The sequence below is a fragment of the Hydra vulgaris genome, chromosome 07 (assembly GCF_038396675.1).
Source record: "Hydra vulgaris chromosome 07, alternate assembly HydraT2T_AEP".
Lineage (NCBI taxonomy): Eukaryota > Metazoa > Cnidaria > Hydrozoa > Anthoathecata > Hydridae > Hydra > Hydra vulgaris.
Window position 1 is genome coordinate 40,737,004 of NC_088926.1, and position 144,179 is coordinate 40,881,182.

A 144,179-nucleotide genomic window follows, 5' to 3' on the forward strand; every position below is an offset into this window, starting at 1 on the left:
AGGACTAATTTAACGGACGGTTTTTTTGTAATTAAGTTTTTTTTTGTCAACGTTGATTTAACTATGAAACAACGTTAAATAAACAACGTTTAAATCGTAACGTTGTTTTAACGTTGAGACATAGTTGAACAACGTTGCAACAACGCTTCAACCAAATTTCAACGTTGAAGCAACGTAGAGATGTCGGCTGGGATATCCTATAAGACGTATTAAACGTAAGTTTATTTTTATTTGTTCAACCCCAAGCAATGTTGCATAGCTAATGTGACAATGAATAAATGAGTGATATAACTTTACTAAAGTATGTTTATTTAAAACATTTCTTCCTTTGCACAATATTCCTATACTTTTTGAAATTTTACATGATAAGATTTTAATGTGATTCTTTCATGTAAGATTTTTATCTATACAAACACCTAGAAGGAGACCGGGGGTTAGTCGGAACACAGGGTTAGCTGAAACATTGAACTTTTGCACCGACTAACGAGTAGCTTATTATTGCAAACAAGAAACGAAGGTTTCGAGAACTAAAATACATACTATTTTGTTGTTGGATAAAATAAATAGCGAAAATTAAGTTGTTGCTCAAGATTTTAGAGAATTGTACACATGAAAAAAACTTTTTGTGATTTTTGCATTATTAATTATTAATCATGCATTATAAAAGATAATAAAATAGTTTGATAACATCTAAGTATTATTATTTGTGGGCATTCTTTTAATGTGCTTTTTATAGGTATTTGTGCCTGGGATACCTTAGTTAAATCGTTTAAAAATGCACTGGGTAAATGGGGGTTTGTTGATACGTTGTGATTAGGGTTTGTTAGAACGTTTTTGTTTTAAAGTATCAACTTTATTCCTTCTATTACCGCTCATAGATTATTTTTATTATTTTATAATTATCTATACTGGGATACTAAATAAGAGCTTAAATCAAGGATCTTTTTATTTAGCATGTGTTTTCATTTATTTAAATCTTGCTACCGCACGTCGTTGACAGCGGCTTGTTCGTTATTATTTTAAACACGGCGGTTGCCGTTATTATTTAGAACACGTTGGTTGCCGTTGGTTGCGGCTTTTTAATATCAATTGAATTCTTAAAAACAATGGTTTTCAACTCTTTACAAATTTTGTAAAGTTTTGAAAACCAATTTTTTTTTAAATGTTGTGCGTTTAAAACTTATACATTTTAAAAGCTATATACAATTCTAATTTTTCTTGAAAACTATTTGCGGTCATGGCTATTAGAAATTTTGTAAAACTGAAGTAGTGAAAGAGTTATCGACATTAATAAATTATTTTTAGAATGCGTTATTATAAACCAGCAAAAGCTATGACATCACCAGCAAAAAGGTATGACATCACAAGCAAAAGGTATGACATCAAGCCATACGACGCATGCTTCTGTCAAAATAGTAGTAGAAAATGAAGAGAAATTCTGAGGAGTTGCAGCAGACTATGGCATTCCTCATGTGACACTCAGAAGATACTGCTCAAAGTCAAAGCGATGCCAAGCATCTCGACCAGTTTAAATGTGGGTTACCACAACAATAGAAATGTTTTTACTATGGAAGAAGAGAATGCGCTTACGAGGTACATATTAGAGGCATTACGCGTATACTATGGCCTCACCTCTGCAGAAGTGCAAAAGTTTGTTTACAATTACGGGATAAAGACTAAATGCAAAATTCCTCTTTCATGAGAAATGAACGAGCGTGCTGGTGCAGAATGGTTTTCTTCGTTTCTAAAAAGAAAATCAGAGCTTCCAATAAGAACGCCCAAAGCTACATTGTTGAGTTGTGCCACCAGCTTCAACAGATATAGTGTAAATTTATTTTTCAACAATCTGAATTCGGTAATTTGGAATAAACAGATATTTGGAATGTGAATGATCCAGGTTGTACAACCGTACAAAAGCCACAAAAGATTGTTGCCGGAAAGGGAGTGAAGCAAATTGAAGCTGTCACATTGGCCGAGAGAGAAAAATTAGTGACAGTATGTTGTGCTGTCACCACTTCTGGGAATACTATTCCACCAATGCCTACTTTTCCTAGAATAAATTTTTGTGACCACTTTGTTTGTGGTGGTCCAACAGGATGCATTGGAACTGCGAATCCATCCGAATTGATGAATGGACAGAGTTTTTAACTGTTCATGAAGCACTTTTTGACTCATGTACAATGCATCCCACAGCGAGCAGCTTTATTGCTACTTGACAATCATGAATCGCACATTAACCTAGAAGTTTTGGATGTTGCGAAGGCCAATAGAGTTGCTATGTTGTTCTTTCCGCCTCACTGCTCACACAAGCTGCAGCGATTAGACAGATTTGTCTACTTTCCTTTTATAAAATTCTTCAATGCTGGATGTGACACATAGATTAATGCAAATAAAGGCAAATCAATGACTATTTATGACATTCCAATCTGTGTACGCTATGCATTTCCTCAGGCTATGACAATAAAAAACATATGTTCAGGGTTTAAAGTGACCGGAATCTGTCCATTCAAAAGCTGTTATAGTCACTGCTAGGACTTGGCGGTCCGTAACTTTTAAAAGGCACGGACCGCCTAGAACTAGCACGTGACTATGGTGTAGTTTGAAGTTCCTTCTTTAGTTACTATCGGTCAAGAACTTCCTGTCTTCGCTACTGGTAATAATAATAATGATAATAACAATAATTGTGATTTTTTATATAAATTTTGACTTTATTTAGATGTAGAACCAGATAATACTGAGCATATCGGACCATTAACTCCAGGAGTTCCCAAAACTCCACCAGAAAATGTTGCAAAAACCCCAAAAGAAATTTTTGAAGAATTTGAAAGCGGTCGGCCAATATTAGACGTTTCGACACCACAAGTTTAAAAAAAAAGAGATTGCCAGAAACAAAGTAGGAAAAGAATACAGAAAAAATGAAGAAAGAAGATACAGAAAAAACTGCATAAAAAGAGCCAGAAAAGAAAATATTTACAAAAATTATATTAAAAAAAGTCTATTCTGTAAAAGATAAGGTTATCAAAAGAAAACGCAAGACAAAAAACCTAAAAACCGTAAAAAGTCTTCACTAATTTATAATAGCGATCAAGTAGAAGCATGCATATACTGCCGAGAACTGTTTGGTGAGTCCAATCCGGGAGAAAAGTATATATATATATATATATATATATATATATATATATATATATATATATATATATATATATATATATATATATATATATATATATATATATATATATATATATATATATATATATATATATATATATATATATATGTGTGTGTGGGTGTGTATTTATATATAAATATATATATATATGTTAAAGTGCATTTTTTATTATTAAGCATGACGTATTTGCCAATAATAAGTTGAGGCTTGTTAATTGGCAGCTTATGTTTTTTGATAAGAGGACGGAAAAGAACCCATTTAGTTTTATCATTGTTAAGAGATAATATGTTAGTTTTAAACCAGTAAGATATTTTGATTAACTCGATGTTCAGGTAATAAAATGAAGTAGAAATGCTTTTGTGTGATATAAATAAATTAGTGTCATCAGAAAAAGTAATTGTTATTAAATCTGAGACTTTGTATTGGCCGTTAATATAAATCAAGAAAAGAAGAGATCTTATTATGGATCCTTGAGCAACTCCATATATAATATTTAACAAATTTGATGAAAATGTTTCATCGGCGTAAACAAATTGTTTACGATTTGTTGATTAACTTTTCAGTCATTTTAAAACATTTCCTGTTATAAGATATTATTTTGCCTATTATTGTGATGCTTCCTGTGTCACAGTGCTCATGGAACCAAGTTTTGGATCCGACGCATTGAATCCAATCATCTTTTTTTCTTTTGTATTTGTAAAAGAGTCCGCAATCATCACAAAACGTATCTTCGTCATTCTTACTTCTCTTTTTCGATGATTTTCGAGTTTTCTTCAAATTATGTTTCGTGACCATTTTTATTTGACTTGGCCAGGGCATTTATAAGCATCTTTAAGATTAAAACAATAAAATAATGAGGTTATGGAAAAAATAAAAATAACAAAAGTGCATTTAAAAGGAAAGGTTATTCCGTACACACACACACACACACATATATATATATAATATATATATATATATATATATATTTATATATATATATATATATATATATATATATATATATATATATATATATATATATATATATATAATATATATATATATATATATATATATATATATATATATATATATATATATATATATATATATATATATATATATATATATATATATATATATATATATATATACATATATATATATATATATATATATATATATATATATATATATATATATATATATATATATATATATAAGGGTGTCTCAAAAATATGTTATCAATGAAATTTTAATGTGCGGAGTACTACATTTGGCATAATTTTGTCCATAAAAAAAAAAGAAAAAAATTAAGTTTCTAGCTATAGGGAAGGTTATTTTGGTAAATTTACTTTTATTTCAATAAATAAATTTTGATTTTTACCCGACTCAACTTTTTATATTGTTTTGACAAAAGTCTGGCCAACAATAAAAGTTAATGATGCGTGTTTGATAAACAATAAAAATTAATGATGCGTAAATTTAACTTGAGTCAATATATAATTAACCCTTTCCTGACGCGTGACCCGCACCACGGTGCATAAAATCTGTTCCTAAATGACGTGTGAACCGCCTGGCGGTCCATCAATAATTTTAAATTTTCCTGAACATCTATAGGGGTTTGAGAAAACATTAAATATATATCTGAAAAAGGAATAATTTCTTAAGTTGATACTTCAAACCGTTTGTTATTTGCATTTATAGATCGATCAAAAATTAGTTTTGAAAAATGGCTAAAAAGCGAACAAGTTATACTGATATGAATGAGATCCTTGATATTTTGTTTGATGATAGTGATGTAGATAGTGATATTGATATTGATCTTGATAACTCTAGTGATTCTGAAAGTATTTTAGATTATGCAAATGAAGAACTACTACCCTTGTCTGAAGATTTACCAGTTCAAAATTTAGTTTTACTTTCACCATCCACCACAAATACTCCTAAAAATCAAAATTTCTGCAATGATATTTCTTTATCTGAGGAGAGAGCAAATAATGACCTGATTATAGAATCTGAAACTGAAGAAGAAATTTATGAGGAATCATCTAGTGATATAAGTTTAGAATCTGATGGTGAAAAAGAATGTTATGAAACTCAACAACTATCTTATAATGTTTCACAGCCCCAGAAGCGTGTGAGAACCAGAGGTGGAAGTAGAAATGTAAGTGGTTTACATTCTTTTGATCGTGTTGCTTTTGTAGATAGAGGAGCTTGTTATAATCTACAACCTAACCAAGGCCAGATTAGGGTTAGGTTTCCTCGTGTTCGTGGTGGTCGATCACATCAACAGTTCATTAATCGTGTTGTTCCAGATCAAACAGAATTGCAGCTAGAATGGGAGCATGTTGCTGCTGATAATGAGGAAAAATCTAATGACACTTTTCCATTCTTTTCCACTGAAGGTCTAAATGTTAGAATAAGTGGAGACAGTACTCTTGACTTTTTTGAAGCTTACTTAACCAATCCTATTTTAGAACATATTGTTTCTGAAAGTAACCAATACTGCAAAGATTTTTTGAGCAAACACCCTGAAAAGGCCAATAATTCTTACCTTAAGAATTGGAAAGCTGTTACAGTAGTTGAAATGAAAACCTTTTTTGGTCTAATTATATTAATGGGTATTGTACATAAACCAAATTTGAACATGTATTGGTCCACCGATGATCTTTATTGGACTCCAATTTTTTCAAAAACCATGTCTCGAGACCGTTTCAAAGTTATCCTCAAATTTCTTCATTTCAATAACAATAATGATCCCAATCTTAATCTTAATGATCCTAATAGAGATCGATTGCATAAGGTCAGACCATTTGTCAATATGATCAGAGAGCGTTGTCGAAAAGTTTACAGTCCAGGACAACACTTGAGTGTTGATGAATCCCTTGTTCTTTTTAAGGGCAGATTACATTTTCGTCAATATATAAAGACAAAAAGAGCACGATTTGGAATAAAGGTATATGAGTTGACTACAGCTGATGGTATTACACTTGATTTCTTAGTGTATTGTGGTACTGGGATGTATGATGATGACAAAAATTCTACAATGCCTTCAAGCCAACGTATACCAATAGAGCTGATGGGACCATTTCTAAATAAAGGTCATATAGTTTTTACTGATAATTACTATACAAGCCCTTCTCTTGCCAGCTACCTCTTGTCCAAGAGGACTTATATTTGTGGAACTATTCGCGCAAACCGAAAACACTACAGCAAAGAGATATTAAATGATCAACTTGCAAAAGGCACTGCTGTTTTTTACAAAACTCGCAACGAAGACAATAAAATGTTAGCCTGCAAATATCGTGCAACTAAAGACAAATCAGGTAACAAACAAAAAGTTGTTTACATGCTGTCAACATACCACAATCCAGTGATGGTGGAAACAGGAAAATCTGATAAAAATGGTAACATTATACTCAAACCATCAATGGTCAAGTCATACAATGTGCATATGGGTGGTGTTGACCGGGTAGACCAGCAATTACATGGAATTCAGGCTCTTCGAAAATCCTATAAATGGTACAAGAAATTAGCTTTTCGTCTAATTCTTCAATGTGCTTTAAATTCACAAAAGATTTATACACATAGTACTGGCAGGCACATTTCATACTTGGATTTTTTGATTAGTAACATAAAGTTGATATTTTCACTAACCCCTGAGATCCCTCACAACCCTTGTCTTGTTGTTGGAGAGGATTTTGAAAGACTTACTGGCAGGCATTTTCCTTCAATGTTGCCACCAGGCAAGCCAGGCAATGATGATAGGCACCACAAAAGATGTCGTGTTTGTTATGCAAAGGGCAAACTGACCGCCAAAGGACATCCCTTGAAAACTGTTTTTGTTTGTAATTTCTGTCCATCACAACCTGGGTTACATCCTGATGAGTGTTTTCAAATTTATCATACTGTTTTGGACTATTCCTAAAAAGATATTATGTATGTTTATTCATACATAAAATGTTTTCTCAAGCCAAATGTGTATATATTTTATTTGAAGGAAATTTCCAATTTGTTGGTGTCTTTACAAAAAGTTAAATATCTTTTGATTAAATTATCAAACTTGTTTAATTTTTTTTTTGTTTGATCACCACTATAAATGCCTATCTTATTTAATATTAAAAACTATATGTTTATGAATTTATCTGTAAATGTTTTAAGATTAAATTAAGAAATTATATACTTTTGTTTATTCAATATGTTGTTTTTTCAATCGGGTGACTTTTTTTTTTTTTTTTTTCAAATATGAGATTTTTTCAAATAATATTATTCTTTAACAAAAAAAACAAGGTCTAGTTTGTTATATTCTGACAAGTAGTTTTTATTTTATGGCCTTTCAATTGTTCATGATACAAATTCGTTATTTTACGCGCAGTCATATAGAAGTTTTTAACTCAGTCGCGAAAGGGTTAAAGCAGAAATTCTTCTAAAACACAGGTTTGAATTTTTATATAAAACTTATTTAACAGTTTCACTATTTTTTTATTATTAGTTGTTTTCTATAATCCAATACGTCTAATAGGGCAGGTCGGTTTTGGAACTGAAGTTTTGGACTAGTTGAGAAAGATGCCTAGTAATATATTATTATCATTTATAAAAGCTTTTTCAACAAATTTTAATAGTTTTTGTAGCATTTGAATATTCTTGGTGAATATTATTGATATGATTCAAGTTTGAATGTAAATTTTTATAAGTGTTGAGAGAAAATATCTTTAATCATTTCAAAATACAATTGCTTGAGATTAATAATGAAATGGTTATAATGTTTTAAAAATAAAACATTTTTTTATAAAAATAACTAATTTTTTTTATAATTAATATAGGAAATAATGATTTAATAAAAAAAATTTATAATTTTAATATATTTCTACGAAACTTTCTCCTAAAGTTACTTTTAAAAATTAGCGGAAATTTTTGCGCTCGTTCAAAAATAAATAAACAAACTTTTAGATTGATAATTGTTATTAAAGTCGTTATATTTGCTTTAACATATGTTATTTACAATAATATGTTTTAATGAAATGCCTAAAAACCATAAAGTTGTTTTAACACGTGGCAGTTTTGCTAAAAAATTTGGTGGTCAGCCTTCACCTTTAAATGAAGCAGAGCCACCAACCATTCGCCAGATTATTCAATACAGCTATTTCCTTAAAGACATCAACCAAGACTTAAAAGATTATGACATTGCAAAAACTATAGCAATTAATGTGATAAAAATATGGCACACTGTGAATCCAAAGTTACCACTATATGATAATTATTATGTGGTAAAGTTAATAAATAAACTATGCTTCATGAAAGCAAAACAAATTAACCAAAAATCTCTTTCTAAAGTGAAGTGTAATAACCTTGAGAAGAGTTTAGACACTCTTTTTGATATTTCAGCTTGCAAATGTAATCTACTTGTTCGTTCTTGTAATGATAAATTTGTAAAGTGCTTGGAAGACAATTGTCAAACACAACATATAGTTTGCACATGTCCTCTTGACAGAAAGATTGAGATCATTTTAATATTAAAGTCATATATATATATATATATATATATTTATATATATATATATATATATATATATATATATATATATATATATATATATATATATATCTATATATATATATATATATATAAATATGTATATATTATATATATATATATATATATATATATATATATATATATATATATATATATATATATATATATATATATATATATATATATATATATATATATATATATATATATATATATATATATATATATATATATATATATATATATATATATATATATGATAAGTGCTAATATAACATTTTGCAAGAGATGTGTTTGAAAATTTGATTTGTTGCTTGACAAAACATAACAAAACTGCATACTTATCTCAAAATGACCAAATTTTGCACTTATCATAAATTGACGAATGAATAAATGATATAAATTGTGTTTTTATTTTAAAAGATTCATCGTTGTTTTTCTAGGTTCCATTAGAAGATAGAATGTATTTGAAAAATCAGAGAGCAAAAATAGGTCCTAAGGGGTTGTTTCAACTTGGATCCATTGATCGTAAAAGTGTTAATAAGACAAACAAAGTTTCTACTAGAAATAAGAAATGTCAGAAGCAGGTTTTAAATGAAGTTTCTCAACAAAAAAGCAATACGTATACATCATTTGATAACAACATGGAAAGGTTGGATGCAGCAGTAATGAATGATGATGAACACTTGAAAAGTTACAGTAATGAAATAAGTGAAGTATTAAAGGTATATGTTGTCATTTAATGTACTTTTTTTACTGTTATGTACCTTTAATATTTTCATCTTTTTTTGCTTGAATGTTTTTTATAGACTCCTGTTAACTTTGACAATGAACATTGTTACAAACCAATTAGAAATATATCTGGGGCTTACAATTTGTTTAAACCATCAAGATATGCTTTGGAATTAATTAGGGCTAATGTTTCATCAAGTATTGGGGCTAGCCTTGCTAATGCTTTCCTCTTAGATTTGCAGGCTGTGGGCCTACTTTGGCCAAATCTTAAAAATAGATACAGTATTTATTGATAAATCAAAAATTGATAGAGAGAAAACTAGAGTGAAAAGTATAAGTCAAGATAAGCATATGGAAGATATTAATAGCATAATATGTATTGGAGTTGATGGAAAAATTGACAAAGACACTTTATTTTACAGAGAAGTTAAGTATCCAAACGGAAAAATTAATTTAAGAAAAGATAAACAATCAGAGATCTATTTAACTTTTACAGTAGAGTCTGGGTCTGAAATTGGATCATATCTTACTCACAGAGTCATTCCAATTAAAGGTGCTACAGGACTTTTGTTAGGAGATGAAGTTGCTAGTGTCTTAAATGAATTTAAGATTGCTCATTCTCTAAAAGCTATCCTCCTTGATAATACTGCTACTAACACTGGTTTGAAAAGTGGGCTTGTAATAGCTGTAGAAAAAAAAAAAAAATCAGCATATTGCACATTATTGGCTGTTCACTTCACCAAAATGAACTTCCCTTTCGAGCTATTTTTAACCATCTTGATGGAGGCACCAAAAGCCCTAATCTTTTTAGTGGTCCAATTGGAAAACTTTGTGAAAATAACTATCAAGATCTCCCTCAAGTTGACTTCATAAAAATTAGTGGCCATCTAGATAACATACATTTTCATGAAAAGACGTTAAAAGATTTGAGTTGTGATCAAAGACTTCTTCTAGAATATGTTCTTGGAGTTTCAAAGGGAAATGTTGATCATAAATATGCAAAGTGGAAAATTGGACCATTAAATCATTCAAGATGGTTAACTTTGGCAATTCGATTATTGTGTATTTGGACAAGAGGCACATATCTACCAGAAATGCAAGATAAGCTTCAACAAGTTATAAAATTTATTGTGCAAGTGTATGCAGTTAGCTGGTTTGAAATAAAATTGGATAATAAGTTTCACAATCAGCAGTTATACATTTTTAATATGATTAAAAGAATCAAAGAACAGTCTAAGGAAATCAAAACTATCGCATTAAAAAACTTGCAACACAATGCTTTTGCTTTGCTGCCTGAAAATCTATTGTACTCCATGATGAAATCTGATGAATATAAAGTCAGAGAAGCTGCGACCAGAAAAATTTTAAGTATCAGGTAAACATAATATTATTAAGTAGTTCATTAGGAATTTAATGTTTTACTCTAAGGTGACAAATGGAAAGAGTCTTAATAACCGGTTGAGCATTTTTGGAAAAATTAAATTGTAAACCCTTGAAAATTTTTATCAGCAAGCAGAAAAAACAAGTTCTAAATTACTAAATGCGCAATTTCGGATGGGTAAAATTTCAAAACTGATAATGCGCCGGAACTTTAATTTGACACCTTGGTCTAAAAATATAACAAAAAATTAATTTATTAAATTTTGTTTTTAAAAAAAACTTAAAGAAGATCAAAAAAAGATTTTTATTTTTAGAATTTAAATTTAATTCATTTAGAAATATGACGGTGCATACAACAAGATTAAACAAAATCACTGCAATAAATACTGATGCATATCATTGGTCGGATTTAGTAGACCTTTCTCAAACAGGCATTTGTGAACCAGCTCTCACTGAACAAATTTTATCTCAGCATTTACAAGAATCATTGCTTAATGGAACGAAGTTTGAGTTACCGGTATTGCCTTCTCATACTCAGAGTGTTGAGAGAGCTGTGAAAATGACATCTGAAGCTTGCCATACAGTGTATGGAATAGAAGCAAGGCATAAACATATCATTGCAAAAAAATTAGGTCGTCAAAGGAGACCTAATTTTTCTTCAAAGGGTTCATATTGTCAAAAGTATGATGACGTTGTGATCTAAATAAACTGTATTTTAACAACAAATAAAACTTTTTTCTTGAAGCTTGTTTTTTTTGTTGTTGTTTTTTTAATAAGAAATATTTAAAAAAGAAAAACAACAAAATTAAAATTGAATCTTGTTTTTGTTGCATTAGCTTCTATAATTATCTGCTGTTTTTAAATATTTTTTTATTAACCCCCTCATATCGGCTTTTATATTAAAACTAAATTTTATTTCCTCAAAAATTGGCTATCAAAAAAACCTTTATTTTTTGTTTTTACTTATTATCACGTTAGTTTGCAACTTTCTCAACATGTCCAATGTTAAAACCTAAAAAAAAGTTAAAAATCGACCTGCCCTAACGTCTAATGCGATTTTTTTATATAAAGTAAATTTTAGAAAATGTCTCTGCAGAGACATTTTTTAACGCATCACCAATATCTGTTCTCAGTAAATTAGCGTGATAATTTATGTCAAAGCTACATGGAAGTGGAGACAATTTCTCTATTTGTAGGAAGTCTATTAGGGGCAAAAACAGAGTTTTGCCCCTAATAGACTTCCGACAAATAGAAAAATGCTCAGAAGGTATTTCTGGTTTAATCTCAAAAACACAATAGGTAAATCTGTAATTAATTAAAAAAAACATAACATTTTTTACATGTTTAATGTTAACTTTTTTATGTTTTTTTATTTTATTTTTTTGCACCACACAGATCAACATCAAAATAAACATAAAGTTCAGATTATCGGATTGTGTACTGACACAACATCCACTGGCAAAAATAAAGGTACCCTAAACATTACTATTTTTTAAACCCTTAAAATGTTCAATTCTCTGGTTAATGTGCAGACATCATCATCTATGAAAGACACGTGGTTCATGTGATAAAAGAAATTTTTGGTCCAACAGGTAGTCCTAGCAAAAAACTTTACGTAATTCTCCAAAAACTATGGCCGCAGGTTTATGAAGCTGTAAACAAATTTGAGAGAGTTGTAAAGTTTGACTGGTCCTAAGATGCTTTTAGGCCCGTCTCATTACTGTTCAAACTTGCCTTGGATACTCAAGAGTTCTATATCACAGCTCTTCATAAGAATACTTTCCAGAGAGGTGATTACAAGTATCTTTGTGAGCTTCTGGCATTTTTTCTAGGAGCTGAGTTATTGAACTTTTCATTTAAATAGCCTGGAGCTTATTATGAAGCAAGATTTATGACTGATGGTTTTATTGGTTATTCAGATGACTCAAACTTACCACCCGGCTAATTCCGAGACAGTTAGAAAAAATAAATGAAACAAGTTGAAAGCTGCGACCAAGCACCTTTCAGATCAAACTAGACTCTTCTTTCTAAAAAGCCCGAATGCTTATTAGGCACCTGATGATTTAATGGCGTTCAATAATACTTTTCAGCTACAAACAATATACAAGTTTAAAGAGTTTGCAGCAATAAAAAGGGCTTTTACGAACAGAGTCTTATACGTCGTACTTGGTATCTGTCTCCGCAACAAGTAATTTTTGCTTTTGCTGATAACAATCTAAAAACCAAAATTAAGACCAACATGTTAAACAAGCTGCATTCTTATGATATCCTGGAGTTAAAAGGTCTGATTAAAAAGAGACCTGAAACTAAGAAATCAAAATTAGACGACTTTGTCTGCAAACAATCCTTTTGTTCTACTAGAGATCTCCAAGAAGGAACTTCTGCTATAGAAATAAAAAGGTATCAAAGCATGTGAAAATGAGAAAGTTTCCCAGTCTTTTACTTACTTATCTAAGCGTGTAAGAACACTTGCAGTTGTAAATGACCGTGCAGAACGCCACATTAAATTAATTAAAGATTTCATTTAGAGAACACACAATAAAGACAGGCTTAAGGCTAATCTCCGGGTTTTTTGTTCAATAACATGAAATATAAATGGGATTTAAAGTTGTTATTAATAATAATGGTTGTTGATGTATAAGTAGTACTTTTTCTGAATTATGTATTTGTAATTTAGGTAGTTCAGAGGAATCGGAAAAAGATCTAAAAATTATTTACAAAAAAACGCTACAAAAAAAGATCTAAAAATTATTTAGTTTATCATTTATTTGTATAAATAATATTGGTGTATGTTATATTACAATAATAATATAAATTATTAGAGTATAATACTATTTTGGTTTAAAGTAAATATTAAATCTCTAAATTTATTTTTTTATTTACTACAATAAAGGTAAATGATCAATTTAAGGTTGAAACCACGACATTTCAAAGACGGATACAGTATTTTTTGATGTTTGAGGTAAGTGATTTTTTGATGTTTGAGATAAATAAATAACCTCTTCAAACTGAGGGGTTCGAATCGTGAGTCAAACTTTATATTGTCATAATTATAAAACTAAAAGATTATTGCGTGAATTTTGAATCTCATCGATGAATATAAATTTAGCTAAGAATAGTAAAAAAATAATGTATCAGCATGTTGCTCAAACGTTTGAAGCAGATGCAGCCAAAACTTTAGAGTATTTTTGTGCCCAGGTTCCAATCATTGGAGTTTTTAGCATCCTTATTTGACATAAGTATAAACTTAAATGTTTGGAGTTTGCTGTATGTCTGGATGTTACAGTTGAATCTCGATATCTAGACTACTTGATATCTCGAACTTTTGTGTATTTTGAGCATTATTTCCGGTCCTTTGCACACTTGTTTGAGCATAAATCCTCTTATTATCTTAAACTCTTGGTATCTCAAACCTTTTCTCCGGTTATCTTAGAGTTCGAGATATCAAGAGTCAACTGTATCTCAAACTTTAAAATATGCTGCATTTGCTTATGCGCCTGCATTCTTAAAATTATTTGTTAAACTGTTCATTTTGTTACATTTAAAACAAATTTCTCCTTAAAACTGATGATTTTTTTTGTTTTTTATTTTGTATTTATAGACAAAATGCAGTATTCTATATCTATTTATCTATATCTATCTATCTATCTATCTATCTATCTATCTATCTATCTATCTATCTATCTATATATATATATATATATATATATATATATATATATATATATATATATATATATATATATATATATATATATATATATATATATATATATACACACATATTTAATTTATACATACATATTTAAATTAATACAAAACATAAATTAATCTTTTATATTTTTAAACAATAAATATCATGTCCTTAAAATATTTTTGTTTGTTATATTATTTAGGTGCCCCAAGATGACCTAACGGTCTTGTCACAGAGCACCGCAGAAGTGCATTTAACCAGGAATTTCATGCCTCCTTCCTTACCGTGACACGTAAATATGTTCAAAGCTCGTTTCGAGCCTGGATCTCCTGCTCATGAAGCAAGCGCTCTAACCACTGCGCCACGGCCGCACAGTTAGCACAGTATAATTAGTTCACCTATTTTTAAAACATCTTTAATTGAAATTAGTACAATAAAAATTTATTTTTTACTTTTTGTATTTATTACTTTTTTTTATTTATTACTTTTTTTTATTTAGTTCTTGTCTTTATTATATGTCACTTCAGAACCAAATATCGTGGTTTCTTTTAAAAAAAAAAAAAAAAAAAAAAAATTAACTAATAATAAAACAGACGGAAGAAACTATTTTTAGATTGGGTCAAGATAAGGACAATTCTTCATATTATAAAAGACTAAGTTAACTATGGATTTCAACCATTAAGCGAAAACCAGATAATGACTTAGGTAATGGGGATGTAACTGCAATCCACGAAGTTAGACAATTTTCTATGTTATAAAGTTTTTTAATTCATCAAGGTTATGAAATTCTTTTTCACGGTACTTAATCCACAACATTTTAATATTCGAGCAGCAAATCCATTCAATAACTTCTTTAATAAAGTCGATGTCGTTGTTGAGGAAAAGATCTAATTCTTCACAAAGATTAATCCACGGAAGAAAATTTTCTTCAAAGTCTTTTTTCGATATAATTTGAGATGTTTATAGCCAACCATTTAATCAGGTTTTTCGGTTTCCATCCTTCGAAATTCGAAATCAGGTTTTTTGGTTCCATCCTTCGAAATTCGAAATCAGGTTTTTCGGTTTCCATCCTTCGAAATTCGAAATCAGGTTTTTTGGTTTCCATCCTTCGAAATTCGAAATCAGGTTTTTCGGTTTCCATCCTTCGAAATTCGAAATCAGGTTTTTCGGTTTCCATCCTTCGAAATTAATTGATTGATCTAAGTAGACGCGGCGAACATTAGTTGAGCATTGACTTAAAGATATTTTTCTTCATAACTTAAAAATATTTTTACGTACAATCAGCTCTACTAACATTCTTTCAGATTTTATGTAATGATATACAAAATAATTATCGCAAGAGGTTTCGTATGAAGTTTTTCCGTCGTTAATCGAAATCCACCACTCTTGATTACCAATGAATGACTTTATTTTATCAGTAAATGATGTTTGACTTTCATAAAAGCATTCAATGAATAAGTTATAATTGCCATAACTTTTACGTAGAAAATCTAAATTTTTATTAACGAATAAAGTAATAATTAAAATGATATTACTCCATACATTATAATATAGTATGTTATAATGCCAATATTATAAGTAAAGTATAATAAAATAAAAATATGCAAATTTTACAAAAGAATACTAGATACATTAATAAACTTAGAATGGTAAAAATCTAAAAAGTAAAATTTACTAATCAGATTATAAAATATACTTTCAATGAAAACAATAAAAATATAATAATTATTATTAAATAACAGGTTTTATTGATTAAAACATAATAACTTATTTTATTACAATTAATTATAAATGTAAATTACATAAATATTATTAAACAAATTTATCATTTATATAAACTAGAAAGATACTTCGTTATACTTCATTATTACTTCATTGTACTTACATGATTATTCCAAACAAATTGAAAAACTCATTAAAACACAATCCCATAATGTAAAAAAATAAAAGACTAAGTCTGTCAAAAATGGCTGGTTTTAATTTTCAGGCAATTATTATATAATTACAAACAATATATTTTTATAGATTTTAGTGGTAGTTAGTTTTATGAATTACTTACTTTGTTCAAATTAATTTACAAATTCAAAGGCGACATATTTTTTGTTATACCTCCTTCCATCGACACTGGTTGAAACGACTTTATTCGCATGCTTAGAGCTCATTCGATCTATTAACCTCAGTATCTATTTCAAAAAAAAAGGTTTCAGTTGAATGGAAACACCCTCCTTTTTTAATGTCCTAAAGGCGCAGATTTACCTTATTGATTGCGTAAACATTTAACGTAAGTATCTCTAACGTAGATTGCGTGACATTTTTCGCGGTGTTTTTTAAAATTCAAAGCTTAGAAAATAAAATTTCAACCATTTATTAAGACTATATCAAATTTGCAAAGCAAAAGACGAAGAAAACGGGCCACGGGGAGCTAGGTATGTTAAATCCGCTTGTTATTACAAAACATTTTAAATTTTTTGAATCTGGGCGTATATATTTATAAAAATATATATGTATGTATGTTGTAAAAAAGACTTTTATTAGTTTAATTTTTAAGTATAATTATTAATATTTTATATACAATTGTTATATACATTTTATTTATTATGTTTCGGACCATAGTTTTTTTTAGAGCATCCGCTGATTATTAGGAATCCACTGACGAGAGTGCAACAAGCGAAAAAATATTTTAGACCGCTTAACTGTAGCTTTTTTAGTTTTTATTTGACTTTTTTTTCTCCTGCAATATTTCTTTCACAACAGCATTTCTCAACTCTTTTGGTATTTTGCTGCTCTTATGAACATGAACTAGTAAATTATGTGTATTCTTTGAATTACCTTTTCCACAATATTTGCAACTCTATGAGATGGTTGTTTCACTTAAGGTTTTTAGAAAAAGCTTTTTGACTTTACTGCTTTACGTTTTATGTGAAATACAAATGATTATAAAGAACTAAGAGTCCACAAAATAAAATAAAATCGAAAAACTCTTCGAAAGAAACATAGTAACATCCCATATTGTCAAAAAACTTTTATCGAACAAAACGTATTACTTCTTTCGGATGACGGCATGTTTTTCAAAAATACGTCGCGAAAAACACGTTTTTTTCGCGACATGTTATATATCCGCACACCTCTACTTTGGACAGTGTATTTTTTTAAAACCAGACAGCTCTTTAAATTCTCTACATTTCAAAATGAGATTGTTTTCATTTGAACATCGAATACCTAACCTTTACATAAATAACTTGGAAATCCAGCATTCAGTGTGTTGTTAGTGAAAATTTTAATTTTCAGCACATGGTTGTTTTCAAAATTATTTTTATGCTACATAGTTATTTTTTTATTGAACCTGCATGAGCATATATGTATCTAATGAGCATTTATGTATCTAATTAACTTTTATGTATCTTTTAAGTAAATAAATCACCCAATTTTGAAAATAAAAGCTTCCCGACTATGGGCATTTGTGGTATTGTACAATCCAAAATGAATCTAGGCTTATTTTACACCATCTCTTTTAAAATAAATGTTTTGAACATTAATTTCATAAACTACTATTGTTATTTAAAAAAAATATGGTTTATACAATATAAAAATTTCATAAAACTTCACATTTTTTTTAAATTAGTTATAATGATAATAAAGTGTAGAAATTTGTGCTTAAATTAAATGGCTTAATAATTAATAAATTAATAACAATATAATTGAAATAACAATTTCTTATTTATCGTGGATTAGTTGCTAATTCAAAGATTTATTTAAAACTAATGGTTTTCAGTTTTTCTTTGATTTTATTAAGTTGTCTTGTTAATTAAGTATATAAAATCACTTTTTCTTTTATTTCTATAACTTGTTTTTGTGATATGGAGAAAATAATTAAAAAGCAAAAGACTTTAAAGATCTTCTTGGTTCGCACAAAGATAATTTACTTTCAAATGGTTTTGTGTACAATGTTTTTTTAGAACAGAAAATAAATGCTACAGAGACAGCTAAATATTTTATTCAGTAATTTAATAAAAATGAATGTAAAGTTTCGTTATTAATACTACCAATTCTGAGAGTCAACGAAAAAATCCAGCGTTTTAAAAGACACATAAATTATAGCTGGGATAGGAAAGTTGTTTTTTTAAGTGAAGACTTTAAGTTTCCACTAGCCAGGGCATCATCTCTACCTGTTCAGCCAAAGGCACCTCCTTCTCCGTCTCCATTAAAGATAATGATTGACAAAGACTGTCATTCCTGTGACAAAAGGAAACTTTGTAATAAAGCCTTACTTTAGCATTTGATGCAACAACAATTAAGGGCAGCCACATAAACCAAATTTATTTTGGTACTAAACAACATATCCTTACAGTCAGCATCACTGAATTACCAAGTGGCAAGGCAGAGCACTATGTAAACACATTACTGATTCAATTGAGGATTTAGCTAACACATATGCAGCATATTATAAATTATAGATTGCTGATGAAGGCAAAACTAATGGGCAAAATAATGTCAAAGCTGACAGACAGGGTCTTGATTAACCACGCAGCCATTGTGAAGCTAAACAGCATACCAGAAAATGAACTGTTAGATTTAAACTGTCACCTGCATCCACTTAATGGAATAGCCAGTGAGACCAGGAATATGTTAGTTTTAGAATTGCATATTGGAAAGAGGATGAAGAAGAAGATGGTGCAGAAGGCTTTGAAATACCAGTAGAAAACCTCATGGCTGACGTTGCTCTTGGTGATCTAGTTTCGTATTGATTCAGATTCTGCATTTAGTTATTTGTATTTAAATTTTAAGCAAATCTTTACAATCGCATTTTATTTTAGTTATGCATTTTAAGTTTTTTGTTCTTTTGAACTTATAATTTTTTATGATTAATTTTGTTTAACTTTATTTTGTTGTCAATTTTACTCCATTTTAAAAGATTTTCAATATTATATTAATAATTAATATTTACATAGTCTCCATTCAGCAGACTAGTAATTTATACCTTAAACATAAAGTTTATGTAATAAGTCATATACCTTAGAAAAATTAATTTACTTTTGCACTTAGTTTGTGAACTATGAATTTTTAAAATGCACCTTTGCCAAAATTTACCCCCACCCCACTTCGTTTTTTGTACCTGATAAGATGAAAATAAGCTATTTGATTCATAAAAAAATGTATCAAAATAAAGATCTAAAAATGATGAATCACTGTTTTAAATTTTATTACATTATCACAGTCGGTTTTTTAATTAGCACTTTTTAGTGCCAGTAACACAAAATTTTGGTCACGGTTTTTCTTAATTTTCTACAGCAGAAATTACCCCATTTACACACGGTAAAAAAATCATAACTTGAATCATAATTAACAGAGAGAGACAAATGAGGTGTCATTGGAAAACTCTCATTAAGCTTTATGTAACAGTATAAGTTTTGTAACTGTTTTATTATATTGAATTTTTTATTAAAGCACCTAAATCAAGAGCGTGTAGAATATGTGGAAATCTTTTAAGAAAAGACTATAAAAATATATGGAACAAATATTTCAAAGATTCTCAGTGTATTTATCTAGAGAAAATGTGTATGAATGTCATACTACTCTTAGAAGCATCAAAAATAAAAGTAACAACGTTTTCAAAGCTCCAAATAATTTGGTAAAATGTCTAACAATTAAATGCAAATCTACTTGAAATTTTATATTACGTAAGAGTATGAATGTCATTTATTTGATATGAAACTTGCTCAAGAATTTGCATTAAAAAGTAAAACTATTAGTAAAGCAGAATTTGACAAAGGCGTTTTCAAGCATGACCAATCATATTTTTTTGAATAGCAATATTACAGATTATCTTGAAAAAAGTTGTTCTTCTGCAAGATACTGTTGGAATACAAGTTTTGTGTGAGCTAGAAAGTGCAGAAAATATTTTTAAAGTATATAAACCAAGAATACTTTATTTTGAATTGAGAAAATAAAAAGGTATTGTATTGAAATAAAAATATTATTCATTAAATTTACTTGTCATTAAAATAAAACTTACTTTTAAATTCATTTAGATAAAACTAGCTTTTAAATTTTGTACAAAATAGGATGATAAAGTTTAATAAAGAGGCTGAAGTTTTTGTTTTTTAAAATACGAATAAATTTATATGTATACGTAAATATATATATATATATATATATATATATATATATATATATATATATATATATATATATATATATGTATATATATATATATATATATATATATATATATATATATATATATATATATATATATATGTATATATATATATATATATATATATATATATATATATACATATATATATATATATATATATATATATATATATATATATATATATATATATATATATATATATATATATATATATATATATATATATATATATATATATATATATATGTATATATATATATATATATATATATATATATATTCATATATATATATATATATATATATATATATATATATATATATATATAAATAGATATATATATATATATATATAAATATATATATTTATATATATAAATATATAATATATATATATATATATATGTGTGTGTGTGTGTGTGTGTGTGTGTGTGTGTGTGTGTGTGTGTGTGTGTGTGTGTGTGTGTGTGTGTGTGTGTGTGTGTGTGTATATATATACAGCAGAGTGATTAATCAAATATAAGAAAATTTTTTATTCTTGCATATAATATTATATTTGAAGTCCAATCATTATAACGGATTTATGAATTGATTTGACTTCTTTTGTTGTTTTTTAATTTATTTATAGCATCAATCATTGCTTGATTTATGCAATTCAATTTCTAAGCTAGTTATAGACCTTGAATTTGTAGATTGATATATAGATACTGGTGTTTACTTACTATCTATCGAAGTGAGTCAGAAATTTAAAAAGTTTTTTCATATCATTATAAGTGTCATAATATTATAAATAGTTCATACTATTTCTAAGATAATGATATTCAGTAACTTGGTAAATATTTAACTTTTTTGATTTTACTCTTTCAATGTGCTCTGTGCATCAGTAAACCACTTATTTTTATAATCTGATATTTTGAGTAATATTTTGTCATCATGTATTGTATAAAGGAAAATCTTGTCAAAAAATCTTGTTTTAGATTTGGAAATCAAAGAACTTATCAAATTTTATAGATTCACTTGACCATATGCTTCCGTAACACCAAAAATGCATTTACTTGAAAATCATATATATCAGTTTAATAAATAATGGAGATTAGATACAGATGTTTATGGTGAAAAATGGAGATTAGGAATAGATGTTTATTTTAAAAGTTTACACACCGAGTTCACCAATTTCAATAGATTATTCTGGCATATGGGCTGTAGTCAGCTTGAAAGCAATGTTAAAGAACTTTTTATAAAAAATCATCCTAAATCAAAAAGATATAAAGCCTAATGTAAAAAAATAATAAGAATAAATTTATAGAAATTTTTCGCGAAGTTTTTTTTATAAAAGAGTCTTGAAATTAGATTTATTATAAATTTTTGAAAATATAAATGATAAACAAAATCTTAGTTTCTTTTCTAACTTTCATTTTAAGACCTTTTTGATTTTAACCCTTTAGCAATGTAAATTTAAAAGTTAATATGAGGAGACTTTTTAATATTGAATTAAAATGTCTTTATGACTTAAAAGCTAAACATATATTTTTAAAACTTATTAGATGTATGGCTTTTTAATTCAAAATCAAAGTTTACTTTTTATATGATGCAGATGATCATTGCTAGAATTTAGATAGCTATTTTTTTGTTTTGTTTGGTATTTTAAATTTTAAACTGTTACTAACTAAACTTGAAACGTTGCTAAAGCTAAATGTTGAAAAAAAAGTTTGTATTTTATTATAAAATACCTGCTCTAATCTATATATTATTAAATTGGTAACTACTACTTTATCCAAAATTAAACAAAACTAGATTATGAATCACATGAATATCACAAAAAATATCCTGAAACTATTTGGCAACGTTTTTGATGAACTGGCTTATTTTTTAGCAATATGGCAATGTAGAACAATCTTAAAAATGCCATATTTATCAGCAGTTTTCTAGTTCTAAGTTCCCTTTTACTCACAGCTAAAACTGCATTTTATTCCATTTTTATTTAATCTTTCTTAAATAACTTCTTACTATCTTTGTTTACATTAAACACTTTTAATAATTAAGTTAAGTTATAAAAATAAGAATTTCTTTATATTTATTCCTAATATTGCTTTTCTAAATAAGGGAAACAATACTTTAGATTAATAGAAAAATCATCAAACTGTAAGCAGCATCACGAAATTGTAGTGGTATAGTCAATTATATAACTTGTTGTCCAGATACGCACCACAAAAGTCATTTTACTGAAATTAATACGATTCAAAAAGTTTAATTCCAGATATTTTTTAAAACTAGATTCAAAAAGAGGATAAAAATACTCTCTGAATAATATAAACTTTTTATAAGTAAAGCAATTTAGCAATAGTTCAGGATAAATCTTTTGTCGTTGTATCGCTTAAGAAAATACGTAAACTTTATTTTTTGCAAACTTATTGATGCGTTTTGGTACTTTTAATGTATTTTGGTATTTCTAAAATTAAGTTTATTTTTCACAATAAGAATTTTCAAGCACAATAATTTAAAATATTTTATTAAAAATCTTTTTTAAGAAAACATTTGTTTTTAGCTGAAATACAAGACATCAGGCATAATTGTACCATTATACCTTACTGTTCCAATATACCCCGCTCCACCCTACCTCGATTTGAAAAAAATGACTGGTAAAAGTGAATAACTTATAATTTTTCCTTACAATATCTAGAGTAAGAATATATTTTGCTATTTTTATCCAAAAATTTTTATTCTCAAAATATTCTTCATATAATTGAGGTGATGCTGTACTTTATTTTACCTAAAAACCTAATTATTTCAAACAAAAAATTTTCTTTCTTTACGACTTAATTTTTTTTTTTAATTTAATGAAGAGCTAATCAATTATATATTTTAAAAACTTTTTTTCTTTTTTTGATTGCGAAGACTAATTTAAAAAGGAAATCAACCACTAAAGTTTTAGTTTTTGCGTAAAACTGCTTTGCCATTTTATAAAAAAGCTAATTTAATGCGCATGCTCACAATAAATTACTATGCTGGAATCACCCACGGCAGTCTCAAATTGATGCTTATTGGAACTTTATTTTGAGCATGCGCAGTCAACAGTTGTAAAACAGAAAATTGAAGTTTTTTTCGATTACTATTTTCTGAAGCTAAGCTACTTTAACTTGAATTTTTATGAGTTTTTCAAACTTTATGTAAGCTGTAGCGATTTGTTTCAGAGTTGGCAGATAAATCTTAATATTATAAATTTTGCTGTTGAAATTATGATTTTTAACGAAAACTTTTAAATTGAAATGTGACTTTTTTTTTTTGAAATGTTGTGTTTTTTAATCAGCTATATTATAATAGAACGAATTTTCTTTTGCTGAAAGTAAGTTGTTTTGATTTCTTCATTTTGTTGATCACTTTTTAAAGTTGATTCAAGAGACCAGTAATTTTTAAGGCACATTTTTATTTATCTTACATAACTGCTATATTTAGATATCTTTTAAATATCGACCATGCAACCAAATTAAATCTAATTTGTAGAATATGTGAAGAAGATATAACAAAAGATCCAGTTGATGTAAATATATATTCCAAAAGAATTGGAAATTCCTAATATATAAACACCCACAAAAAATTATCTTTTAGATGCTATACCAACTTAAGGAGCATTGAAAAAGGTTCAACTTCTAGTGTTAAAATCAGTGAATTGGCCATTACCATGTGCAAACAATTGTTCTTGTTTCCTCACAATTTCTGGAAAGAAAGTTAAAAAAAATAAACCTGGTCGACCATTTATCATGGAACAATATCAGAAGAGGTCGACAAGGCCTATCGTAAATAACTTAATTAGTACTATACCAAATTCAACGTTGCTTATAAATGTAATTGATATTGATCCTGTAACAAATCCCCATTTAAACTTATGCATATGATAGTTACGCAACAACATTATATATAAGCCACTTACATTAAAAGAATGTCAACACTCGTGTGTCAAGCTCAGCGTGTATATTTAAGGTGATTAAAAGAATGTTGGAAACTGAATCTAAATGCTTTATTTGTGGACAAAATATTCCTTTAAATTCAGTTTTAAATTCTGTTTATTTAACACAAATGATAGAACACATTCTTTTAGATTGTAATAAGAAATGAAAATTAAAGTATGCAGTTAAAGACACTGAGCTTAAAAAACTACATGGAGAAAACTTTGTTGGTGAAAAACTGTTGCAAACTCTTTCCAAAAAAACTCCAAATGGAATTAATACAACTCTTTCTGATATATTTTATTAAAAGAAAATGATACTATTCCACTGATTGTAGAAGATGCTGAAATTGCATGTAATAAAGCAAAAGCTAGATAACTATAAATCAAACTTTTATGCTTTTCCTTATGGAGGACTAAGGGTAAACACATTTTAAATGCATAAAAAAATTTGTTGTAGTTGTTGTTGTAAATATTAAAATATAATTTGATTTCTTTCTAGCCTTTGCATTTTACTTCCAGCTCAATGGCATATAAAGACGATTCAGATGTCAGTAGGAGGACAACTAAGAAAAGACATTTAGCTGTTATAAACTCTTAAAATGTGATGCCTGCTTCAGCCAGAACCTTGTAACTTCAACAAACCTCTGCTATTTTAAATTTATTTGGAAAAAAGATCAAATTAAAGTATTAAAAATGTCGAACATTCCTTCTTCAGTAATATGTGCGGAAGAAATGGTTAGTATAAAAGCTCATATGGGAATCACTTATTTAAACATGAAGATACTTGCAAGGTAAAGTATTTTAAATTTGATCCCATGAAAAAAATAAAAATGCTTATAAATAAAAAAGTTTTTGAATTCAAAATGTTCAAAATTTTATATTAGATGGCTCTAAACAAGAGGTATTAAATGTGCAACAAAACAACAAAAAAATCTAAACAAGAGGTATTAAATGTGCAAAAAAAACAACAAAAAGTAACTATATCTTAGTCTGGAGAAGATTTGGTAGTTGTAATGTACCATTTAACTTTCCTGTAAAGGATTCTATTGATTCATTTGAAATAAAAAAATACTTCTTGGGGATTCTTTATAGATTTTCCTTCTCATATAATAAACAAATTGAACATGCTAAAAAGGTAATTAATATGCTACGTATATATATATCCAATATATATATATATATATATATATATATATATATATATATATATATATATATATATATATATATATATATATATATATATATATATATATATATATATATAAATAAATTAAGTCAGTGTATTCTGCAAATAAAGTGCTCGATGTTCTTCAAGAACAGAGCAATAATAAATTAGTAAAAACACTAATCTAACTTTTATCTTCTACGGCATGTTTCGCCATCAGTAGGCTCATCAGGAAGCCTTCAAGAAGCTTCCTGATGAGCCTACTGAAGATAAAAGCTAGATAAGTGTTTTTACTAGTTTATATATATATATATATATATATATATATATATATATATATATATATATATACATATATATATATATATATATATATATATATATATATATATATATATATACATATATATATATATATATATATATATATATTTATATATATATATATATATATATATATATATATATATATATATATATATATATATATATATATATATATATATAATATATATATGATCGACATTCAGCAATGCTGACCTAATTGCTAACCTAAAACCTGTCTGAGGTTGTTTATTTGATTTTATAAATTTTAATTAATTTTAATTGATTTTATGGTGAAGTATTTGTGAAAAACTGTTGATCTGATGCCAACCTTACCATTGTTACTATTATTAATGTTGTTGCTTAATAAAATTAAACTATTTACTTTTTAAAATTAATTTAAATTATTTTAAAATTAAATACCAAAAATTTGCTACAGCATTCCAATAAAAAAAAAGATGAAGTTCACATTAAAATTGGTGGTGATTATGCTGGTGGATCCTTTAAGATGTGTTATTAAATTGTGAATGTTGATAAGCCAAATGCACAAAGAAACACAAGTATTGTAAGTATTTTTGAAACAAAAAAATACAAACCCATCCTCATTGTGGGTCTCTCATGGTTTATACAATAAATTAATCAATTGCAGTCACTGTGTTGGAAGTTGGATTTTTTTTGTCATATTGTTTTAATGTAATATTAAATAGCAGAAAACTCTATTTTGAAAAAAAACATTTTTAGTGAGAAAAAATTAGGAAAAAGTTGAGTATTTATCTTTGGTTATTACAAACTTTTATGTTCAGCATATGGAATATATGGAGCAAACTGTACTAAATAAAATTAAACAATTTTGAAAACCAATATTTTTAAAGTTATATTTTGCATAATTTAGTTTTATTTTATGATTTTTTACGTTGTATATTCAAAATGATATTATTACATTTAGGTCGACATGCTTGCTTGTTTTGTCATATAATTCGTGAAGAGATGAAAACGAGTCATTCTCAACAAAAACACAGTTGTTCCAAACGTACTCTAGAAACACTTGATGCAGATTTCCAAAAATTTATTCAAAAAGGTCAAACACCAAAATTAGCAACTGTAACAATGTCATTAATTCGCCACTTCTCCATATTTCTTTAACACAAATATTATATTTTTCTAATATTTTATATTTTTACTTATTTGTATAACTTTTAATATTTTTTTTATTGATTTAATAAATTTAGGTATGCATTCCATTATTACATATCTCATTGGGAAATTATCTTAAACTTTTTTATATGCTTGAAGATACCTGTCATCTCATAAATGTAAAAATTGCAATTAAAATGTGTATAAAAAATCAAACTTTAAACAACAGAAATTTTGAATAATATATTGCACTTCAGTTAAAAATATACGAAGGAAAAAAAAGTTATTAATAAATATTGTGAAAAAATTACTCTAATTCATGAAGCAATGCATGTTCTCCATTCTCCTGAAAACAAAGAAATTCTCTGAGAAATATTTCAGCCCAGAGTAGTTCATTACACGGAGAAAAAAAATGCTAAGGTATAATGACTTAAAATTTGAAATAATGAAATAAGATTTTTCATACTTCTGTTTATGAAGAATTAATCAATTTAAGAGTTCCCTGTATGCGTTTGTTATAATAATGTTTGTGTGTGTTTATATACAGTTTTTATATATAGCTAATTGAACTAGATAAGTTAAGATCTAAAACATTTGAAAAATCTCATAAACCACTTGTTAAAAAACTTGATGAAGTTTTATGTGATCTTAAAGTTCAAAGACAAGCTTATCATGGAAAATATTTTATTGGGAATCATATCCATAAAATGTTGAAGGTTTTTATATACATATTTTAGCATATTTTTCTCAAAAACATCTTCTCAAATGCATAAGTTTATAAATACATAAAGTTATTAAGCATTAATTTTGTAAATGTGTTCTTAAAATTTATTCTTTATTCAAAAGTAAAACAGTATCCTAGATTTTTGTGATTCAATATCTAAGATAGTAAGTGATCTTGGATTTGTCGGTACAGATGTTCATAACGAGGCAATGGTCTTGAGTGAGAAATTTACTGATTTGTTCTCCAAATACGTGGCATGGTACAACTTTATGAATTCAAGTGAAATAATCAATAAGAATCAGAGTTAGGTGAAATTACATTTTAAAAATTGTATTTTGAAAGTTACTCGTATTGATATTATTCTTGGAACGGTGTTCATAAGTATTTCTTTGTTTTTTAATTTTTTATAGAATGAGCCATTGATGAATTGATGAGTTACTTTCGTAAAACATGGCCTAATGAGTCCATTACTCCAAAAATGCATTTTTTAGAAAGTCATTATGTAGATTTTATTAGAAATTGCAATTCGGGTCTTGATATTTATGGAGAGCAAGGTTTAGAAAACATGCATGCTGAATTCAGCAGTATGAACAGAACATTTTATCATATGAAAGGAAAGCAAAGACTGAGCTGTATTCTGTCCGATAACTACATCAAAAACTCCCCAAAAGCTTTAATAATTGGACCAACTATTAAAAAAAAAGAAAGCCTTATAAAAGAAAAGCTTTTTGATATTATATAGATGAATCTCATAATCAAACAATGTTTATTGTATTACAATTTATTTTATAAGTATATATATATATATATATATATATATATATATATATATATATATATATATATATATATATATATATATATATATATATATATATATATATATATATATATATATATATATATATATATATATATATATATATATATATATATATATATATATATATATATATCAACACTTGAAAGTGTAGATCTGTTACAAAAAAATTTAAGTAAAAACCTATCGAAACATAAAATAGCGAATGAGCGACTGTTAAAATTGTATTCTTATGAGACCAATAATAATCTTATAAACAGGCGTACTTTACGTGACATTCCACATTTAAGTAAATATATTGATTATACTTCAAAATCACTTACCATTGCTATAGAAGCAGAATTGTTTTAAAAGGGTTTATAAATATAGTGGTATAAGTACCAGTACTAAGACCAATAAAGTCGAGGAAGTTGTAAAAGATATTGCATGTGAAAGCGTGCTTGATAGTCAAAATGCTAACCATTTTTTGCTGCAAAAACTGAAAGCGGTGATTTCCTTATTTCTCTTTTTTTAAAGAGCAGAGAAACTTAGTTATTTGATTGTTGGAAAAAAAGTTATATACTTTTAACAAACACAAAAATAATCAATAATTTGAATATTTTGTTTAATACACTTCTAACAAGAAAATTAACCTCCAGTTGAATTGTTGGCGTTAAAGATAAGTGTTTATGAACGCAATTATAGGTGAAGAAAACGGTGAAAGAAAAAGTGAATAAAATAGTTATGTGTTTGATGAAGGGTAGTAGAGGTTAATGTGACGGTTCAACTGCAAAAACTGATTGCAACAGATTGTTTTGTATATTGGTGATAAAAGCTTGGTTGGTACTTATTTTCCTAGAGGGTGAACACATAGAAGTTGTTTGATTGCTGACGCGCGTTGGCTTTTAACATAACCATAGAGACGTTCTATTTGTTCTATTTGGGTTCCATTTGTCGTTGGCTATTTTTTTTAAACATTCTAATTGCAATTCATGAAGTTCTTTTGACTAGGTTTTAAATAAGATTGTACTCTGTTGCAAGAGCAATGATTTGCCATACGCTGTTGAGGTTGAGGAACCAAATTTTTTATTTTTTGAGTTTGGTTAACAAGTGATGTTCGCTGGTCAGTCAAGGCTCCCTGCGTTTGGTAAGTTCGAAAAGGGCGCGGGGAATAAATTTGTCGCAGCATTCAATATAATTGTTACAGAAATCTAGGTGGAATTATCACCATATTGGTTTTTAAACAGATTGACCCACTCAACTTGGAAGAGTTTTTTACTTGGTTTGGCGTAGTTACTTCTATAAATAAATTTTGATCAGTTAAAATGAAGAGTTTTTAGCTTTTTTTGGCTAACTAATAAAGAAGGTGTTGAGAAATATCTAAAACTGAGGGTAGAGTTGCCGTTAGCGGCATCTTAGAAGTTGAAAGATCCAGATAAAGTAATTGAAACGATGTTTGAACACCATTAGATTCTCTTTTTTTATGATCTTAATAGTTCTCTGAAGTTTTACACTACTTACTACTTTGCTGACACTAATCATCTTTTAATAAAAAAATGACTTATAAAGATAAACTAAAATATTTAACATTACTTGGCAAGTCTATTCTTGTGAATTTATTCCAATAAATTCTATTTATAAATTATCTTACAGTTCCAAAAAAAGCTAAAACCTTTCTACATCTACTTAATCAACATCACATCATACTCTTACATCAACTCAAATAAACAAAAATAAATTAGATTAGGCGGTAAAAAAGTAGATTTAGTTGATAAGACAGATTTAGACAGAAAATTAGATAGTAGATCCTGTAGATTTTGTTAAGCAACGTGGTATAAAAAATGATTCTAATTTATGTTTTGTACTTTAAGTCCTATCATCAGGATCTAGCACCAAAACTAAGCAGGTTCAATGGTATGTCAGCTAAAACTTAGTTTATTCGCAAGTATATATATATATATATATATATACTTTTTTACCGCCTAATCTAATTTATTTTTGTTTATTTGAGTTGATGTAAGAGTATGATGTGATGTTGATTAAGTAGATGTAGAAAGGTTTTAGCTTTTTTTGGAACTGTAAGATAATTTATAAATAGAATTTATTGGAATAAATTCACAAGAATAGACTTGCCAAGTAATGTTAAATATTTTAGTTTATCTTTATAAGTCATTTTTTTATTAAAAGATGATAGGTCTATTTTGGTATTGATCAATTGCAAAAGTTCTACCAGCAACTACATATTTGTGTTTTTGAATTTCTGCTAAAGCATCAGCAATTGGATAGTTACAACTCAAACTTGGGTTTGTTAATTCATTTAAATACTTAAACTCATCTAATCCATCAATTATAAACAATACAGTATGATTACTAATATTAAAACCATTTAGTATATCTTAGTAGAAAATATTTAACAATTCATTAATACTAGAAATATTTTGATGTTGATTAAGTCTCCTGCATTCCAAATAAAATACAAGTTTAACATTATTCCAAATTAGATTATTTGACCAATCAAGCAAACACTTTCTAAACAACCACGTTTTTCCAATACCAGCTATTCCAGATATTAGCATTACAGATTTTTCTTCCATAAATAACTCACTATATGGAATTGGTCAATAACTCATTTGCTTTTTAAGAAACTCCTTTCGTTCAACACTACAAACAGCATCCATTTGAGTATGAACTGCATCCACAATATATAGATCAACAAATTTATGCATTAAATCAACATTGGCAGAAATTTTTAATGGTGGTTGAATTTCATTTATTTTCCTATAATTTGTAAGATAATAACTTTTCAGGGCTGCGGGTATCACTGATGTATCTAAATAAAATGCAATTTATCATCATTATCATCATCATTATCATCATCATCATCATCATCATCATCATCATCATCATCATCATCATCATCATCATCATCATCATCATCATCATCATCATCATCATCATCATCATCATCATCATCATCATCATCATTATCATCATCATCGTTATCATCGTCATCATCATCATTATCATCATCGTCATTATCATCGTCATTATCATCATCATCACCATCATCACCATCATCAACATCATCATAATCACGATTATCATCTTTTTTTATACCACAACCATATTTCTTGACTTTCAATTTTTGGTGAATTTGAAGACCTTAATAAAATTCCTGAGTTAAGTTAATAATTTGAACAGAATTTTACTTTAATTTTCATTTAAAGTAATTACTTTTAACAAACTTCTAACTAAAGGTTATTAAAGTTATTGCTTTTAATAAACTTCAAAAAAATATATTTTTTGTTTGTTTGTTTATTTTGCCGTTTAATAACATTTACAATATAAAGGTATATTAACAAAAATAGTGGCGGACATTATTTTGTCTTATCACTGAGCCCCAATCATACGTATTTACAATAAGCGTATTATATTTGTATACTTTACAAATTATTTATTGAAAACTATAAATGTAAAATAAACAACAATAAGTTTAAGAAATTTTTCAAGAACCATTTTAATATTAAAAGTATTTATCAGGTAAATTTAAGAAAAAAAACATTAAAGGTTGAAATACAAAAAAAATTAATAATAAAAAAAGATAAAATAAATTATAGACCACGTATATACAACAGCCTTAATATATACAGTTAGAAAAATAAGTATCCAAACAAAAGATTTTTTTATGGAAAATAAACTTTGTCAGGTTATTTCCGAGAAAAAAAACTTTATAAAAATAAAAGAAATGATTATTCTGAAAGAAAATTTTATTACAAATTCAATATGCAAAAAAAAAATATCAATAATAATATTTAATTGATAAAAAAATAAGATACATTTAAACTATGCAATTTTTTAGCATTAAATAAGTATCCGAACAAAATTTTAAAGATTAAGGCTTAAAGATTAACGTTTCTCCGAGTAATTATTTTTATGACTTTTTAATATCGAGTTGGACCGCCTAGAGCTTTTATGACTTCTGCAAGTCGACATGGCATCGATTCAACTAATTTCTTTGTCGTATCTGATTCGATATCAGCCCAAACTTCTTGGAGCATGATTTTTAAATCTTCTTTTCTTTTTAGACATCGTGTGCCACATTTTTTATCCAGAATAGCCCAGAGATGTTCAATTGGATTGAGATCTGGACTTTCCGCAGGCCATTCAAGTAACTCAATTTGCTTTTGGATAAGAAACTCTTTTGCTTTCTTTGACGTATGTTTAGGGTCATTGTCTTGTTGGAAGATAAAACGTTTTCCTAATCGCAGTTTTTTAGTTGAAGCCAGAAGATTTTTATTGAGAATGTTAACATAAACCTCAGAGTCCATAAGTCCATCAATAAACTCCAGTTTTCCTGTTTCGTTCCGAACCATCGATCCCTATACCATAACATTGCCTCCAATAAATTTTACTGTGCCTCGAATACAACTGAGTGTGAATGCTTCCCCTTTTTTTCTCCATACTTTTTGAGCTCCATCGGACTTCACAAGATTAAATTTTGACTCGTCCGTCCACAAAACTTTCGTCCAGAATGATACCGGCATATTTACATATTTTTTAGCAAATGCAAGTCTTCGTTTTCGATAGATTTTTGAAAGAAATGGCTTCATGAGTGGAACTCTTGCTTTGAATCCACTTTCTTTCAATCGATTTCGAATAGCAAATGAGCTCACTTTTAACCCAAAATCTTTCTCAAGAATGCTTGACACTTTTGGTGCTGATAAAAAGCAGTTTTTTTGCACCATCTTTACATATCCAAACATATTATACTTTTTAATCAGACCGCTGATGGTTTCTAATGCCATTCCAGTGGCTTTATTTATCGACCTAAACGTTTTACCTTGCTTGAACAAGTCAATAACCAAATTGCGCTGAGCTTGGGACCATTCTTTGATTTTAACTCCCATACTTGATGATATCAATGGTAAATCAAATGAATTTAAAAAAATATCAGTCAATTATTAAAAATTACTCGTTGTAAAACAACAATATTTCTAAAACCATTGATTTAAAAACTTTTTTTAATAATCAATTTCAATACTTCGTTTACAAAACAACATGTTCGGATAATTATTTTTCATTGAAGTTTTAACACTTCTTCGGGAATCGTTAAATTTTAGCAACGCAAGTTACTTACCGTTGATTAATTTTTTGCAACATAAAATCGTAATTAAATTTGCTTTTAGAATAATTATAAAAGAATTCATCAGAAACATATGTTTTTCTGAAATCACCTGACAAAGTTTATTTTTCACAATAAAATGTTTTGTTCGGATATTTATTTCTCTGACTATACATATACTTTACAACTTATTCATTGAAAATCATAAAAGTAAAATATAAAACAGTTGGTAATAAAGGAGTAAATAAATAAAGTACGAAAGATTAAAAATAAAAGAGTACTTTATTTTCAAAAATAACACAATAACATTTAAGATTAAAGGAAACACCATAACTAATTTAATGAAAAAAAGTTGAAACATTCTGAGACATTTTACATAATTGAATTTTGGTTTAAAAGAAGCGTTTAAGCTGGATATGTTTAAATCCGTAAGTAATTGCACATGTTCGATCATTTTAAACTGTTTTTTGCTAACTTTTTTGTACTTGCAATCTTAGTCAACTTTTTCCACAAATAAGGTTCACGATATTGAATTGAATATGAAATTTGTTTTTAATTTTCATTTAGGGACAATGTAGTTGTTATCTGAAAATTTTGTCGGGTATTTATGAACTACTTGGTCAAAATATGATTGAAATACTTCAGAAGATAATTAAATATTTTAGAAGATCTTTGTTTTGTACACAAACTTTAAAAATTGGTGTAAGTTGATTTTATAAATATTGGTTGCGCCATGTATAGGCTGAAGAGGTTTGCATGGTATAGTTTTATCAGCTCCAAATAATATTCTGCGTGTTTTTGTTTATTAAACAGTTTTTTTAATTTTGTCTGATTTGTACTTGCCCATGCAATATTACGCTAAATCAAATAACAATAAAGAAAAGAAAAATATACTAGCCATTTATGGAAATATTTTTTGATAATTTTTTCTCAGTACTTTTTATATGTTTACTCCGTCGTAAATCTTCATCGAATCCCAGAAGAAAACGATGTCATGTCGACTTCTTAGGGTGGTTGAAATGTTAAAGTCAGAATTTTCAACGTCAATTCCACGTTGGTTTGTAGTTGATAAACTAACGTTGAAGAAAAAGTCGTTGTTTCAACGTCTTATCGAGGAAATCTCAACGTCAGAATTTTCAAACTTTATTCCACGTTGATTTATTGTTAATAAGCTAATGTTGATTTAATCAACGTTAAATCAACATGTCTTTTTACTTTTGTTTTCATATCGAGACAATTAAGACTTCTTATGTAAAATAAAGATGGCTAATCGCTCACAGAAATGTGCTATTTTTAGTTGCATTTTATTTAAGAGTGGTAATATTTACAATATTATATATGTATATTTCATTTATGGGTAATGATTAAAGATTTTTTAGTTTATAATTTTCGTTTTATATTCTACTGGTAGGAAGTAAAAATGTTTCAATTTTAATAATATTAGTAATGATTATTGAAAATAATTCTCTTTTTCTTGCAAAACATTGTTTTACACAGCTTCAGTTAAAAAATACATTTTTTTGTTTTTTTGTAATTAATTAGTTACAAAAGTAAACTGGGTGTTATTTTAAGGTTTTATTTTATGTTCTATTTGTATTTGGAAAGGGTGGTTGAGTTTTGTAGTTTTTTGTTTACAAATGTGTGTTTGTGGTATGCCCATCTCTTTTTCCGTTCTCCTTCTGATAGTGTAATATATACTTTTGTCTGGCACTGACACTATACATTTGTAAATTACATTTAAGACTCTGCTTACAACTTTAAGTTGTGAAAAATTTATGTAGTTATTTTTATTTAATCTCGTTTACAAACTTATATAGCTCTGAAATCATTCATCGAGCACTGTTGAATATATGCACGTAAAGTTTTTACTTATATTTAAATATATTAAAATAAATTATATATATATATATATATATATATATATATATATATATATATATATATATATATATATATATATATATATATATATATATATATATTTAATATATGAACATCAATAAATACGAAATCTCTCAATACTAATTTTTTTATTTTTCTAAGAAATTTTCGCTAGATTATTGATACTAGCATCTTCAGCTATAATTACAAATTATTAATTAAATTAAATTACAATCAAATGGTAACGTCACATTTTAATGGCTTCTTTAAATTTTGCTTTAACTGGGCTTCTTTAATATTACGTAGGTATAAAAAATATATATTTTTTCCCCTAATTCAAACCACGATCCAAAAATCTTAGAAGGAATATTTAAAGGATTTATTCATAGAGCTTTATTAATTTGCTCTGAAAACTTTTTAAATAAAGAAATCGATTTCCTATTAAATATGTTTGCTAAAAATGGATATGAAGAGAAAAAATTACAAAACCTTGCATATATTGTTATAAAAAAACGACACTCAAATAATGAAATAATTTTATTTAACAAAGAAGCAACCAAGCCAACTATATCACTACCGTGGATCCCAATATTATCACCAAAACTTCGAAAAATCTTTAAGAAAGTAGGTTACAGGGCAGTCTTTAAATCTAGTGCAAATCTTAAATCTTTGCTAACTTTACGCAACAAAACAAAACTACCATCAAATAGTCATCCCGGAGTATACCTAATAGAATGCGAGTGTGAACAAAAATACATCAGCGAAAGAAAAATGAAATTAGCAACAAGAACAAAACAACACCAAAGAAATGTTTTTGAAGAAAAATTAGAACAATCTGCAATTGGGCATCATAAAATTAAATGCTCATGTAGTTTAAAATGGGATCAAGTAAAGACGTTAAAAGTAGAACCCAAAAAATTTGAAAGAAAAGTTAAAGAGGCAATCGAAATTCAGTTCAACAAATACAGACCTAAAAATAGAGGTATGAATTTAGATGATGGTCAATATGTAAAGACGCAATTCTGAAAGCAATATTTTTTATACCTACGTAATATTAAAGAAGCCCAGTTAAAGCGAAATTTAAACAAGCCAATGTGACGTTACTGTTTGATTGTAATTTAATTTAATTAATAATTTGTAATTATAGCTGAAGATGCTAGTATCAATAATCTAGCGAAAATTTCTTAGAAAAATAAAAAAATTAGTATTGAGAGAATTCGTATTTATTGATGTTCATATATTAATTATATATACATATATATATATATATATATATATATATATATATATATATATATATATATATATATATATATATATATATATATATATATATATATATATATATCTATATATATATATATATGATAATTTTACAAAAATATTCTAATATTTAGTAGAACAATAACAATTTTATTCCCAATATTGCAAAAACGCTATATAAAATATATTCCTGGCTAAACTGATAATAATATATTTATTTATAGAAAAAAAGAATTCAGTTGCTATGTCATCACAGATTACGCAATGGAGAAAAATGAATAAAATAGTAGTTGATTTATTTACTGATACAGATAATACAATAAAAACAAATAAACAACAAATAATTGTTTCAGATTATAGAGTTGTTTCAGATGAATTAATTTAGGAGAAGTTAAAGGTGTTGAAGAAACAGATTTTGACTCAGATTCCAATCTTGATCCGTGTAGTTCTGATTCTGATTCTTGTGTCTTGAATCAAGGAAACGTATAGACATATATGTTTCCATGATTCAAGACACAAGAATCAGAATCAGACATTTTTGATGACATAAGCAAATCAGTAAATGGAAATCTACGTGAAAAATTAGCGTAATGGGTTGTTGTGAATCAAACTTCGCATTTTACATCGAATCATCTTCTTTTTATTTTGAGAAACAATGGCCATGCGGAGCTTCCACAAGACGAAAGGACATTATTGAAAACTCCATGTAAAATTCCTCTGCAGAATAAGAGTGGTTGCGATTCCATTTATTAAGGTTTGGAAACTAATATTTTAAAACATTTAAGTAAATATCCAGATCTGGAGAAAATTGAATTAGTTGTGAATGTTGATGGGATACCATTATTTAACAGTACTTCAGTCGCTTTATGGCCCATAGTTTGCCCATTTTTAATTATTCAACCATTTGCTGTAGCTATTTTCTGTGGCAAGAGCAAACCTTCTAAAGAGAGCTTTATGTTTGAATTTGTAAACGAATTATCAATTTTATTACAAAATGGAAACAAAACTCCTGACAAACATTATTATGTTGTAAATGCAATGCATTTTAGTGAAGCTGCACCGAGCAGTGAAAACCTTAGGAATAAATAATAAGTTAAAAAGAGTTAAGCAGAATGAGATAAAAGTACAAAAGGACAGATGTCCAGTGGAAAACAAAGAGCCTCAAAGTAGAAAAATACTAAAAAAATGATAAGTAAAATGTTGTAACAAACAATAAACAATAGTCGAAACACAAAGAGTCATTTACTGTTGTTTTACTAAATTGTCGTAAGTGTCCAGCGTAAGTGTTATGTATTGACAGTATCAGTGTTAGAGCAGAATTATTCTTTTTATAAGTAGTTATCATACGATCTGTATTATTATGGTGGTAAACATACATTATCGATATAAGAGTGTCATAGACGTCTCGAGTAACGTATGGATTTGCGCCTTATGGTACAGTATGCACACAAGAAGACCTCCAGTTTTCGCCTGAGACCGGCATCTCAAAAGAAGTTCCACTCTGGGTCTACACCAGGGTATCTTGTTAAGGTATCCCATTGTGTTATCCGAAAAGGACTATTCTTAGAGTTTCCTGTCAGGGCATTTGCCACAGACTTCTGAATTGACACTCGGACCAGAGGACGCTTAGTGGGGCTCAGTACAATTTTCATTCAATTGTAAGTCACTTTTTTGACATGAGTGTCAATAAGTGCAGTGCTTTGTTGCAGTAAACGAGGGACAGTGAGAGTTGTGAACTGTTTTGAGTCTTATAGATGTGTATGTATTGTAGACAGTCAATGCAGTGTTCTTGTGAGTGTCTATTGTAATTTAATGTCTTGATGGTATGAGTTGTTAGTATAATATTGGTTGAAAGTCATTAAAACTGGTGTAACGTAAGATGGACGTGAACACTAGAAGTCCAATAACTTCTATTTTAAAAATAACAAACTATTGCCACTTGATATTCTAGAAAATTTAAATAGAATTACACCAATATAGTAACAATAACTTGTATATTTAGTTAACAAACTAATAATCTGTATATATATTTTACAACTCATAATCTAAGATTATATGAAATTTTGTATTTTGTATAAGTTATAAGATTACCTGTGAATATGTAATGTGACTGTAATATTACCAGGAGTATCTGAAGTGGAGTAGAATTATTTGTTTTCTAAAACAGTTAGCAGGTAGCCTCTAGTCAGTTGAACAGACTGTAGGTGTAGCATGGCTAACTTTGTATTATATACTGGTGAATATTTAATAATAAAAGATATAATAAATGGTAGGTTTCTTTACTATATCGTTTGTGAGTTTCAGCTGATCTTCAACTTGCTGTTGTTTTGTATGCAACATACTCATTCAAGTATATCATTTAATATAGTATATATTATATATATATACATATAATATAGTATATATTATGTAATATATACTATAATATATGTATGCATAATATATGTATATAACAAGGACTACTATACGGAAGGAAGCGCAAAGTCGATTTCTTGACTCCGCTAGCGAAGGTCATTCAATATTTTTCACTAAACTCTTATTTACCTAAATTTGGCCAAAATAACGTTTTATAAAATCAAATTACTGAAATATTATTAAAATAATTTTGCGTTATTGTTAATAAAAAATTAATAACAAATTAAAAACTTATTTAAAAAAGCATAAAAGATCAATATAAAAAAATTCCTCTTTGAAAAAACTTAAGCATTATATCCTCTAGAGACTTTTTAACAAAGTGAAAACTTTAAAAAAAAAAACATGAATTTAATATAATAAACTTATTAAAAAAAGAAACAACAAAATATTATATATATATATATCATAATGACATTATTCAGTTAGGCGTGCCTTCTTAATTGATGTCTGATAAAGACATGCATTTTTCGTTTGGTCTTTATCCTAATTCTGCATTCCATGCAGGAGAACATTTGCCAAACGCCTGAAAAGGCTTTTTAAAGATAAACCTAAATCATAGTATGTGTCCATTACAGAAAGAATGTTTATAAGTGTTTTTCTACAACATGCTCTGTGTTTTTTTTCTTTTACAAAGCATAAACCAATTTTAACTAGCTGATAGGTACACTCATGTGGGACTGTCAAATATCCCCTTGAAACTTCCTCAATAAAGTCTTTAGCTTCATTTGTTAGTTAAGGTTCATCATCTGGATAAACTAGTTCACCTTCACATTTTTTCACCCTGCCACATAGGCAGCAGAGTTCTCTTCAGTTTCAGAAAGACTCACATCATAAATGCATGTTTCAATTCAGGTTGCATTTTCAATACTAATTGGACCCTCGCATGTGTGACCTTTTCTATTGGGTTGCCCTACTTCCACTGATTCTAAAAATGATGCAGCAAATCGAGCTAAACGCTTTTAAAAAGCAGAGAAAACATCACCAGCTGCCATAAAAGCATTTGCCCCTGTTGATTGTCTATAAACAGAAAATTCTCCTTGTATTCTGTCACTTTGTAGCTCACGAAGCAAAACATTATCAAAACCAACTGAAAACAAATGCTTGCAGATAGCTATCAACCCTTCAGTGGTTTGCGCAAGGGCTTTTTTGGTATCATGGGTTTCACACAGAACTCATTTAGGTCCATGTCCTGATTTCATACATTTAAATATAATTTACATATGTCTAAAAACAATTGAAGATTATTTGAATCTTTATCTTGCACAGATCGGTTGTGATCTCTCAGCCTAATATCTAATATCTTTGCAGAAACATTAGCAATGTTCCACCAATCTAAAATATTCTGAACAAAAGAGGAGGTTTCATAAGCTCCTTTTAGTTTTAGGGCAGCTACTACTTTCTCATTAAATACTCTTAAAACATGTTGCACATTCTGTAGTTGAAGTCTCGAAGGATAAACAGTGGCATAGGATAAAGGAACTGATTTTAAAATGTTCTCTTTTTCATATTGATATAGACCTTTCACATCTGAAAATGAAGCTATGGTTTTATTATCTAAAGATATATTTTGACACTATTCAGAAATCCAGTTATTTCGTAAGCATTTAAGTAGATGAACCGTGTCAAACAAAAGAAAACAAACACGATGATCGTCTAATGAATGAATGGCCTGATAGTCAGTAATTCTGTTAAATATTTTGCAGTATTGCTGATTGATTTAATGATTATCAGTTACAGATCCTAAAACTATTCCACCGTGTTTTTCAATTATAATAGCAGCTTCTTTTACAACAATGAACTGATACAATGATGTTAGTTTGTGAACAGGAGTAACAGAAATCATTAAACTAGGTCCGCCATGTAAGCATTTCATCATAACACATAGCATAGAGGTTGCTTTGGATTCTGGATCATTTTTTGCCATCCCATTTAAAACTCCACATGAATAAGCAACTGTTGGTCTAATCTTTACCTCGTCAACTATCAAAATAACATTTTTCTGGTAATTATTCTTTACTTTTTCAAATCTTTTTTGTAAAACATGATCAATGTTAGTGGCAGATATTATAGACTGCAGCTTTCTTTTACTTGGAAGGACTAAAAAGTTGAATGTAGTTGCAGTTATAAAAAGACTCGATTGCAAAGTAATAATCAGCTATAGAGAAACTTTTGTTACGCAAAAGTCTAAGTTGTCTTGTAATGAAATTCAATTTCTTTTGCTTAATATCATTGTCTAATTCAAGTTCATTTTCTGAAAGAGTATTTAATACCTTTTCAATAGCATCATTAACATGGAGGTTATAATTATGAACTAAATTAATTGCTTCGAAAAATTGTCAGTAGAAGATTAAGCCATTGTTTGGATTCAATATATTACCTAATGAAACACTAATTCCATGTTTAAAAGCAGAAAAAGTTAGTGGTGAACACAAGGTACACTTATCATAAACAATAATTGTCATAAAACTCTCTTTGAAACCTTTTGACAAAAAAATGCATAAGAATTTATCCTCTTGTCGAGATATTACTATATTTTCATACTTTTTGTGTAATTCGGTGTTAGGATAAAAATCAGAAAACGAATATATCTTTTTTGATGAAATACTTCAATTGCTGATCCTCAGGCTTAGATTGGCGAAGCACAGGCTTTGGTGTTGGTAAACAGGAAAAAGGAACATTAAAAATACTTGGTGCACATGCTGGTCGAGTATAGCCACCAGGCACCTTTATCATTTCTGTATTTTCAGGCCAATGTTTTTCACATTAAAAGAATTTAGATGGCTCCATAATAAAATTTTCACGTGAAGGAAGCACGTTAATCCATCTCTGTTTCTCAACTTCATCTTTTGGTAATTTAAAAACAATACACTTTTTAAATTTATTATAATTCCCTTTACAATTTACAACGCCACATTTGTTCACGATAATAAAAGTAAAAGATTTTCAAAAATTATTACTGGAACGTAAAAGAACACTACAACTTTGATAAAAATAATGGCCTTCGCTAGCGGAGTCACGAAATAGACTTTGCGCGTTCTTCCGTTTAGAAGTCTTTGGTATATAATATGTAATATATATTATAATATATGTATTATATATATATATGTATATATATATAAAATATGTATATTTACATATATTACTATAACATAAGTAGATATTGAAGATATTCTTTCCTCCTTTTTATTTAATTTTATTCACTTGACCAAATTTTAATGTTTTTGCATTTATTTTTTAGAATCGATTAAGCGCTGTGAGCCAAATACAACAGACAAAGTAACTATATCATTTATAGTCTCTTGCCTAAATTATGCTCTTTATCGTTTGAATGGAGGTAAACGGAAATCTGACAACCACGAAATACTCAACGCCGTTAATACAAGTTCTCAAGCTTTTTTCTCTTGTTTGTTCTGGGTGGTAACAAACATATTTTCTGTTTAAAAAGATACAAGTTTTAAACAATATCTAAACAAATGTCTGCAACATTTGTTTAGATATTGTTTAAAACTTATATCTTTTGCGATGTAGTAAAAAAATATGTAGTAAACACAATATTTTGTTGAATAAATATATTTTTGTTAAACTTTACTTAATTATTAGAAGTAATATATTTTTTTATATCATGAATAAAAACTCATTTTTCATAACAATGATAAATCTTAATATAATATGATATTAATAATCTTATTAAATAATACTATATATCATATATACATATATAACATATATACTATATGTCATCATATATACATAATAATACTATATATATATATACAAATGTTATATGTGTAGTTATAACTATATATATTGTATATGTAGTTATAACTATTTAATATGTAGTATTACATCTATTTAATATGTAGTATATATATATATATATATATATATATATATATATATATATATATATATATATATATATATATATATATATATATATATATATATATATATACAAATGTTATATGTGTAGTTATAACTATATATATTGTATATGTAGTTATAACTATTTAATATGTAGTATTACATCTATTTAATATGTAGTATATATATATATATATATATATATATATATATATACATATATATATATATATATATATATATATATATATATATATATATATACAAATGTTATATGTGTAGTTATAACTATATATATTGTATATGTAGTTATAACTATTTAATATGTAGTATTACATCTATTTAATATGTAGTATATATATATATATATATATATATATATATATATATATATATATATATATATATATATATATATATATATATATATTTATTTATAGTTATAATTATATATGTTATAATTATATATATATATATAGTTATAATTATATATATATAGTTATAATTATATATATATAGTTATAATTATATATATAGTTATAATTATATATGCACATAATCGTTATGTAAAGCATAACCATTTAATGTACAGTTAAGTACACAATCATTGAGCCATAATTTTTGCAGTATGCATTCCATATTATCAGGGTTAGGGTTAGGGTTATTATGTTATTATGCATTGTTGGGTTATTATGTTATTATGCATTCAGGGTTATTATGTTATTATGCAACGTTATTATGCATTATAACGTTGTTATATATATAAATATATATATATATATATATATTTATAAATATATATATATATATATATATATATATATATATATATATATATATATATATATATATATAAATATATACTTCATAATTATAATGTTGTAAACGCCTAATGAACATATTTTTTATAATATTTAAGATCTTTTATAATAAAATAATAACAACATTAGGTGCTGTTATTAGGAATAATTGTATTATTTATATAACTGTTTTTAATACTATTTTTGAAAGCTTTAATATTATTAAATCAAAATTATATCTATTGGTATAATACTATTTCTAGATATATTTTCAGTGTTAAAAATTTGAAAGTGTTGAAGTGTGTCTAAATAAAACACATTTTCACTAACTGTGATTTTATGAGCAGGAATTTTGTGTTTGTTTTCCAAACAATGTTTCCAGCATTTTTCTAAGTACTCTGACTGTTGTTGCATTGAGGAGGAACGATAATGGGAAAATGTTTTTTTCGAATTATTGTGGTAGTTAATATTAAAGAATACTACTCCATTTTCAACTTCTTTCCACCATACATTAATGCCTTTTACTAAATAGTCAGCTGATTTTTCTAAAAGTTTTTCATATTCATTGCTATTCTTTTTAATCCAAGTAGATATTTTTGTGTCATTAAATAGACTATGTAATAACATTAACTGAAAGATGATTAGAAGATGTTTTTGTAGACAGTTTCAAATTTTGAAACATTGCTTCATCTTTTTCCACATTAGTAGTCCGACCTGCAAGCAATCTATATTGTAGTGGAGCATGGGATGTGATTGTGTAATAGTATGCACCAAAGAATTTTCGCTTGCTATTTTTTAAGTTTGCTTCTAAATGTTCTTTTATATTTATTGCATGTACATATGTGGTATTTATTAAACGAAGAATACTGTGTGTTGATCTAGATTCTTCTGGCATATAAAGGATGTTTTGTATTTCGCACAGAGTTAGTAAAAATTTAAAAACAAAGTGATCAACCTTGTAAAGTTCTAAAAACCAGTTAGTAACTATTAATAAACTTTTTCGATAGTTTGCAGGATTTTTTGCTTCAATGCCATTGAAAGAGCTTTTAATTATATTTTCTACAATTTTTTTATCTTTTTTTTCTACTAAATATGGCAATTCATCAAATATGTTTTTAATAAGGTTTAAAATATCATGCATTGATTCATTATTTAAAATTTCATAGTGTAAAAGATTTAGTCGTGTTAAAGAAGAACCTGGCTTTTTAAAAAGAAGGGCAGGCAATCCTTGCACTCCATGCATTTCATTTGCCAATAGCTCCTTTAATTTTTTGACAGATGTATTTAATGGAAATCGAATATTTCTTTCATAAAGCTCTTGTTCAATCTGATCTTTTTTAGACATAAATATAATTTGGTTTTTCCTTGGTTTTCTGCCAGCTGTGAAGTGTTAATTGCATTTAAATGGTCTATACGATTTTGTAAGGAAATGTATGGGAAGCTTAGTGATATAGATATATTATTAGAAAGATCTGCATGCATGTTGCATACCCAACAAAAATATTTACCACCCTTCCAGTTGTTCTGCTGGATTGTCACCTTTGAATATTTGTGCAACATCTAAAATAGGTGTTCCCTTGAGTTCTAAGGGATTGCTCAATTGCAAAATGTCATTAATCCTGTCATCGCTATACAAAAGTTGCTGTTCATTGGAAGGACATCTACCAAGTATGTATAAATAAGGCTTTTCAACCTCTAATTGAACAATTATATTCTCTCCATACTTTTTTTTATATTCAAAGCTGCTTAAAAATATGCTTAAAAATACATTACACTAACAGTAACAAGAAAGTGAGTGTGATTAGATATACTGGAGCAATCATGCCAAAACTTTAAATTCCTTGTTCTTTCATAAGTTTTAAGTATATTTATCAGCTCTTTTTTAGTTAAGGTGTCATATTCATCTTTGTATTCCTCAATATTATCAAGAGCATCAACAATTAGCCTTTGAGAAAGTGCTTCCAGTTCATTATCATTTCGAACTTTCATAAAAATCTCATGGTTTTTGAACATATTTAGTCTTATATTTTTCAAGAAATATCTTCTGTCTTCAATATGAACACTTTTTATGTAATTGTTTTATTTTCAGATGATTTAAAGACTTTTTCATATCTTTGAGGTACAATCTTTTCCCCTGAATTATATGTTCCATCGTCTATTATTTTTTTTGAGCTGCTGCTTTATTTTTTTATTAGTTGGCTTGCATGACAAAGATATATCTCTGATGTATGGCATGTTTAACCTATAAATGAGTTTAAACATAAATGACTAATAAAATTTGAAAAGTTTAAGTTATTAATGATAAGTGAAGGAAAGGTATTAAATAACTCCTTTTTTTTCTTCTATAATTTATATTATTAATATTAGTGCCATCAAAGTATGTATTATCTGACATTTTTCTTTTTAGATTTAGTTTTTTTAGATCACAGTTCATAGATTCTAAAAGTTTTTTCAGTACTTGGCCTCCGTTTGTCGGTGTAATACCTAAAAATTATTTTGTTTAAAATTCTTGTTTTTTTATTGGCACTTATTACTGTTAAAATGGTAAAACTAATTTATTAGCTTAATACATTTGTTATTAGTTTATTATTTTTGTATATATTTTGTAAATACTGCAGACATTTAAAACTATTAACTTTTTTGTTAGTCACAGAAAATTTACGTGCTAATTCAGAAAATTTTTTTTCAAAACCACTAGTGTAGGATGAAATTTCATCCAAACACTCAACTTGTTTCCAAGAATATTACTCATTAGGACCGACAGTTTTTCTTGCTTTTTTCTCTCCCTAAATTATTGGTAAAAAAAAAAAACTTTGTGTAAGCCTCACTATATGCACCTTTCAATCCTTAATCCTTCTCTGTAGTATGTTAGAAGGTATATAACATAACTACATAAGGAATGGCTAGTACTTCTCTGTACTTAGAACATATTTGTCATATGGATTGTTAAACGAGCCCTGTGAGTATTTCCACATTTTGTAGGTTCCTTCTAGATGTGAATAGAGTTAAAAGTATGTATGTATGAATATATATATATATATATATATATATATATATATATATATTTATATATATATATATATATATATATATATATATATATATATATATATATATATATATATATATATATATATATATATATATATATATATATATATATAGAAATATACAACTTGAAATTATAATACCAAGGCCATCTCTAGCATTTAATTAATGTGTATATTGTCCGAACTATAAAAAATGCATACATCATTTATAATTAACGATCATTTGAGCTGGTAAGAACTATAATGGTGTAAGTTAACGTTTCCTCAATTTGATGTTTATTAAGTTTTATTAGATTCTTTATTTAATTTATGTAGAAAAATCCCTAAATACTGCTTCACCCAGGGGTCACTGGATGAAATAATGACTTATACCAATCCTAAATTTAACATAATGACGCATTGTAATTATAAATATTGACTTAACTCAAATCTGTTTTGAAGTTATACTATTTTTATTTTAAACAACTCATTTTTTTGTACATGACTTAAATTTTTTATAGCTGATAGTTCTAATATTCTTCTTTTTTTCGCATTTTTTGTGTTTCAAAACTATGGGTTAGGCGGAGCTTATCTCTATTACATAATGATACAGGACTATTAAAAGCCCTAAAAAAGTTAATTTTTTATTATACTTTGTGTTATATACATATATTATATATGTATATAACACAAAGTGAGAGAGAGTACATTCTCTCTCTATCTCTCTCTCTTTCTCTCTCTCTCTCTCTCTCTCTCTCTCTCTCTCTCTCTCTCTCTCTCTCTCTCTCTCTCTCTCTAACTCTTTCTCTGGCGCAGCAAGCACACACACACACTTGTGTTGTATATACAGTATGTACAAACAATATTTAGTATGTATAGATCTAAATACTCAGGTGTTTATGAGTACTTATCTGCTGAGCTTTCGTTTATAAATACCTATCTGTTGAGGTTTTTTTCCATTGATTTTCAATATCATGTTTTATTTTATTTGCATCATATCTGTGTTTCTTTTTTTTCATTTTTTGGATTAGGTATATTGATCTTCATAGCCTTTGTGAATGTGATTGAAAATGTTTTATTAAAATCCTGATCTAGTTTGTTCAGTGCTTTATGAGCTGCGATTGAAAGTTTTTTCGGTTTATACATTCCTCTTTTTTCTGCTTTATATTTGAACCTTTTACATTTGACAGGAAATTTTTCTAACATCAATTTTAATCTTCTGTTAGCTATGCATCCTTGACAGTTAAAAAGGCTATGAAGCATTTTTGAGCTTCCTAAATTATTAAATCTTTCTTTGGAAAAGGTAAGCAAAATATCTTTCAAAGACAATTTTGACCTGGTCTTCTCTAAGTTTTTTAAATGGTTAACAATAACCGGGCCATTTTTTTTATTTGTTCATAATCAAAGTGAAATGTAATGATGATTTAGCACTCTTGATCTACAAAATTTATAATTTTCATTTACTAAATGTTTGATTCTATGTTTTTCAGTTAAAGCTATATATACTGCAACTTAAGAGAAAACGCAAGTTAAAGAATCAGCAATAGACAGCTCTGACATATCAAAAAATTGAGTTAATTTTATTATATATCTGTTGTTTACTTGTATTCTAATTTTGGTTGAGTAAATTTATATTCTGCTCGCTATTTTACATTTTTACAGTAATCTATGGTAATTTAAAGACCGAATTTTAGTAAAATTGTTTTATGGCATTATAAAATAGGGTTGGTTCATATCACAGTACTGTTTAAATTTTGAGCTTGGACTTTTAAATAAACATTAAGAGGTTTAACTTTAAAAGTCTACATGGTCGTATGTCAATTTGTGTGTTTTTCACACGCAAATTAATAAAAACTTTCATATAAAAAGGAAAAAACAGATTTTAAACTTGAAATAACTAATTTTTTTCTACCTTTAATTTGTTTACAGACATATGACTGGTTAGAAATTAAACATATAACTTAAAACTTGTTTTTTTAATTTAATGTTTTATCTTCATTGAGAGCAGAACCATATTATACCAAAATATGGTTCATCAACTATAAAGCAAAACTTTATATCTAAACTTTAGTAATTTAAAAAAATGTTAACTTTGTTTGATTTTAGACAAATTAAAGCGGTCGGAAAAAAAAAAAAATTAAAAAAAAAATTATTTGGGCTAAAACAACCCAGTAAAACATTACCTTTTTATAAAAACGCAAAATTCGTGTATTTTCCAGAACATGCATTAACGGCGTTGAGTAGACAATGAAGTTCACGAAAGTGATAAAGAAAAAAATAAAGATAAATTCGTAGTAGACGGTGACGTTGAGTCAAATGAAAACGGAAGTAGTTTCAAAAAAGAAAATCTTCTTTGTAAAAAATTATAACAAATACATTTTAGTAAATTTTTTAAAGTGTTATGTTTCAACGTTGTTTTTTTGACGTTGAACTGATGTAGATATTAGAACGTCAATTTCTTGTTTCCAAATCAACGCTTAAATCAACGTTTATAAATCAACATCAGTTCAATGTTAATTTATTGATGTTGAATCAATGTTGTTATTTCTACGTCGATTTCTTGTTTCCAAATCAACGTTTGTAAATCAACGTCAGTACAACGTTAATTTATTGACGTTAAAGTAATGTTGAAATTTCAACGTCAATATTTTGTTTACATTTCAACGCTAAAATCAACGTCAATAAATCAATGCATTATTGACGTTGAATCAACGTTGAAATGCTTGCTGGGAATATTACACCCGAAAAGTTTACTAAAGTTTCTCTTTAAATGTTAGTTGTTGGATATTTCAAATTTTTATGCATGACAAAGTTATACTGCAACTATATCTTCTTCGTGCGGGATGTTTGTATAAAGACATTTGAAGTCAGCTGTGACTAACTAGTAGCCTTTATGCGGAACATCCTGTTCAGTAATTAGTTCTTATTAAAATAGTAGTTAAAAAATAAAAATGGTTCAGAAATAAATAAAACGAATTAGATGATGCTACACTTTATTTTTATATAACTATCATATTTAACTTACAACGAAGATAAAGCACTTTATTTGAAAATTTAGAAGTATACTCTCTACAACAAAATTTATCATATCTCAGTTCATGGAAAACACTCTGCTCTTTTCCAAATCACGGCTGTATGAAAGAAAAGGTAATTTTAACTTAGTAAAAGTTTTGTATAATGTCTTTTTCATTTCAGTTTATATTTTATTATATAGAACACATTAAGGGGTTAAGAGCACACATTTTTAAATATTGTTGTTTTAAGTGCCATTCTATTCTTCATCCTAGCATTACATTTTATCATATTATAATATTTAAACTGAAGTAACTTCTATACTTTTGAACTGTTGTTCGTTATCTACTTTTGATCTAATTGTTCTACTATTATCATATATACTATTATCATATAAAAATGTTTGTGAGTATCATTTATACAAGCATATTTTGTCAGTTTTCTGATGTAAATATTTTTTCCTGCTTTAAGTGTTTGTTTCTTATATTTGGTCAGCTTATTTAGAAATGCGACAAGTTTATTTAAATGTGTCATTACATTTTTAACATTATAAGGAACTGTTCAATGAAATCCAATTGATGGTACAGCATTACAAAATAATTACGTTGGAAAACAAGATCTAACACTTTTTTCTACAAGAGTGCTTTATTTCCTTTAGTTAAATTAGCTCTACAATATGAGTTTATATTAAAGTCAAATTCAAACTTTTAATAAAGTTGGTATTTATTCCAATAAGCCTTGCTTCTTCTGTGGGAAACTCTCTCACGTTTTCAAGAAGAAGGTTTAACAGTTTGTTTTTTAAAGTTTATAAATATTTGTTATTTAAAGTAAATTTCACACAAATACTGATGTGTACTTTTTGTGGCTGTTGTTTTTTGTCGTTAATTTAGTTTTGCTATTTTGGTCTGCTCACTGTTGAAACAAGATTTTAATTGTGCAATTTTTTATGATTTAAAATTTACTTTATTAATTATTACTCAGCAGAGAAACCGAAACTGTACTCAATTGAAGTAAGAATAGATCCATTTACTGGTAGCTTTAAAAAAGTAGTTTTTAAGGTTAACTGTGTTATTGCTGTTTTGTAATAGTAAATTGTTTTTGTAGCGTTAACAATAATAATTTTTGCTGAGAACATTAGTTTAGGGTACGACTTTTGTTGTTAGACTTTTTAACAATTTTTACCGCAATACCTCGAAACACTTGTGTTAAAATAATTTTAATATAAGCAATATGGGCATTCTTTTATAATGTTATCGTATATATAAACGTTTCTGATAAACAATATTTGTTAATAAAATCTAAGCTAAACAATATTTAAAAAATAACACCCAGTTTAACATGAAGGATAGTTAAAAAAAGCTCCCGCATACACTATATATAAAAAACAACCTACTTTGCTAAAATAAAACTAATAAATAATTTTGCAATACAAAAATACAATAAAATAATTAAACAAAAGAAATTATTAAACAACAACAAAACTTTTTTTTATCTAAATGTAGTCATGGAACAAGTGTCTTCTTGACAATAATGAATAAAAAGAAGGTCCAATTTTGCAGATATTTTTTGTACTAAAATATTCTTATAGAAAAAAATATATAAATTTACCTGATGATTACAAAAATCATAAAAATACGCATTATTTATTTATGAATTTGTGAGTATTTATTATGTATTTGTTATGTATTTATTATGTATTTATTATGTATTTATTATGTATTTATTATGTATTTATTATGTATTTATTATGTATTTATTATGTATTTATTATGTATTTATTATGTATTTATTATGTATTTATTATGTATTTATTATGTATTTATTATGTATTTATTATGTATTTATTATGTATTTATTATGTATTTATTATGTATTTATTATGTATTTAGTATTAATTATGAATTTGTGAGTATTTGACACAGAAATAATGCGGTAGTGGTGTAGTGGTAAAGCGCTCGCTTCATAAGCGAGAGGTTCCGAGTTCAATCCCCACCACGTCCGTGGTAGTACCGCGCTCAACTTGTTTCTCCGCGCAGCGGCCTTGTTCGTCAAGGTTCGTGTTTCGGAGTTAAAGAGTTGAGAGAGGGTTATAACCACTATTAAGTAGCCTCCTCATATGTAGTGGCCTTCTCGGCCTTGGGGAGGTGAATAACAAAAAAAAAAAAAAAAAAAAAAAAAAAAAATTATGGCAGCCATTACACCTGAGTTAATGGCAAGAAAGAGTCTCAATACTTTTGTATCAGAAAATGTGAACAAAAGTGTGTGCAGTTATCTAACTTATGTAAACGTCAAACTATGTATTTTTAAAACATGTATCAAGCTTTACCTTTAATTTGAAACTAAATTGCGGCAACATTTCCTTATTTTTGATTTGCCGTTTTATAAAGTATTTTGTTTGTTAAATAGCTTTAGAACTTTTATCGGTCAATACGCCTAAGAAGCCAAGGTAGTTAGGTCGCAGCATTTTAAAATTAAATGCCGTGGTTCAAGTCCTTGCTCTTCCTCGTTTTTTAAAAATCTTTTTCAATTTAAAAAAAATATAAAGCAAAACATTTTTGAAGTTCAATGTTTACTTTTATAAAGATTTACTTTTATTTGATAATTTCATTGCGGCAAAATCTCTTTATTATTGATTTATAGTATTTAATTTCCGTTTTATAAAATTAATCTTTATATTTTGTCGTTTGTTTTTTAAATAGTGTTAAAATATGGCAGTGTATTGTGTCTTAGTAGCTGAAGTGATTAGTTTGCTGCACTTCCAAAGTACAACGCGAGGGTTCAAATCCTGTCGCTTGCATATTTTTTTAAAAATGTTGTCCAAATATCTAAAATACAAACTAAACAATTTTTAAAGTTTTATTGTTGATATATAAATTTATAAGAAATTACTAGCTGACAATACCCGTAAAAATACGGGTCATCGTAAGTCTATTTCACAACAACCTTTTCTAAATTATTTTCCTTATTTATGCATTCTTGCCCTGGACCCGTAAAATACACTTCTTTACCAAACCGACTTATCTATTCCATATCAATCATTTCTACACCTATTTCTTGTTTACTTTAATACTTTTTAGTAAAATAATTCATTCCAAAGTATTGTTTTAATAGGAAAAAAATTAATATCCGCAACTTTTCCTTATACGCAGCGCTTATAAGAAATTTTTAACTAGGTTTGTTTGTATCCTACAGGGTTATTCATTATTATATGCGTATTTATTCATTCTTATATGCATATTTATTCATTTTTATATGCGTAGTTATTCATTCTTATATGCGTATTTATTCATTCTTATATACGTATTTATTTATTCTTATTTGCGTGTTTATTCATTCTTATATGCGCGTTTTTATGCAAGCCAACACAATAGTAATGAAAGTACATAATGAATTTCCATTCCAGCCTCCAATTTTGATTTCAAAAGCCAGCACTCCCTTTGTTGAAATACTACAAATTAAACTATTATTCTTGCCATGATTTGCAGACATCTGTAAAATTGCTGACGCGCCTCTAAGCGAATAACCATATGCGCTGTTAGTGGGCACATTAAATCCATGTTCATTCTAATAAATAAGTTTTTCATTTGAAAATCTGCTAGTTTTGCTTGCAAACGCATAGCGTGCATTAATAACTTGTGTTGAGTTTCGTTCTTTTGGCAAATGCACAACACACTTCTTGATAAATCCGAACGTTTGAGTTTTCTTAAAATTGAAGGCTGAGACATGTTGAAGACTGTTGCAGAAAGATTTTCTTTTATTGCTTTTTGCGTACCAAGATTATAAAAATGAAAAACCCTGTGAATCAGTTAAAAACTATAATTAAATTTAAAAAAAATTTGTAATAAGATTACGCTTTCTAAGAAGATTCAGTTTAAATTGTTCTGATTTCTCAAAAATAGCTTTTCAGCTTTTCTAGCTATATTTAGAAAAAAAAAAACATTTAATTTAAATTTAACTTAATTAAAAAGTAAAAAGCAAATAAAAAATTAAAAATCCACAAACTTTTGTTTTATTTTTTCCTTTCTTACCCAATTAATGTGACTACCCGCCAAGCCCAAAACTCCTAATTCGTGCACACCCTATTGCACTTGCACGCTTAGAGTCTTTTCAGAAATTTTGCTACAAGTTTTCAATAATATTTTTTTTCCAAAGCTTTTTGAACTTTTTCAAATAAATGCTTACAATTTCTATATATTTTTTGTGTGCAGTTTCTATGTACAGTTTCTTTTTTATTTTGGAAGATTTTTTGAGTCCCTTAGTAACCCAAGGAATTGTTACAGCTTTTGAACGAATTATTTTTTCACAAACTTACTATTTAGTTTGCATCGTATACAGCATAAAACGTTTTATTAAATTTATTACAGATTTGATTTGCAACATCGCAATAGTTTGAGTTAAATATAGTAGCGCTAGTTGCTCTTTAAGTAATTTTAAATTTTTTAGTTAAAAATGCGTTTTCTATAAATTTCATTTATATTTCGGGGGATAAGGCTTGTGTTTTAAATCTTGTTTATACATTTAAAGCAAAAAAATTTAGCAAAAATTTAGCAAAAAACAAATTTTAATTGTTAAAACAAAATTTTTAAGTTTTCTCACTTTATAGATATATAATATCTCAAATTTATATTATATTATAAACGAATGTAGCATATACTGACTGCACACTCAAAATAAGCTAAAGACACTAAAAGACATTTGTGCAAAACGCTACACAAATGTCTAAACTGAAATGATTATAGACCATTAAAAACTACAGCTGCTGTCTTAGCTATACAAATTTATCTATGTTACATTCAATCCTGAATAAAACGTTATATAAATGGATTTTTTTTACATTTTATAAACATTTTATATAAACAAATAAAACATTTGTTTATATACATATTGTTTGTATAGGGATGGTTAAGCGCAATAAAGTTAAAAAAAAATTAGTTTACAATAAAAAATGCTTTATATGATGTTTTATTGCAAACACCAATATACTTTACCTAACACTTTAAGTGCACTGAATTACTATTACTTTTAATTTTTTTGGTTTAAAGACTTTTGTTGAGAGCTTTTAAATTTTGCGTCAAGTTATCTCATTTGAACATATTCGTTGTATGATCCATACTGCAGCCGTTTTTCAAAATGCCTTTTTAGGTAAAAAAAATCAATTTAGACTTTTTTACAAAATAAGCTAGTTTAGTTTGTCTACAAACGTTACTGAATACATATTTTCAAAGAGTTCTGAAAAAAATCATGAGAATTATTTGTTACAAAGAGCGTACTACAAAGAGTTTCTCCTAATTATTATTTTTCAATAGCGTTTTTTTCGTAATGCGTAATAAGCATATTAGGCCGGGTGAATAAAAATGAACAATTGCTTTTACTCAGTAATTGACCAGCTTTACGAGAATAAAAACTAAGGAGTCTTGCTTAAATTTATAGTCACGTTAAGTCAAGCAATTTACTCAGTAATTGTTCAGCTTTATGTGAATAAAAAGTTTAATAAAATTGGTGAAGTTTTTATTCATGTAAAGCTGACCAATTACTGAGTTAAAGCAATTGCTTATTTTTATTCACCCGGCCTATTTAGGCGTTTTGAAAACGGCTGCAGCATATGTTTATAGTAAGAAATTAAATGTAGCAAAAGTTTTAATTGTCAAAAAATTGCCTCCACAGCAGCAACTTCTGGAGTAGCAGTACTGTCTTATTAAGTTTTTTCTTTATTAAGTTGCGGACCATCCGCAGCTTATTAGGACTAATTTCCTGTGCATATTATTTGCATAAGTATCACTATCATGACACATACGCAACATATTTTTTCTCCCGGTGTTTTGATGTTTTTAGAAATTTTAGCTTTTTTAAAAATCTTTTCGTTTGTTAAAGTGTATAATATTTTTGCATATGTCTGTATTTAATCTTTATAAAACATTTAAATTGCTTTATATTTTAAAATAATCAAAAAAATTAAAAAAAAGTCTCCAGTGGTAGGACTGAAATCACGGCTTACTTGGTAAAAAGCTCGGTGCACTATACACTTAGCCACGCTATCACTTGATTAGCAAAAATTTTTAAAAGTATATAACAATTTTTTTATCAGAAAATAATGCTATAAATCAAAATTAAGGAGAGCTTGATGCAATGCAATTTTCAATTTCATTTGTTTGTGTCCGCAGAGACATAACGAACAATCTTAGTGGGAAAATTTTGATTGTCCAAAGTGTCATTGATAGCACACGGACGTCAGGCTGCCGGAACTTTAATGTTTCTTACTTTTGTCACATTTAATTTTAACAGATAAATTGTTAGACTCTCATTTAATAGATTGAACTTTTAAGAAAGAAACATTTCACTATTATAACTAGTTCGCCAATGAGAAATATTTTAGAGCAAAAGAAAAGTAAGAAAATAAAAAGTAAAAAATACTAATGGTAAAAGTAAAGAGAGAAAGAAGAACTTTAATCCGTTAGAGGCTGATCATCATGTAAAGAAAAAAAAAGACCCAGAGGTGATACAGAACTTTCTTGTTTAATTTGCAAAAAAAAAGTATAAAGATTTACCCACAGAAGACTGGAACATGTGTCATAAATGCTAATCCTGGTTGCACAAAAGTGCACAATTGGTAAGAGCACGTCCCGGGGGTTATGTTTGCGATTTTTTGTTGATTTTAAAAGAGTGTTGTTGTATTAGGTTGCGATGAAAAATTTCATGATCTGCACATGAAAGACTGGATTATGTGTTACATCCACTTAGTTGTTACAGTTAGCATTTTATTTGTTGTTACCAGCAGCCTTTGTAGTTAACCCAAGCTGTGTTAGGAATTACCGCAAGTACGTAGGGTAATTCTAAATACCAATGGTTTTGTTTTTGCCCTAAAATTTTTATTTATCAAGATATATAAAAATTGCTTTTAGAGGTTTGATAATAATAAGTAAGTTATCATAAGATTGATAAAATTATATATATATATATATATATATATATATATATATATATATATATATATATATATATATATATATATATATATATATATATATATATATATATATATATATATATATATATATATATATATATTTGAAAAAAATGTACCAACCACGGTACGGCACTCACACAAAGCGACTAGTAACTACTAGTACAGAAAATTGGTATTTATAAATACCAATTTTCTGTACTAGTAGTTACTAGTCGCTTTGTGTGAGTGCCGTACCGTGGTTGGTACATTTTTTTCAAATATTTAGTTTTATACAATTCTGTGTATGGATTGTTAGCACCACAAGTATCATTGATCTGCCAAGAACGTGAGCTGGTGTGTTTACACACCTTCGGTATCACATCATCACGCTGATGAGCCCCAAAGGGCGAAACGCGTCCGTGATTGTGATACGCACTGACTTGGTTAGACAATGATACTCTGTATTGATATATATTTATATATATATATATATATATATAGATATATATATATATATATATATATATATATATATATATACATATACATATACATATATATACATATATTATATATATATATATATATATATATATATATATATATATATATATATATATATATATATATATATATATATAATTTTAAGTCAGTCATATATATATATATATATATATGTATATATATATATATATATATATATATATATATATATATATATATATATAATTTTAAGTCAGTCATATATATATATATATATATATATATATATATGTATATATATATATATATATATATATGTATATATTTATAAATATTTATATATATATATATATATATATATATACATATATATATATATATATATATATATATATATATATATATACATATATATATATATATATATATATACATATATATATATATATATATATATATATATATATATATATATATATATATATATATATATATATATATATATATATATATATATATATATATCATAAGTCAGTCATAACAAATTTCTGCTACAGTTAATGAATATTTTACCAAGCTGGCTTACTTTTTGGATTTCAGCTTAGATATCTAACAGTTACAAAGGAATTATAACAAATGATCTCGTAACTCACAAGAAATTAATCGAAACCGACGCACTTCACGGTAGTGTTCTTGGTCCATATCTGTTCATTCTCTTTACTTCCGACATCAACGCCTACATCCTAATCAAGATGATTCTCCAAAAATGCGCTAAAAATTTTTCTGTGATAAAATTCCTGCCAACTTACGTCAATCAACTGTATATGGATTTGCAATATGGTTAGTGCTCAATGGAATGAAACTTAAATGTTAAATCTAAATGTAAAACCATTAGAATGAATCCTAAGTGCTCCAAATTTCATGTAATACCTTCTCTTGTAATACTGAGTTTGAAATAGTTAACCTCCAAAAAAAACCTTAGAATCGTGCATAATGAGAACCTTGATTAGGATAAACAAGGAGCAAAAGTACACAGCAATATAAAATCAGTACCATATCTACTCAAACGCATTAAGCAAATCAGAAACACTTAGCTCAAAAATCCACAAGTCTAATGATCTTTCTTTACTAGCCACGTGATATATAATGCTCATTTTCATAGTTTTGTGCAGTCTTTCTGCAAAAAAAGAGTTTCAATAATTCCATAAAAATATTTTAAAAATTACTGATGCAACAAAATCCAGTCGTTTCATTATTAGTTTTGCCATTGAAGAGTTTCTAGACAAGATCTGTTTTAATATTCTTAAAATGATACTTACTGATTCATGTAATCTCATAATCACTAAATTAGCTCACACTAACAACAGAAACACAATCAGATCCCCTGTTGTATTTAACAATGCAAAAGGACTAGTTTTCATAAAAAATGATGAAAAAACCACTTTTATCTTTACTAAAATGATGTCATAGTTATTAAGAAAAAACTAGTTTTGTTTTTACCAAACTTATCAGGCAAACAAAACACAAAGTGAACTGATATTACATTGAAGTATAATAATTGTTGAATAAACTAAATATTATCAATACCTTTCTTGACAAAAAACATTGAAGCTTCTGGTAAATTTGAAGTCTCTAAATAATTATTGAATGAAGTTTAACATTAAAATAGTTTATTATTCTTATTATACTTTTATGTTTATGTAGCGCTTTTTCAAAAACAAAAAACAAAAACACAATTTATTATATGCACATGTAATAAACTACTCTAGCATATAATAAAATACTCTTGCTTGCTCCTTTTTGAGTTTTTGCCATAAATTGTCAGTTTTAGGTTTTTCTTAAAAGAATTATTTTTAAGAACGGAAAAATTGAAAATTTTTTTAAAAAACTTTTTTTTAATTAATTAATAGACTACCTGCCCTAACCAAACCCTTAGTTAATGTAGCGGCACATCCTTGTAGCATCAGGCTATAAGAATGTTGATATTACAGCACTCCCTCGTAGAAGCAGACTATAAGATAGTTGATATAGCGACACACCCTTGTACCATCAGGCTATAAGATAGTCGATGTAGCAACATTCCCCGCATGTTTTATAGTAAAAAAAATAGAAAAATAAAAACATTCAGAATGTTTTTATTTTTAAATAACAAAATAAAACATTCAGAATGTTTTTACTTTTAAAAAACAAAATAAAACATTTAGAATGTTTTAAAAAACATTCAGAATAATTATAAAAGTATTCTAGTCTTTTAATTTGCTTTTTTGTGTTTTTTTAAAAAACATTAAAATTAACTAGTTTCTTCAATTAATTTATTGGGCTTTTTATAATATAACCTTAATTTTGTCAGTATATATATCGAGGGTATACTGCCAGAATGCACTAAGTCATTTTTTGTTGGTCTTGAGTTAAGTCAACATAAACACTCATTATTATATGCTTTATCACTTCCAAAACGTACCAGACCTTATATTTGTATAATTATTATAATTATTATACGAATATATGGTCTGGTGCGTTTTGGAAGTGATAAAACATATAATAATGAGTGTTTATGTTGACTTAACTCAAAACCAACAAAAAAATGATTTAGTGCATTCTGGCAGTATACCCTCGATATATACAGGGTGGGCCAAAAGTCACTGAGCTTTTATTTTTTAATATCTTTTTTATTTCCTAATAATTTTTATTTTCTTAAAAATTTTTACTTTTTTCAGATCCTGGAATTTAATTATGGAGAAATTCAGTACCGCCCAACGTACACAAATTGTAATATTTTACTATCAAAATCAAGGCTCAATAATTCAAATTCAAAGAGCTTATCGAAGGCATTTTAATGTGAGAGATGCTCATAGTAGGAATGGAATTAAGAGCATGGTTAAAATATTTGAAGATCAAGGAGCTGTAAGTGATCTGCCACGTTCTGGAAGACCTAATGCTGTTTGTACGGATGAAAAAAAAGAATAGATACGTGAACATCTTGAAGAAAATCCAACAACTTCCACCTAAAGACGATCATTGGAACTTGGAATTTCTCGAACATCTTTAAAAAGGGTTATGAATAGTCTAAATTTTTATCCATACAAAGTGCAATTCATGAAAGAATTGAAGCCACAGGTCTTTCAGCCTAGACTATAGTATGCCGTTTGATTACGAAAACTTGCTGAAAATGAATCAAATTTTTCGGATTAACTAATCATGTCTGATGAAGCCCACTTCCACCTAAATGGGTTTGTCAATAAACAAAACTGTCGCTTTTAGGCAACAGAAAACCCAAGAGCTGTGCATTAGAGAGAACTTCAACCTGTAAAGTGCACTGTATGGTGCGCAATAACTTCAAATGTAATTATTGGGCCATACTTTTTTAAAGATGATGATGGAAATGCTGTGACTGTGACAGGAGAGAGATACTTCAAAATAGATAGAGCGTTGCTTAAAAATTTCTTATGGCGAGCAATTGAAAATAAAGTTGGAATTTGGTTCCAGCAGGATGGAGCAACAGCTCATACTTCAAGAGAAACAATGCAGTGACTCCGGCAACGTTTTAATGGAAGAATTATTCTTGATTTGGTGATGTCAATTGGCCATCTCGTTTTACTGATCTCTCTAGCCAAGACTTTTTCTTGTGGAGATATCTAAACGAAAAGGTTTACGCCAACCAGCCTCAATCTTTAATAGAGCTGAAGGAAAAAATCACTAGAGAAAAAGAGAAATAAGCCCAAAAACAATAGAAAATATAATGGCAGAAGTAATCCAAAGAGCTGCAATTTGTGAGCAGAAAATGGAAGGCATATGCAGGATGTTATTTTTCACACTTAACGATAAAGTTAAGTGTAAAAAATAACATCCTGCATATGTCATCCATTTTCTGCTCACAAATTGCAGCTCTTTGGATTAATTCTGCCATAATCTTTTCTAATGTTTTTGGGCTTAATTCTCTTACTCTCCAATGATGTTTTCCTTTAACTCCATTAAAGATTACGGCTTGTTTGCATATATATATATATATATATATATATATATATATATATATATATATATATATATATATATATATATATATATATATATATATATATATATATATATATACATTGTATATATATATATATAAATATATATATATATATATATATATATATATATATATATATATATATATATATATATATATATATATATATATATAATATATATATATATACATAGTATGTTTATATATATATATATATATATATATATATATATATATATATATATATATATATATATATATGTATACATATATACACATATATATATATACATATATATATATATATATATATACTTATATACATTTATATATATATATATATATATATATATATATATATATATATATATATATATATATATATATATATATATATATATATATATATATATATATATAAATATTTATATATACACAGTCAGAGAAATAAATATCCGAACAAAACATTTTATTGTGAAAAATAAACTTTGTCAGGTGATTTCAGAAAAACATATGTTTCTGATAAATTCTTTTATAATTATTCTAAAAGCAAATTTAATTACGATTTTTTGTTGCAAAAAATTAATCAACGGTAAGTAACTTGCGTTGCTAAAATTTAACGATTCCCAAAGAAGTGTTAAAACTTCAATGAAAAATAATTATCCGAAGATGTTGTTTTGTAAACGAAGTATTGAAATTGATTATTAAAAAAAGTTTTTAAATCAATTGTTTTAGAAATATTGTTGTTTTACAACGAGTAATTTTTGATAATTGACTGATATTTTTTTAAATTCATTTGATTTACCATTGATATCATCAAGTATGGGAGTTAAAATCAAAGATTGGTCCGATGCTCAGCGCAATTTGGTTATTGACTTGTTCAAGCAAGGTAAAACGTTTAGGTCGATAAATAAAGCCACTGGAATGGCATTAGAAACCATCAGCAGTCTGATTAAAAAGTATAATATGTTTGGATAGGTAAAGATGGTGCAAAAAAACTGTTTTTTATCAGCACCAAAAGTATGTACTATTAATATTATATATTATTAGTATATATATATATTTATATAAATTTATATAAATATATATATATTTAATTAATATATTTATATGAATATTGTATATTCATATAAATATATTTATCAAATAAACACATGTATATTTATATGTGTGTATTAAGTATATATATGCATTATATATATGTATATATATATATATATATATATATATATATATATATATATATATATATATATATATATATATATATATATATATATATATATACATACTTTATATATATATATATATATATATATATATATATATATATATATATATATATATATATATATATATATATATGTATATATATGAATATATATATATATATATATATATATATATATATATATATATATATATATATATATATATATATATATATATATATATATATATACAGTGCCGGTTTTAGCACTACTACCGCCCTGAGCGAGATTTCTACGGCGCCCCTAGCTCAATTTAACCACATTCAAAAAAATAGCAAAGGGTAAAAAAACCAATTAGTTTCGCCCCTTTTTATTCGGCGGCCTGGGCCATCGCCCAACCAGGCCCTATCCTAACGCCGCCACTGTATATACATAATATTTGTATATATGTATATATAAATATATATTTATATGTGCATATATATAGATATGCATATATACATATATATATATATATATATATATATATATATATATATATATATATATATATATATATATGTATATATATATATATATATATATGTATATATATATATATATATGTATAAATATATATATATATTATATGTGCATATATATAGATATGCATATATACATATATATATATATATATATATATATATATATATATATATATATATATATATATATATATATATATATATATATATATATATATATATATATATCTAACGCCGCCACTGTATATACATAATATTTGTATATATGTATATATAAATATATATATATATATTTATATGTGCATATATTTAAATATGCATATATACATATATATATATATATATATATATATATATATATATATATATATATATATATATATATATATATATATATTTATATATACATATATATATATATATATATATATATATATATTTATATATATATTATATATGCATATATATACATATGCATATATACATATATATATATATATATATATATATATATATATATATATATATATATATATATATATATATGTATATGTATATATATAGATATGTATATATATATATATATATATATATATATATATATATATATATATTTATATATATTTATATATATAGATATAGATAAAAATATATATATACATGTATATATACATTAATTAATAAGAAAATATCAAACAAAACAAATTCTCTTTATACAAATAATAATTTATTTTGTGAAATTTTCACTGGGTTATGGACACCATCATCATCAGCTCGATAAATATTACAAAATTTTTTGAACGTTTGAAAATAGTTTAATAGATTTTTTTATATGGCGTCAGCAGTTGAATGGCTACTTTATTCTTTACGTAAGGATATAAAAAACGGAGTCCAAAATTTAGTTTTGGCAAATTTCCCATTACTCTACCATTCGATTGGAAACATTGGTGCCTCTGTATTTCGAGTGCTTTACATACTTTACGGTCGAACTTTTTTATTCAGAGTCGTTTGCTTTAAAGCTAGAATATAACAACAAAGTTGAAAATGCGCAGGATTTGAGAAAAAGTTTTTTTAAAAGAACTTAAAATGGGTAAAAAATTAGTCAAAACTTAACAAGAGAGCAAAGAAAAGCTCTAAAAGAAATTAAGGAAAACAAACTTGTCTATATTTATCCGTTGATAAGGGTAATGGGTTTGTGAGAATTGAACACGAAAAAGCTTTTGAAAGAATTCGCCATCAAATTGGTCAAACAAAAGTTTTAAGTGAATATCCTACTTAAAGTTATGCTATAAAAATCTCTCAGAATTTGACAGTATATATCCAAGAGATTAAATCCCACCTCGTATGTATGGTCTAATTAAGGCTCAAAAACCTGAAAAGCTTACACGTCGAGGATAGTTATATCAACTATTGGCACACCTAATTATTGAATATCTAACTACTTAGTTAAAGCAATTCAACCTATCTTAATTAAAAGTAAAACAGGTTTAAAAAATTCTTTTGATTTTATTAGCAAGTTCAAGTTTCATTCGATGTAATAAACCTATATTTATCAATTCCACTTGAAAAAGCTATTTTAGTTCTTATAGATCAATTAAATAAAGATAAATCCTACAGGTGTTTTACCAAGCTTACTATATCAGAAACAAAATCACTTATAGCGCTTTGTTTACATTGCTTCTATTTTTTGTGGAACCACGAGATCCATGATTTGAAGGAGACCGGTCATATTGGTCTTTCATTTTGGTAGTATTGGCAGAACCTTTTCTACAACATCACGAAAAAAATACTTTGAAAATGGCGATGACATTAAATTCTCCTCTCAACTTAAAATCCTATCTAAGATACGTCGACGATAGCCATACTAGATTTTCAAACATCTAAGAAGCAGAGAAATTCAAAATAATTTTAAATAAACAACACCCTGCAATACAATACACAATTGAGACAGAAAGCCATAACAAAACTTTGAATTTCCTAGATATAACAATAATAAATAACAGCAAAGGTAAGAACAAGTTTAAAGTCTACAGAAAAGAAGCCATTACAAATATTTAAATAAAACCGCACTCGAATCATGACCCCAAAATTTTATGCGCAATATTCAAAGGTTATGTCAACAGAGCATACTCCATATGCAGTGTTAAACATTTAAAAAACGAGAAAAATTTTCAAATTTTTATTGAAATGGGTACATCGAAAACCAGCTAAAAAGTATTGCAAATCAAATTAGGAAAAAACGCTCCGTAAAAACAATAGAATTCAATCCGAGAACAATGCTCTCCCAACAGTATCATTACCGTGGATACCTTCACTATCACCAAAGTTAAGGAAAATATTTTGTCGGAAATAGAGTCGTCTTTAAATCAAATCCTAATTAAAGAACATTACTAACATGTAAAAGCAAATCTTGATTGCCCAAAAACAGCCATCCTGGAACATATTATTTCGTTGAATGCAATTGCTCAAAAAGATATGTAGGAGAAACAAATTTACAAATTAGAACAAGAACTCAACAACACCAAAAAAGTTTAAACGATCGCAAACATTATCAATCAGCAATTGCCACACATAGCAAGTTTTGCTCTGAAAAAATAAATTAGGAAAAAACTAAAACTCTTAAAGTTGAAATAAAAATGTTCGAACGTAAAGTACGTGAAGCACTCGAAATACAAAGGCACCAATGTTTCCCATCGAATGGTGGAATAATAGGAAATTTGCCAAAACTAAAGTTTGGACTCCGTTTTTTATATTCTCATGTAAAGTAAAAAGAAGCTATTCAACTGCTGACGCCATATAAAAAAATTTATTAAAATGTTTTTAAACGTTCAAAAAATTTTGTAACATTTTACGAGCTGATGATGCTGGTGTCCTGGTGAAAATTTCAAAAATTATAATAATAAATATATTAATAAATTATTATTTGTATTAAGAGAATTTGTATTGTTTGATGTTTTCATATTAATATAACATACACTCTTATACACGATGTCTACACTCAAATGTTTATATATATAAATATATATATATATATATATATATATATATATATATATATATATATATATATATATATATATATATATATTTTAGTAGAAAATCACTTAACACAAATTTTTTTTTTTCCATTTTGCACTTTGTTTCATCAACAAAGATTCATCATTCATCATTCATTTTCTTTTCTGATGAATCTTTGTTGATGAAACACAGTGTAAAATGGAAAAAAATTTTTGTTAAGGGATTTTCTACAAATATATAATTGCTCTGTTCTTTTAAGAACATTGAGAGCTCTATTGTGTAGAATACTTTTTAAAGTTGTTTTAATATATATATATATATATATATATATATATATATATATATATATATATATATATATATATATATATATATATATATATATATGTATATATATATGTGTATATATATATATATATATACATATATATATATATATATATATATATATATATATATATATATATATGTATATATATATATGTATATATATATATATATATATATATATATATATATATATATATTTTAGTAGAAAATCACTTAACACAAATTTTTTTTTTTCCATTTTGCACTGTGTTTCATCAACAAAGATTCATCATTCATCATTCATTTTCTTTTCTGATGAATCTTTGTTGATGAAACACAGTGTAAAATGGAAAAAAATTTTTGTTAAGGGATTTTCTACAAATATATAATTGCTCTGTTCTTTTAAGAACATTGAGAGCTCTATTGTGTAGAATACTTTTTAAAGTTGTTTAAATATATATATATATATATATATATATATATATATATATATATATATATATATATATATATATATATATATATATATATATATATATATATATATGTATATATATATATGTATATATATATATATATATATATATATATATATATATATATATATATATATATATATATCTATCTATATATATAATATATATATATGTATATATATATATGTATATATATATATCTAATATATATATATATATATATATATATATATATATATATATGTATATATATATTTATATATATATATATATATATATATATATATATATATATATATATATATATATATATATGTATATATATATGTTTATATATATATATATATATATATATATATATATATATATATATATATATATATATATATATATATATATATATACATATTTATATACGATAGTAAACATTGTGGCTGTGTAAATAAAATTAGTTAGTTATATTCGGTCCCCTCTATTATTGTAAATAAACAACTTGTAATTTTTTTTTTTTTTATATTAATTTTTTCCTAATAAATGAGCTTCAGAATTGTTATCAACAAATAGTATATTGCAACCAAAACATTGATGGATAATTAATAATTGCCTGCAAAAATATAAATAAGATTTACTGTATAATCTTCAATAGTGAGTAAGGGTTATTATTGAACTTCAGGACATCGTCTTCATCACTTATCGTAACTAATGTTATCGTAAAAGTCTACACGACCTACATTGAACCGATTTTATAATAATGTATATTAACATCTTTTCAAAGTAAAGACAGGGTTAGGGTTAGGGTTAGATGTATGCGCAATATAGTTTTTTGAATGAGTCACTAGTTTCATAATTGAAAGTTATGGTTAAAATATTTAATTTATTATATTCTCTTAAAGTTGATGCTATGATCTACATAGTCTATTTTAGATATTAGTCTGATATCCTTAATCTCTTTTAGTGTTTGTTGTTGAAAACAAGTTGATCTTACTCTCATGAAAAAATCAAAGTTTTTATTGTGTTTACCGTAGTAATACTATAAATTTACATTTATAATATTAAAATCCATGTTCCATTTATATGTCATTCCATTAACTTATCAATATCAGTTTGATTAACAACACGGTTTATTAAAGAATAACACGGTGCAACAAACTTTCTGTTAATATATATAATTTCTTTACATATAATTTCTCTTCTCTACTCTTCATATAATTTTAAAATTTGATATATTTTTTTTAAGTTTGTTATTAGCTCAGGTGATTTGTTTATTTAAATCAAAAAAAATAAGGTTTAGGATTAGGTTTAGGGTTAGTGTTAGGGTTAGGGTTAACCCTAACCCTAACCCTGACTATTCCACTTACAACATTTTGCCACGTTGAAGTGACGTTCGTCACGTTGAAGTGATATTTTTTAGAACTAATCTTTGTCCTTTTTAAGAAAAAACTCTATTTAATTAAATAAATTTAATTAAATACAGTAGGATAATAATTTTAAAAACAAATGATTATATGGAACTTGGTGAAACTCATTTGCAAAATTTGTATACAGAACGTTAAGTAATTTTTCTTTGTCTACAACTAGTTACAATATTTAAAAATTGTAAATGGTTTGTTGCACAGCTCCTACTTTTTCTAGCAATTCTTTTCTATTAGTGTTTTAACTACAGTTCATTCTAAGACCGTGCAAGGGAATGAAGTTAATGATATTTGACGAGAATTAATAGAATAATTTTGCTTTTTTAAAAGAAGAATAACATCTGCTCCTTTCCAATCTTCTGGAATCAATCCAATCAAAGTTTACATCTCATAAATGAAATATAACTGTTAACTCGTACCGTTTTCAAAGTGCTTCAATACGCATGGATAAACACAGTCTCTTTATTTTTTTAGTGTATGCTTTTGCAGGAAAAACACTGGTTGACAGAGTATGTATTTAAACTTTCGTTTCAAAAAAAAAAAAGTTTATAAAGCTGGTGTTCTTATTAATAGAAAAGAGCTCATGATATAAGGTGGCGATGGAAAACTTGTAAAAACACCGAGAGAAGCTCCATTAACATTGATTATTGAAGAAAAACGACTACAAACATCAGCAGTTATTCTAAAAAGTGTGTGGAAGAGTTCAATTGTTCAATGAAATAATTTAATTTGGTTTTGTCTCAATTTATTCAAAAAAACATATGTTGGCATAAATAAGGATGATTTAATACATCCTTATTTGGACATATGCCAACAGATGATTTTAAAGTCTGTTTTGAGTGTTCAAAGTGGAATGCTAAATATAAATGGAAACAAGATTAACCACAACTTAAGAAATTTATAGCGCATTTCTAGGTAAAACCACAGTTGATAAATCAATTTAATGAGGAGATAGACTTATGGGTAGACAATAAAGTTCAAAGATTTGTGAAGCTGCTTACACCAATAGCTGATGCTGCAGTATCAAGATAACAAAAACCAAATGTCGTTGTCTTTAACTGAATTCTTTAAAAGCATAGAAAACAATAAAAATCAAAACATATCAGCCAGTCTTTTATCAATAAAAGAAGAAATAAAAAACTATTTGCAAAAAAAAAAAAAAAAAAGTCTTTTGGCTGATTAGTTACTTGAACCGAAATATTAAAGAAAATAATTAAATAGAGAGCAAAAAATTAAACTAATATTAACTTTTGTTTGTTTTTTTAAACCAACTAAAACCAATTATGTAAAATCGAACTTTTCTTAACAAATTGTTCCATGCGAAGTAATCCATTCAACTGTTGTGAACTCACTTAATACCTTCATAGTTAAATTGATGTCTGACTTAGTAAATTACAAATCTAAGAAAGAAGTTTTTGTTTAAATTTCAACTCAAAAGTGAAATCTTACCCGTTTTTAACTTTTCCCTTCCTTGTTTAGACAGATCAAAAGCCATATTTTTGTAACTAAAAGAATTTATTTGAAACATCAGCAATGTTTAAATTTACTTAGCTTTAAATTATTAACCTTGAACTGTAAGTTATAGATTAAACTTTTATTATATATAGTTAAACCAATATGCAAAGTAAAAATAAAAATAAACTTTATTTTTCTCAATCATTTTTAAATCATCAAGAGTAATTTTGAAAGTATTTACAGCATCATAACTCCTACTTTTAAAACTTGGCAAAAATCTATGACTTTGCGACAGTTTTTAAGAGTTTCTTGCAACTTTAATTTTTTAAATCTAAGTTTATGTCCATCTTCATGTTTTCCGAATCATACTACTTAAAAATTTTTAAGTCTCCTGTCAATCAAATCCTTTCTCTTTATAAATACCCTTTGTTTTTTGGTAATTCTCAACTTAATTGTGTATGCAGCCTTGAGAGTGACTTAGTTTAGAATAAGTAAAAACAAAATGTACTCATTAAAGTAGATAATAAACAAAATACGCTTTAAACATTTTTATTTTGTAAAATAAAGATTTATAAACAATACATAATGTTATTAACACTTTAAAAACATATTAATGATAAATATTAACTGTAAAATGTCTGCAAAAAAAAAATATCATGTTTATAGTACTAAACAAAGTACCAAATGTAAAAGTACATTATTATTCTTTTTTGATTTTTGAAAAATTTATTGAAAAACACTGTTTGTTCAAACAAAAAGTAAACAGAATGAAAACACTAAAGAAATAAGAAAAAATAAATAAAGCGATTGTTTAAATAATTATACTTATATATTAATGAAACTGACAGTTCATAACTCCTTTTTAAAGATTATTTTAAACGAAACGTTTTTTTTTTAAATATTTTACTTCTAAATATGCTGAACACTGCATAAGTTGTTTAAGTTAAGGAAACATAAAGATAAGAGAGAGTTCTGATGCATTTAAGTCAGCTGTAAAATGAGAAGATAAAAAACCATTTTGAATGTCAGAGAAAATGTTTGTAGACTTAAAATAGGAGATTGTGGATTAAAGAATCAAAGGCCTTACTAATAACAAAAAGAATACGGATCAGAAAAAAGTTGAAGGATTCAGGGTGTCTTCCAGATTTTTTAAAATTGGAGCTTTTAAAACCCACAGATGGCGTTTTCCAGCATGCAGAAAAGCAAATCTCAGTTAAGCATTTATCAAATAGTTTAGAGTTGAAGAGAGTTCTAATGAACACTTTTGTAAGACTTTGAGAGAAATGTTGTATAAACCATAAGCCTTATGAGGATTTATCTAAGAAATTATTTTGGTAAACGAAACCAGAGCGATCTAGATGTCTAACAATGGGTTAACCTTTTTAACTAGACTGGCAGAAAGATATTGGCAATTTGATTCAAAAATTGGGTTTTAAGAAAATTCTTTGCAAATAATGCCAGGGCCGACAACATCGGGGGGAGGCCAGGGGACACGTACCATCCCACTTTTTTTTCTTAAAGACCTTTTTTTATAGGAAATTCTAGATATAGAAGACATTTTTTAAGAATTAACGATTGTGCTACCCTCCCCTCCACTTTGAAACCCGTGTTGTTGGCCCTGATGCTGCCTCATCTTTGGTAGAGGTAAAAAGATCAGACCCACTAACAAGAGATAGATGTTTGACTACTGTTAATAACACTGTTAAAGGTTTTCTAAAAGAGATAAGATTCATGATTTAGTACACTGGAAAAAATGAAGTTTAGAATGAGAAAACAAATTTTTACATGGATTTTTTCCAATTATAAAAGGCGTCTGTTTTTAAGTTTTGAAGAGTCAATATGACTTGCACACATATTCGTGGTTTTGGAAGCAACTTTTCATTAGTCTTACCTTTTCAAAATTTGCCAGATCTTATTGCTTTTTGTGAAAATAACTTGAGTTAGATCTCACCATTAAAGGTTACTAGCTTTTAAATCGTAAAGCCTCTAATAGTCACATGCTTGACTTAAGCGTATACTTAGGCATCAATTCACTTATTTGTGGAGAAATGATTTTCAAAACACCTTACCATTTTTTTTTGTGTGCTTCCACTTATCATCTTTTTGGTCTATTTCCTTTCTCTTTGTTCTTTATTATACACCATCTTCCCAAGACCGCAGTTTTTTGGATACAAATTGTAATAAAATTAACCAAGCTCTTTCTCTTTACGCTTTGTCTAGTATTGCTGTATTCGTAACTTTAATGGTCATCATACTAAATGGTTTGACACTAAGACCACTGAATCTCCTGGCAGAAAAACTCAAAACTTCTCTTTTCAATCTCTTTCACAAACAATAATCTTTGTTATTCATTTTCCAGACAACCCTAATCACTTTTCCTGATTTGTTTCTAATCTCTGATCCTTGCTTGTATTCAGATTTATGTAATTTTTTTAGGTGTTTCTGATCATCGATTATTGCAATACTTAAAACTCTCCAAACCCCGACTGGAATTCTTTTAAAAATATTTTCATGAAGGTCCTCGGACTGATGTTTTTTCTCTCCCTGGTAATAAGTTCGCCTCCAACGTAACTTCCTGAATTAAATAAGGTATAGAAGCATTTATTCTTTCTTGCTGGTTCCATAGCAAGTCTAGTTTTCTCCATGACTTTTATCTTCTTGTTGTATATTTAACTTTATTTAACGCTATTGAGAACAAACGCCTTTTTATTATTGATAAAAATCAATGTAAAATAGTGCTGCCTAAAGCTCAGCTCCATTTTTTTTGTTTACTAAATCTCATATCAAAACTTCATATCAAATCTCATATCAAAATCTAATATCAAAATCTAATATCATAATCTAATATCAAAATCTAATATCAAAATCTAATATCAAAATCTAATATCAAAATCTAATATCAAAATCTAATATCAAAATCTAATATCAAAATCTAATATCAAAATCTAATATTAAAAGTTAAGCTCTAGAGTCTTTTGAAAAATTTTGAACGGAGTCATTAACAATATTGAACAGTGTCATGCTTTTTATAATTTTTTTTTTCTTTTTCTACATTCTGAAAAAAATTTGCTTATATTTTTATATTTAATATATTTATGTTCGCGTTATGTGAAAGCATTTTTGCTAACTTTTTTGAAATTTAGATAAAAAAAAACTCATTGATGAATTAAAATTTATTATGTCTTAATAATAGTTTTTTATGTCATTAATAAATCAAAAAAGTTATTGTCATCATCGATTGTTTTTCGATATTTTTTTTAAAGGCTCTCAATGTTTTCTAAAAAAATTGTTAAAAAGAAGGCTGCATTTGACCGAATTTTTTAAACGCTATTTTAATATACGTTTCAATCGCTTTTTTTTTGAAACAAGTTATTATTTTGATAAACATTGTTTGTTATCGTGTTTCTGCTTACTTTCATATATATATATATATCTTCCTTTGTCACTTCTTTTCTTTATGACGCATTTTTTGCTAATATAAAAAGTTTAAAAGTTGCGATGAAATAGCTTCAAGCTAGTAGTTATATGAAAATACTTTTGTAATTAAAAGTTAATAATTAAAAATTGTTCACGTAATTCAAATTTAAACGAATACATTTTTATTATTGTTTATTAAAAAAGTATTAATATAAGTTTTAAGTAAAGGTGTATTTATTATTTTCACTTCGATTAAGTAATGTTTTAGATAGCAAGGGGCCGTCTGATAGTTACGTCAACAAAATAGGGTGGAGAGGGAATAGGGTCTGGAAATGTTTGACAAGGTGGAGGGGGAGGTCAAAAAAAGTTAACGTCAATAACATTACTTTTTTAAATACATTTAGCTACTTAAAAAAAAGCAAACTAGGCAACGTTTGTTCATATATACACTCACCGAACCTTCAGTATTTAAATGACACTAGCTATAGTTCTACTATTTTTAAACCTTCTTGCGCTTTAAAAATATTTCACATATACAAAACTAAACAAGCACACAAAAGATATTTTTTCATAACACTAGTATTTTTTTTAAAGTTTATGTTTTTTGGTCTGCTGTGAAAACAAAACAAAGATTTATGTAAGTCCATAGTCTACACATTTATTGCTAAATTGTTTACACAAGAGGTCGGCAACCTGCTACTTGCAAGCCAAATTTGATGATAAAATTTCGATGTCAAAATGTGGCTCTCCATCTTCATATACACTTTTATAATATTAAAAAAAAGATGCGAGTAGCTCTTAAAAACTGGAAAAATTTTATATATTGTAAACTTTGGCTCATCCTTTTTAAAAGATTGCCAACCCTTGGTTTAAACATATATCAAATAATGATCAAAAGCATTATTTGTTATACAAGATTTTATTAGAAATAGTTTGTTTTCAATGTGAAACCGGATTAGGTCTAAAGTAAAAGGAGGATCGGCTACTTACGAATTGTGACTATGCACTGTACATAAAATTATCGACAAGTATACGGGTGCTTGCCCGTTAGTTACTGCCTAGGAAGCATTATCAAATGCTACCCGTAATCCCATATTACCCAAATGCTCCCGTTATCGATGTAAAAACAACATATATTTCAATTTTAATGCAAGGTCTTAAAAACATAAACTTGTTATGTGAAAGAAGATTTTATTAAAAATTTTGTTTGAAGTTTGAAGATTTAGTCAAAAATTTCAATAGTTACGATTCCTTTATCATAAAAAGAATTTCGGAAAACGTCGAGGAATATTTTCCTACATCAAAGTTTTGTTTTTCTTTGTTCTATAAGTTCCATAACTGGTACATTTTTTTTATTATTGACATAATATCGACTTGCAGTTGTTTGATAGGTTGCTTGAATTAATTTTTTCCCTTCTATCATGTACTGGAAGAAGTTTAAACCAAGAGTGTTGCATGAGCAACCACTTTTACTTTTAAAAATTGCCAGAAAACTGTTGACGTTTTTATTGAACACCCCCTAAATTTAAAACACAATTGTAAAACTATTGTGTATTAAAAAACATATTTGATTTTTAAAAAGTTTTTAATGAAAAGTATAAAATTTATTAGCTTCTTAAAAACATCAAAGTTCATTAGTTCTTAGTTGCTGTTGTTTTTCTACAATGAAATTCTTATACTGGTTTATTGAACATATCAAATCAATTTAAAATAATTGTGCCAAATGTCCAAAATATTTTTGAAATGATTTTAATGATTTATTTCAAATGTCAAAAAAATTTATCTTACTAACGGCTTTTTTTATATATCATTATTTTATTTCATATATACTGCCAAAAAAAAAATAAAGTTATGACATTTTTTTTTTATATAATATTATTGCGTAAATATTTAATGCTTATTAAAGCGACATTTTATTTTAAATGCGACTCATGTTTCTTACTATTTTTGTTTATGTAGAAAAAATACGAACCTATAATAAGAGTAAAATCGTATCTTAGAGTTGAATAAAGTACCTTAAACAAACTATATTTACTGTTTTAATAAAAAGATACGCAATAACTCTTAGTAAATATATTACAATATGATCTCTAGCAATATGTCTATTCTCCTTTTAACCTAAGTGTTACTACTTCACTTAATAATTAATACCAAAAACGATATACGGAATATACCTCTTGGTCCTTGTACTTAATACTACACACACTGCTCATACCTAAAACTTAATACTCCCCTACATAAATCATCACATTCCTCTTTATATATTGTATTAGATCGTCAAACGCTTCTTGGTCTGATTGTTTGTAAATATGTTTGCCTGTTTAGGCGTTTGACGTTTAATATAATTGAACACTTTGTTTAACTAAAAAAAGTTTGTTTGAATTCGATTCTTACGTTTTGTTGTTACGCCTGAGTAGTTACGGTTGTTACATTCGTAACATTATTTACGGGAAGGAAAAAAGTCTGTCCTCGGACTCAGATACAGCATCAAAACAGTAGGAATGAAGAAAAGTCTTTTGAAGAAATACATGAATATTTGCAAAGTTTCAAACAAACAACGAAACAACAAAATTAGTAAAATAATGTTTCGCATAAACAGAAAAATAAAAAAAAGTGGGAATAGCACCAAAATCAAAATAACCATTAAAACACTAACATAAAAAGACATCATTGTAAAACACCATCATAAAAGTTTATTATTGTAAAACAGCTTCATAAAATCTTTGTAAGACAGCTTCATAAAATTCATCAATGTAAGATATCATCATCTAAATTCATCATTGTAAAATATCAGCATATAATTTCATTGCTGTAAATCAGCTTAATAAAATTCATTATTTGAAAACAATGTAAAATATCTTTGCGAAACAGCTCCGTAAAGTTTTAATCATTGTAAATCATCATAGAAGTCATAAATGCCCTTCAGGATTAAATTTCCTTGTAGAAAACTGATGGTGGTTGGAAACGTTTTAATTTTCCATCCAAGAATTTTGGTACTTCATTCCTGCCACTACCGTCAAACTATTTTGTTTTTGTCTTTTTTACAATTTTAACATTTGTCTGCTTACTTTGGGGAACGTTAAAGTGGACTGATCTTGTTGTGGTTTTGCCATGGTATTGTCCATTATTGTTTTCCGAAAAATTTTCAAACATGGTATTGAATAATTTAAATTTGGTTTGTTCAAAAGTAAATATACTAAAATTAATAAGGCTAAGTTGCTTACAGGATGGAACTACTGATACCATCAATAAACTTCTCTAACAATGAACTTGCGCCTTATTAAGCATCTTTTACGGCTCTTCCTGCAGCTGGTAATACTGATGAAAAAGCGTCACAAATGTATCGTTCCGCTTTATCATCAAAGTTAGAGACACCATTTAATGAGTCCTTAATGGCTCCCCTACTTCCTTTTATGATTTGACTTTCTCCGCTCGCCTACGTTGAAAAGCGCTTTCAATGACAATACCAACATTGGTTAGAATATCACCTCAATTAATGTCACTAATGGTGTAATAAGTGTTTGTAGCGTTTCATGAGAACCAGATATTAATTATAAGGCCATATATGGCCAGAGTTGATGGGTTTTCTCTACTAAAAATTCTTTGCTACAACCTCAAACGCTGGAAATTAGGTTAGGTTAGAACGTGATTCAACTGGGTTTCCACAGTTTTAACTCGTCTAAACGCGGTTTTTTTGAATACTATATTCAGCTTCGGGTCCTGCAGATATGTGTGTTTTGCTCTGAGTTTAGAGGGTATTCAGGGACTGGTTCTTATCAATTTTCTATCATTTCTAAAACGTCAATTTTCTATCATTCCTAAAACGTTACTTCATTACTTTTAGGAATGAAGTAACGTTTTAGCTTGACTAGGTGATAGGAAAGTGCTTAAAGCAAAAATTATTCATCTTTTAGTCAAATTTTTCAAAAATTTCAGCTTGCTACCAACAAGTTATCATGCTCATTTTGTGGATCATAAGGGCGACGGTAATATGTGCTTCTAAAATAGCCATTGCTGGATCATTTCCAATCTTCTGCGAATAATTTGCTTCAGCAAACTTTCACTGTTAAAGAATATCTTTTAGGAATTTGGGGTTTTTTAAATGCATGCCACTGTCTATAATGAGCACGTTACCTTTTTGTTCCAATAGTTGTTCTGTGCCGTCAACCTTAAAACTTCTAATCAAACCAAAATCTCTTATCCGTTCAATAAGTGAGCTGCCTAATTTCTTCATTACCTCTTTGTTGTGTTTGTTTGAACTCCCTACTATAATGAATTGTGGCCATTTACCAAGATCAAGGCTGTGCATAAAATAGTTGCATGTACATTTTGTGATATGTTGTTCCAGCGCTACAACTCGAATTGGAAACATTATCTTCTGCAATTTACTTAATAAAGGATTTCCAAGTCGTTTAACAATCGAGTCCAGAGTCATCTTTTATCCTTTTGTTTCTTCGAATAAATCATTGTTGTTGCAGAGACTTGTAAACTTTTCTTTGTTTCCTCAAGATATTTTTGCACCATTTGTTATCAAGAATATTTTCTTTGGGTTCCACGTATTTGAGATGGCGAGTAACCTTGCCATTTAACCATTTATTGGATTATTTCCTTACAAAATATGTCTGTTTCGTCTACTCTTTTTACGGGAGAGCTTTCATTTGGTTTACCTGTTTTTGTGTCTTCAAATGTCATTTGTTTCTGACTATTATCTTTTAGGAGTAATTTTTTAATTGTATCTATGGCTTTGTTGTAGATATCAGGGTGTAAAATTGTATCTGTAATAGTTTTTTTTTTCAAAACCAACACATTGTTTAAGACAAGACACATAACTAAGGAAGCAGGTTCTTTATTATTCATTGGGACGAAGAACATATTTTCAAAATTAACCAGATGCTGCCATTGTAACATTAAATTGGTGGATGAAATTGTAATTCAGATTTAGGGTGTGTGTTATATTTTTACCAATCATAACTCGATTTTTGAAAGCATTGCTTTCTATGTTAATGTTGCATGAAAATTGTCCTATAATACTAACCTGAGTCCCAATAACCGTTTTTAGTCTGCCACAATAGGGTAAAGGTTTGACAAATTTATCCTTTATACTCTCTTAAACAGAAGAATCTTTTACACAACACCTCACTCCAGTATACAAAAGAATAAGAACGGATTAAACATAAATTTGCCTCCAGATTTTAGAGCACAAGTCTTCTTCATCTAGATAAAATTCCAGTGTGTTAGTATATTGCTATGGAATTTGGTCGTAATGCGGTTTATTTCTTAGTTAAAAAGTTCTTGTTTTAAAGTTACTCGATTTAAAAAAGAAGTAATACTGAATAAAGTCAAGTTTTAAGTAAAATGGTTCCAGCGGTTATATTGCGCGACATATGTTTGGTGCACAATCTTAGGGTATGCCCTACTTTTAGGCATCAATGACATATTAATTTTCCGTCATTGGTAAGCAGATTACGTTTAGTTGGACAAAATCTTTTGGACTCCAAAGGTTATTTGCTCGGTTTTAACGATTCCATTTCCGTTTTAAGATATTTTTCTTTTTTGCTTTATTATGTTTTTATTCTTATTTTTTTAACCTGATTTTGCTTACAGTTCTAACAGGTGTAACATTGCTAATAATTTTGCTGAGTATCGTCTAACTATTAAGAGTAACCATAAACCATTGATCGATCATGCAAGGAAGTCAATACTCTTTAATAGTGATTAAGTTTTGATTAAAAAAATCAAGCGTGTTATGCTAAAGCTGAAGTATGCAAACTAGTTTTAAGTTGCGCAGTTTTATAACAAAAATGATTTTAGATTATACTGTGATGATCGTATACATTTTAAAAATATGGGTGGTCCCCGAATAAAAAAAATTAAAAATAATTTTTGTTCATATATTTAAAAAAAACGATCTCACTATAGCAATACAGTGCAAGACGAAAGTTATAAACTACCTTGACGTCACATTAAATCTCAACGACCATACTTCTTAACCATATCATAAGCCCCGGAGATCTTTTAGGTTTATTTATAAACAATTCAAAGCAACCCAACAATGATTTAAAACAGCTTCCACATTTAACTGAGTTGAGATCCGCAAAATCGTCGAGTTAAGAAACTTTTTAAAAATCAACCTCCATGTACATTGACGCACTGTTAAAATCCGGCTTTAATTATTAACTATTATACTGTCCTAACTTAAATTTACCTCATTCCAAGAACCGTAAACACAATTTAATTCGGTTCAACTCACTTTTCAGCAAAAAACTTATCACTAATGTAGTTGCTAGAATATACCTTTTATGAGTTTGCTTTATTAAGAGTTGCTTATCACATAATGTTATAACTTCATACAAATAAAAAAGAGGTAAAAAAAGATGACAATTATTATTTAAAAATAATTAAAACAGAAAGTTTTAAGAAAGTATAAACACAATTTTATGTAGGTAACCAATGGCAATGTGTATACGCACAAAAAACTACATTATGATAACTGCATTATTATATACAATGACCATTTATTTAAAAGAAAACTTTGAAATTTTATTAATTGATATATTTAAGTTTGTTTATGAATATCTTATCTTATTTTATTAAATTTATAACATTTCTTATTATTTTTCTAAGGATGTTTAATAAAATGTGTCAAATTTTAATTGAAAATATTTTCATTAACATTTTAAAGTCTATTATTTTCAGAATAAAATTTAGAATATTACATTTTATACCACTACTATTTTATATTACTGCTATTATTATTTTATAAAAATTTTCATTATTATTTTATAAAAACTAAAAATAAATAAAAATCTATAATCCAATAATCTTATAAAAATGCACTTTTTTCATTTTTTGTTTAAATGTTTCAATTACTATGCAGTAAAATTTAAACTAATAACTTTTTTAACATGACTATTATTTTTTTGTTGTAAATGCAAAGCATTTTAGTGAAGCTGCACCGAGCAGTGAACGCCTTAGGGATGAATAATAAGTTAAAAAGAGTTTAGCAGAGTGAGATAAAAGTACAAATGGACAGATCTCCAGTGGAAAACATAGAGCCTCAAAGAAGAAAAATATTAAATCATGATAAGTAAAATGTTGTAAAAAGAAACAATAACAATAAACAATGGTCGAGATACATTAGAATTATTTACTGTTGTTCTACTAGATTGTGGCTAGTGCCAAGCGTAAGTGTGATGTGTAGACAGTATAAGTGATAAGCAGAGTTATTCGTTTTATTTATAGTTATCATGAGGTCTTTATTATTAGGGTGGTCAACATACATTATCATATAAGTGTGTCTTATGGAACAGTATGAACACTGGGGCCACAGGACACTTCGTGAAGCTCAGTACAACTTGCATACAATTGTAAGCTACTCTGTTGACATGAGCGTCAATAAGTGCAATGCTTTGTTAAAGTATAAATAGGGTAAGTTAGAGTTGTGAACTGTTCTGAGTCTTAAAGATGTGTATGTAATGTAGACAGTGAATGCAGTGTACTTGTGTGTGTCTTCTGTAATAGAATGTCTCGATGGTATGAGCTGTTAGTATAAAGTTGGTTGAAAGTCATTAAAACTGGTGTAACGTAAGCTAGACGTGAATACTAGAAGTCTAATAAAATGTGTTTTACAATAACAAACTATTGCAACTTGATAATCTAGAAAATTACACCAATATAGTAATAATAACTTGAGTGTATATTTAACAAACTAATTATCTGTATACATATAATATATACATAAGTCATATTATGTACAGACATAAGTCATATTATGTACAGCCTGATATGCCCAAACACATTATGTAGTACTGGACATCTAATGTAAAACTAGGTAGTACTGGGCAGTGGTTATGCATTCTGGCTATACACACACCCACTAAATGTATATATATATATATGTACATATCCATATACATATATATAAACCCATAAACATACAAACATATACATAAAAATAGGAATGTATCTGTCTAAAAATGTATACATAAATACATTTATATGCACATACACCCACTGAAAAACACAGTTACGTATATATTCACACAAACACATGAGTATATATGTGCTCATGCATGTGTATGCACACACATATACCCCATTGAATATATACCCCACATATTTTCAATGGCATCCATAAATTATTTCTATGTATTATGACCATTGGTCAGGCGCCAGATCTTCGAAACTCCCTGATGACAATTAATGGTCCTGATGAGAAAGTCATCTTGACCACTACATGGGTAATTGGATAAGAAAACACCTATATTTTAATCATATACCAATCAATACACTGATGTTTGTCATTCTAAGATTTATACTAATATTTCTGGAATTTATATTTGCTGATTTATGCCAATAGATTTATACCTAACCCAAATTGGGTCATTAAAACATTAATCTAACACCTATTTAAATAGCCAGTGTAATGTATAGAATACATATAAATAATATATGGATGTCCTGGAATATATACGTATGTCCATGGGTTATATGTATGTGCATACACATGCGTGAGCACAGATATACTTATATGTGTTTGTATGAATATATACATAACTGTGTTTATCAGTGGGTGTATGTGCATATGTATGTATTTATGTATATATTTGCATGATATTTAATACATAATTACTGTCAAGTAGACTATAGGAACTACATCTAATAATCTTTCCATAGTCACTGCATCTTTTTATTATATATATTTATCATACCTATAACGCAAGTTACACCACACTGACTATATATAAAACAAATCATTCCACTCCGAATATTCTACTCTAGCTCTGTTACATACACCATCTTATAAATACTTAAAAAATGAATAATTCTACTCCAACTCTGTGACATACACCCATACACATCCCTCTATAAAAGATAAGTAATAACACTTTAATTACATTTAAATATACACACATGTTATTGTATCATTCCCACACTGTTAATATACTATAATAATGCTAAAAAGAGTTATTAAGCTAATGAGGAATAAAAAAACGCAAACTCACATTATTACTAGATACCACATAACATAATTTTGATAACCAGCTTCAAACCACTAATATTGTTTTGATACTAAAACTCATACACACTAAAAGACACAAGTCACCATAAATATAAGTAAACACTATCTCAACTATACTATACATACAGTTTGTTTATTTGACAAGAGGTTACCTGCTACCTGTTTTATAAAACGAATAATTCTTCTCCACTTCAGATACTCCTGTTAACATTAAAGTCACAAGACATTTTCACAGTTACTTTAATGACTTATACATAATTCCATATAATCTTAGATTATTACTTATAATATATATATATATATATATATATATATATATATATATATATATATATATATATATATATATATATATATATATATATATATAAAGAGAGAGAGAGAGAGAGAGAGAGAGAGAGAGAGAGAGAGATTATTAGTTGTAAAATATATTTTTACAAGTTTTTGTTACTATATTGGTGTAATTCTGTTTAAATTTTCCAGATTATCTTGTTGCAATAGCCTGTTACTTTAACATACATGTTATTGAACTACTGGTATTCACGTCTAGCTTACATTACACCAGTTTTAATGACTTTTAACCAATTTTATACTAACAACTCATACCGTCAAGACATTTTATTACAGTAGAGACACACAAGTACACAGCATTGATTGTCTACAATACATACGCATCTAGAAGACTTAAAACAGTTCACAACTCTTACTAACCCTCGTATACTGCAAAAAAGCACTGCACTTATCAATAGTCATTTCAAAAAAGTGACTTACGATTGTATGCAAGTTGTACTTAGCCCCACTAAGCGTCCTGTGGTCCCAGTGTCAATTCAAAAGTCTGTGGCAATCGTCCTGACAGGACACTCTGCGAATAGTCCTTTTGGGATAACACAATGGAATACCTTCACAAGATATCCGGGTGTAGACCCAGAGTGGAACTTCTTTTGGGATACCTGTCTCGGGTGAATGTTGGAGGTTTTCTTGTGTTCATACTGTACAATAAGGCGCGAATCCATACGGTACTCGAGACGTCCATGATACACTTATCTCGATAATTTTATATTGATCACCCTAATAAAACATACCACATGATAACTACATATAAAACGAATAATTCTGCTCCATCACTAATACTGTCTACACGTCACACCTGACACTAACATAAATTAAGTAAAACAATAGTAAATGACTCTTATGTATATCGACTATTGTTTATTTTTATTGTTTATTTTTACAACGTTATACTTATCATTTTTTTAGTAATTTTCTACTTTGAGGTTTTTTGTTTTCTACTGGAAATCTGTCCTTTTGTAGTTTTATCTCACTCTGCTAAACTCTTTTTAACTTATTATTCATCCCTAAGGCGTTCAATGCTCGGTGCAGCTTCACTAAAATGCTTTGCATTTACTATCTTCCTGACTACCACATGCACGCTATGTAAATTTATTTTCCTAAAAAAACCTAGAAAGAAGGTAACCTACAACATTAACAAATACATGCTTATGCACATACACCTCACATCCTGAATTAACACTTTACTTTTCTCCTTTTTTAATTTATTTTGATTTTCTTCTATATTTAATCCTTAAAACTTATTTTTATTATTAAATATTCACTGTATACGACACAAAGTCAACCATGCGATACATACAGTCTGTTCAACTGACTAGAGGCTTTTTGCTAACTGTTTTAGAAAACGAATAATTCTACTCCACATCAGATTCTCCTAGTTTCATTACAGTCACATGACATATTCACAGTTAATCTTATAGCTTACACAAAACACAAAATTCTATATAACCCTAGTTTACGTGTTGTAAAATATATATACAGATTATTAGTTTGTTAAATATTTACACAAGTTATCGTTACTATGCTGGTGTAATTCTATTTAAATTTTCTAAACTACCAAGTTGCAATAGTTTGTTATTGTAAAATGCATGTTATTTAAAATACGTTTCACCAGTTCAAATAAATTTCAACCAATTTTATACTAACAACTCATACCATCAAGATATTCTACTACAGTAGACACACACAAGTACACTGCGTTGACGGTCTACAATACATTCACATCTATAAGACTCGAAACAGATCACAAATCTCACTGACACTCGATATACTGCAACAAATTACTGCACTTATCGACACTCATGTCAACAAAGTAACTTACAATTGTATGTAAGTTGTACTAAGCCCCACTAAGTGTCCTCTGGTCCCAGCGTCAATTAGAAGTCTTTGGCAATCGTCCTGACAGGACACTCTGAGAATAGTCACAAGATATCCGGGTGTAGACCCAGAGTGGAACTTCTTTTGGGATGCCGGTCTCAGGCGAAAACTGGAGGTCTTCTTGTGTTCATACTGTACCATAAGGCGCAAATCCATACTGTACTAAGACGTCCATAACACAATTATATGAATAATTTATGTTGACCACCCTAGTAATTCAGACCATATGATAAGTACTTATAAAACGAATAATTCTTCTCCATCACTGACACTGTCTTTACATTATACTTACGCTTGATACTAATGACAATTTAGTAGAACAACAGGAAATGACTCTTGTACAGTAAATGTATCTCGACTATTGGTTAATTTCATTGTTTATTTTTACAACATTATGCTTATCATTTTTTTATTAATTTTCTACTCTGAGCCTCTTTGTTTTCCACTGGACATCTGTCCTTTTGTACTTTTATCTCACTATGCTAAACTCTTTTTAGCTTATTATTCATCCCTAAGGCGTTCACTGCTCGGTGCAGCTTCACTAAAATGTTATAAAATTAGGTAAAATGTAATTTTACCTAATTTTATAACTAACAAGACAATATTGGTCCCTAATTAAATTTGGGACCAATCAAATATTAATGGTTTTTTAGGCACCCCTAAAAATATTTTTTTATTCAAAATACTTTCAAGTTTGGTGTTATTTTGTTTTAAGAACAAATTAAAATGCAAGCTGCTGGTATTTTTGAAAAGAGCTGTAAACCACACACACACACACACACACACACACACACACGCACACACACACACATATATATATATATGTATATATATATATATATATATATATATATATATATATATATATATATATATATATATATATATATATATTTATGTATATATATATATATATATATATATATATATATATATATATATATATATATATATATATATATATATATATATATATATATATATATATATATATATATATATATATATATATATATAAATGTATATATATAAACTAATTTAAAACATTAGATAATACGAACTCTATCAATACTAAATAATTTATTTGAAATTTTCGCCGGATTATATGCACCAGCATCATTAGCATATAATATAATATAATTTCAAAAATTGTGACCTTTAAACAACAACAATAGTTTTTAAATTTTGACGTCACCTTTATAATGGTTTCTTTTACTTAAGTATGAAAAAAATGAAATCCAAAAATTTGTTTTACTATATTTCCCATTGCTTAAACCACCGTACATTGGAGAACATTGATGTTTTTGTATCTCCAAGGCTTCACGGACATTTCTTTCAAATTTTTTATCCTCAACTTTAAGTGTTTCTGCCCTATTCCATTAAATATCCTCATCGCAATTTACTAAATGCAAAGCTAATGCAGACTAATTAAACTTGCCTTCTGTCAAAAATTTTTGATGTTGTTGAACCCTTATTCTTATTTGAAGTTTCGATTCACCGACATACACTTTGGAGCATTTGCACTTAATTAAATAGGTTCTATGTTGGCTGTTGCGTAGTAATTTTGATTTATTTCTAGACGTTAATAGCGTTTTTAGGTTAGCATTTGAATTAAGAACAGTTCTGTAACCAGCTTTTCTGAATATTCTTCTAAGTGTTGGAGATATTATTGGTATCCATGGTAAAGAAATTGTTGGAAGGTTATTAGAGTTTGATAGAGTTTCATTTTTTTTTTCTAAACATTTTTTTTGAACGTGATTTAGAAAATGGTTAATCGAATTAACTGCTCTGATGGATGATTTTGTCGAGGATAAAACGGACGTAGAGCGCGATACGTATTCCGCACAGAACCATTATTTTCGAAATAAAATTGAACTATTTGCAAGCGTTGTTCAGGCGTGAGTCTATTCGTGATGAATTGCCAAACCAAACTGAGAATAAATCACTTGTCACCTGTTAAATCGGTCGCTATCTTGAACAGTAATGCCAACTTAAAGTTCTATACCTCTAAAAAAAACACCCTTTAGTTGTACAAAAAATTTAGAAAGAATTATAAAAGGCCACAACTACGCGTTAATTCATAAAAATGAACATATATGAAAAAAAAAAACACTGATTATTGTAATTGTAAACAAAAAATAGATTGCCCTCTAAATGGAAAATGCCTTTCGAAAAATGTAATTTACAAGTGCATTGTTTCCTCACAAAACAACCCTGATAAACAATATATTGGCTTAACCGAGGAGGAATGGAAAAAACGTTACGCCAACCACAAACAATCGTTTAAACACAAAAAATATTCAAAAGAACTATGCTGTCAAAATATATTTGGGATTTAAAAGAAAAAAATATAAACTTTAATTTACAATGGTCTATTCTAAAATCTGCCCCTGCCTATAATAACATTTCCAAAAAATGTATGCTATGTTTGCAAGAAAAATTTGAAATAATTACTCATTTGAATCAAGAAAATTTATTAAATAAAAAATCTGAATTAATTTCTAAATGTAGACACAAAAATAAATACCTCTTAAAAAATTATAAAAACACATGACCAAATTAAACTATCCCCATTCCAAAGAAAATTATTTCAAAATTACTTTCTGTAACTTCCCGTTAACAAAAAAATATAGTAATTAAAAATTTGTTATAATAATTTATAACTTCCCGTAAAATATTTTTTTCTATAAATTGAATTTTTTTTGAGATTTAGTAACTCTTCCTGAAGATCCAGCAATGGTGAAACTTCAAGTCGAAGATAAAAGTTAGATAAGTGTTTTTTACTAATTTATATATATATATATATATATATATATATATATATATATATATATATATATATATATATATATATATATATATACATATATAAATATATATATATATATATATATATATATATATATATATATATATATATATATATATATATATATATATATATATTTATATACTTATATATAAAAATAAGTAAAAACACTTATCTAATTATATGTCTTCAACAGCATGTTTCACCATCAGTAGGTTCATCAGGAAGTCTGCTTCCTGACGGACCTGCTGATGGTGAGATCGTAAAACATGCTGTTGAAGACAATTAAAATTAGATTAGAGTTGGGTTATTTGTAGGTGGGTATATATTTATATTGCGTATCTAAAAAGATTTCTTTTTGGAAATTTTTCATACCTTATGATATTTAAATATCTTAACTTATTAAAAAATTTCGAAAACGAAACCTTTTAATACGCATTTTAAACTATTTAGCTTATAATAGGTTCTACAAAATTGCGTTTGTAGTTTATTTTAATGAATTTTTTAAATATATATTATCAGTTAGCGTTATATTTTTGTGAAATTATAAAGAAGATCAAAAAATATTAGTTTGTACGAATTTAAGTTAACATTTAGCTATCAAAACCATATATATATGTATATATATATATATATATATATATATATATATATATATATATATATATATATATATATATATAAATATATATATATATATAAATATATATATATATATATATAATATATATATATATATATATATATATATATACATATATATATATATATATATATATATATTTAAACAACTTTAAAAAGTCTTCTACACAATAGAGTGCTGAATGTTCGTAAAAGAACAGAGCAATTATATATTAGTAGAAAATCATTTAACCAAAATTTTTTTTTCCATTTTACACTGTGTTTCATCAACAAAGATTCATCAGAAAAATCTATTCTGATGAATCTTTGTTGATAAAACATAGTGTAAAATGGAAAAAATTTATATATATATATATATATATATATATATATATATATGTATATATATATATATATATATATATATATATATATATATATATATATATATATATATATATATATATATATATATATATATATATATATATATATATATATATATATATATATATACACTAGGGCAATTTCACGTTCAAGTAAGTTATTTTGATAAAATAAATAAATAAATTTAACAATAACCAAGAAATGACTTGGTTGTTATATGTTGAAAAATTTTAAATGTTTTGTTTTTTTTGTTTTAAATTTCAAGTTAAAGTCGTGCCTCATATTTTTTATATAAATAGTAGCTAAACTACATTTTAATAAAAGCGTAGAATTGTTGCCGCAAGTAACGATAACTAATTTGATTTAAGATATATAAATAATTAAAATGTGATGAAATTGAGCATCATTATTATTGTTGTTGTTATATTAAGACTTCTTTTTATTGTTTTAGTCAATAAATTGTTAAAAAGCAATACTTCAGTTATTGTCATTTATCCTTTGAATCCTTTGATGTATTATCTCAAAAAAATAATAACAAACTTTGAATGCTAACTAATTTTCTATCTCATCAGATTTTTGAGTACATCCAAGCACTTAAAATACTTGCCATAGATTGTAACATTAAAGCAGTTACTCAATTACAATACCAAGAAGAAGCTACTCGTGACTCTTTTATCAGTGATATAGCTTCCAATGATATCAAACAACAACTTCTCAAAAATTAAGATATTACACAAGAGGTTATGTTTGACAAAAATAGAACTTGCAAATCTTGTCAAAAGTAATTTGAAGATTATCTATCCTCAGTTTACCGAAAACCTACTTTTACAGAACCTTCCAATAAGGTTGATTATGATATTTTTCGAAGACGATTATCTTGAAAGTGCACGGCTCCAAATCGGTTAGATCTTTGAACAATTGACTACTTAAAACTTAAAGATGTCGGGAAAATGGAATAAAATTGAACATTAAAATTCATTTATTCACTTATTCTCATTTATCCTTCAAGTCCACAACAAGCTAAATCAATTTTTTGAATAATTTTATGCAAAATAATAACTTCTTAATTTAATTTAAGTAACCAGTTTATGTAGGTTAAATAATTGGCTTGAAATGTTCAACTAAAAACAACAAATTTAATTCAACGTTTATTTGCGCCCCGTCAGTAACACGGCATATATTCAACTATAATTCCTACACTTCAAATAATCGAACAAAATTTCAATATAAAGGAAAACAAATAAATGATTTTGCAATGATTCATATATAAACATCTAACCAATACATAAACATCTTATCCGATAAATCAAAAAATATGTATCTAAAAATGTGACTTTAAAAAAATCAAAATGTTCCGTAAGTAACAGTGGAACTGCCCACAAACATATTTTATATATATATTTATATATATATATATATTTATTTATATATATATATATATATTATATATATATATATTTATATATATTTATATATATATATATATACATATATATATATATATATATATATATATATATATATATATATATATATATATATATATATATATATATATATATATATACATACAATATTAAATTGCAGTTTCACATATAGAAATATCATAACGCTGATAATGCTATAAATAATGTATCTCTAATATATAAGATCATAAGCCTTTTCTTTCGTAACTGTCCAAGTAAAAAAAGTTCTACAGAATTTCTATAAATTTTTTAAACATATGGTCTATAGAAATTCTATAGAATTGTATTAAATTTTTATAGAATGTCTACTAATTTCTATAGAATTTGCTATAAAACTTTATTTTCTATAAAATTAAAAGTAGAAAAAAAAGATCTATTGTAATTTCTATAGAAATTAACAGAGATTCTATAGAAATTTTATAGAGTTCTATCGAATTTCTATAGACCATATGCTTTAAAAGTTTTAGAACTTTTTTTCCTGGGACACTATTTCCAAAATTCTAGCTTCTACTTCTAAGTTTCTTGCTTGAAACTCTTAACTCTGTACGCTAATACATGATCATCTCTATCTGTAAACCACCTTAATTTCCTTGATGCACCCTCTCAGAAACACTCACTATTAATAATTTCCATATAAGATCACTACTTCCTTTTCTTGTTTTTAGGGTTGCACCGCACATTTATCTGGTTGTTGTCTTTTCAATTCTTTCCAAATAGTGGATAATATTAGATGGACATCACCTTCATTGCATATGTTTCACTGCTACGCATCATTATAGTATGGACTCACATTGTGTATATATTTTCTTTAATCTTTATTAATTTAAACACTTCTTCCCGTTAGAATTCTCCTTGTAATTGATGTGTTTATATATATATATATATATATATATATATATATATATATATATATATATATATATATATATATATATACATATATATATATATATATATATGTATATATATATATATATATATATATATATATATATATATACATATATATATATATATATATATATATATATATATATATATATATATATATATATATATATATATATATATATATATAACTTATCTACTTCTCATTCATACATAGCTATCTCATGTATGCCAATATAGCATGGGGCAGTACCCACAAATCTAAATTACAACCACTTTTCGTAAATCATAATATTAAAAGTCTAAGCCTTACAAACAACAATTACGATAAAGAACTTATCAAAATCTATAATTTGATTACAAAAAGTGCATCTGAGGCTCTTAGCCAACACTTATCTGAGAAAAAAAAATCATTATATTCGAAATCTTGGTGGACTCCCGAGTTAAATAGGAGTAAAAAAGTTCTTACATTTCATTTTAAGAAATGGCGTGACACGGGTTTCGTAAAAGATTTAAGTTCGCACATTTTTAACCAATACCTAAGAACTTAAGAAAGCACAAAACTATAACCTTTACAAAAAATACATAAAAATCGAGATGTTAAAAAATACCAATCCAAAAAACTTCTGGAATACTTTTAGAAATATACAGACTGATGCAAACTCAAAATTATTTACAATAAATAATAAAAAAGACAAGGAGTCAATCACAAGAGAATTCGCCGTTAGTTTCGAAAAACGGTTGAACACTAAATCTATAACACATACCGCGACGAGTTTTCAAGTTCCACCTTGTTCAAAATTTGACTTTGTAATAATATCAGATGAAATTATAAGAACGGCTATCTCTTGCCTAAAATTAAACAAAACCAAAGATGCATTTGGAATCTCTGCAGAACATTTAAAATATTTGCGTTGTGAAGCCCTAATAGAATGGCTAAAAGAATTCTTCACATTTTCTCTTAATCATGGTCAAACGCCAAAGTCGATGTCTACATCACTTATAATACCACTTGCTAAATCTTATAAAAAATCATTAACTGATCAAAATAACTACCGTGGTATCAGCATCATTCCAATCTTCACAAAACTAATCGAATATATAATCCTAATAATATGTCCAGATCTAAAAGAAGCTCATCCTCTTCAAACTGGTTTCACCAAAAATTGCTCAACCCTACACGCCGAATTTGTTATTAGTGAAACAATTAAACACTACAACAATAACAACTCACCTGTTTATCTCTGTTCCCTCGATGCTGAAAAAGCTTTTGACAGCTGCAACTGGGACATTCTTTTTGAGAAACTGTACAATAATAAAAAATTACCACTGTATATTGTTAATACAATATCGTCATTATACAGGGAAAGTAGTGCTTCTGTGTCTTATCTAGGGTACAAATCATCTCCATTCTATCTAACGCAAGGAGTGAGACAGGGATCGATTCTCTCGCCTCATTTGTACAATCTTTACACTCAAAACCTTTTAGAAACTTTACAAAATGAAAGTGTCGTAGGAACATCAATAAATGGAAACTACACGGGTGTTGTAGCATATGCTGATGACATTACACTTCCTAGTTCCACCCTCTCTGGCCTACAAAAGCTAATTAATATCTGTAACATTTACACAAAAGAAAATTACATAAAATTATATGCTGACAAAACCGAGTTTTTGGTCACCGGAAAACATCAAATTTAAAAATGCACAATAACACTCAACCACCCAAAAATAAAACTAGACAATAAACTTACTCATCTAGGCTTTATATGGGACACAAAATATTCACCAATTGCCTCACTTAATCGTTTAAACATTGATAACCGAATATCCCATTTCCGGGCAGTAATACAGTCTTTAATTCAAGCTGGAATTCGTTTTGTTTACCCAAACTCTATTGTCCAGTTATATAAAACTTTAGCTGTTCCAACACTAACGTATGGTCTTGAGCTTTGCGACCATGAAGAAATGTTATTGCAAAAGCTTGATATAGTAGGAAGAATTGCACTGAAGTCACTACTAAACTTTCAAAACATAGTAAAAATTATATACATCCCCTATTTTGTATTGAAGATATATCTATAATTACGCTACAAAATAAGATAAACTTATTTATTCGCCTGTTGAAAAATAAAATGACATTTGATATTCTTAAGTCGCAGTTGAACAACGAATCAGGTCCACGACTTTTTGTAGATAGCGTCAAGGCTCTGTGCAATAGTCATAAATTAAATATAGAGAAGCTAATGCAACACACAAAAAAAAAAAAAATTACTGGTTTAAAAAATATAATTCCTGAAACGGATCTTAAAATCTTAAAATGTGCAGTTGAGTACTGGAACTCAAAAGAACAAAGAATAATCTTCAAGGAGGTTCTTGAGAATAACATTCCTAGATCCTAGAGATTTTTTTTGAAACTTTTTATTTACCTTACTTGTAATATTAGTTGGTGTTTAACAAATATATAAATTAAATTAAATTAAATTAAATTATACCAATCGATAAATCAGGAGAAACCTATTCTTTAAACAATTATAGACCAATCTCTATCCTTTCGGTATTCGTAAAACTTCTAGAACAAAAACTCTATAGTAAATTAAATGAATATTTAAGAACTAACAAAATAATCAATAAAGGTCAATATGGTTTTCAAAAACTACACTCAACTGAGCATGCAATCCTTGACCTCTCAAATAGGATAAGTAGATCATTTAAAAAAAAAGAAATTCACATAAGGGATCTTTATTGATTTGTAAAAGGCTTTTGACACCGTCAACCATGAGATTTTACTAACAAAAATGAAAAATTATGGTATAAAAAATCAAGCTTTAAATTGGTTTAAAAACTACCTTAATAACAGACAACGGTGTGTTGTTATAGATGGAAAAAGCAACTCAAATTTACTAAAAACAAAATATGGTGTACCCCAAGGTTCCATTCTTGCTCTTTTTTTGTTTTTTATTTATATAAACAATCTTCCAAACGCTTCTAATATCTTTAAAACTATAATGTTTGCTGACGATACAAACTTATTTTACTCGTCAAAGACAATCGAACACCTCTATGAAAAAACAAATGCTGAACTAAAAAAAGTTTACATATGGTTTAAATCAAACAAACTGTCAATCAATATAGAAAAAACTAAGTTTATACCATTTCACTCTAATTAACAAATTAAAAACATACCCCTACCAACCAACAAATAATATAGAAAATATATCCATCAAAAGAACTCTGAATACAAAGCTTATAGGAGTTCTAATTGATGAACACATCTCCTGGAAACCCCACATAAACTACATAAACCCAAAAATATCAAAGAACATAGGTTTACTTTACAAGGCAAGACCATTTTTGTCATAAAAAAGTCTCAAACTTATCTACTTCTCATTCATACATAGCTATCTCATGTATACCAAAATAGCATGGGGCAGTACCCACAAATCTAAATTACAACCACTTTACTTACGTCAAAAACACGCTTCAAGACTAGTATACAACAAAAGCAAATTTACTCATGCTCAACCCTTACTGGGACAAATGAACGCACTAAATATATTCCAAATAAATATTTTTAAAAATATACTTTTCATGTTTAAATATAAACTAAGACTGGTTCCAGAGCATTTTACAGCACACTTTTTTAAAAACAATATAAATAAATACAATCCAAGAGCAACAAGCAACTTAAAGATACCTTTTGAAACAACAAGACTCTCAAAATTCTCAGTTACATATTGTGGTCCCTATTTATTTAGCAAATTAGTTTCCAGAAACGAATCACTATTAAACTTAAACAACGAACACTCTCTGAAGTAAAAGCTAAAATCTACTATAATTAAATTAAAGAACTGTAAGGAATTTTTTTACCTTTGAATAAATAAATAAATAAATGTAACTTAATTTTTAATACAAATCGATAATAAAAGTAATATTATTAACAAGGTCTATATGTAACACGTACATGTATTCTGCGAGCTTCCTATGACTACAAATAAGTATTTCTTTTTATCAATCTTACACAAATTTTGTTTTTATCATATTTATACACTAACATTATTTTGAAATGTGGTAAATTAACTTATAGTGAAACATTTAAACTCTCCTCCAAAAAATTAGCAGATTATTTTTATTTATTGTATTTTTTATTTTAATTGGAGTAATGTAGAGATATATTTCTTGGAAAATTTTTACTTACGCGTTATTATCTTATTGTAATTGGTATTTGTTTTGTTCATGTCTCGGAGTTGTAAGCAACTGTATTTTTATTTACCTCGTATATTTTGAACTTTATATTTATGATTTAAATTTGCATATCTTTACTGCCAATCAGTGATTGATAACTTGTAATTCCTTTGTAGTTGTAAAATAAAACATGTATAAAAATATATATATATATTAACTCTCCAGGTATTTTTTTACGCTACAGTTAATTTTTTATGGGGGTTAAATTATTTTATGACACCGGTATACGTATACAATAAAACTGTTTTTTTATTTTTTCATTAATGATATCTTTTAATTTATCCTTTAAAAACATCTTTATTTCATAAAGCACTTTTTTTTATCTGTTAAAACCTACCACTTTTAAATTTAACTGGACCTAGTTTTTCTTACTAAGACAAATTTGTACGATTAAGTAAACTTTGTTTACTTAATTGTCATTCTTTTGTTGATAGCTTTTTGGGTGTTCCATACTATATGGTAAATGTTACGTATGTATACAATAAGGTATACATTCTATAAGGTATTTCATACTACATTTCATAACTAAAAGGTATACATACCATAAGGTATTTTATACCTTACTGGTTTGTGATAGATTTGATATATTTGTTACAAAATTGTAACTTTGATATATTTGTTACAAAAAAAAGAATTAAACTCTTTTTTAATAGTATTTTGAGGTTCTTACAAACATATCTGACTATTTATCTAACAAACATACCTGACTATTTAAAACTTAAAATAAGCAAAAGAAATTTCATTCCTTTTGCTTATTTTTTACTTTATTCCAAAATATTATTTAATGAAAACTAAAATCTATTATCTTTTTTTTTAACTGTGGAGTTGATAAAACAAATGTTTTTTTATTGGTTAGGGGTTTACCATTATATTATCATACTAAAATAAAGTTAAACATAATTTTTATTACCTGTTGGCAGGTATCTTTTCAACTTCATGCCTGTAAAATAAACATATGAAACAGGCTGAAATAATTGCTTAGAGTATAAATGTTCAGCAAAAAAGTCAGATTTTAGTATAAAATTTTTTTTCATTTCTTTTAAGAAAATAATAAATTAAAATAAAAATTTTAAGAAAATTAGTACAATAAAGTAGTATTAAAGTTCTAAATTGAAGAAAAAACGTTCTTGAGATTTTGTTAGAGAGTTCTTAATATAAATAAATAGTTTCAAAGTTTTTAAGGTGAATTCTTAAATAGCACCGACTGGCTTCTAAAAAACAACAACAAAACAAGGTCCTCAAAACTAAAATTTACCCGACTGAATTGTGTCAAATATCAAACTAGCCAATAAATCCGTGAAAAAACCAACTTTAACATGTAAATCTTCTTCTTTGAGGGGTAGAGCACCCCATACCCCCTGAAAATTGTTTCTGATTGTAATAGCTTTATTATTACAATATCTAATATGAAACAACTATGAATGAAACCAAAAATGTGGAATTAAAAGAAAAAAATGTAATTTTTCATATATATTTGTAGGTTGCCCATTTTCATACATGACGAAGCCGTCTGCCCCAATGGAAAGGTTGTGCAGAATTTTTGGAAAAAAATAAAGTTTGATTCCTGGATTAGCGGAGCAACAGCTCAGATCTCAACCCTATTAAAATTTCTGGCAGAATATGAAGAAGAAGGTTTGCAGACAAACAGCCATCAAACACAACATTATTGAAAAAGCAATAAAGGTTGTTTGAATAAAAAAAAAATATCTGCCTAGAATTGCAACAACCTGATTTTCAGCATGTCACACAAACGAGGTGATCTGAATTACCAAATCTTGCAAGAGAATTGGACACATAACATATATACATATATATATATATATATATATATATATATATATATATATATATGCATATGTACATATACATATATATATATATATATATATATATATATATATATATATATATATATATATATATATATAGATATATAAATATATATATATATATATATATATATATAGATATATAAATATATATATATATATATATATATATATATATATATATATGTATATGTATATATACATATATATATGTATATATATATAAATATATATATATATATATATATATATAATATATATATATATAAATATATATATATATAAATATATATATATATATATATATAATATATATATATATATATATATATATATATACATATATATATATATATATATATATATATATATATATATATATATATATATATTTTTATATATATATATATGTATATATATATATATATATATATATATATATATATTATATATATATATATATATATATATATATATATATATATATATATATATATATATATATATATATATATATATATAAACATATATATATATATATATATATATATATATATATATATATATATATATATTTATATATATATATATATATATATATATATATATATATATATATATATATATATACATATATGAGGAGTTATCATTAATGTTGAAAAAATTATAAAAAGTTTCTTTCTTATTGTTTACAAATAAATTTTTACAAAAAGATTTGTATTTGTTGAGCTTTTCGAGCGTGTGCCGGTGTTTTGGTATCAATGAACGAGTGTTTTTCATTTTCATTAAATAAGCGGATTTAACGCAGCAAACCCGGTCAACCCAAATTTCAAATCTTAAGGGCTGATTGATATATAATTTTTGCATAGATCTTCGTTAGCCTTTTACCTTACTTTGTTTAGCTATAGTTTTTCAGGTCAATATGAATGATTTTATAGGTAATTTAAAAAAATAATTGGCAGTAACAATTACTTAGTTGCTTGCATTGCTTTTTTCAAATTCAAATACAACTCTTAGGTACAACTGTGTTTTTACATTAATTTTGGGTTTGAGCAAAATGCGTTGACATTGGCATTTAGATTTAGTTAATGCAAAATATACTGAACTGTCTTCCTTTTTTTTTCAATTAGATTACTTTTTATTGATGAGATGCCGGTAAGTAGAGCTGATATATATGTGCTTAAGCAATATTTATAGGCATATTTTGAATGTATTCTGCAAAATAGTGCTCAATGTTCTAACAAAAATAGAGCAACAATAAATGAGTAGACTCATCACTTATCAAGCATTATTAATTTTACACTGTGTTTCATCAGTCATTACTCAATAAAAACGAATGTTCAAAGTAAAGTAACTTCAATTTATATCAATTAATGTTAGGTAATGTAAATTTTTATACATTTGTGGAATGTATAAAAATTTACAACAATAATAGTGTCAACTTAATCCACAATAATGCTGACACTATTATTGTGGATTAAGTTGACACTATTATTGTTGAATATCGTTACACTACTGTTGTTTAATATGTTGACAACATTATTGTGAAAATTACTTAGTTGTGCAATGTAAAATGACATAAGATAAATACCAAAATGAAACCTGTAAAAACTCTTTACTCCTGCTGCAATCAATATGAAAATGTTTTATTAAAGAAAAATAAAATGCAACTGTTTAAAATCTAGCATCTGAACAATATAATCTTGTGAAACTTGTTTAATCTGTCAAGACATGTGTGTATGAACTAAGATGACTTTCAGAAAAAATCATATCGCAAATTTTGGTCCGTATTTGAACAAATTTATAATAATCAATTACAAATTTTTACTTTATTACCATTAGATAACCCAAATAAGCTGTTTGCAAAGTTCTAGAAAGAGTAAGTGGCTAAGAAGCTGCAATGATGCAAATGCATTGGAATGGAAACAAAAAAAAGTACAAAGAGAAAAAGAAGAAGATAATGACAATGACAATGATGAAACAAAATCCTAAAACTTTTTTTGTTTTTAAAAAAAATAAAAATAATTATTTCTTTTATTGGTACTTTTTGTCCTTCTGTGACACTGAAGCACTCTAATTATTTTAAAATAAGGAAATTTTTTTTAGATATTATCTAAAACTATGTTAGTAAATTTAACTTAAAAAATCAATATTTTCAGCATCATTTTTATTTTTTTTTAAATTTGTATCAAATTTAAAAAACTATAATAAAAATAATTTATAAATATCAGCATCGTCAATGCATTTTTATATTTTTTAGTTTTTAATTAAAAAGTATGAAATGAAATTGATGCAAGAGTACTTTTAAACCTGGTTCTTTTGTATTTAATTTTTATTCAAATTGTATTTAATTTTTATTCAAATTGTGTTTAATTTTTATTCAAATTGTATTTAATTTTTATTCAAGTATTTAATTTTTATTCAAGTATTTAATTTTTATTCAAGTATTTAATTTTTATTCAAGTATTTAATTTTTATTCTAGTATTTAATTTTTATTCAAGTATTTAATTTTTATTCAAGTTGAGTTAGTATTTAACTGTTTAAACAGTTTAACTTTTTTATATCACTTTAATTTGAAAGAACATTGGATGGGACTTAGTAATCCTAAACTATAGTAATCCTTTTATAAAACAATCAAGGTTTTCTATAAAATAAATTATAAAATATTTTTGACTAAAAAAATGCAACAAGTTGCGACCTAAAAACAAACAGATACACAAATAATTATTTAAAAATAAACAGAATGAAGTTAATATCACAAAGTAAATAGAATACAAAAATACCTTGTTTTTTCTTAATTAGATAAGTAATTTAAAGATTAAAAAATTATGTCTTTATTGCTTGCTTGTTTGTTTTGATTTAAAAGTAAAACTTAACAAAACTTAAAAAAACTATAAAATGCTGATTGTCTTTTATAAGAGTTCTTTTGGTGTTCTCCCCACATATAATTATACTGTCTATATAAACTATTTCTATTTGTCGTGATATATACAAACTATTTCTGTCGTGATATATATAAACTATTTCTATTTGTCGTGTCTATATAAACTATTTCTATTTGTCTTTTGGTGTTCTCTCCCCGCATATAGTTATACTGTCTATATGAACTATTTCTATTTGTTGTGATTACGCACTTGTCTCATTATCTTTAGAAATTTGAGGACTAGCCGTATCATTGCTTTATTAAAAAAAGATGGAGCGATGCTTACAAAAAATACAAAATTAATTGCAAAACTTAAAAAAAAAAATACGAATCTAAGATCTTCAAAAATTTATTATTTTCCAATCTTGATAGATGTAGCTAAATTTTATTGTCTCTTTTTTTCTTAACTGTTTTTGAGCACAATAGTTGCACCGAGAGCTAAAAAATAATTAGTTTTTGTTATTTGCTAGGTTTATGAAAATCTGAGAACTTAGATTTTGGTGGAAGTGAAAGAAGTCGATCATCATCGATTGATTTTTTTCCACAATTGTTTTGCGATAAAAAAGACTGGTTTTAACATATAGGTTTAGCCCAGCCTTTTTCCTTCAGCCTAGAGTCGAGTGCTAACTTTATCAATAGCCTTTACTTGTTTTTGATTTCATTCAGCTGTTGCTTTTTGTAATTTTTTAACAGCTTTTTTATATATTTTTTTGCTTTTTAACGGTTTTTACTTTATCTCCATAGCCTGGAATAATATCTCACTTCCCATGAGTATTGGTTATTAACCCTTAGATGATCATCCCAACGCCCACTATTTTATGTTATCTATTATGTTTATTTAATTTATTACATTGAAGAAGAATCATTTATCAAAGTGCTGGCTAGTAGCCATTTTATTTTAACCACTTTTTGACAAATCTGTTCACCTCTAATTAAAATGCTTTGTTACTTTAACCTTAAAGTAACAAGTAGCTAATGCCACCGATAACAACGCTCTGATAGACAACGTCAGCAAAAATCTTTTTTTAATGAAAACCATTGTTAAATATACTTATTTTATATTTATGTAATATCTAATTTTCTTTAAGCAGTTGTTAATTATTTATCCATATAGAAACAAAAAGTAACTCCAAGAATTGTTTTAAGAGCTAAAAATTCAGCAATTGGTATACCGCAGCTATGTTTGAACAAATCTATATCAACAAGCCAAGTTACACTAAACCACTTTTATTATACAATATTTAGACTTGATAATTTAAAAACATACAATTTAAAGTACGTATTGACTCGTTAACTACTTTGAGAACATTTTTCTTCAATTTCTATTTTTTTTTTAATTTGTTTATTTACATTTTCACAGCTACATAATAACTTTTCACATCTAAGTAAAAGGAAATGCCAGTTCTGGCACAATTTTTTCTACAATAACTCCATCCATAGTTTTTTAACTCATTTCAACAATAATCATAACCATAATCTCACATCATATAATCACATATTATCTTAACCATAATTTCTTAACTTATTTCAACCATTATCTAAACCATAATTTCTGAGCCAATAATAAAATAATATAAAGTATAAATATAAAGAAAAAGATAAAAATTTCAAAATTATAAAATTATTTTTATAATTTTTGACTCATAAACATTAGGCGTAAATATAAAATAGCCTAAGCGTAAATATAAAAATTTTGTAATTTTTAATCAATTTTTTTAATTTAAGCGTAATTGTAATATAATTACGCATAATAGTTAAATTGCCCTTTTAAAGCATAAAAACATCTAGATTCTCTAATTTGTTCATCCCCAGAGCTAATTGTAATTACTAATTTTCTTCCATTAGCAACACTAAGCGTGGAATTGGTATAATTTACGTAAAATGAGATAGTAGTTGTAGAATCAATTGTTACTTTTGATTAACAGAAAAGTCCAGATTCTGTATTATTAAATGAGACTACATTAGCACTGTTCCATAAAGAAAGATAAAAATTTTCTAAACTAGATGAGCAGTAAAAACATGAACTATTATCATCATATCCAGGAAGTATTGTATAATTACTATAGTTATATGATGTTCATGGCTATATAACAGAGCTAGAATTTACAGGAGAATTGAGTGAGTCATACATGCGTGCTCTTGATTCCCACCAACTTCTATATGAACCAACAACAAATCTAGTATATTTTAAATAAGCACCATTATTTTTAACTACAGTATCCAATAATATATATATTCTCTACTGTATTCAAATATCTAAATGTTGATGAGTATAATTTAAGAGATGAAATTGGTTGTGGTATTGATGGGCTTATTGTAATAAAAAGTTGTTGCAAATATGTTAGTGGTAAAATCACAGACTCTTGCACCACTTTATGTGGTGCAAGAGTCTGTGATTTTACTCCCATGCATGTTAATCTTGAATTTGGTATTATTTTTAAACTTCTAGGATTAGGTATTATATTATCAACATTGAATTCTAATAAATTGATAAATGTAGTAGGTTCTGCTACATTTATCAATTTATTAGAATTCATGTCAATATTACTACTTGCATTATTTTTTCCGTCTTTCCTTATAAACAAGTTAGTAGCTTGAAATGTTGTTAAACCATTTACTACTTGATTTGTAGTTGAATTATTACTGTGTCTGAATTTATGAACAGTCATTTATATATATACAAATATATAAATATATATATATATATATTTTTAAATTACAATAGATTATTAATAATATTCTGAAAATCATATCCTTCATCTGGTTTTTTTAAAACATATAAACACAAGTATCCACAGAATGAGGTATTTTCAATTAAATTCTATCACTATTATAAAAAAAAGACTTTTTAAATAATTAAGAATTTTAACTGGTGGTGGTTGTTCATAAGAGTCAAAACTAATTTTTTATATCCGTCTTTGTACCAACAAATCCAATGAAATCTCTGCCTGCTCTTGTATTTAATAATAATACTAATATCAATAAAATCTCCTGTATTTAATATTCCACATTCTTTTTTTTTTGTGTGTGTTTTTAGGTAGTTCATCTCTTACAAATACACCTATAAAATGTTTTATTTTTAGTTTTTTTGCTGCTTCGATCAATTGAAAATTTGTTAGTGACTCGTTTGGTAAAATTATTCCTCCAACATTTATAAGTTTATGATAATTTTTACTAATCTTTTCCATTTTTTACTTATAAATTTTTTTTTTCTTCCAAATTAACTCTTTGACCTTCATGACTTCTTTGATTTATAAATCATTATTTTTTTCTTCTTTTAGTTTGAAGTGCCCATATGCTAATGTGTATATACCATCTTCTAAAACAACTATTTTAGAGTCTTCTGCACTTAATGCTATTTTATTGATCTCTTCTGTGTAAACTTCATGTAAATGAGATCTTTTACATTCATTTTCCTAACATGATTCCTCTTACTTAATAAACAATCTTTGTAATCTTAATGTGTTATATATGTTTTAACAACATTTTTCTTTACTCCCTTAATTTTTTGTTATCTTTTCCGCGTACTTTGTAAGAATGCAACTTTGATCTGAGTCCTATAATTTCTGTAGTTTGTGCTCCTGCTTTTTCATTTTTAAAAATTTTTATTACTTTTTTTTAGCACCAGCGTTAAAACTTACATTATTTGCTGGGTGCTTTGGGTCAAATTCACTTGTTTCGAATTTGCTTTCAACATTATTAGAAATATCTGCATTAAAGTCTTCTGTTTTTATTTCGTATGCTAAAGAAACTGTATCAGTGAATAATAGTTTTGCTCGATCGAATTATTTTTTTTTTATGTAATCATAGTAAAACTCATACATTAGTGTTTTACTTAAATCTAATATACACATTCCCAAGTAGTTGATTAGTAAGTAAATTGATTTGTTTTTCTTTAATTTTATTTTTTTCATATGTATTGCTCTTGCCAAGTAAATTAATTTGTTTTTCTTTAATTTTATTTTTTCATGTGTATTTCTATTAAGTTTTCATCAAATATTGTTCTGTTTTCATAGTTGGGATGAGATGCTAATTTAACAGCTTCATCTCTGTTTGTTACTAACCTCATATCAACATAATTTTCAATATTCTTCATTGTTTTTCTAAATACTAAATTATAATCCTAATCTTTCATACAATTTAAGATTTTCGTAATGAATTATATATTTTTTCTTATTATTCAAGTTAGGTATTAATTTTTCAACATTATCGACAGTTATTCTTTCAGGTGCAAGTGGATAATAATTATGATCCTCATGTAGACTTTCAAGGTAATCTAAATCAACTTCCAGTAAACAGGGAATTGACTTCCAGTTTATTAACTCACTTCCATCTATCCATTTAAAACCATGTGTTTGAAGTGGTTTACTCATTGCCCATCCATATAAGTTATTTGCATCTAGATACTGTATTTATGTTGATTGTTTGTTTTCATCATACTTATCACCCATGTATTTATTATTAGAAGTTCCTAATCTATTAGATATCATATAAATTCCACCTCATTCCTTTCTTTATCATCAATATCATATTTACTCAACAATTCTAAATTTGTTTTAGTTTTCTTCAATTCTGCGTCCCACACTAATCCAGGTATAATACCAAGCGGGATTTAATTTATAACAATTAATACAAAGACCTCTAAAACTTTCAAATACATCAGTTAGTAACAGTACATCTAAAATATTGTATAAATCATGATAATCTCTAAATGTTTCACAATTAAACTCGTTCCATACAATTTGTGCATGTGAGTAATTATCAACTATAACTTAATCGTTTAATTTTAAAAAGAACGATTCTTTGGTGGTAATTGTGTTTTAGTAAATTTATTAATAGAATCAACGCAATCATATGGGTATACACCTTTTTTTTAGTAACAAATCTTACTTTTCATCTGAATATAATTTTCCAATACTTTTACATTGATCTTTTAATAAATTCTTTGATAAAGCAACTAAATTAGATCGAATAAATCTATAGCAATTTATGAAACGGTTTTCACGCTTAAGTTTTTTACTCTTCCCATTTTTATTAATAAATTTACCAAGTTTAATTTTTCTAGAAAAGCTACTATAATTTTCTTCATTGTTTGGTATACAGCTCAATTTCTTCTATCCTTCAGATAATTTCTTTATTAACAAGTGACAATTGTAACCAGATAAATTGTGAAATATAACTGGAAAGAATTCTGGAATTACATAATTCCAATTACAAACATTATGAGAAGCACCTCTATACTTCCCAGTAATATGACAGTGGTCATGTACTTTATCATTTTCAAGATCTTTTCCACAAATATGACATTCTGTTTCTGCATTAAAATCATCATCAATTTTAGAAGTATATATCATCTTTTTTTTTTTAATTTAATCATTTTATAAATTTTCTTAACATCTTCTTTTAAGCTGTCAACAAATTTTTGTGCAAAATCATCTATTTCACTACTTGCAGTAAATGTGACTAGTTTACTTTAATAAAAACATTCATCAAAATATTTAATATAATAACAGAATGAACTTGAAATGTGTCTTTGATATTGTTTAGTATAGGAATCATTCGGATTTGGTGTACAAGTGTTGATTGGTTTGATAAAAATTTTAAAGTCGGCATATACTACAAATGGAACTCTCATTTATGTATTATAATTAATAAATTGCATTGTTGAATTTAGTTTTAGAAGTTCAATACGTAGTGCATTATGTGTGTCACAATACAATTTGTGATTAGATAAAAATTCTTCAGTATTAAATTCTAATAAGCAATTTCTGAAATAGTGCATAATCCATCGTTTCTAGGGCATTTGTGGAGAAAGTAATCTGCTTAAACTTTTTATTAAACAATAATGATTAGTTTCAGCATTTGAGAATGATAATAAATATATTAAATGTTTACGATTATTTTTTTTCGACACACGTAAAATATGATGTTCTCAATATTCATATACAAATATATCGACACTGATATCTGTATTACCTTTCTCAAATTGTGTAATTTGGTTTAATGATACTGGGAATTCTAAATTTTCCCAACTTATTTTTTAGCTTGATTTTTAAGCTCTTTATCTACTCTTTGAGGATTTTAATCTGTTGAATATAAAGCTCTTGTGACACACCACTTTAGACACTCATTATCTTCATTTTTTTTTATTAATTATTGCCTTTTTAGTAGCTAAATTTTTATCAAGTGGAATATATGATTTAGCTTAAAGAGGATTATACTCTATAATATTTATATTCATCTTTTTAATAGAAACTAATCTCCAAATTGACTCTAACTGTTGAAACAATGATAAATTTTCAAAAGTTCTCAACTTTGTCGTTTCATATAACTCTTTCAAATCTGTTGATACCTTACACTTCGTTGAAAATGAAGGAGTTGTGGCTATAGTTTCACCTGTTTTAATATTAGTACGCTCCATTTCACAAGTGAGAACTATATAAACCTTTTATTTTCTATTTTCATTTAGTATTTTATTCGCACTATTTTTTACATGATTCATAAATGGTAAAGCATCATAATCTATTTCACATTTAGCTGTAAATTGTTTTGAAACATTCTTAATATATGATTGGGTTAAATTAAATTCTATTTATTTTTTAATTCCAAATTTATTGTACAACTTTACAACTTTAGATTTTAATGCTTCAATCTTTTTATTTGCTGTTCTTTTAATTGTATCAGTAACTGACGTAATCCAATCTGCAATAGAATTATTACTTGATTCTTTTCGAGATATTGCTGTATTAATTGCAATAAAAGGCGTAAGGGTTAAAATTGTTGAAGATGCTAAATCCGGAATCGGTTTGTCTAATATTTTTGTACTGCTCTTTGTTCAACTAATGGAGCTTGTACTGCTCTTTTTTCAACTAATGCAGTTTCTTCTAACGATCTTATGAGATCACTTTTTCTCATTTTATAATAATATTTAATTTTTCGCTCATTTGCAACTTTTGTAATTCTCTGACATTTTTATTTTCCATTTTTATATAACAAGATTATTTTTTTATATTTTTATTTTTCTTTTCATTTTAATATTTTTATTTTCTTTATAAAGTTTTTCTAATATTAGATATATAAAAAAGTTTTTATATATGTAAAGATTTTATATGATTTCTGTGGTTGTTTCTTCATTTTTTTCAGATTTTATTATGTCAATTAAAACACCATTATGAACTTTTCCATCACGTATTTCAAAATATCTCCATCAATGTTAGTTTTGCGCATTGCACTGTATAATGATGAATGTGTTGTAATTTCTCCTGTCTTCATATTAGTTAATTTAATAAAGAACGGATTATTTCTAATTGCCTCTAATCTTTCATACTTTGGATCTATAACTTTTTTAAGTGTTTCATTATTTTTTCTAGCTCTTTTCTATATACTTCTTTCACTGGATATATTCTAGGTCTCCCAACTGGTCTTTTCTCATTTTCTTCTTTCAATTCAGTCAAAATAGATTCTTTATTTAATAACCCATTACTCAAAGCAATCGTTAACAATGGAGTGAGATTATCAGATGTTTTTGAAATGTTATTTGCTATTAATAGATTTTTTAAATTTTTATTTGTGCATTTCATATTCATTTTATTATTTTTAGTTTTACTTTATTTTATTTTTTTATTATTATTTATTTTGTCATTTTACATATTTTACAATGTTATCTATAAATTTAAACAAATATATATAATTACAAGCTGACTGGGGCAAGTAGAAGTTAAGATGTCTTATCACCATGCCCCTTCATGAAATACAGAAAAATACAATAAAATTTTACATCTTCCAATATTAATTAAAAGAGTGAAATTAATAAGTTTGAAAAAAAACAAAAACTTAAAGGTTAAAAAAAGAATTTAAAGTTAAAAAAGAAATTGAAAAAAAAAAATTGTTAAAATAACAAATAAAAAATTACAAATCGGTACGTATGCGTCTTCATATTCAATACAATATTAAAAGAGGAAAAATAAACTTACAAAATTATTTTAATTTTTTAAAAAAATGAGAGAATGTACGTAATAATTAAATTTTGTCAGTGTTTTTTTATAGTTCTTTTAAATGTATCAATAGATTTTATTTTTTTCAAATTTTCGTCAAGAACCGAATTCCGCAAGCGTGGTCCCCGGCATATAGTCGAGAAGTCAGATTTTTTGAGTGATGTTAGTGGGATGTAGTAATTACTCATTGAGTGTCAAGTTTCATATTTATAATTAATTCGAGTGAAACTTTTAAATAAAATATTTTGGAATCATTTCATTTTGAATTTTAAACATAAATAAGAAGTTATGGTATATATTTAGTTCGTATACGTTTACAGCATTTATTTCCTTGAGCAACGGCTCGGCACTTTCGTATATATCTGCGACAAAAACTTGTCAACTTGCTTGTTTTTGTTTTGTATAAATAATTTTTAGGAAAGATGAATGATTGTTTGCACAGATAATATTACTATATTTAATATGACTATGTATAAATAAAAAGTATAAATTTTTTAAACAAAATTTATTCAAAAGATGTTTTGTCTTGTACATAATCCCCAGAGTCATTGAAACCTTGTTCTCGACTAGCTTTATTTGGCTTTCCCAATAAAAGTTCATCGAAATTTATTCCGAGTATTTTCATTGAAATTTTTATTTTAATACTGTTAATTGTTACTTCAGGTAATTTGAGTGGAAGGTTCTCGGCTTTGGATGGTTTAGCAAATAAAATATATTTAATTTTTTCAATATTTAATGAAAGTTTATTTGCTATAAACCACTCATTAATATATATTAATTCTGTTTTTACATTATAAAAAATATATTTTAAATTTGAGTCAGAAAATAAAACATTAGTGTCATCAGCAAAAATAATATAATTAAGTATTTGAGAAGACAAATAAATATCGTTAATATAAATTAAAAACAAGCAAGTTTCAGAGGCCCAAGTATTGATCCTTGGGGAACTCTGAAACTAATTGATTTAAATGGGGAAATATATTAAGTCATATGGTACTCCTTGTTTACGATTTTGTAAATTATATAAAGAAAAAAAAGTTAAACTTTTTTTTCAAAAGTTTTTGATAAACAATATTTTATTTCCGTCTGAAATTTTAGCAATCTATTAGATATTACAACAGCAAATGCTTAAGTATTTGCTGGAACAGCTGCATTAAATGTTGCTTTGATTTGTGCATCTACTACAGATGATTTTAATCTTTCTGATTGTCTTTCAACATCAAAAACAAAAAGTGGGTATAAGTCTTTATAGTCAGAAAGAGATATATTGCTTTGTGTTATCAATTCATTCATTTCATAAAGTTTTTCACTAAACAAAGATGCATCTTTATAAGCTCTTGAAAATTGATAATTTGGGAATAATAAGTTATAACCAACAGCAGGATATCTTTCCTTATAAAGCATAATGTTCATGTTTTTCAAGTCACAATGATCAAATATTGAAGGATTAAGTACTTGATCTCCATCTTTGTTTGTTTAAAATTTAACAATGATTAATCTTGGTTTATCAGCACATGTCTTTACGGCTCAGTCTCTAAAAAAATGTTGTAGATTGTGGAACAGATATAGCATCAGACTGCCGCGCACGAAAACTTACTGGAAGCGTCACTTTCGAATCAATAGTTTTATGAAGAGTAATCTTTTCTACATCTGATGGGATCAGATGCGGTATAAACAATTATATTTTATCAAGATTAACTTTTCCTTCAGCTGCAGCAGCAAGTCTAAAAAGTGCATCATCATCACTTTTTTCTTACAAGAATTAGTGTATGTTGAAATCCATAAATAATTTTGTCGTAATTATCACGGAATCCAAAAATGTGTCTTAAAGGTATGCTAAATGGAAATAGTCCTTTTGTTGTTGGCTTCAAGAAGCCAACTACAAAAGGAATATTTTCACTTAGCATACCTTTAAGATACACTGTAGACTATATATGCTTGTCTTACTGCAAACCCTGAGTTATCAGCAAGCACTGCTGTTGCTGCAGAATATTTATACTACAATTGATTTAATTAGTGCGCTGGTTGTGAGTTGCTTGGGTATTTAAGCATTCCTAACATTGTAGTTGATTGACCTTAATAATAAACATCTTCTACTTGTTGGTTTAATAATTTATATTATATTTGACTAAGTAAATGCATAATACAATTTTTTCTAAGTGACACCGTATTTGCATTAACATAAACTGTTCCATTAGCTGTTCCATCAAGTCCTCCTTCAAACAAGAGAAAAGCCTCAGATGGAAGTGTTAAAAAATCTTATTGGTCAATGTTGATTCTAATTTCTCCAGAACTATTTAGATTTGTAAAAGCCACTGGCTCATATTCATGGAATTCAAATCTTTAAATTCTTTCATCCATATGTGTTATTTCTATAAAATTCAATACTTCGGAAGTCATCATTTTGTTTTTTTAAATACAGTATAAAATTTTTTTTTTCGATAGACAATTCTAAAAAACTAATAAATGTATAAGAATTATACAAGTCTATTGCGCCAATCGAAGACCTCGATCTCGTCCTTTTTAGCAAGATCTTTGACTCTTATAGCATTTTCATTTGAGACTTTTTTCTGTTGCTTTTTTATTTCAGCTCCCATCATTATTTTATTTATATATGTTTTTACCTCATCTCTATTATTGATTAGATCTTTAGATCCAGATTTCATTAGATCTTTGATCCATTGTTTATCAAATTTGAAATAATTTCTCCAATTTATTTATTAACAACAATATTTGGTTGTGAAACTATTTTTGAAGAAACATTGTTATTTATTTATTTTCCTTTTTAAACTGCAGCATTTCTAGCAGCTCTTTTGCTGATGTTGAAAGTTCTTTTTCTGCTGATTTTGCAGTAGTTATTGCAGCTTTTTCTAATTTGCTAGAAGCTAACCTATTCAACATAGCTGATGATACAGCTTATTACTTTCGACGCTGCTGCTCGTTTAAATAATTTTTTTATACTATCAAATATACCATTTTCTCCAATAACATGTTTCTTTACATCTCTTTTATTATGAACTGTTCCTATTGATTCATACTTCTCATTTTTTTATATGTCTCTCGAAATGGGAGCTCATATTTCTCTGTATTTTTACAATCCTAGATGACCTTGGTTTGTATGGGTTTTCAGTAGTAATTACATCTGTTTGTATTAATATATTTTCATAATTTTTAGGATCATCTTTAGTATATCTTGCCTTATTTAAATTAAATTTTATTATCAACTCCCAATGACCAGGTGTACCATAAAATGTTTTACCATCAATGTCATTTTTAGAATACGTTCCACATTTAGTATCTGTAGACTTTTTACCATTAGTATACATTCTAAGATAAACTATTGCAATTTTTCCGAGCTTCATAGCTTTAGTTTCTTCATAAGTAGGCATTAGTTTTTTTTATGCATGTTCAACAATTATTTTAGAATAAACATTTGAAAAAGTGAGTGCAAATTTATTAGCTTGATCGTGCAATTTAGATATGTTTTCTTTTATTCCAGTTTGACTATCAATTAATGGCTTGTACAATTTTGTCAAGTCTAACAGTAAATTAGCATCACCCATCCTTTCATATAAACTATTCTGCTGTATTCTTTTTTTACTAGCTAAGAATTGTTAAACAATTTGATCTCTTTTTTCAGGATCTTCAATTTTTAGAAATATTGTTTTTTTTATATAAAAAAGATAAAAAAAACACAACAAAACGATTTATGCTGTGTTTAACGATTAACGTTTTATTTTAACATATTATTTTGTGTTTTTACGTTTACATTTTTACTAAATCTACTTTGGAGTATATTAGTTGCCTTATATCTTTCTTGTTTAACTAATGATTCATTAGTTTGTACATCAATTTCAGTTTTTATTTTTGTTCCAATTTGTTGAAGCATTACTTGAAATTTTTCAAGTTCACCAAGTATTAACTCATATTCATTGTCATTTATATGTCCATCTACGGAAGAACCTGCAAGTATCTTAAGCTTTTCAAGCTTTTCTGCTTTTAAATTTAAATTTTTATTAACTGGTCCACCTCAAACACACCTGCTCCTAATGCTATACCTTTACATACAATATTACTGGTGCTGCAGTTATTGTTAACAAAAAACCAATTCTAATAGTTCCAAGTGCCGTAATGCTTGCTAATAATACATTATCGATTGCTGAAATTATTTTTACAGCCCTATCACTTTTTACTTAGCACAGTTCTCTTTTCTGTCTCACGCTCTATTTCTTTTTGAATCTTACTAATTATTTTAAGACGATATACATGAGCTTCGTCTTCAACAGGTGACTGATTTTCATCAGGTGCACCTGGAAGAGTTGGGTATTTTTTATTATATTCATTTTTAATTAGGGAAAAAAAATATTTACAATAAATTAACATAACTTTCTCCATTTTTAATTAATTTATCAGAAACAGAATTATTAACAACATTTAATGCAATATCAGCAACAGACTCTGATATTACAGAATCTCGTAAGGTTGACATTATTAATTTAATTTCTTGTTTTAGTGAAATTAACGCAACAATTTTATTAATTGATACACCAAAGTTTAAAAGAATATTTCGATGTAATAAAGATTTTATTGTGATGTCATATTTTGCAAATATCTTATATCTATTCTCATTTATTAATACTGAAGGGTGTTCTAAATCTTTGTGTGGCTTCAAAAGTATTTGAGGAAGTTCGACTCTTTTATATTTGTTTATAAATTTTTGCATTGGCGGATTATTTTTTGACATTTTATATATGTGAAAAAAGATTTTCAAAAATTAGAGAATCCTATTTAAAAATGGAATATTAGCAAATAGTGAATTTGGTCCTAACAAAAAATTTGGTCCTAAAACAGAACCTGCTGATGTATATCCATTCCCACTACGTAAGTATATTCCGTCACCTACAGAACCTCCTTTACTCCATGGGCTCAAATATAAAACAGATTCTGCAGCTGTCATTTTAACTCTTTGTCCAGTCTTTTTTATGTACACGAAACTCCTTCCAGAATATTTATCAACCATAGTTGATCTAGCTGCTGAACCTACTCCAGTAAATAATCCAGTTGCAAGTGCTGGAGCAACGCTTGATAATAAAGTTCTTCCAGCTGTACTAAGTAAAGGTAAAAGTGCGCCAATAAATCTTCCCTTTATTTTAGAGCTTTGAGCTTGTTGTGCTTTACTTAAATTAATTATTACACCTGTACATTTTTCATATGATCTTGTAATTCTATTTAATTGTGTATTTGTAACAGCGAATTCGTGTTCAACATTAAGATCTAAATTTTATAATTTAATACAAGCTTCATAACCATCTTCAATTGCTTTTTTAAGTCTTGCTTATAGACCCTGCGAATCATTTATTTTAATATTAGTATATTTATTTATTTTATATTATAAAACTTATTGTTTTTTCTTTATTTGAAATGTAATAGACAATTCTTCTCCTCGTAAATTCAAAAGATTCCTATTTAAACCAATTTATTTTCAGTTTTTGAAATTGTTTTTAGTGTTACTGATAAATAAATTAACTTTAACGGCTCTTGAACAATTTTAAACCTAGAACCTACAGATAGGAAAAATGAATATATAACGATTTCTGTTCCTCCATTTATATATGATGATTCTATTATATCACTTGTAACTCGTATACTATTTACACTTAATATGTTTACTATATTAGTTGATTCATGGTACCTGATGAATATATTCCACTGTTAAAACCAAAAACAGTTCCAACTGAATTTGAAGTTGTAAAATCGATTTTTTTTATTGATCCAATATTTAAAACTAATCTTAATGTATTATTATTTCCTTCAAGTTTAATACCAGCAACAACAGTGCTTAAATGCCTGTTTTCTGACATAATCAATTGAATATATTCATTTATATCAGTCTATATAATTAAAAATTTTAAAATTCACAAGTTGGTGTATAAAAATTATTTAGTTCACTTCTATATTTCCATAATCTCTTTCAGAAGGTCGACCTATAATAACAAATCCATGAGGCTCTGACCATGCATCCTTACAAAGTCTTATAAACTTGTCTTTTGTCATATCACTTGAAACGTGATCTTTATAAATATGATTTAAGTTCTTTGAATCTTGTGAAAATAAGCAAACAAAATTTGTATTTTCTCTTATAGTTTGACTGGGTAATATAAAATAATTTTTTGCAAGGTAGAAACAATCTAAATTACAATGCCTTCCTCATATATAATATTTTTCACACTTATTTTCCTTTGTTAATTTTAAATCATCAAGTAGCATCAAATTATTCTTATGAATATCAAGATCTGGTACATCCTCAACTGTTTTAAAAAACTTACACTCCATATCTGTTTTCTCATTAAATTTTTTGAAATGCTTTCAATTATAAACTCAGGATTTGCATTTAATTTTTCTATTTTTTCTTGTAACTTAATTAGTTCAAGATCAACTTCACTTTGTAACTTTTATTCAAAAGATTGTTTTAATATTTTATATTCTGGTTGAAAAAGAGACTTTCCAAAAACTTGTAAATTATTATAGTTTAACCAACCAGGTTTTAAAAGTAAACTCAATAATAAATCAGTTTTTCCACAACCTGACTTTCCAACAATAATTCCTCGTATACTTTTAGTTCACAACTTATTATTATTTCTCTTAATGTTATTTACATTCCATGATAAATCTATTAATTTTTTTATTTACTATATATAAAAAAATGTACTGTATTAAATGCAAAAACAAAGCAAATGCACTAAACTCGAAAAGCGTCGCGAGTAAAAACAAAAGAAATTTGCTTCGTGGAACTTGCGCTATTTGTGGAAAAACAAAAACTAAATTCGTATCAGCAAAAACAAGAGGTGATTTAGTTAGTTCAATTAATTCAGCAGCAAGTAAATTAAAACGACCTTGGTCAAAGTTCCCTGATGAAATGCATTCACTTGATATAAACTTCGCTTGCCCTGGTACTAATTTAGATGAACAATTAGCTTCTACTGACGCATATAAAGAATGGAGTAAACCTGTAGATAGAGTTGATAATGCAGCTGACCATCATGATCTTGCTTATAAATACTTCTCAGATACAGAAAACAGAAATGAAGCTGATAAAAATATGCTCGAAGAAATGGATGCTATAAAAAATCCAATAATACGTGAAAGATTTGAACGAGGAATGATAAAACCTATTATATCAACTTAAACTTTGGGTTGGGTGTTCAAAAAAACTACCAACGATCTGTAAAAAAGACAAAGATGAAGAATTAAAAGGACTGACAAACTTGCAAACGACTTCATAGACCATTTGTAAAACATTTCAGAAAAAGAAAAGTTGTTGTAAATGGAATCGATGAAATATAGGCTATTGATTTAGTTGACATGCAATCATTTTTCAAAATTTAATGACGGTATAAAATACTTATTAATAGTGATAAATGTTTTTTGAAAAAAATGGATGGATTGTTCCATTGAAAAGTAAAACCGGAGTTGATGTTGCTAATGCTTTAAATAAAGTCTTTAAAGAAAGAAAGTGTCAAAAAATGTGAGTGGATAAAGGCTTAGAACTTTATAATAAGCACTTTAAAGCGTTAGGTGTTGAGTTATATTCAACTAAAAATGAAGAAAAAAGTTGCGTAGTTGAACGTTAGAATAGAACAATGAAAGAGAAAATGTTGAAGTACTTTTCAGCTAGTTCTTCTAGAAAATATATCGACGCTTCAGATGAAATTATTGTTTGGTTACATCTAAATGGTAAAGCACTTAAATGGTAAATTATATTGTTTGGTTGAATCTAAATCGTAAAGCACAATCAGAGCCCGTTAAAACAAAGTTTTCAATTAGGGATTGAGCCAGGATAATTATAAAGAAGACAGCGTTTAATAAAGGATACACACCGAGATGGACAGACGAGGTTTATACTGTGCCACAGTTTTAGTTCACAGAATCATCAACGTGTAAAGTATCTGACAATAATGGTAAAGAAATACAAGGTATTTTTATGAAAAACACCTGCAAAAAACTGACCAAAAAATATTTAGGATTGAAAAAGTTATTCGCAAGCTCAAAGACAAGTCATTTGTAGAGTGGTATGGGTACCCTGAGACGTTCAACTCATGGGTTGATAATAAAGAATTGATAAGTCTGTAAATTATACCACTTTCATGCCTAGTGTTGCTAATGGAAGAAGATTAGTAGTTACAATTAACTCTTGGGATAAACAAAATGGACAATCTGGAATATTTTAAGCTTTACAAGGACAATTTTACTATTATGCGTGGCTGTACCACATTTACGCTCTACTTAAAAGAATTGATTTAAAATTACAAAAATTTTATATTTACGCTAAGGCTATATTACATTTACGCTTAATGTTTATGATTAAAAAATTATAAAATTAATTTTATAATTTTGAAATTTTTATCTTTTTCTTTATATTTATACTTTATATTATATTTATTTGATATTGGCTTAGAAATTATGGTTAAGAAAGGGTTGAAATAAGTTAAAAATCATGGATGGAGTTATGGTTGAAACATAATGTGAGATTATGGTTGGAGTTATGGTAGAAATATGATGTAAGATTATGGTTGGAGTTATGGTTGAAATAAGTTAAGAAATTATGGATGTGATTATATGATGTGAACTTATGGTTAGGATCTTAGTTGAAATGAATTAAAAAATTATGGATGAAGTTATGGTAGAAAAATTGTGACAGATCCGGCATTTCCCTTTACTCTTCTAATTTAGGCAAAATATAATTCCGTTACAAAAAATTATATTTAATTTCATTGTTCATTTTAAAAGCCTTTCATCTTCCACAGATTTGGGACCGGTCCTGAAAACTACAAATGTTAATATTGCTTATTACAGTTTCAATCAGATACTTCGAAACAACTATAATAAAGCATTTCCAAAAATTATAAAACTTATTAAAAAGAAAACATTTCAAAATCCGTGGATAACATCGGGTATTGTGAAAATCATCAAAAAAAAAGATAACGCCTCTATAAAAATTTTTTTAAAAAAGAACCTTTGGTAATGAGTCGAATTATAAAAACTACAAACGACTTTTTGAATCAATTATAATGTCCTCAAAAAAATTGTACTATACTAACCAGTTAATAAAATATTAAAACATTCACAAAAAACATGGCGTTTAATAAATGACGTCATTGGTAAAAAAAGTATAAATTGTAACAGTCTTCCGAAAAGACTCATTATAAATAACTGCGAAATTGTTAATGAATCTTTAATTGCTCAATTGTTTAATCATGCATTTATTAATTCAGGCGTAAATTTAGCATCAAAAATTAAACTTAATAAATCTGATTTTAAATCATACCTAACCGCTAATAATACCATAATGGAAAATAATAGATGAAATGAAAAAGAATTATTAAATGCTGTCTCTAATTTAAAACCAAACAAAGGACTAGGCGTTGACGATGTTTGCAATAATGTAATAATAAAATCAATTTCTTATTTAAAATCTCCGCTCATGCATTTTTTACTTTGTCTCTTGAACAAGGAATCTTTCCTGATAAACTTAAACTTGCAAGGGTGCTACCAGTCTTTAAATCTGGAGATCATACCAGCATTTCAAATTACAGACCAATCTCAATTCTACCATGACTTTCAAAACAATTAGAATACATTATGTATCATAGAATATTTACCTTTCTAGAAAATGACAATATTTTTTATAACAAAGAATTTGGATTTAAAAAAAATCATGCCACAGATCAAGCAATTATTCATCTTGTTTTAATATTTTTCAGGCATTTGATGAAAATAAATATACGCTAGGTGTATTTATTGATCTTAGCAAAGCGTTTGACACTGTTGATCATTATATTCTATTAAATAAACTAGAAAATTACGGGGTTAAGCACTCAAATTTCAAATGGTTTCAAAGCTATTTGTTAAATAAAAAATATACATTTCATTTAGCTGCGGAACAACTGATAATATGAATATAAAATGTGGTAATCCACAAGGGTCAAGTTAAGGACCACTCTTATTTTTAATTTATATTAATGATTTAAGCAAACTTTGTAAGTTACTAGACACTATTTTGTTTGCGGATAATACAAATTTGTTTCACGATCGTCACGATATTAAAATGTTGTTTAATTCAGTTAACATGGAACTCATAAAACTCACAGAATGGCTTAGCGCAAATAAATTATCAATTAATTTAGATAAAACAAAGTATTCTTTTTTCTATCGCTTTCATGAACGCGATAAAATCCCTTTAAAACTTCCAAAACTTTATATTGGCAGTCAATTTATAAAAAGAGAACAGTCAATAAAATTTTTAGGAGTACTCCTTGACAAAAACGTTACTTGGACAAATCATATACATTATCTTGAAAGTAAAATCTCAAGAAATATTGGCCTACTTTATAAAGCAAGGCCATTATTAAATCAAACTAGTTTAAAATTGTTATATTTCTCCTTTATTCATAGTTATCTGAATTACGCAAACATTGCTTGGTGTAGCACAAATCAATACGAAATTAAAAAACTTTTTAATAAACAAAAACATGCAATGAGAATAATATCTAATGTAGGTCGTTTTACTCACTCCAAAAAACTATTTATAAACCTGAATATATTCAATGTCTACCAAATAAATATTTTTCATCTTTTAATTTTCATGTATAAAGTTAATAAAAGAACAACACTAAACATTTTTAATTCTTTATTCAAAATAAATAAACATAGATACTTAACCAGATACTCAAACAACACCTATATTCAGCCCAAAAGTTTTTATGCCACAACTGAGCTTTCATTATCCATTAGAGGACCAAAAGTATGGAATAAAATCCTATCTAATAAACTTAAAACTCTTGAAACTCTTGACGAATTTAAAGTAAAATTGAAGCAAATGCTTCTAGTTAGTGATGGAGTGCTTGACGTTTGGGTGACACAGATAAGTTTTTTCAATTTAGTTTAAAGTTTATCTTTGTCAACCCTTTTATGGATTTGGTTAAAGCATGCTTAAATACATATATATATATATATATATATATATATATATATATATATATATATATATATATATATATATATATATATATATATATATATATATATATATGTATATATATATATATATATATATATATATATATATATATATATATATATATATATATATATATATTTTAATTGGAAAGCTTCAAGTTCTTTTCAATTCTGTGTTTTAATAATAATTTTAATACTTAATCTTAAATAATTAAAAAAAAAAAAGTTGTTAACAACCTTTTTTTTTTTAATTTTTTTATTTTATTGCGAGTGTTACTTTGTGCAAATTTAATTTAATCTTTATATACTTACTTATTTATATGAAAATTTTAAATACTGAAAAAAAATTTTTAAAACAGACACTCACTTAATTATATATTACTCAATTTCTTGTCTATATATATCAGAGTTAGACATTACAATTGCAATGTGTAACTCTGATATATAGACAAGAAATTGAGTAATATATAATTAAGTAAATGTAACTCAAGCTGTATGATCAAGAGCAGCCTTTTCTGTAAATTTAAACTTTACAATAAAGAAATAACGAATTTGCAGTAAACAGTTTTACATAATAAACTGCTAAATCTGCACAAATAAAAGCAATTTTAAGCAATATACACCAAAAAAGAATAACAAACATGTTGTATATGATATATATTAAAAATATTATTATTATAATTTTTTTTTTTTTTTTTTTTAAATTTTCCGTTTTTGTTTCAATTAAATTCCGTAATATAATACAAGATACTCTTATTCTTTCAAAAATAATCCAGTTATAAATATAAAAAAAAAATCAAAGACAAAATAATAAGAGATAGTTATACAAAAATATATAAAAAACGCGGGAAACTTGCAAAAGACCATCAAGTCTTAACATCAAGAATCGTTGTACTAGTTTTGTTTTTACAATATTAAATTCCTATAATATTGTTAAAAGCAAAACTTAATTAACTAAGGTAAATAGTGTTAACACCAAAAACATTCAATGTAAAAAGACAAGAACATATAAAACAAACAGTCAAAGAAAAAAAAAAAAAAAAGCAGTTTAAAAGAAATCATTAATAAGTTTTTTATACTTTGAAATACTCTTTTTTTATTAGTTTTTGAAAGCAATTTATATTGTTTACATCTTGTAAATTACTATATTTTGCTAATATTTTATTCCAAATATGCGGAGCACGATACGTAATTTTAAATTGTTCTTGTTTAGTTTTGCACAATGGTTCAATTAAGCCTGTTGTGCGTAAAGTATACTTAATGTTAGGTTTTATTTCATAAAGATCATTAAAAATTGAGGGGCATTGTTGAAACTTACTTTTGTACATGAGACATAAAATTTTATAAACGTTTATCTCGTATAACGTAAAGATGTTCATAATTTTGAACAGTGGTTTTGCATGTTCGTTTTTATTTTTAAAATTTATTATTCTTAAGGCATGTTTTTGTTTTCGATAGAGTGCTCCAAGCTTGCTTTTAGATGTACTACACCACGCAATATTCGCGTAATTCAAGTAACTTTGTATAAAACTGAAATAGATTTATTTTAGATGATGCTTATTAAGTAAATCCCGTGACTGATATAGAACGCCAATACTTTTTGATATTTTGATTTCAATATAGGCAATATGTTTATTCCAGGTAATATTTTCGTCAATGAGAACACCAAGAAATTTTGTGACTCAGGGTTAGGGTTAGGGGTTAGGGTTAGGTTAACCCTAACCCTAACCCAGACGGATAATAATATAAGTATAAATTTATTTTTTAGTTCATATTGTCAAGAAGTATAGAAATCTAAAATATAATAGGAATTCAAATGTCTGATAATTGGAAAACAACGTAGGAGGAAGAATATGGGAGGCAACAACATTTGATAACATTATCAGAGAATGGAACTGAATGCAAGGTGTCACTGACACAACTAACCTTGAAAATAGAGAGTTTTGAACTAGCAAGTGGCATGTCATAAAAATCTGTTTGCACTGTAAAATGTCTGGCTAAAAGTAATGGATTTCTTAAATCTTCCGCTAAGTTGTTAACAATTTGATAACATTTTTGTTCAATCATTACCAAGCTATCACGCAAACCACTTGAAAACCTTTTATTTTTGTAATAGCAGACTTTATATTGTAAAAAATCACCATGATTTGGTAATGGTCCACCAAAATGTTGAAGAAAAACTCCATCAGTATGCATTTTTTGTGAATGTTCAGCATTGTAATCAGTAAGTCTGGAAGCAATTTCCTGAGGAGGCAAATACCCACTACGAATTCTTCTTTTTAAGTGTCCTAGAGCATTTTCAAAGGGAAAAGCACAAAATTTGCCAAGGGATCGATATTGCAAATAGTCGTTGTGGAGATGTATAAGAGAATGCACATTATATGTCATAAATGATTTTCCATACAAGGTAATAGCCTTTGTAACAAATATTTTTGACAGCTCACCGCAAAAATTAATAACTTCGTGTTCTTTAGATCTACATAATAAAAATATTGAACTATATAAAATAAGAAAATGCTCATAAACTGGTCGACTGAGAATATCACACAAAACAATAGGCCCTGAATAAAGGAGAAATGATCGGAATTCTGTAGCTTTCCACTTCTTCATACTCTCTAATGAACGAGGCCGTCTGTTTAAATCGGAAGGAAAGAATGACGAAATACGGATAAGGCGAGCTGATATTGTTTTTAGTGATTGTGAAGATAACTTGACACTGAATGGTCCAGAAGACAAAAGATTCAGAAGCCTTCGAACAACCCCCAAATATACAGAATGCATATGGTCATTTGGAAGGCTATTAATTGGATGAATAGGAATTCCCAATAAAGGTGTCTCCCCGTTATTATGACTATCATCTTCTTTCGAAATAAAACCTTCTAATATTCTGAGGGGTGCATCAGTTTCTAAAAATACAACCTTGCTATGCCACTCACCCTCTACAGTGCACTTATCACAACTGGAATAGCCTGAATGGTACTTTATGCACTTAATAAATGCACGTGCAGGGGCATCACATACAAAGTTAGTTATATGAATACTGCATAAGTGTGAGTTGATTGTAACACCATTGGTTTTAATATAATTTATTTATGTCACAAATTGGGAAAAAAAATCATGTAAATTGGGTTTTCCTTTTCCACAAAAAATGGCAACAACTTTTGGTGACATTGAATCACTAACTTTTTTTACTAAAATCGGCCAAAATGATATTTCAGAACTGTTATAAAGTGGAAGACCATCAATATTATATTGCAAAGGTATAATTGATGGGCTAGAAACGCTTAGTGTTTGAAGAAATGGTTCAACACCAAGATACAAAAATTATCCATTAGATACATTTCTAATTGTTGCAGATTTTGAGTTCAATAAGGTTTTGAAACACTTTGGCAATTGAGGATGATAAGGTTTTAAAATCAATAAGTTTATCCATTGTTGAAAAAGGTATTTAATTTAATTTAATTTAAAAACTTTATTTTTTGTTGATGGTTACAATAGTTTTAGCAAGAATAAACTAATTAAAATCAACACATTTAACAATTATAGACAATACACACTCACATGAAAACCGTTAGAAACAATAAATAATAAATAAACCAAAAAAAATCAAATAAATAAATTGACTATATATATTTTCACATATATATAGTCAATTTCCGATTAATCTTTTAAAAAGTATTTAAAAACAAAAAACAAACTACAATTTAAAAATTATAATATAAATTACAAATAAAATTAAAAATATTCAAATTCAAATTCAAATTCAAATTACAACCGTTTCATTACAGAGAAATGAGTAAATATTGTATTATAATGTCAGGATAAATAAAAATAGTAATTAAAAACAACAGATTTTACAATAACAATTTTTTGCATACCAATTTTTAATACGTTTTTTGAACACCTCAGAACTTTTAGAGGACATGGTCTTGTTATCTAGAGTGTTCCAAAACGAGATGGCTCTAAATATAGTACAACATGTATCCTTATATTTGGAGCAATTTAAAGGTAGAATCATTTTTTTGCTACAACGAAGATTAAAAGGAAGTTTTTTTGTATTGAATAAATCCTTCATAAATTGTGGATTTAGACAATTTATTGATTTAAAAACTTCTATCATAAGAAAGCGCAAATTTCTTAAGTGGATCCTCGGACTATTATCAAAACTTAACAATTCATCAAGAGATAAGTTAAACCTTTTATGGACAATACAAAGAGCTTTTTTATGAATTTTATTTATAAGGTAGTCATAGTATTTAGAACAAAACATCCATATTAGGGGACAATAAGAAAAATTTGACATTATGAAGGCGTTAAACAACAATGTAGCTTTATTACGGGATAAAAAACTTCTTATGCGTGAAAGAGCAAAACATTTACCATTAGCTTTACTGCATAAGTATTTAATGTGTTCTCCAAAATTTAGATTCTTATCAATTGTAACACCAAGTAGTTTCACCCTATCAGAGGCAAAAACAGTTATATTACCTATTTTTAGGTATTGATTTTTTGTGTTTTTTAAACCAACTAAAAGTAATTGGAATTTATCAGGGTTGGCAACCATCGAGTTAAACTTAAACCAGGCAATGGTATTAGTTGCTTCTTTTTGCAATCGAAAAATAACCTTTTCTAAGCTGTAATCACAGGCATACAGCGTATTATCATCTGCAAAGTTGCACAATTCAGTATCTTTAATAAAGAAGAATATATCATTTATAAAGATATTAAAGAGGATGGGGCCAAGAATAAAACCTTGAGGCACTCCCGACAAAATATCAACCCAATTAGAAACAGAAGGTCCTATCCTGACCCTTTGTTTACGACCACTAATATACGATATAAGAAATTTAAGACTTTCTTTAGAGAAACCATACGCTTCTAATTTAGCAATAAGTAGGTCATGCGGAATAAAATCATACGCTTTAGATAGATCCATTAATAATGTTCCAACAATACCTCCATTGTTAATGCATTCATGCCACTTATTAAGTAAAAAAATAAGTGTATGCTGAGTACTATAACCTCTACGAAAACCACACAAAAGTTTGTCAAATTTTGGCTCCATAAATAACAATATCTGTTCATAAACGATCATTTCAAAAACTTTGGAGAGAGCGGGTAGGATACTTATAGGGCGATAGTTAGCCTTATCTGTTGGGTCATTTTTTTTAAGACACGGTAAAATATCCGCCATTTTTAGAAATGACGGGAATGTTCCATCTAAGATGCTATTATTGATACAATCTGTAAGACTATCCCTAAAGTATATTAAGTAAGATTTTAACATAAAAGCTGGTATTTCACCGCTTGTTTTTTTTTTTCATTCATAGACCCTATAATTTTTGTAATATCATCAGGTGTAATACAATAAAACTTGAAATTATGTGAATTCATTTTGAATTTATTTTTAATGTTTCTTATACTAGGATGGTCAACATACTTTTTTATAGCTGACTCAACTGGGTCTGAAGTGCAAGGAGAAAAAGACCATTTATTATGGTCGGCCATATTTGATGGCAATGCAACATTTATGAAATATTTATTAAAAATATTAGTCAACAAAGAACTGTCTGAGATAATGTTGCCATTTTCAGTCAAAGTGATACGCTCGTTAGAATTTGTAGATTTGTCTGAAAAGAAAGGCTTAGTTAGCTTCCAGAGAGATGTATTTAAAGTCGAATGTGTATTGATTTGCTCAAAGTACTTCTTCTTATTTTTTCGGTTAAGCTTAACCACCAAATTCCTTTGTTTTTTGTACATTAGAGCTGAAAAATCTGATTTATCAACTAAAAATTTTTTATATAATGAAGAGCGGAGCATAATTGCTTTTCGTAAGTCTTTAGTTATAAAAGGTTTATTGTTACCTCTTAGGATTTTTGATTTAAGAGGGGCATGAATATTAAGCAAATTGCTGAATATCTCATTAAAAGTACTAATATCATAACAAGATTTTAAGTTGAATCGGAGTATTTTTGCAAAAATCTCACTTGAGAAATTTTTGAAAGATCTATAAATAAGTTTTTTAGGTGGTAACTTACAAAAAGTGGATCTTAGCATGGTGTATATTAAATGGTGATGATCACTCACACCCGTACCAAAGGTATTTGAATGTTGGAAGCTCAGCTTTCTGTTAGTAAGGATAAGGTCTATACAGGAAGGGTTATTGACCGATTTAAAACAAGTCGGTTGTTTAATTAAATTAATACATTGATAAAGTTGAAGGAATTCCTTCATTTTTTTTTCTGAAGATTGTATATTAAAGTCTCCTATTAGAATAAAATCAAGATATGATTGCAAATAAAAGTCAAGCACTCCTTTAAGGTGATTGAAGAAATAGTCACAGTTCTGATTTGGGGGTTTATAAGTGACTATTATGAGCCATTTCCGCATTCTTAATTTAATTTCAAAAGTGATAATTTGAATGTCTCTGGGGAAATCCTTTTTAGCTTATCTTTTAGAAATGATATTTTCATTTATGTATACAAGAAGACCTCCACTATGTTGAGAGATATCAAGCCGATAAGGCGTTTTATAACCTGGATATAAAAATTGATATATTGGAAAGGAGTCATCTAACTTGATTTCACCTAATATAAGTATATCAACAGTTTTATTTATATAGGTAACAATATCTGAAAATTTATTGCGAATTGAATTGATATTTAAAAATGCTAAACTGATATTTTTGGGATATTTGGCCCTTAGTTTATCCAAATCAGAATTTAGAATAATTTCTTCAATAGTACTTGGTAAGGTAGATTGGTGATAAGAATCTATAGGGTAATATATATAGGTATATTATTTTCAATTGTAAAATCCCGTAACTTAATTAGCAACTCATATTCACTTGGATTTTTATTTCCAGAATCACTGCTGGTAGAAACTTCATCACTTGAAGAACATAATGAAGGCTCAAAATTGGAAATAGATTCTGAAATCGATGAATTGGAATCAAAAATTAGGTTATCAGACTTCTTCAAATATGAATCTTCATATTGATATCCTAATTAATGGTAAACACAGTTATAAAAGTAACACAAATAATAATATAACAACACATTACTTTAAATAAAATTCAAATAACTACTAATATAAATAATAACACTGATAAATAAAAAATATTTTAAATCAAAGCATTTGAAACTATTAATAAAACAAACCGTCTGTTATATTCAAACAGCTACTGACTGCAATGGCAACTTTTCTACGAATATTTCTTGAAGAAGACATGTTATTTAATATTTATTACTTAATTAAATTATTCTAACATAAATAATAATGTAACTACAATAAGGAAGTTTAAATAATTTATTATTATTCATTTATTTATTTAATATATATTTAGCTCAATTAAATGCTATTTAAAATTGCAATTAAAATCACAATAAAGAGAGTTCAGATTCCGCAAAACTACTATTTACAAACATCCCTTTTCTTTTATACGTTTCACAACTAACTTCTTGAATGCTTTCTTGTCTTGCAACTTTGATTCATGCGGTAATTTATTTTATAGTTTTATACCGTTGCAAAGGATTGACTTTTGTCCACTTTTCTTGTTTTGAATTTTTAAGTAATACTTTGCTGCATTTCTTGTGCAATAATTATACATTTCACTGTTTATTTTACAAAATTCTTGGAAGGCATCCATTTTCTGTAATTGAATTGTATTGTGTATAAATGTCAAAACTTTCACTTGAATATTTTCTTTTACAGATAGCCAGTCTAATCAAATCAACATGTCTTTACTATGTGTGAACCAATCACATTTTAAGATCGTTTTCATAGCTTTGTTTTGTAAATTCTAAAGTATTTTTATATCATTTATACTTGCATCTAAGAATAATGAAGCACAATATTGAAAATGAGGTGCAATAATTGTATTAAAAATTAACGTTTTGTCCACCTAGTCAGATATTTAGCAACTCTGGTAAAATACCCAGTAATCTTAGCAATTTTATCTGCAATATATTAAATATGTTCAGAAAAATTCAGCACATTGTCAATTTTAATACCCAGGTATTTGACACATTCACTGAATTTAACTCTTTCATTTTCCAAAAAGATAAATATGTTAGGATATTTTACAGTCATACTCAAGTATTTCACTTTAGAGCTTGTAACCAGCATACCCATTGACTTACTTGCATTCAGTTTCAGTCCATTTCCACTAAACCAGGTAGCAAATAATTCCTAGTCTAAATTTAATTTCATCATAGATTCTTCGTAATTATTACCTTCAATGCAAACTAATGTGTTATTATTAAAAGTAATTATTAAATAAAAATAATTATTACTAATTATTAAAAGTAACTATATATATATATATATATATATATATATATATATATATATATACATATATATATATATATATATATATATATATATATATATATATATATATATATATATATATATATATATATATCGAAAATTAACTCTTTATGGTCCATTATATAGTTTACTTAGTATTTATATTTCAAAATGTAAAACTTTTAATATATTAAACATTCTTTAATAAAAAACTTAAATATAAAATACTTATTAAATATAGAATATAAAAAAATAAAAAAAATTAATTTAGAAGTTAAACTTACATTCAGCATATATACAATCGTTGTATATACTGCATTGTCACAATGTCAGTATTTAATACTTTTTGAATGCAAGTTTTGCATTAAAAAGATAAAATAATACCGTAATTTATGACATAAAAAGGTTGCTTTTTTGCACCGAAAATTGCATAAAACTATAATTTTAATTCCCATTTTTTTTATTATAACAGCTTATAAAAACTTATAAAAGTGATGTACTGACAATCTAAATAATAAATTCTAAACTTTATGAATCTGCTCGTTTATATAAAAAAGCAACGCGTGTTGGCCATATTAAACTAACGGTAACCGATAAAAAAAATAAAAACCTTAGGTATTTTAAAATACGTAAAAATACGTACTTTAACCTTGAAATATATTTTGTAAGTTTAAATACGTAATAAAACGTATAGATACAGATTAAAAAATACGTATTATTAAACACGTACTCTATTCGTAAGTTTACGTATCTTACGTATTATTTTGCTTAAATACGCATTTCGTACGTAAAATTTTGTTTGGGATAATAAATCAAGAAGTTTTATTCAGTCCAAAATCTTTTATAGAATAAACGTTAAAATATCTAATTTTTTATAGTGTAATTTTTTTAGTTTTGAAAAATACTGACGAAGTATTTATTCAAAAAAAATCTTTTTTTTGCAACTTTTTGTATAAATATATTAAGTTTAATATATATAAGGTTATTTATCAGAATGTTGAATATTTGATGAATAAGTTGTTTAAGTATTTTGAACCTTTGTTTTTGTTGTTGTCTGAAGCAGCTGCACTTTATTCAAAAGTTATGTAATAGCCATTGGTGTCTGCTTAAGAAGCTACAAATATTCTTTTGCTTTCATTTTTCTTTTGTACAAGGTCTGTAGGGATTTTATGAATGTATGTTTGTATGTATGAATAAGTTTTGTTTAAGTAGTAATGAATAAAAAAATACAGCGTAATTCAAGACTGTTTGATCATATCAACCATTTAAAATTGTAAAAAATGAAAAGAACCAATGACAACTTATGTAATGATGCTTAAATTTTTGATGTAATAAGAACTAATTTGGTGCTTAACTTCTAAAGCAGATGAGTGGAAATGTAAGGAAATTCAGTTATAAGTTTTCCTTTTTTCTTTTACAAACTATATTCGTAAACCTTCTCACGAAAACTCAGTGTGTGGAAGTATGCTTCTAAATTAATATTGTGCTTTGGATTACTATTAACTTTTTTCAGGTTTGGATATTTACTAATACTGATTAACGCTTATCCACCTAAAGGTTATGTTCACCAAAGTTTAAAAACTGCTCGGATTGCAACCAGGCACTAAAGAAACTCTTTCAAATACTATTTATCTTTACATTATATGATAGCAGATTTAGTAGTATTACATTAAAAAAAACTTTATCTTGCTTACAATCCTCAACCATCAGGACTTTTGGAAAATAGAGAACCAGTATGCCAGGTAGCCTTTTTTTAAGATAATTGAAACCATCCTAATTTGACTGTTTTTTAAGGTAAATTAAACCTTCATTTTGAGGATCTTATTTTATGGAATGACAGTTTCTTTTTTGAAAAAATAACATCTTTGATATTACAGATAGTTACAGATGACAGTCTGTTGTTTTACTTTAAAAAATGCAGGTGTCAGGTAATATGTATATTATCTTACTTTTATTTTGTTTTTAAATGGTATTTCCACAACTTTTTAATTAACTATGCTTTTGTTTTGTTAAAACTTGGTGTTAAAGTTAATATTTTTTGGTTTTATATACATTTTGTTCATTTTAAACACACTCATGCCGTGAAGTTTCTTGCTATTAACTCACTATTTGATATCACCCCTTCAAAAGGTATAATTAAAGATTGAAAAGGTTAGTTTTGACATGCTTATTCTATATCTCTTAACTGGTTGATTTCTATATTTCGATTTATATATCAGTATCTTCTTTCAGGGATACATTAAAAGTTTACAGACCGCCACGTGACGAGATTATTGTTTAACGTTATTGTTTTTCTGATATATCTAAATATTCGAATGAATTGTGAAACATTTGTTTTTTAAAAAAAGATTTTAAAAAAAGAGTCGCCAAACGCAATTTTGACATTAATACTTCCAGATTATACATAATGCTTAAGATAATAAATTTATTATGATTGTAATATGTATATTGTACTTGTAAATCTCAATCTTGAATTAATTTTTATTATTTTAGATTGTTCTTTATTCATATTTGTTAACCAGGAAATAAGTTTAAACTCCAAGGCGTATTGATTTACCATAAGTTTTTGAGCTAGTGATGTTATTTAATAAATTCGAAAAAGTTTAAAATGTGTCATCTTTGCATTATTCTTGATGAGATCATGTAATATTAATAATAAACAACTTTGCTTCAGACAAGTGTCAATTTTCAAATAAATATACAACAATAGTAGTAAGAAAGTTCATGCCTCGAAATTGAAGCGGGAATTACAGAATATCCTCAATCGAAACTTTGTTTCTGCAAGATTGGCATGCGTCCAACTGACCGTTGTTGAAGAGCTAGCGCTTAGCCGCCATCGGCCCGCTGTTGAACCGGCTGAAGCTTGCTGCCAAAGCTCCGACGGAAATATCATGTGCAAGACAACGCGGCAACACAGCGGATGGCCGACTTCGGCATAATTGCTGATAAGGGTACGTTTTTGGTCAGACTCCTTAATCTTTGCTGGGTATATATATTTACGGTGCTGTGAAAGTTATTAGGTACACTAAGAAAAAAGGCTTTTTTATAAGTTGATACCACTTTTTAGATTCTAAAATAATGGCAGCACTGCTTTATTTTATCATCAACGTCCGGTGGGTGTGGCTGAGTATGAAAACTATTGATTTGAATATTAATCTGTTAGCTTTTATTGTAGAATTATGTGTTTTAGTGAACATTTGATATATATTGCCTTGTAAAATTTAAGTTGCGGACATGTGAATATGTATGGTTCAAACAACCTTTAACCCTTTTGTGACGAGTGACTCGTCTGGCAGTTCATAAAATTTGTTTCTAAATGACGAGTGACCCGCATGGCGGTACATAAACAATTTTGAATATTTTAAATTATCTTTAGCATTTGGGGAAAACTTTAAACTTATTTTGGAAATGTAAGTAATTTCTTAAATTAATTCTTCAAACTGTTTGTTAATTGCATTTATAATCGCTCAAAAATCAATTTTAAAAAATGACATAAATAGATGGAAAGTATAATGTCATAAGTGAGATCCTTAATATATTTTTCAATGGTAGTGGTGAAGATTTTTTTTGTTTGATCACCACTATAAATGTCTCATTTATTTAATATCAAAAACGATATGTTTATGTATTTCTTCTTTATTTGTTAAAGGTTACATAGAAAAAGTATATATTTTTGTTAGTTTCAACATGATATATTTTGATCACGTTATTAAGATAATAAAATTTTTTTTTAGTTTTTTAAATTTTTGAAAGCCTGTTCTTTGACAAAAAAAAAACAATGTTTTATTTTTAAAATTCTGACTAGTAGTTTTTATTTTATACTCTTTTAATTGATCATGATCTGAGATCGTTATTTTTCGGTGTGGTCAAATGGCTGTTTTTAAGTCAGTCGCGAAAGGGTTAAGTGAATATTTGTTAGATTATTTCTATTGATATGATACAGTTTCATATTATTCTGATTTTAAATATGTGATTTTGATTATTTAAAAATTTTTTGTTGTCAGATTATATTATATTTTCAAAATATGGGTAAAGTTGCTGACCCTAGTTACATAGAGGGAGGCAAAGTTTAGGCATTATTAAAGTTGGAAACATTTTCACAACGGGAAATTGCAAAGAGCAATGGACTAAGTAAAACAGCAGTTTTTATTTTCAAGAAACAATTGGAATTTGGTTTTCTGTCCTCTCCAAGACTTTCCACTTCAGGCCGAAAACCAGTCATGACGCCGCGAGCAAAATGGGTTCTACTTTAAACTGTCAATTAAAAACAGAAGAATGACCAGCAAGCAGCTCCAGAGTGTGCTGCAGGAGCACCAGATCAATGTCTCAACAAATTGTTTTCGGAGATGTCTAATACAAAATGGAGTTGTAGCCCGTTGACCACGCAAAAAACCGCTCTTGACCAATGCTCAACAAACGCGACGGTTGCAGTGGGCCATGGATCACAAAGATTCGACCACAGAAAAATGGAGAAAGGTATCATTTTTAATAAAAGAGCTTACAATCATGTACTCTTAGTTGAAGCAAAATCTAATATGTTTTTTATGCAATTATGATGTTTAATATCTTATATTACCCGCTAGTGCAATTGTTTTATGTCCATTGATATCGAACATTGTGGCAATGGTTATTTTATTGCATGAATGTAAAATAAAGTGAGCATGTAACCAGTGATTACAGGATATTATTTAAATGTATGCTCAAGGCTTTGACAGTGTGTTTATATTTTTAGGTTTGTTACAGTGACATGTCAAGATTTGAGATACTCTACGAAAAATATCAGAATGTGCCCGTCGTTCTGGGGAGAATATCAACGGCGCACTGTGTCATATGGCACGCTCTGTTACAAACTTTTTGAACCGTAATAATGTTCCTATACTACCAAGGACTGGTAATTCATCTGATATGAACCCGATTGAAAACTTGTTGATGATTGTCAAAATGAGAATTGCCGACAGAAACCCAACAAAAAAAGTTGTGTTTTTTGAGGCGCTCATAGAGGCTCGGACACATGATCCAGAAATACAAGACATGTGTCCATGACTGATTGATGGGATGCCTACGAGGGTTAAAAAACTTATTGCAGCTAGAGGAGCATCCACAAAATACTGAACTATGATTTCTTCTGTTTTGTTTGGATAAAAAGTAGACCCATTCGAATCAAAAATCAAAGGTTTTCAAAACAATTCTGTTTTAAAGGAAAAGTTTTTGAAACGGAATACTTGACTTTCCAAAATTAGTTTTAAAAAAGTTTGCTGAATTATATCATCATTTCTTAATTTGTATTTACTTTTATCTTTTAAGGTATATAAAAAATGCAAAGAAGTAGGAGATACTTTAGTTTTGCACTTGCACATAAAACAAAGTATGTTAAAAACATTCAGCTGATAAATATTAGGATTTTTTATTTCAAGTAAAAGAGGCTTCGCATGAGCAAATTTATCTCTCTGTTGACGATAGAGTAGTAAAAATTTAGATTTATTGGTAATACCCCAGAAAGTGTTTGCATAATTAGTATGGCATAATGTTTGGGTAAAGTATTTCTTGCTTTATACATTATTTCTATACTTATCGCAATTCTTTTCGACAAAATTCTATGTGATATTTTAAGCTAAAGTTTTCATCAACACAGACACCTAAAAAATCAGTTTATATTTCTCTATTTATTTGCATTTTGTCTATAAAAAGAAAGGACATTTCATTAGGCAGTAACTTCTTTTTTGAAGTTGGATGAAAAAGTTTCCGTTTCGTTTTATTGACATTAAGCGAAAACTTATTCTTTTTAAACTAGTCTTTTTAAACTTTTGTTAACTGAAAGTTCATATTTTGAAGCAATGTTTTTATAAATTTATAAGATTAAAAGAGATTAATATCACCAGCCAACATAACCGTCAATAAGTAAGTGGCATTAGTGAGATTAATTATAGAAATAGGAAAAAGTAGGAGTCCTTGTATAGAGATCTGAAGGAGTCCACAAGTTATATCTAATAAATTAGAAGTTTAAATAACTCCTTTGATTTCATATACTCTAATTTTTTAAATATAATTTTGTCATTTTAAATATAATTTTAAATATAATTTTGTCAAAGGCTTTTGATAAGTTAATTAAATCTGCCTACGTATGTTTGTAGACAGATTTTCTTAAAAGATTTAGCAATACTGCAGGTAATTTGGTAAGTTGGTAGTGTGGGTAATATTGCGTGTTCTGTTAAATTACTAATTTTTAAATCCGTACTGATTTTGATATAGTTAATAGTTCAAAGATAATTGATTAAAGATGTTATTGTAAAAACTCTTCGTCACTTTAGAAAAAAAGGGCAATATAGAGATTGGGCGATAGTTAGAAACATTGGTTGTATCACCTCCTTTAAATATCAGTTTATAACTTTACAGCACTGTTAAGTTATAAACTGATGCAAGTTTTTTTTCCTTCATGCAAGTTTTTCGGTGTCAAATAAAATAAAGCGCTATTTGGCACTTACTATCCCTCTGCGGCTAAAGTTTACGCGCTGAGTCATAAATATCAAGTTTATAATTATAATTTCAAATACTTGTATATGAAACAAAATCATTATTCCAGATGATAATTATTATTATAGTGCCGTTAAGTTTCTTCTTAAAATTTCATACCAAAAAATTTGCCTTTGTGTAGTGAAAAAATAGGTCAACTGTGTGTCTTATAGTTAAAATGTAGTATTTAATTCATGGGCTCTCAAATAAGCTTGAGATTGTGTAATTCAATTGTAAAACATAGTGAATTTGTAGTTAAGTACATAGACATTTTTACTAAAGTATTTAACAACTCTGATACTTATTTAACACTTTTTGTTAAATAAATAATGGTTAAGTTCAAAAAAGCATGTCATTACACAAAAACTAGCAAATATAAGTTTAAAGAGAAAGTTTGTCTAATCTTATACATTTATACTCTTAGTTGAAAAGATAAACAAAATGTAAAAAGTTTGGGTAAACTTTTGTGTTTTTTATTGCATTTTTGAGGCTATTGTTCAAGATCTATCAAAAGAGCGTTTGCAGTAAATATTACGTTGACGTTTGTCCTTTGTTATTTTAACAATTGTATAGAACGTTGAAAAAATTCACTGTTAGTCATAGTTCACAAATGTTGGGTCACGTAAACCTTGCAGCGAATGGTACTCGAACCTAAAAGAGCGTTGTGGCAACTTTTTTTTAAAGATTAGTTTTTATTTGTGTGTTCACATATTTCCACAGCATTTAGAGAACTTTGACAGAATGCGCATGAACGTTCGCAATGTTAAACATTTTGTGTTACGTGGGTTGGTTAGACAAGATATAGCAATTGACAAAAAAGTCATTGAAGCAGGTCTAGGTTAAAAGTGCAATTATTGGGAAGATTTTGATAATAAAAGCAAAAGATTTAAGGCAATAGTAAATTAATTATAGTCTAAACAAAATCAAAAAATAATTTAATCACTTAAATTTTAAATGTTTGCTTGTTTAAGGCTGCCAAAATAATTAAAGGTCTACAATAAATTTGGCATAAGAGTCAATAAAAAAAGTCACAAAAAATCCTACAAAAAATACTTTTGCTTTTTCTTAAAAAAGTGCTACAATTTCTAATAAAGTCAGTTGCACGGAGATAAGTTTTCCGATAAAAACAAATGCCAAAGATGACTTGAGCTTAAAAGTGAATAATACATTCACAATAACTCTGTCCTCCCAATCGTGCAATACTTGTGGAACTAAGCCTGGCAAATTTAAAAATCCAGCATTAATCGGGTCTAAACTAATCTATGAAAAACTTGTTCGGGCCCATCTACATTGCATTGCTGAATCCGATGTTTTAAATATATTTTACATTTTGGATATAAGTTAGATATTTAAAAGTACTTAGCCAATACCTTGCTGTCAAGACAACAGCAAAAAATGGAAGAAAAAAAATTTACCCAAAAAATATTTAAAAGGAGCTAAGTGTTATTTTTGATATGCTCAAAAAGGTGATTGGCAACATTAATGGTGGGAACACTGTCAGAAAATCACTTGAATATTCTGAGACTTTTGCTGATGCAACGGGAGTTGCAGTAGCTGTATATATTAGATTGAGGATAATCACAAAACCAGTTTGCTCCTATAATTTTATATGTTTGATCTTTTTTTGTCAAACTTATTAATGTCTTCTGAAGTTGTATGTTTGCAAGGTAAGCTAAAAACAGTTACAATTAAGTCAAGATAAGCCTGTTTGCCCTCAGTTAAAATCATTACTCACGGTAAAAAAGGATTCAAACTTGTTTCGTTCATGGTAATGTGTTATGAAGTCTGTTAATGCACTTACATTGCACATTTTGCATATAGCATAATCTTTCTTTTACTCAGATTTATAGCATTTAGTACTTTCAGTTGAGCTTTTAAAGATTATCTTTCTTGGATATTCTTTACTACATTTACCATCATTTGTGCCTACAAAAACAAGAAGGTTGTTTTATAAAGTCTTTGAATTTAGTACTAGTCTTTCGATTTTATAGTTTTCGATTTGTTATCTTTTTTCATGCACTTTTTTTTAAATCTCAAAAGCAACATAGTTACTGGATACATTTCGTACAACTTCTGCTAACAATATTTTATTTTTAACAGTTTCACTCCTGCTCCAAAAGTTAAAAGTTCCGTTGCTTGAATAAAAATTAAAAGTATTAAAATTGTTTTTACAAAAGCTCAGAAATTTTTTATTTGTAAAAACAACATGTATGGAATAATTTTATCACCTATTGGTTTGTTCTACTATAGAAGCGCTCTTTCATTTAGATAAGGTCCAAAATTAATGAATTAAATATTTTCAACTTGTTTTAGATAAACAATTATTTTTGGGCTTGCACTAGCGGCCACGCCTTTGTGCAATTTTCGTAAGGTTGCATATCTTTCTTTTTTTTTTTTTATCAAATACTATTATTTATCATAACTTTTTTATTTATCAACCAAAACTCAATCTAGAGAGATTGAGTTTTGGTTGATAAATCTCAAAACTCAATCTAGAGAGATTGAGGTCTTGTTTAGAGGATTGAAACTAAGATGGAATTGAATTTTTTACTTGAAAAAAAGTAGTACTTTTTGAGCAACTTTCTTTAGGCAAACATGAAAAGTTTTGTTAAAAACTACATGTGTCAGAACTTTTTTTAACACCTTCATATCCGACAAGGCTGCAAAAAGTCACTTTTAAAGTTGAAAGTAACTGTAAGTGAAATTATGAAGTTTTTAAAGTAAAATAACGATTTAGTGTCTTAAAAGATGGCATTTACATCAATCAAAAAAACAAGATGAAGGGAAAAATATCCTGAGAAATGATGTTTGTGGAAATAAACTAGACATTTTAAAAATTTTTGACACTAAGGAACAGTTACAGTAAAAGAATGAGACTTAATTGAATGACAGTACCACCCGAATGATTTTTTAGTTAACGGCACAAGAGACGCATGCTCTTTAGAGCAGCGCCCGTTATAGTATTCATTGAAAAGAAAAAGAGAAACAAAATTACGACTCTATGACAATGGATAAAGGTTGGATGTAAGAGCAGGTGCAACTATGTTTAAGTTAAGTTTTTTGGACTTTGTGTTAAAGAAAAAGGGCATCATTCGAAGATCCGGTTGTGACATGTCAAAATTATTTTAAACAACGACATACTTAAGATAAGTAGAGACAAAGAATTAAATTAAAGAAAATAATATTTCTTAGGAGTACAAAAGTAGCGAGCACAATAAAGGCATGCAACCTTAGCAGAAATTTTGAAATAGGATTGATATATGGTTTCTATAGAAAGATTGAAAGTTAGAGTTAATCCTTGAGAACGAAAAATAGGTGACATATCAAATGCATTACCGTTAATAAATATATAAAGATTGTTGCAATAACAAATAGTTAAAAAAATTTATATGAATTTTATCTAAGTTTAAGTTCACAAACGTGAGATCCTTTTAAAGGTTAAATGCCCAATCCAAGCAATCAGATAGTGTTGACTTTTTACCAAAATAAGAATAAATGGTACTTCCATCAGTAAACATTGCTATCTTCTATGTTAGAATTTCTGGGATAGAGATGGAACTTTAAAAAATCACTAAAAATACAGGAAATAAAGAAAAGTGCTGTCCATTGAGTTGATCTTTTAAACTGTAATAGAAAAAAAAAGATTCAATAACTTTAAAGATGTTATCTGATACACCGTTAGAAAAGATTTCTTGACAAGCTTATTGTTAAGGATTTTAAAAAAACAAATAAAAACACTTAGTTATATTTTTGTAATTGCAAACATGTTTTTTGTTTCTATATATATATATATATATATATATATATATATATATATATATATATATATATATATATATATATATATATATATATATCTATATATATATATAGAAATTCTAACTTGTATATTAGCAAAATTATTAATTTGAATATATATTTTTAATATCATGGGTGAATAAACCGCTTCGCAAAACATAGAATCTGAACCTTTTCAAGTAACTAAAAATATATTATTAGACAATTATTCAGACGCAGATGCAATGCAAGTTATTCATAGAAATAATGAGATAAGGTTAAATAATAGCCTTTATTATAATTCAGATTTTTCAACTCTTACTGATGACCTAGGTCTTGGTGAATTTTTACCAAGACCTAGGTCATCAGTAAGAGTTAGTGATAGAGTACTTGACTTGGGTGACACAGATAAGTTTTTTCAATTTAGTTTAAAGTTTATCTTTGTCAACCCTTTTATGGATTTGGTTGAAGCATGCTTAAATACATATAAATATATAAATATATTTTAATTGGAAAGGTTCAATTTCTTCTCAATTCTGTGTTTTAATAATAATTATAGTATTTAATCTTAATTAATTATAAAAAAAAAAAAAAAAAAGCAAGTTGTTAAAAACCTTTTTTTGCAAGTTTAACTTTGTGCAAATTTATATTATTCTATATAAACTTATTTATTTAATATTTATTGCTAAGAATTTGTTATTTTACTTTTTATTGATTATTTTATTACATTAAAAGAAATTTTTTTTTAAAAATTTTAAAATTAAAAAAAAAAAAAAAATTCTTTATGACCCTGTAACTTTTTGTTTTGTTTTAGCTTTTTAAAAATAAAGTCTTATTTTATATATATTAGTAACATTTATATACTCCATACGAAATTATTTATTTTTTACGGAATCAATCTCGGGGCTTGGCGATAAGACAAATTTTGTCTTCTTCTTGCCCCGGCCAACTGTATATTGGAAATATTGATTGTAATTACATCTTTTTATACGGCAAAAATGGAGAGAGAAAAACAAAAAAAAAATTTTTCTGGTCAAATGCGCAGGCAATATAAAAAGGAGTTAGTTTATTATTTTTTTTTTTTTGTAAAACACCAACAGATTAAACTCCAAATTTTAGAAAGCTTGTAAACTTATGTCTACAAGGTTACTAAAATTCACAAAATGGAACTAATGCTACATAAACATTTTTTTAATGCATTTGTTAAGTAATTAAAAAAAAAATGTAAAAGTGTATTTAAGAAAACAAAAAAAATATGAATAAGCATTATTTGTTAAATACCTCAACTTGTTTTACTAAGTTTTCAAAGTTGATTTAGAGAACAATATATAATAATCTTTTTAATTATTTGCCTTTAAATAACAAACTGCATTCAAAAGGTTTAGTTTAAAAATAAAAATAAACATGCAGTGGTTGAACAAGGTAGTTTATATTAAGATTTAATATTTTTGTATTATTCTGTCAAATGCTTTAAATAACGTGATCCACGATATTTCATAAAAACCAATAAAATAACTTATTAATACTAAAAACAAGGTGAATTCTATAAAGCAAAAATCTTTAAATTTCTCTGGTTCGAAAGTTATTTAATCAAACGAAACAATTTGTATAATGCATTAAAAAAATATTCCTATGCTTTAACTTGTTAGATTTTAACACCAACAATGTGCATTGAAAATAAGTATTATTTCTCACAGAATATATGTCTTTATTTATATAAATTTGCATTATAAGTTTGGATTCAAAGCAAAGTAAATAAAAAGTTAAATAAAAAACTGAGGTAATTTGTTTTTTAAACTGTAAAACGAAATGATATTTTTAACATTAAGTCTAGTAAAATCAACACTTTTATACGTTTGAAAATACTGAAAGTAATTTCTATAAAACTTTATTATATGCTATGTCTTGTAGTTTCTATATAGTTAAATTATTTTAATGTTATTTACTTCCCCAAGACCGAGGAGATCACTACAGTTGATGAGACTACTTAAAATGTGGTTACAAACCCGACTCAACTCTATAACTCAGAAACAATAACCTTGACGAAGAAGGCAGCAGGGCGGTGAAACAAGTTGGCACGGTAATACCAAAAACGCGCATATCTGGAGTGTATAAATTTAAACTTTGCAACAAACTTAATTTAATTTTGTAAACGGTTCCTATTTTTATATTTACACAAATGTGATAAAATAGTTAAAGAATAAATTCATCATATTTCATTAAGTAAATAAACTTAAAATTTTTACATTAAAATATCAAGGTTAATAATAAATATAACGGAAATTTAAAAAATGTCAACCTAATCAAAACACCAAAAGTTTTCTAATGAACAATTACGTCGAAGTGTACATATAAATAGTATTAGAAAAGTGTATAAAAAAATATAATAATTTCTAAAATTAACCTAAACAATCTCAAAAAAAGTTTCTTTTTTATTATTGCTTTTTGACTTTAACTGTAAAATAGGGCTATCTTTTTAAATATTTGAATCCTACTTTCATTCTAGTAGTCACAAATTGCCAATAGAGTTTTAGATTAAATCTCAAAATATAATATTAACCTAGCATTATACACAATTCAATATTGTGAAACTTACTTGTGGAAAAAGTTTCTTAAGATTGTAAATACATGAAAAACTTAAATAACACAGTTAAAAAAAAAAATTAAAGTAAGAACTTTAACTCTTAAATTAAATGATTTTTTAAAATAAATTTATATTAAAGGTAAAGTTAAACAGCAAATTAAGTAAAACAAAAAAAAAAAACTTGCAGCTAATGTTTTATAAATTCTAAGTAAGTAATATTTTAACATATATTTATGTTTACCTCACTTTAGAAATAATAAACCATGTTTGTGTAAAACTTTACTCAAGTCTGTTGCTTCTATTTTCCACACTACTTTTAGTTTAGTGTTTTATTAACTCAAATGTACCGTAATAGTATTAATATAAAATCCTAGTAAAGTTGTTTCTTATATTAAAACTAATATCAGTTATTACAATTGATTTAAAATTTATTACAATGAATTAAAATTATTAAAAAATAAAGTTAAAATTTCTTAATCGAAAAGATACTTTTATCAATGTGCTTGTTATAAAATGTTGGTCAATCACTTCTCCCTCGTTTTTATAGATTTTATTTAACGACGTTCAAATTGTGCATTGTGTAATTGGTTAAAATGCAAGCCATGTAAAGCTAAATAGTAATCTGATATAATTTTTTTACATTTGATTTAAAAATGAAAATATGTTATTAATGTAAGTTGACACATTACATTACTTTCGTTTGTAAGAAAAAGAAACGATAAAACCTTTAAATGATAAAGACACTATACACGTTTTTTACATTTATCGTTTAAATATTTAACAAAGTTGTATTTATAATCACTTAAATGAAAAAACATCGTTTTTTGAAAATAGCAAAAGAATAGCTTGAGTTCTAAAGTCAAAACAATTCAAAGAAAATGCATAAAAACTGCAATGATTGCTCAGTGGTTTAAACCGCTGTCATCAGAGTCATTGGATGTTTTAAAAACTCTCCTGAGCTTCATAAATTCTGAAAAATTTCAACCACGCTTACATAATTATACCAAAAAAAAAATATGGTAAAAAAAAGTTTACTAATTGTAAAAATAAATCTTTAAAGTTTTCCAATTTTATTGATTTGTTATAAACGATTGTTTCATATACTGCCTGCAAACTCAACATATGATAAAGACGTTTATACTTACAGTCGTTTCTATGTAACGCTAAACAAATGAAAAAACCCAGAAAATTTTTGAACATTAAAAACTAGCTAGAAAATGGTTATCTAAAAGTTTAGCGCTAAATATATTGCGCATTGACGTCAGTTTGTGTCAAAAAAAATTATAAGTCAAGTTTGCTTTTGCATTTATTTTACATTTTTTGATTAATTTAAATTATAATGCATATATTGCACAAAAACGTAATATTTCCACACAAAATTGATAGTATTTTCATGAAAATTGCTAAAAGTATTGGAGTTCTATATAAAAATAGACATATATTAAATAAACATCAATTAACACAGCTATATTATTCATTTATTCATTGCCACCTAAATTATGCATATATAAAGTGGGGAAGCGCTCACAAAACCAAACTTAAAACTCTCTATCGATATCAGAAACACACAGCTCCCAGAATTAATTTTGCCATTCTTTTTTCAAGCTCAACACCACTTTTAAAGAAACGATAGTTTTGAATATTTACGAATTAAATGTTTTGAATATTTAATGTTTTTTGCTTAAATGTAAAAATAATATATCACATTGTGTGTTTATAAATCTTCATAATTTGAAATCTAAAAACAAATATGATTTTTGTGTCAGTAAAAGTATCGAAGAGCCATTTTTCCAAACTAAAATGACCAGTTTGTATTTCTTTTCGGGGTCCTTCTTATTGGAATAAAGTAATTTTAGCTAATATTGATTTTTCTTTTAAATGGTCTAACTCTTCTATTAAACGAAAAGTAAAAGAAATTATCTTTGCAACACAAAATATTTATATGCATTTTTAGTATTTTAGCTTTTTTTTTTGATTTATCCTTATTTTGTCTATTTTATAGATTGTAAAGAATATTTGAATATAGTATTTTTTTTGTTATTTAGATTGTAAAGGGCTTCATGATAAGATCCTGTGATCTTCTAGAAGTAGTGCTGATACTATATGTAATATAAGTTTACCTTAAAAATGTTCTGGCAAATAAAAAAATTAAAAAAAAAAATAAATGATTCTGTATATCATTTTACGGATAACACTTTGTATTTATTAAATAGTAATTAATTGATAGTTTCAAAGAAATAACATAATAATTACTATATTTTGTCTTTATTAGAATTTATCCTACAAAAAAAATTTTCAACATATTTTTAATAAAAGGAACTTTCCTAAAAAGTTTTTATAAAATCTTATTTCTAATTAGTTTTTTTGCAAGAAGAAGATGACGTAAATTTAGGAATCAGAAAATACATGTTGTTTTAATCGTGCCAAATTTTTAAATACAATATTATAAATACAAAAATTCAAAACAAAAAGCTTGAGCAAAAAATTTATTTATCAGAAAAGTTTTCTTATATTACCCACGATCCTCAAAAAAACGTTATGTAAGTGGATATTTTTCATTTGCATTTAACATATTTGTTTATATATGTTGCTTATATATATTTATGGTTACAAAAATAAGTATAACAAAAAAAAAATTTAATTTGCTACAATTAAATTTAAATTTTTTTCTTGCTACGGGCTTTACTTTTTTTCCCCGCCTCTGCACAAGCACCTTCTGGTGTAGCATGATTGTCATATTAAATTTTTTCTTCATTAGGTTTCAGATCATAATTTTTTTTCAGACCATCTGCAACACATTAGGACTAGTTACGTGAGCACATTAATAATATAAGTATGTCAATCATGAAACATACACAACAGTTTTCCCCCATTTTCTGATAAACAAAAAACACATTTGTTTATATATATATTGTTTATATAGGGATGGCGGGATGGCTAAGCGCCAAACCTGCGTATACAACAAAGTTGAAAACAAATTAGTTTATATTAAAAAACTAATTCATATATTGTTTTTTGCAAACACCAATTTATTAGACTTAAAACTTTTGAGTTTTACTAAACTAAATTTAACTAATGAATTTTGATTTTTACTGAACTGCAATTACTTTTAGTTTTGTTAATTTAGTGGCTTTTGATAGAAGCTTCTACATTTTGCGTCTAACTCATTAAAATATATTCGTTTTACCATCCATATAATTATATCAAAAAGATAAATGTAGAAAAAATAAAATTTTATTTGTGAAATGAAAGTTTTACTGTTTTTTTGTGGCTGAGGGTTTTTTTTTGTTTTTTTGTCTTTACAGTAGCACCTTCTTGAGTAGCATGACTGTTTTATATTAAATCTATATTAAATTTTATCTTTATAAAGATTTAGACATTTTTTTATTAGACCATCCGCAGCTTATTAGGAATAATTACATGAACAAATTATTAACATAAGTATCTCAGTCATGACACATACACAAATTTTTTTGGTTTTTTGAAAACCGATTCGTTAGTAAAAGTGTAAAATATCTTTACATATCGTCAGGTTAGAATTATTTTGTTCTATCTCCAAGTTTGAATAAAATGAGTTAATACCTTTTTCCTTTTTTTTGTTGTGTTTTCTTTCTAGCTCTATTACTCTTAAAATTGAAAAAAAAAACAACTAGATAACGGGTGATGCGGAAGTTATCGGACAAAATAAAACGTCAATAACTTATTTTTAAATAAAAAAACAAACTACTGTTTTTTTTTTTTTTTAATAAAGCATTTATCTTTTAATAAAAATATATTATTTTTTATATGAAAAAACACCACCATCTGCAATTGATCTCAATTTTGCTCTGACGCCTTTCATATGCGACTGTAAAAAGTTTAAATCAATTTCTTGTAGTTTTAGTTTAATGCGATCAATCAAAACTTGCTCTGTTGAAGCTTGCCAATCTCCCTCGTAAACCTTCTGTGCCAAATGTCCCCAAAAATTTTCAATTGGTCGTGCTTGAGGCACATTTGGGGGATTGGATTCTTTTTCAACGTAATAGACATATTGGTCCATCCAATTTAGAGAATCTTTAGAATAATGAGAACTTGCTAAATCTGGCCAAAATAAATAGTCAAAGTCTCCATGATACTTGTGAATAAATGGAAGAAGTCGTTTTTCTAAACATTCGTTAATATAGAT

At 26.8% G+C, this 144,179-nt stretch overlaps 2 protein-coding genes across 2 annotated transcripts in view; both read right to left on the minus strand.

Moving 5' to 3' along the window:
• Positions 1-30,951: 30,951 nt before the first annotated feature.
• LOC136082184 (uncharacterized) lies at positions 30,952-96,024 on the minus strand. Its single transcript, XM_065800701.1, has 4 exons — positions 95,978-96,024; positions 69,981-70,036; positions 59,154-59,198; positions 30,952-31,584 (listed from the first exon to the last, which is right to left on the minus strand). Exons 2-4 carry the CDS (start codon positions 70,024-70,026, stop codon positions 31,373-31,375), a joined length of 303 nt encoding a protein of 100 aa, XP_065656773.1. The 5' UTR covers positions 70,027-70,036; positions 95,978-96,024; the 3' UTR covers positions 30,952-31,372.
• Positions 96,025-143,789: 47,765 nt separating this feature from the next.
• The window catches only part of LOC136082795 (uncharacterized), a 1,053-nt gene continuing 663 nt past the window's right edge, over positions 143,790-144,179 (minus strand). Inside the window, exon 1 of the mRNA XM_065802218.1 lies at positions 143,790-144,179. This exon is cut by the window's right edge and continues 663 nt beyond it. Within this exon, the coding sequence (XP_065658290.1) occupies positions 143,790-144,179 (390 nt within the window).

Bases quoted from the DNA above. Each gene is read 5' to 3' on its own strand.
- LOC136082184 (XM_065800701.1), bottom strand. From the start codon at position 70,026: ATGGCTTTTGATCTGTCTAAACAAGGAAGGGAAAAGTTAAAAACGG. The intron at 59,199-69,980 runs GTAAGATTTCAC...ATAATTATTTAG, and splicing joins AAGGGAAAAGTTAAAAACGG to AGACTTCAAATTTACCAGAA. The intron at 31,585-59,153 runs GTATTGATAATA...CATTTTATTTAG, and splicing joins AATGTTTTTTGTCAAGAAAG to ATACATCAGTGATACCCGCA.